Source organism: Ictidomys tridecemlineatus, unplaced genomic scaffold, assembly GCF_052094955.1.
Source record: "Ictidomys tridecemlineatus isolate mIctTri1 unplaced genomic scaffold, mIctTri1.hap1 Scaffold_83, whole genome shotgun sequence".
Taxonomy (NCBI): domain Eukaryota; kingdom Metazoa; phylum Chordata; class Mammalia; order Rodentia; family Sciuridae; genus Ictidomys; species Ictidomys tridecemlineatus.
Window position 1 is genome coordinate 572,893 of NW_027526085.1, and position 144,179 is coordinate 717,071.

The 144,179-nt window shown below is 43.3% G+C and overlaps 1 protein-coding gene and 2 pseudogenes across 2 annotated transcripts; all 3 read left to right on the top strand.

The window, feature by feature from the left end:
• The first annotated feature begins 10,828 nt into the window (after positions 1-10,828).
• Positions 10,829-38,939, top strand: LOC144374708 (ribosome quality control complex subunit TCF25-like; annotated as a pseudogene). The gene is made up of 19 exons (XR_013434044.1): positions 10,829-10,834; positions 11,384-11,545; positions 12,070-12,144; positions 12,850-12,968; positions 13,930-13,994; positions 16,766-16,848; positions 18,412-18,542; positions 19,056-19,155; positions 19,846-19,939; positions 20,970-21,062; positions 21,188-21,293; positions 22,592-22,750; positions 24,163-24,250; positions 25,407-25,428; positions 35,080-35,216; positions 36,024-36,114; positions 36,766-36,845; positions 38,269-38,341; positions 38,679-38,939. The product of XR_013434044.1 is annotated as a ribosome quality control complex subunit TCF25-like (transcript).
• Positions 38,940-39,077: 138 nt separating this feature from the next.
• Positions 39,078-43,475, top strand: LOC144374711 (tubulin beta-4 chain pseudogene; annotated as a pseudogene).
• A 5,209-nt stretch (positions 43,476-48,684) lies between these two features.
• On the top strand, positions 48,685-59,183 carry LOC144364790 (differentially expressed in FDCP 8 homolog). Its single transcript, XM_078037451.1, has 6 exons — positions 48,685-48,867; positions 52,075-52,208; positions 53,142-53,239; positions 54,856-55,005; positions 56,337-56,478; positions 57,389-59,183. Exons 1-6 carry the CDS (start codon positions 48,740-48,742, stop codon positions 57,406-57,408), a joined length of 672 nt encoding a protein of 223 aa, XP_077893577.1. The 5' UTR covers positions 48,685-48,739; the 3' UTR covers positions 57,409-59,183.
• Positions 59,184-144,179: the final 84,996 nt, after the last annotated feature.

A 144,179-nucleotide genomic window follows, 5' to 3' on the forward strand; every position in this document is an offset into this window, starting at 1 on the left:
TTGATCTAATTACATCTTCTGAGTTCCCTCTGTTGAAGATTTCCCTCTAAGTCCTTTAAAGTATGGTAGAGCCATTAATGATTTACCTAAAGATTCAAAGAATATTATAGTGTTATAATGAAATGATTTCTAGTTATACAACAGTGTGCTTCATAGGAAACTATATTCTATGCTGCTTTTAATCTTTCTTTCTTTCTTTTTGGTACTAGGAATTGAACCAGAGTGATTTGCCACTAGGCTACATCCCCATCCCCCACTTTTTTTTTCTTGTGAGACAGGGTCTTGCTAAATTCCTGAGGCTGGTCTCAAACTTTTAATTTTCCTGCCTTGGTCTTTTGAGCTGGGGTTACATGAGTGCACTGCTGAGCCTAGCACCTGCCTTCTTATCTTTCTCAATACCAGTAAAAATAAAGAGAACCCCTTAGCTGGGAATTCATCTGGGTGGTAAAGAACCCGCAGTGGTAAAGCATATGTGAGGCCCCAAGTTCAGTTGCCCTGCACTGCAAAACCAAACCAAACCCTCATTAGTTGGAATGTAATAACTAGAAGGACAAAATGAAATTTACTTTTAGGATATTACAAATATAAATTCAGAAATTTGAAGACCCTTTAGCTAAGTTTCTTCCCCCCCCCCCGCCCTGTAACTTTCTGTTTTGTTTACAGTCTCTCTCACCTTCAACTGAGAGGCCTGGGAATAGTAGCCCCCAGTCCTCAGCACAAGGCCTGCCCCATGGCAAGTGACCAATAAATATTTGTTGATTCAATTTCTCTGTTTGTCCTCTTCCTCTCATGCTTTGAAGGAACTGTAATGTCCACTGTTTGCCCAACACTTTTTATGGGCCAAGCCCTGTGCCAGGTGTTTGAATCCTTCCATCAACTCTTCAAGGTGAGAGTTATCATCCACATTTTACAGATGAGATGATTTATCTTTCTGTTTTCCACAGAGGCAGCCCTGGTGACTTACATGCAATCACTAACTAAAAATGGGTTGAGCTAATTTAGGATTTAACCTCATCTGTTTTTGAAAACAATGGCCAATTCCGCTGTGCTACCCACAGGTCGGTGACCTCAGTGGGTTCCTCCTGGCCCTGCTTCTCATTCTGACCCTGCAGCAAACATTTGTTGAGCACCTGTTTCATGAAAGGCCCAGAGCCAGGAAACACATGGAAGCCACCTGTGCCCTGCAACACGGAGTGGCCCAGGCTAGGATAACCTTGCTCCCCAGAGTCTGGCTCCATAGGGGAGTGTGGTGTGACAGAGCTGCTCTGAGAGCATGGGCCTCCATGCCTGACCTCCAACACAGGGCTCCTCCAGCCCATTGCATATTGTAGTCTCCTGGGGAGCCTTGGGCTCTAGCCTCAGTGACTGCAATCCTTGGTCAGATTGCATCCCCACACAGACCTTTAGAAGTCCCATCCCCCCAGGTTCTTCCAACATGCAGCCAGGATTGAGAACTAGGGTACCTGGATTGGGTTCCAAGGGGCAGATGTTTGCCACTTAGATATTCGAATGAAACACACGCACATCAGGTCTGGAAGGAGCGTCCCTAAGAAGTGCTCCGGTCACCTCCATGCTGCAACTGTCCCTGCCATTTCTAGATCTGTTTCTTTTGACTGCTTTTTCTCCTGCTTATGGGTCACATTCTCTTGCTTCTTGGACTGACTAGTGACCTTGACTGGATGCTGGATATCATGCTGTTGAGCGTCTGCATTTGTGGATTCCTTTAAGAGTGTTGACTTCATTTTGGTTAACACTTAAATTGCTTGCAGATCAGCTTGATCCTTTCAAGAATTATTTTTAAGCTGTGTTCGGATGAGAAGAGCCTTTATCCTAGGGCTGCTTTAGCCGTACCACGTAGGTGTGACCCTTCTGGAATTTTTACTGATATCTCAGGTGGTCAGTGAAGTTGTTTCTATGCTTGGATGGAATTCATGTTTCTCCAGCACTTACAAATATGTGGTATTCCTTCCTGGGTGAAGTTTCAGCCTACACACACAACACTAAGTTTTTAGCAATGGATTTCAGGAACCCCTTTCAGATTTCTGGAGCTCTTTCTTGGTGTACCTTTCTCCTTTCCAATTTTCGGACTCCTCAACTCCAGCCATGTCAGTCTAACCTAACTCTCTTGCTCCTCAACTGAGCAAACTGATGTGCTCCTCTTGCTTCCCCTCTGTGAGCTGTGACCAGAACATGCATCCAGGCCAGCCTTCCAACCTCTGCCCTCATTTGGTTCCCTTTTCTCAAGGACCCCAGCCCTGTACTGCCTGTTTCTACAAGGGTGGAAGCGGAAACTCCTGAGCACTATTTTAAATTTTGTATATTTTTTATTTTCTGTAATTGCAAACTCCATGGGGCTATAAATGTTAATTTGTAAACAAGATCTGTAAGCTGACTAGTCACCAGAGCTAGCACTGTGCTGGAGACACATGAATTCCATCCATCCTAGGTGTGTCCTAGGTGTGTTTAGGCTTTGAAAGTGTAGAAAACGTGCTTTTTTTATGATATGTCTATTACACTTTTGCAAAATGGAAATAATAAATCATGGAAGCTGTCTCAAAAACTAGAAGCTTAATGGAGAACAAAGAAAGCAAGGGAAACGATGTGATTCCATTAATAGCTTAGGTAAAATAGGCATACAATTCATGAATGAACCTGTATTACTTAAAAATTAAAAAAAATATTTCATCAAGCAATGAATTCAAACAAAGAGGTTGAAGAATAGGTTGCAGGTCTTGATGCAGTAGTGCAGGGTTATAATGTATGTTATCTCAGAAGCTGAGGCAGGATTGTAAATTGGGGGCCAGCCTGGGCAACCTGGTACACCTGCCCCTAATTTCAAAAATAAAAATAAAAAGGGCTGAGGATGTAGCTCTGTAGTAGAGAACCCCTGGGTTTAATCCCCAGTTCCATCTTTTTAAAACTATCTAATATATACTTGGCGTTATCTCTTAATATTCCTTTGGTTTCAAAATATTAATGAAAATTCTGATATATTTATTATTTCATATGAAATTCAGGTGTAAATAACATTACATTAGGTTGTTATACATAATAAAGATGTTAAAATTTTAAATTGGGTGCTGATATACCTACAGTTAGTTTATTTTTTTAAAATTCTTTTTGTTGTAGATGGACACAATATCTTTAATTTATTTATTTTTATGTGGTGCTGAGGATCAAACTCAGTGCCCCATACATGCTAGGCAAATGCTCCACCACTGAGTTACAATCCCAGCCCTACCGTTCAGTTTTATTATATATTTGTATCATGTATCTCATTTTAAAAGCAGTCCTAAGTAATATTTTATAATTTCTTCAAATAAGTCTTGAAAATGTCTTATTAACAAATCTTGAAATTATTGCTTCTATATTGTAGTTTTATCTCTATTGTGGATGGAAATATTGGTGAAATTTATTTTTTAAGTGTTTACTTCTCTTTTTTGAAAGTTGTTCATTTTTATAGGCTTTTATAACCACTATTTTACTTAATTGCTCTTACAAATTTTTTATGCATTTTTTTTGTGGGGGTTGACATTTTCATCAGATTATCTATTAATAATGATAATGATAATTTAATTTAATTTTTTTTGCATTTGTGCATCTGTATGTACTGGGGATAGAACCCAGGGCCTTACACATGCTAGGTAAGCATTCTTCCTACCACTGCCTACATCCCCAGACCTTATTTCTTTATTTAGAGATAGGGTCTCACCAAGTTGCTCCAGCTAGCTTGTAATTATGATCCTCCTGCCTCAGTCTCCTGATTAGCTGGGATGACAGGCCTGGTAAGAAGAAGAGAAACTCGCCCTGATTAGCCCATATGAATAACAAAGTACCTTGAAAGGATGTGCTGAGACAGGAAGACAAAAGCTATGTGGAAACCAGATATGTCCATTTTCTTCACCCCCTTTCACAGTCCCCGATCTCATGGTATGCACATGGATCCACACCCCTCTTCCTAAGCATTAACCCATGAGAGGGTTCTGGACTAGCTTGATACTATCTCAAATGGAACTACCCTGTGGTAGTTACTGCATTGCCTAAACTTCTTAAATTAAACTTCTTTAAATTTGGAAGGAAGATACCCATTTGCTCCCAGAATTAAAGAAATATCTAATATTTTTTATGCAGTATGATTTCCCATTAAGCTCTGTAAACTACCTTATTTTTTAAATTGTTTTTTCATTTAAAATTTTTAAAAATCAAGAATAGATGCCATGACATATTTGATTTTTTGAATATATGAATATAGATTTCCAAAAAGACATTTCCCCAAAGATGGTATATGAAGGGCTAACTACATGAAGAGATAGTCAATATCATTAATCCTTAGGAAAATGCAAATCAAAACCCCAAGGAGACACCCCCCCTTCTCACCCACCAGGATGGCAACTATAATAAAAACAATAGACAATAGCAAGGGGTGACAAGATATGCATATACTTTATATTTTTAAAATTTATTTATTCTAATTTGTTATCCATGGCAGCAGAAAGCATTTCAATTCATAGTACACATATAGAACACAATTTTTCATTTCTCTGGTTATACACAAAATAGAATCACACCATTCATGTCTTCATACATGTATGTAATGTAATGATGTCCATCTCATCCCACCATCTTTTCTACCCCCATGCCCTCTCCCCTCCACTCCCTTCCCTTTGCCCTATCCAAAGTTCCTCCATTTCTCCCATGCTCTCCCCACCCCACCTCCATTAGGGATCAGCATCAGAGAAAACATTTGACCTTTAGTGTTTAGGGATTGGCTTACTTCACTTGCCTCAGGCATTGGAGGCAAGCTCCATCCCTAGCACTGCAAAGAAGAAAACAGAAAAAAAACCCACATACACATAATTAAATTTAGGCTTTTTTATTTGAACCTTGTGCTCTCTAAACCACACAATGATATTGTCCCTGCTGGTGAAAATTGGTGGGTGAATAGAGAAATAGAGGTGTTCAGGGTTATGAAAAAAAAAGAAGAGATGATTGTATGTCTGAATGGGAAAAATGATGCTTATGTGAATCCCTCCTTGAAATCACTCTGGTCCAAGAGATTGGATTGGGGCTTTGTGATTGTGTAAGCCTTCTGCTTGTTGTGTGGGGTGTTTTGTTGTGTTGTTGTTGTTGTTTAGTTTTGACTTTTGTACTGGGGATTGAATCAGGGGCATTTTATTACTGAAGCAGGGTCTTGCTAAATTGCTGCACGTCTCACTGAATTGCTGAGGCTGGCTTCAAACTGGTGGTCCTCCTGTCTCAGCCTCTCCAGTTGCTGGGAGCTTGTATTTTGGTGCTGGGGATTGAGCCCAGGGCCTCATGCATGCTAAGTATCCTCTTCCACCAAACTGCACCCCCGGCCCCTGCTTTCTGAGGGTATTAGTATCACTGGCTTAGGTCTCCTTCCCAGTCTCTAGATTTGTGCATGAGCTCTATATCTGTATCCATGTGTTCAAATGCACCTGACCTTACAGACTAGGGCTTACCTGCTCCTCAGGCTTCCCTGTCTCTGTTGAAAACCACATGCCAAGATCAGCCACCTGGAAGATGTCCCTGGTCTCTTGACATTTGTGCAAACCATTGAAAAGTCCTGCGTGGCTCTAAGTGCACAGGGTCATGACCCATTCTTCCCAGTCTCCACTTATCCAGGCTGCCTAGACAGCTCTCCTCACTCGCTTTTCTAGCCTGCTCTGCTCAGCCACACTGCCCTTCCTTTGCTGCCCTCTATGCCTACAGTTCCCCACGTTCAAGTACCAACACATGGCTGGATCTTTCCTCCCTCAGAGGCAGAGTCTCTTCCCCGTCACATTGCCATACAGTCTGATTATGGTCACAGTTGCCCTACAGTCCCATTCTATCTATTCTGGCCCTTTTCCATCTCCTGGCAGTTACCTGCGAACATACTGTATACATTACTTGTTTGTTCTTTGTGTTTTGCATGGGTTGCTTCCTGGGGCTGAAGTGTCTGCTTCCTGAAAGAATTTTGTTGCTAGCTGTGTGTCCCCACCACCCAGCAGGCATGCACAGAGCTCCTCCTGGAAGACCGAAGGCATGTCTTCCTCAGGGTGCAGGCTCCTGGGCTGTAGAGTCAGTGACTTCCATTCCAAAGTGGGATCCACCTCTTCTGGATGTAGGAGCATTGATTAGATACCTCATGAAAGCTTTGGGGATGCTTTCCTTGGCCTTGTGGGACTGTAGTGAAGACATGCTGGGCCCTCAGTGGGCACTCAGCAAGCACGGAAATGATGTGATGTTGAAATGGAGGAAGCAAGAGAGCTTTTCTAGAAGAAAAACCTCCCGGGGAAATGGACGCAGACACCTATAGGCCTGGTCCCCACCTGCCGCCTAGAGTGTGGACCTTGGTGTCATGCATGGCTCATGGGTGTTCCTTTGGCTTTGGTTAGAAATCACCTTTACTGTCTCAGTCAGGGGGTCCTAAAGACAGCTTACTGAAGTTAAGTCAGATGAAGTGCAGTCAGATGCACCCCAGGGGTATGTAGTGAGTCTTGACAGAGGCATGCACAGCATGAGTGCCACACCACATTCTGAGAGCTTGCCACCCTGCAGCCTGTGCCCCCTTTTCCTGCGTGTGTGTGAGTCCTGCCTGTGTCTGCATTTCCCACCAGCAGAGTCTTCCAGAATGTGCTCTTTCCTTCTGTCCTCGCTTGCTTAGCCTGTGCTTTTGAGTTTCATGCAGGCTGTGGGTTTTCGCGGTCAGCTCCTTCTTGCTGAGTAGCAGTGTATTGCAGGGTGTTCATCCGTGGTGTTTCAGGGGTCTGACTCAGTTCTGGTTGGGGGCTGCTCTGCCTGGAGTTGCTGAGCTCTAAGGACAGGTGTTTTGTGGGTTTGGGTTTCATTTTGGCTGATGGGGCATCTACAGGGAGAACTGCTGCATTGGGAGTGGATGCGTATACCTGGACCAGCAGGTGCTGAGCGCTCCTCCAGTGTTTTTTTTTTTTAATTGGTTGTTCACAACATTACAAAGCTCTTGACATATCATATTTCATACATTAGATTGAAGTGGGTTATGTACTCCCAATTTTACCCCAAATGCAGATTGTAGAATCACGTCGGTTACACATCCACAATTTTACATAATGCCCAATTAGTAATTGTTGTATTCTGCTACCTTTCTCCTCCAGCGTTTTATCCCACCTGCCTATGGGCTGTGCAAGGCTGAAGGTGCTCCAGCCTCCAGGGAATTGGTGTTGGCAACCTATGCCCCCAGCCCTCAGCAGGGACAGTGCTCCTCACTGGCTTTTGATTTACATTTCAATAAAGATGTTGTTGGGTGTCTTTCCATGTGCCTATTGTCCATTTTTTTGTCTTCTTTTTATTAATATTTTTTAGTTGTAGATGGACACAATATCTTTATTTTATTTTTATGTGGTGCTGAGGATCGAACCCAGGGCCTCGCATGTGCTAGGTGATCGCTTTATTGCTGAGTCACAAACCCAGCCCCTGTTTGTCTTCTTTTGTGAACCGTCTCTTCACATTTTGCTACCTGTGGTGGATTCCCAGGCTGCTCTGTGAGCATGGAGCACTGACACCTGGGCAGACATGTGGCTGCTCATCTCTCTGCTGCCTATGGATTTCCAAAGAGGTTCTATTCAGTCAATTCAAGTGTTCTATGGGTTTTTGCCCTTATAACTCATAGGTGGAAATAATAGGAGTGTTTTCACATGCACAGGCCCTGGTTTGATTCCCAGCACCATGCATATGTGCCTGTATACACAGCATTTGTTAGTGTTCTGTATAAGGAAGCAGAGGTGTGCATGACATGGAGCTGCTTCATGACTGCACAGCTGGAACGTGAATGCATTGACCTGACCTCATAACTGACCTAAGTGCTGTGGTGGGCGGGCTTGCTTACAGGGGGCATGTAACCTGATGCAGTTGGCCCTCCATACCTGCAGCTCCCACCAACCACAGGTCGAAATATGTCTCAAACTCACAGCTGTGCTGCTTGTGTTTATTGTCATCGCTCCCTGAACTGCACAGTGTGCAGACTACTGAGAAAGGATTTGAGTTAGGTTAGGTATGTGGTGATGCAGAGGAGAGGCAGAACACACAGGTGTGCACAGGCTCTGTGCAAACACGACACATTCCATAGAGGGGACTGGAAACATTCCCCCACCCCCCTGTGCACGCACAAATGCTAAGGAGTGACAGTGCAGTGCAGCCATTGAGAAATGATGTTATGCAGCAGGACATCATAGTATTTGGGACCAGTGGCTACTTTGACATGCTGGTAGAAACCAGATACCTAAAAATCATGAGTTTACTTTATTACATTGAAAATTTTTCCCTCAGTCCTTTCAAAGAATTATGTGTGTATGTCTGTCTTGTTTTCGTGTACAGTATAGTTGCTGTTCCCTGATGGTAATTGAAATACGTTTCAATTGTGCTATTAAATAAAAAAAAATTTAAAAATAAATTTCAGTGTTCAGGCTGCTGCTGTTAGGCTGGAATAAATACTTGAAATGCTGTGGTGGTTTTAAACTTGCCAACACTGTCATCTTTATTTTTGATAGTCATTTGATTTTTTTTTTCCTTTGGTACTGGGAATTGAACCCAAGGGTGCTTAACTACTAAGCCACATCCCCAACACTTTTTAATTTTTTTTTATTTTTTTTAATAATTTTTTTTAGTTATAAGTGGGCACAATATATTTATTTTATTATTTTTATATGGTGCTGAGGATTGAACCCAGTGTCTCACGCATGTTAGGTGAACGTTCCACCACTGAGCCACAACTGCAGCCCCAATTTTTTTCTTTTGAGACAAGTTCTCACTAGGATGCTTACAGCTTTGATAAGTTGCTGAGGCTGGCTTTGAACCTACGATCAGTCTCAGCCACTAGGATTATAGGCATGTACCACCACACCTGTGATAGTCATTTTATTTCTTTTTTAATTGTTTGTCCTGAACTTCTCAGAAGATGATATATAGTCAGTCAAAAAATATATGAAAAAGTGTTCATCATCACTAGCAACTAGAGAAATGCAAATCAAAACTACTCTAAGATTTCATCTCACTCCGGTGAGAATGGCATCTATTATGAATACAAACAACAAGTGTTGGTGAGGATATGGGGAAAAGGGAATACTCATACACTGCTGGTGGGACTGCAAATTGGTGTAGCCAATAAGGAAAGCAGTATGGAGATTTTTTAGAAAATTGGGAATGGAACCACCATTTGACGCAGCTATCCCTCTCCTCATTCTATACCTAGAGGACTTAAACAGCATAATACAGGAATGCGGCCACTCAATGTTTATAGCAGCACAATTCACAATAGCTAAACTGTGGAACCACCTAGATGTCCTTCAACAGATGAATGGATTAAAAAAATGTGGCATATATACACAATGGAATGTTACTCAGCAATAAAAGAGAATAAAATCATGATATTGCAGGTAAATGGATAGATTTAGAGAAGATAATGCTGAGTGAAGTTAGCCAATCCCCAAAAGCAAATGTTGAATGTTTTCTCTGATATAAAGAGGCTGATTCATAAGTAGGGAAGGAGAGCGTGAGAAGAATAGACAAACTCTAGATAGGGCAGTGGGGTGGGAAGGGAAAGGAGGGGAGGGGGCATGGGGTTAGAAATGATGGTGGAATGTTATGGACATTATTATCCAAAGTACACATATGAAGACATGAATTGGTATGAATATACTTTTTATATAACCAGAGATACGAAAAATTGTGCTCTGTATGTGTAATAAGAATTGTAATGCATTTCGCTGTCATATATAAATAATTTTTTAAAAAATTTATTCTAATTAGTTACACATGACAGTAGAATGCATTTTGACAGGGGCTGGGGCTGTGGCTCAGTGGTAGAGCACTTACCTAGCATGCATGAGGCACTGGTTTCCATCAGCACCACAAAAAAATGAAATATTGTGTCCATCTAAAAACTAAAAATTAAATTTTTTTTTAAAAAAAAAGAATGTATTTTGACACATCATACATAAACGGAGTATAACTTCTTGTTTTCTGGTTGTACATGATGTAGAGTTTCACCGTTCATGTAGTCATGTGTGCACATAGGGTTATAATGTCCGATTCATTTTACTGTTCTTCCTACCTCCATCCCCCCTCCCTTCCTTTTACTCCCATCTATCTAATCCAGAGCGCTTCTAGTATTCCTAGCCACCCCACTCCCACTTGCTGTGAATTAGCATTCACATATCAGAGAAAATATTCCGCGTTGGTTTTTCGAGATTGGCTTATTTTGCTTAGCATCATATTCTCCAGCTCTGTCCAGTTATCAGCAATGCCATAATTTTATTCTTTTTTAAAGCTGATTAATATTTCATTGTGTGTGTGTATATATATATATACACACACACATGTGTATATGAGTATATATATATTTATATACATACATAAAAATATATACATTTATATTTCATTGTGTGTGTATATATATATATATATACACATACATGTGTGTGTGTATATATATATGTGTGTGTGTGTGTGTGTGTGTGTGTGTGTGTGTGTGTATATATATATATATATATATATATATATATATACCAATCACATTTTCTTTGTCCTTTCATCTGTTGAAGGGCACCAAGGTTAGTTCCATAGTTTAGCTATTGTGAATTGAGTTGCTATCACCATTGATGTGGCTGTATCATTATAGAACTTAGTCCTATGGGTATAAACTGAGGAGTGGGATAACTGTGTAAAATGGTGGTATCACTCCAGATTTTCTGAGGAATCTCCATGCTGTTTTCCAGAGTGGTGACAACAATTAGTAATTTGATGTTGATTTCATCAAGAACAAAACTCCCTGCTGGGCATAGTGGTCATGCCTGTAACCCCAGTAACTCTAGAGGCTGGGAAAGGAGAATTGCCTCATCAGACTTGAGGACAAAATTATTTTAACATGAACAAGAACAATATTAGAAAATTATAGGTCTGGGGATGTGGCTCAAGTGGTAGCGCACTCGCCTGGCATGCGTGCGGCCCGGGTTCGATCCTCAGCACCACATACCAACAAAGATGTTGTGTCTGCCGAGAACTAAAAAAAATAAATATTAAAAAATAATTCTCTCTCTCTCTCCCTCTCAAAAAAAGAGAAAATTATAATCCTTATAATACGCCCCTTGTTTTTTTAGTTTGAAGTATTGGAATTGAACTCAGGGGTGATGTACAACTAAACTATACCCCCAGCCCTCTATTTTTCACTTTGTCACTGAGGTTGCTCAGGCTGTCCTCAAATTTGCCTTCCTCCTGACTCAGCCTCCCAAATAAAGTCTCTGGGGTGACAGGCATGGCAAGTCGTCTTCACATCTGGCTCAGCTCTACTTTGCCACGTACACTGTGACCCCTGTGCAGAAATGCCCTGGGCTTGTTTCTCCAGATAAACGTCGAGGATCTTGAGGACGACCTGGTGGTGAACGTAGAGAAGTCTGATTGTGTGTTAACAGATGCTGCAGTGTCAGGGAACAAAGGAGGGATTCAGCATGGAAACCCAGAGACCAAGTGGGAAGGAAATGTGGCCAAGGCTGCACCCCCGGAGCAGGTAATGGGACCCCGTGGTAACAAGGAGGCTGGCATGTCAGGGAAGGGCTGTGGCATCCTGCCATGTGCCACCTGTGTCGGGTTTTTCTTGGAAGTATAAGTATAATTGGCTGATTCCGTGGGAACCCTGATGAAGTTTGTGCTAAAGTCCTTGAGATCAGTGGCGGCCCCAGGGGTACTGCATGCAGGTCCCTGCCCTGCCTGCTGCCCACTGTGCTCCAGGCAGCTCTGTGCCTTCTGGGAGCAACCACTTCTGGTGAAGCGTCCCTGAGGAGCTTCTCACTGCCCAGAGGAGCTGGCCCAGTCAGGAGCAGGTGGGTGCCCCAGGCAGCCTGGACCAGCTCTGCAGCAGGGCAGGGTGGGAGAGAGAGGCCACACTGACAGCAGAGGGTACGGGCAGGGTCCTGCTGCAGAAGGATGTGAGGGGCCGCAGGTGCTCCAAGTGGTGTTGGCTTGCTGCTTTGGTTCTCAGTTTTTAAGATTTTGCTTCTCTCTCCATTGATTAGAATATCTTATTTTTATTAGTCTAATGCAAGTGGAAAACTCCGGAAGAAGAAAAAGAAGCAGAAAAATAAGAAAAACAGTGCAGGAGAAGCCTCGGTATGCGATCAGACTTGACTGGCCCCTGCCCAATCCCTCCGTGCCCCTTGGGCCGTGTCCCTCACGGTGGTGCTGGGAGAAGACCATTTTATTTGATGTCTTCATTTTTTCCTGTCAGGAGTATAACTATCTAAGAGGTCAAGGACAAAGAAGAGTCACCTACAGTTTTGCTTGTGATTTGCCCCTTTGTTCCTTGGTTGTCATGGCCTACTCCTAGTCTCCGTGTCCCAGCTGCCCTCTGCAGGGAGAGTCCCTTCCCAGCCCTGCTCCCTGTTGCTGTTCACCCAGCCTTCATCCCGCCAGTGCACGAGGGGTGCTGGGTGTGGAAGCCCACAGACCAGATCCCCCTCAGTCAGAATGTTTCCATTCTTGCCTTGATCCTCCTTGTCTCATTGTTCGTCCTGAAGAGAGGTGGTAGCTTTGTTGCTGTTCAGTTGGAGTCACAGGTCCCAGTTCCATTCAACTGAGGATGTGAGCTCACCTGTGAGACATGAAGTGTGGCTCTCTGGCACGATGGTTCCCAGGGCCTTCTGGATTAGTGATGGTTCTGAGCTTCCTCCTATAATACATCTTCTCCTTCTGAGTTAGATCATCTTTTAGAAAGTACATACCAAATAACTTTTCAAAGTAACTCCTTGTTATTGGTTGTCACAGCACTTGGAGTGAAGCCAGTGTGGCGATTAACAGTTCCTTCTGGGCTTTTAGGAAAGTGGGATGGAGGATATCGACCACATCTTGGAGAGGATTGAGGATGGCAGTGGGCTCAGCCGCCCGGGTCCCCCACCACTGAGCTCCAGGAAGCATGTCCTGTATGTGGAGCACAGGTATGGCCTCGGTCTCTGATTTTGATGGGGAGGAGTGATTTAGAAAGAGGACAGTTTGCTGTCTTTATTTATTTAGAAGTGTTAAGAGTTCATTATTAAACATTTAGGAAGTAGAAAAAAAAAAGGAGAAAGAAGTAAGGAAAAGACATCTGTGTTTCAAAGGACCTTTTTTTGGTACTGAGGATTGAATCCAGGGGTGCTTTACCATTGAGCCATATCCCCAGCCCTTTTTATTTTTTTGAGGCAGGATCTCACCAAGTTGCTTAGGGCCTCACTAATTTGCTGAGGCGGTCCTCAAATTTTCGATCTTTCTGGATGCTAGGATTATACCTGAGCATCACTGCACCTGGCTCCTTTTTATTTTTGATTTTGAGACTGGGTATTGTTAGCTTGTTTAGGGCTTGCTAAGTAGCTGAGATCAGCCTCTAACAAGGAGTCCTCCTGCCTTGGCCTCTGAGTAGACACGGGTGTGGCACCATCATGCCCAGCTCAGGACTTCCAAACAGCTTGCCTTTGTATGTCTCATGAGGCGTTTTGAGCTGTACCAGTGTAGTGTCACCCTTGGACGATCACCCATCTCTTGGTCTGGTGGGTGCTTAATGAAACCTGATCTTTGCCAGCTTTGACAAGCAAGCTGCCTGTATCATTGAGGCCCTCCACTCCGCGTCAGGGTGCATGCTCCCTGTACGAAGCATGACAGATGAACACTGGACCCACAGGGGAGACCTACCCCAGGTTCTCTCCTAGCAGTGACCCACTGCATCCCTTGAGTGCCCCAAGGGGCCAGTAGTGGTCAGGTCCTATTACAGGTGGCAGATTTAAAGAAAGCAGGCCTAGAAATCACCTTTCAAGCCCAAAATCATTGTTCTTTGGCTGCACTCTTACTTGGCTTTCTGTAATTTCGGGTCATTGTAGGAAAGCCTGACTTAATTTTTTCATCCTCAAATTTCCCACATTCTAGACACTTGAATCCGATACAGAACTGAAACAGTATTTTGGTGCTCGAGCGGTCCTGGGGGAGCAAAGGTAAGGCCCACAGCAGTTGCATTCTCAAGCTGTTTTTACCTGCTTTCATTTCTTATGGGTGGGGGAGCCATTGAAAACCCTGGGGGAAAGTACTGAAAGCCACACTGGACAGATGGAGCCCTTCCAGGGCCTGGGCAGGTGGCTGAGACGCCAGGAGACCAGGCTGTTTCACACCTTCTCAACTGTGCACCCCATATTTTTAAAAAGGTTCTACAAGCTGTTAAACTTTGAATCCTGAAATTTTAGCCAGATCCATTTTGTTTCTCCACCAGCAGGAAAAATGACAAAAAATGACTGGGTTCTGAGATCAGTTTTATGTCACCTAACTCGTTCCTGGCTAGTCAGCCTCTGCAGTGTCAGCTGATGGTGAGTAGGCAGTGGAGTGTCCCTTGGCTTTTCCAGGGGAAGTCAGGGCCCATCCTGGGACTTTCTGTAGGAGGTGGGAATTCCACTCTCCATCTCCGTACCAAAACATCCGGAAGCTTGTGTCTTTTTAAGTATGTGTTTTCTGATTATAGAGCTGAATGCTTTTTGTTAAAGCTCTGAAGCAGTGTAGAAATGTTCCCTCTTATTCCGATCACCTGTGGCCATGTCCCCAGGCCTTTCTGCACGCCTCTCGAGGAAGCTATGCTGGCTTTGGCATGTCAGAGTCCCAGGTGTCCTCTGTGCCTGATGCACAGGGTTCTTTGTTAGGCCAAGGATAGGCGTGTCCACACCTTGGCTGCAGGCCCCCTGCATCCATGCAGCCCTCCGAGAAGTGGCCCACTGTGGGTTTCCTCGAGTACCTGTGCCTTGCCCAGCTGCCCTCCCAGGAACGGTGCCACCGAGGCCCACCTGCACTCGGTTGTCCTCAGCTACATCCTCGACAACACAGTGCCTTGAAACTGTGTGAGGTGTGCACGTGGCGCCCTTGTCTGACTGGTGTCTGTTGGGTCATGAGTGGGCCAAGGATTATTTTTAGACTTCGTTTGTCCCCACTTTCCTTGTGTTTTACAGTTTTTGCCTTGTATTTTTGTTTTTAAGTGTTTGAGGACTCATGAGTTTCTGACTTCTGTGTGTTTTGGGTTATTTGTGAAAAGCACTTACATGAGCCACTACCTGCGCTGCTCAGGCTGAGTTCTGCCACTCAGCCCAGCTCTGTCTGCCTGCCCCTGTGTTACATTTTTGCATCATCTTATTTTTGTAAATTATAGTTATTATCAGTCATTAGTTAATAATTACATTCTTTTTTAGTTTTTGTGGTGCTAGGGAGTGAACCCACAGCCACACACCTCCGAACCACACACCTCTGAGCTGCCCCCTGCACATATTTCAGTTTTATGTATCTATTTTTGAGGTGAGGCCTTCCGTGCTTCCCAGGCTGGTTGCACACTCATGAGTCTGCATGGGCCTCCCCCTCAGCCTCCCAGGCAGCCAGGACCACAGGTCTGTAACCAGGTCAGCTCACTTACTACCTTTATAGTAGCACACTTTTTTGTTGTTTGTTTCTTCAAAAATTTAAGTCCTACTGAAGTATGTCCAGTGAAAAGCTGTGGTTCCCTCCTTCTTGGTCCCCCACCCTTGTCCTGTTTTTCAGAGACCAAACCTTAGCTCCTTTCTGTTTCTCCCTCCTGGTGACCATTCAAGGTTTCCATATAGCTGTGCACTGATCTTTGGGGGGAATCTGACTTCCTCCTGAGACAGATGGGGTCTGCTCCCTTCCCCCTGTCTGTGCTGTCTCCACACCCCCTGTGTCGCTCCTCCTGACCCTCCCTCCAGCATCCGTCAGGGCTGCCTCCTCCCCTAGACTTCTGGCTGGAAACTCACCTCAGATAGACCTGGCGATGCCCAGGATGCTGTAGACTTCCAGGCACCGGTGGTTTCCTTTCCACTGCTTGCTGCGTGTGCAGAGTTGTGCCATGTTGTGCCTCTCAGCCTCTGGCCATGCTTTTCTTCTTGTGTATTTGTTCTTCTCATACAGTTTTAATGTCTCTTTTTGAGAAAAGAAAGATGTTGTTTTGTCCTGTTCTGGGTAGTCCAGCTCCTTATTTCTTGTTTTGTTTTAGTGAAATAGGGCACTGTTGAAAAGCCTAGAGATTGGTCTACACACATCCACATCCCATCACTCAGCTCAGGGTGCAGCCCTTCCAGGCCTGGCTAAGATGCCACCTGGCAAGGGAGCCAGACCCCCTAACAGCAGCTAAGAACTCTTGCCCAAAGGGGGCCTGGTACCCTCAACTTGTCGCTCACACAAGAGTCGCAGGGAGCTGGGTGCCTGAGGACCCTCAACACTCTGCTCTCGGTCTTCTTCCTTGCAGAAATATGCCAATTTCCTCCTCAGTTTTCCTCATTGTTTCCATGTTTTCCTTTTCAAAGATTGGAGTCATATTACTGGGGTCTGGGTCAGAGGTCCACTTCCCTAATTTGCCTCTGGCCACAGCCAGGCATTCCTCCTGTGCAGCCTGTCCCACAGGAAGCAGCTCGGTTGCTCAGGGAATTTCAGTGGCCCTGAGCTCCTGCTCTGCACCATGTTCTAGGGTTTCACTTTTGTTTCCTTTTTGTCCCTCTTGCCTTTGTGCTGGACTATTGGCCTCCCTGTTCCCCTGGACCTGATGGTAGCTGCTTGCAGAGGTCGCAGCTGGGGTCCCCTCTTCATGCAGCAGTGCTTTGCTCTCCCTCCCTGTGTGCCCCCCTGCCCACTGCTCTGCCTCCAGGGAGAGCTGGAGGGATTGGGCGGCCAGCCTGGCCCCTGGCCCGTGGAGGTAAAGCTGTGCCTGTCTCCTCCTCCCCAGGCCGCGACAGAGGCAGCATGTATAACCCAAGTGCACGTGGCTGACGACCCCCAAGAGCACCTGGCCGCGGTACAGCAAGCCAGGTGAGTCTGTCACTCCTGCAGCAGGGGGCTGGCACGCTGGCCTCAGTGCCTTCTGGGTGGGCCTTGCAGCACCATGTGCAGCTGCGTGTGAGGTATGGTGTTCCTGAGGGTGCAGCAGCCTGTATGTCCCCAGCTGGCCTGACCTGTGCAGAAGCTCTCAACTTCCTTGCCGTCTGCCTCGTCCTCTGGGTGCCATGCTACAGGAAGCAGCTGAACAGACGCTTGCATTTTTAAGTGTTTTTTTTTTTGTGTGTGTGCTGGCACTGAGCCCGAGCCCTCCAAGCCACACATGCCAGGCTGGGCTCTGCTGCTGAGCTGTATCCTCAGCCCTTGAGTTTGTTTTCACATTATGATAATTTGGGGGCTGGGGTTGTAGCTCAGTGGTAGAGCGCTTGCCTAGCATGTATGAGGCCTTGGGTTCGATTCCTAACACCACATAAAACTAAATAAGCAATATAAAGGTATTGTGTCCATCTACAACTAAAAATATTTTAAAAAATCAATAATGTATGATAGTTTTATGTTTAAAGAAAACAGCCATGCAGAAGGTGCAGGGTAGGAAGTGAATGCCCTCTCTGGGCATCGGCTACACAGCATAGAGAAGCATCCAGACATCCCTCTGCAGGTTGATGGGGCACATACTGTAGAAGAGGTCATGGGTGTGTAGAGGACATGTGTGGAGGGTGGTAACCAACGCACCTCACCTGCTGTGCCTGTGGGGTTGGGGATTCTAGAAGAATCCCCTTGGACTCCCAGTGAGGATCGCCTGGGAGTTCGGGGCCTGTACTTGTAGGATCAACCCTGATGCCTCTCATGTATCTTCTCTTTCCACCAGGTCTCTTGCCCTTCTAGCAAAGGAACCCGAACATGGTAGAGATAGGGGCTCATTGTCTCAATCTGCAAGACTTGGACCTTGGGCCGGGCTCTCAGGATGGAGTAGCTCAGGGGAAGCCCATGAGAACCATTGGCCATTTAGCGGTTGTCTTAGCAGACTGAGTTTTTCAGGTTAACCAGAGGAAATGGTCCCTCCACACAGTCACACAAAAGGAGCAGAACCATATTTGGTCAGGGGTTACACATGGCCAAGGCCTCTGACCTGGCCCTGTGCCCACTGCTCGCCTCCTGCCCCAGCCCCTCACAGCCACCCTGGCTGCTGGTCCCAACCAGATGTGATCGGGCACCCAGATGGACCTCCATGCTCCCATCCCTGAGGTTTGTTGTCCTGGGCCACTTCGGCTCCATCCTTTCCCAGAGCTCATCTGAATTCTATACAGAAGTGAGTCTTTGTGGAAAGCAAACAGAGGCCAGCTCCCGGGACAGCCCAAGGAAGCAGTGGGAAGCAGGCCCAGGTGTTCTGAGAGAGTCCCTGGACGTCAGCCTCTGGCCCAGAGGCAGCCCAGCCCCAGGCCTGGGTGACCTGTGAGACCCCTCAGATCGAGTGGGTTGGTATCACAGAGTCCTTTCTGAGAACAGCACAAGGGAGACTATTGGGGCTACTGTGCTCTGTAGAGGCGCCATGTCCTGGCATCCAGCACACCCTCTCTGTGCACTCTCACCTGCCAGGTCTGTCTATGTGGCCGTTGGAATCGAAAAAAGGGCTTTCCTTCTTTGTGTTTGAACACAGTGAGGAGTACCAGCAGGCACAGCACAAGTTTCTGGTGGCCGTGGAGTCCATGGAGCCAAACAACCTTGTGGTATGTGGGCCCCACAGCTGCCAGTGGGTGGAGGGCGAGTGCCCGGGCAGCTGCTCCCTTGGCAGTGGGGCCCCCGACCCGAGGGGCACTGTGAAGACTTGGCACTCAGGTGCTCTCCTGCTGGGAGCTGCGTGTAGTGGCACTATGGTCCTTCCCAGGTGCTGCCTCTGTCTTGGGCCTCACTGGGGAGGTAGGGGGAGCATGTAGATCCTGCTGGCCCCATGTCCCCCACGTAGGGGGGGCGGGAACCTGCTTGCTTTCAGTCCTCTGTCCTGAGACCTGGGAGCGAATACAGCCCCACTGGGCAGGCAGTTTCCCCAGTTCCCACCTGGAGCCAGGTCCAGGCCTTGGCTGGGTAATAGCAGTGCACACCTGGAGTCCAAAGGGAATTTGGTCTGTCACCTCACCAGGTGATCATCTCTCCTGGTGTGCACAGGTCCTGGTGGACTGCAAGGGTGTCTTTTGGGTCCCTGCCTGTGACCTTCCTCCAGAGCTGCCCTTCTTTTCTGGTAGATTCTGCTCCAGACAAGCCCCTACCATGTGGACTCACTCCTGCAGCTCAGTGATGCCTACCGCTTTCAAGAGGATCAGGAGATGGCACGAGACCTCATAGGTGAGACCCAGTAGGCAGTGCAGCCTGCCTGTTCTCGCCACTAGAGCAGATGCAGGTGGCGGGACGTTGTCATGTAGCACTTTGTGGAAGGTGTGTCATGCCTGGTTTAGTGTGTCCCGGAACTGGGCAGCCATCACTGCAGTCCATTCCAGGAAAACAGCCTGCCATCTTCTATCTTCCCCCAGGCCCCAGAACCCCTGACTTCTGGTCAGACTCTCCGTGGCCCTACCTGTGTGGGGAGCCATTCAGTGGAAGCACTGTGCATGGTCTCTGCCCATGGTTGTGTGCCCCATGTGTGGTGTGACCCAGGTTTGCGTGTGCTCTTGGCTGGATAGTACTCCCCCTTTGGACAGACGTGGTTGGCGTATCCGTCATCAGTGGTGGTTCTGGTTGCTCTTCCGTGTGTGCACGCATGCTGCTGTGGGCATCTGGGCCGTGTTTGTATCACCTGGGGACTGGGCATGAACAGGACATGTGGCAGTTGCACCCCATGGTGTCGAGGGCGTTTCTCATTCAGGCTCACATGTTCTGTGGCTGCAATTAATGCCGTGGCACCAGGGAAACCTAGGAGGTCCCATTGCAGGGTCCCAATTCTGTGACCCCTTCTTTCCAGTGCTTTGCTTGTTTGGGGTCTTGGGAGTTGCAGGCGCCTACTGTGGCTGACTCCCGCCTCTGTGTTGCTGCCCACAGAGCGAGCGCTGTACAGCATGGAGTGTGCCTTCCACCCCCTGTTCAGTTTCACCAGTGGGACATGCCGGCTGGACTACTGCAGACCCGAGAACAGGTGAGCCGCCTCTCCTGAGGGCAGCCCTCCCTGTGGCCGGGATACTTCTGCAGGCCTCACAGGCCTGTGTCTTGATTCTTAAATCAGTGATGCTTAAGTCAGATTCAGCCTGACAGAGCAGACCTGGGTCTATGCTCTGCTTTATGACATTTCTGTGCTGACCACCTCTGGCATCAGCCCCGAGGCAAGGCTGCATGACTGCAGCAGTCTTCCTGCTGTCCTGTGTGTATTCTTGCTGCTCTGGGCAGCGCTGCTTGGCTGTGGCATGGCCCCCACCTTATGGCCACCATGCCCTGTCTCAGTGCAGCAACGTGGCTGCACTGGGCACTCTGTCTAGACTTTCTCCACTGGTTTCTTTTTCTAGTAAACTCTCAGTTCTAAAAATAAGTCTACAGGATGACTAAAGTCACATAGCTTTATGTACCCAACAGTAGCGCCATTGAAATTTGAAGGTAAATTAAGATTATAATTATAACCGTTTTTAGCTCATTTCCCTTGAATAACAAGTAGCAAACCAAAAGCAAGATAATGATTTCAAAAAGCTTGGTTTTCAGGGAGCTGAGGCTGTAGCTGATTGGCAGAGCTCTTGCCTAGCACATGAGAAGCACTGGTTTGATCTTCAGCAGCACCACATAAAAATAAATAAAATAAAAAATATTCTGTCCATCTACAACAACAACAAAATTTTTTTAAAACCTTTTTTAAAATATTTATTTTTTAGGTGTAGATGGACACAACACAGTGCCTTTTTTAATGTGGTGCTGAGGATCAAACCCGGGTCCCGCCTGTGCTAGCCGAGCGCTCTACAGCTGAGCCACAATCCCAGCCCCAACAACAAAAATTTTTTAAATACTTTCAGTACATTTGTGTGTGTTCAGCTCTTCAGGCATTCACAAAGCTTCTCCCCAGACACAAAAGGCATTCGCAGACTCGTATGATGACCTGGACACTGGCGTGGAGCCAGGTGGCTCTCAGAGGCTGCTCTGCTGTTTGCTGCCACTTGAACTCACATGGACCTTTTTGGATGTAGGAGCTTCTACCTGGCCCTCTACAAGCAGATGAGCTTCCTGGAGAAGCGTGGCTGCCCGCGCACCACACTGGAGTTCTGCAAGCTCATCCTAAGGTGAGTGTCCACCAGGGATCCACTCCTGCCAGTCCTCACGGCAGGGGCTTCTGGGCTGCAGAGACCCTAGGCCCTGACATTTTCCTTGCTCTCTTTGCTCTTCCCTCACTGTGCTGCCTGCGAAGCCTTGAGCCACACGAGGACCCGCTGTGCATGCTGCTGCTTGTCGACCACCTGGCCTTGCGGGCCCGGAACTATGAGTACTTGATCCACCTCTTCCAGGAATGGGAGGTAGGTGTGCGCTTGCAGTGTGACTAGTAGCCATGGTGAGGCCATGAAGCAGAGCCAGGGTGGGTTCCAGGGGCCTCCTGCCCTTTAGTCCCCCTCAATTCTGCTGTTGAGCAGAATCAGGTCTTTCCAGAGGGAAGCAGCCTGGCATCAGAACCCCAAGATGAGCACACAACTGCATCGAGTGTGCGTGTAGAGATGGTACTTAGTAATGGACAGTCAGGCAGACCACAGAGCTGGGTGTGCTAGGCACAGAAAGGGACAGCCACTCAGTGAGGGAAGTTGTGATGCAGGGCTGACAGGGACCCTAGGTCCTGAGTGTGGGGACGACAGTCTGGGTAGTCATGATTGGTTACATGTTCCAGGTCAGAGTCACACATAAATTCCACCTGCCATCCTGGGGCCCCCAGACCCAGGAGAGTGGGGTTTGTCTTGGGCTCCACTGAGTGCTATAGAGCATGCACTATCTTGCTACAGGTGGGGTTTGCACACAAGTCAAAGCAGCAGTATAGGTGTTTTGGGTCAGGCTCCACGTGTGAAGATCAGTCTCACTTCTCGCTTTAGTGTAGCTGCTGCAAACTGAGTGGGACAAACAGCTGAACAGAGCTTGTCCAGAGGGGGCTCAGGCCTAGAAGGGGAGGAGGGGGAGGAGCCTGTACTTGTTCTACTTTTCTGCTTGAACCTTTCACAGTACATATTTTTTGTGAATAAAGAAATACATTTTTCATAAAAAAATAAGTAATGAAAAACAGGTAAATCATTTAAAATCACATAACTCTTTATACAGTTGGCCAAGAAGTCTCACTTCCAGGGATCTAGTTTACAGAGATTCCAGGAGCTCAGGAGAATGGCTATAAGAAACCCACGGGGTCCCCAGAACCAGCCACAGAAGAATGTTTGTGGTGGTTTATAAGATTACATAACTCTGTGGAGACGAGCATTCCCTGTTAATGGAAAAGCATGGAGTAGATCATGTCTGTTACATCACACACAGAGAAAGGCGGGGAAATGTTTGAAGAGGGTAGTGACCCCTCTAGGTGGGGGCAGTCATAGCTTGGCTGCCTTAACTCTGGACCCTGCTGTGTGGGGAGAGGGAGTCGCTCCTGTCCCCCACAGTGCTGAGCCTGAGGGGCTCAACAGAGCTCTTTTCCCACTGACATTGCCCTTCTGCACATTGAAGACCCCCAGGTGGAGCAAGTCCTCCATCCATGTGTGGGGGTGGCCCGCTTTGTCAGCTCACTGTGGTGCACCTGGTCCTCACAGAGGGCAGGCCCCTCACCTGGCCTCTTGCTCCCTTGTAGGCTCATCGGAACCTGTCGCAGCTCCCAAATTTTGCCTTCTCGGTTCCATTGGCATACTTCCTATTGAGTCACAGACAGACCTCACCCAGCATGAGCTCAGCTTTGCCAGAGAGAAGGCCTCCCTCTTGATCCAGCAGGCACTCACCATGTTCCCTGGAGGTAGGTACCACGCTGGCCTGTACAGTGGTTCTTCCTGAGGGTGGAGACCTGGTCCCAGCCCTGCCTTGTGCTTAAAGAAAGATGTGTTCTCCAGCCAGACTAAAAACTGCTGATGTTGCAGTTAGCTGATTATCCACCTCAGCGGGCCAACTGCACGCCAGCCAGGTGGGAGGGGGCTTAGGGTGAGGGACAAACTGTATGTCCACTAACTTTGCTGTTAGTTACAGGGCAGGAGAGAGATACAGGGTATGCACATTGGTGTTTAGTGTTAGGGAGAGAAACAGCAGCAGAGGGTTGAGCGGGGCCTGGACCTGATCCAGAGGCAGTATGTGGTACGGCCCTGCATTTCCAGGGTGCCCCCCCCGCCACACTAGGCCTCTATCTGCACCCAGGGCAAGTCCAGGGGGCTGCTATCTACTCAGGCGGCAGGTAGGGAACCTTCTCCACAAGCACGCAAGAAGTGAACCTCTAGAGGAGGCCGTCCTTGTGCTTGAGGGTAGGAGTGTTTTTTGTGACAGAGGTGTGCACACAATCGGTGACTGCCCCTCTGAGGGGAAGTCCCAGAGTCAGCACTGCTTTGTTGGCTCTGATGAAGCCATAGAGAGGCCCCAGCACTGGGTGGACGCGAGCACAGGCAGACCCACCTGCAGTGTCCAGAGCTCCCTGTCAGGAGCAGAGCCAGCTCACCAACTCAGGGCTCAGCCCATCATCCCAGCAGCCACCTCTGTCCCCCTTGGATTCGATGCAACTGGGAGCCCTTGGTAGGCCAGCCAAGGTGAGGGACACAGAGCCACGGGGCCCACGTTGAATAACAGAGCTGCCATGGCTATCCCTCAGGAGAGACCCTACTGCGGCTTGTCCCTGGAAGACAGTTGGTAGGCCGGCTTTCCCAGCAGCTGCCTCTGGCAGGGTCTCGGCATGTGGGCAGTGTAGGGAAGCCCTGCCTACTCAGCCGGAGAGTACTGCATGGGGACAGTACTAGAGCTGGAGAGGCCCTGACCCAGAGGACTGGACACCCAGAGCCCGTGACCATGTGTTGGCCACTGTCCTTACGCTGGGGCCCTGTGGGGTCACCTCCTCCAGGGCACTGGCTGACCCACTCCCACCAGTCTGTCCTAGGGTCTGTTGCTCATGCTTGAAGGGTGATGGCAAGTCTCCCTGAGATGTGGAAGGGCACTTGGAGGACAAGGGTCTGCCTCCAGGGTGCAGAGAGGTACCTGCTCATCCTTTGTGGACCCCCATCCTCAGCCACTCCCCCTGCAGCAGCTCAGAACGCTGGTCAGACTCAAGGACCCCATGGCCTTGCAGCCTCTGTGACGTCATGACTCCAGTCGTGTCTGTGATCAGGGCCCACAGGGCCCCGGGTCCTTGTCCTGGCCACTGAGCACCTGAGCCTCTGCTTCCTCCTGCAGTCCTCATGCTCTTGCTCGAGTACTGCAGTGTATGGCCCGATGCCACTGTCTCCAATCACCGCTTCTTTGGACCAGATGCTGAGATAAGGTAGAGCCTTGGTGCCCTGCTGGGATAACACCTGGTGGGCATCCTCGTCGACTCCTGGGGGCCCTCGCTTACCTTCAGGGCAGTGGAGTGGTGGCAGGTGCGCTCTGCTCCGCAGGGTCAGGGTGTGTGTGTGGCTCTGTCTCCTGGAAACCTTCTTCAGCCTGGTGGCAATCTCGGAGACAGGAAACCCCTGGGGATGTTGGTTACTGTCCCCTAAGGAAGGCCTGGAGTCTGTGTCCACATATGGGTCACCTTACGTCTGAAGAGAAACACTGGTGGATCAAGTAAATGGCCTCTGGCCTAAGACATGAGGTTCACCTGATGCCTTTTGACAGGAGTGGGCAGCAGGGCTTAAGGTCAGACAGCATGACCCACAGGCACTGGCTGTGGGCAGAGGGTCTCTCGTTGCTGGTATGTTCCACATTCTGCATTGGCACATATCACCTTTTTCATGTTTCTCATAAAAATACAGAGGAGACAGCCAGGTGTAGTGGCACAGCCTATGATGCCAGCAATGCTGGAGGCTGAGGAGGGGGATCCAGCCTCAACAACTCAGCAAGACCCTGTCTCAAAGGAAAAATAAAGGGGGCTGCAGTTGTGGTTCAGTGGTGGAGCACTTGCCTTGAACTTGTGAGGCACTGGGTTTGATCCTCAGTACCACATAAAAATAATAATAAAATAAAGATATTGTGTCCATTTAGAACTAAAAATATATATAAGATATGAAAAATAAAAAGGCTGGGGATGTGGCTTAGTGGTAGAGTACCCCTGGGCTCAATCCCCAGTACCAAAAATAAACAGAAAACATAAATGAAAGAAAAACATGTTATGGGGGTCCACCCCAGAATCCCCGTCACCTAGGCAGCCTTCGTCCTCTGCACTGAGCAACTCAGTCAGCTGAGGAGCGCAGACAGCACCAATTCAAAGTCCAGACCTGTATACCCTCCCTTCAGGAGGTGAACTATCCATCAGTAGCTGAGAGACAGCCTCTTTTTGCTCCAGAAGGTCCTGCTGGGGGGTCTGCTCACAGGCTTTGCTCCCACAGTCAGGCCCCACCATGGCGCAGGCATTGCTCCCAAAGCCAGCCCTCATCCTGCACCCTGATATTGCTCCCACAGCCAGCTCCCTATCCCTGACCTTGGCTTTGCTCCCACAGCCAGCCCCCTGCCCTTACGCTGGCCTTGCTGTACCCAGCTCCCCATCCCTGACCTTGGCCTTGCTCCACCCAGTCCCCCATCCCTGACCCTGGTCTTCCTCTCACAGCCAGTCCCCCATCTCTGACCCAGGCCTTGCTCCGACCAGCTCCCGATCCCTGATCCTTGCCTTGCTCCCACAGCCAGCTCCCCATCCCTGACCTTGGCCTTGCTCCACCCAGCTCCCCATCCCTGACCCAGGTCTTGCTCAACAGCCAGCGCCCCATCCGTGACCTTGGCCTTGCTACACCCAGCTCCCCATCCATAACTCTGGCCTTCCTCCCATAGCCAGCTCCCTATCCCTGACCTTGGACATGCTCCACCCAGCTCCCCACCCCTGACCCAGGCCTTGCTCTCAAAGCCAGTCCCACATCCCTGAACCTGGCCTTATTCCCACAGCCAGTACCCAATCCCTGACCCAGACCTTGCTCCACCTAGCTCCCCATCCCTGACCCTGGCCTTGCCCCACCCAGGTCCCCATCTCTGACCCAGGCCTTGATCCACCCAGCTCCCCATCCCTGATCTTGGCGTTGTTCTGCCCAACTCCCGATCCCTGACCCAGGCCTTGCTCCCACAGCCAGCCCCCTGCCCGGACCCTGGCCTTATTCCCACAGCCAGCGCCCCATCACGAACCCTAGCCTTGCTCCACCCAACTCCCCATCCCTGGCATTGGACTTGCTCCACCCAGCTCCCCATCCCGGACCCAGGCCTTGGTCCCACAGCCAGTTACCCATACCTGACCAAGGCCTTGCTCTACCCAGCTCTCCATCCCTGAACCTGGCCTTTCTCCCACAGCCAGTCCCCCATCCCTGACCCAGGCCTGGCTCCACCCATCTCCCCATCCCTGACCCTGGACTTATTCCCACACCCAGACCCCGATCCCTGACCCAGGCCTTGCTCCAACAGCAAGCTCTACATCCCTGACCTTGAACTTGCTCCACCCAGCTCCCCATCCCTTACATAGGTATTGCTCCCACAGCTAACCCCCAACCCTTACTCACGCCTTGCTGCACCCAGCTCCCCATCCCTGACACAGGCTTGCTCCCAAAGCCAGCCCCCCATCTCTGACCTTGGCTTTGCTCCACCCAGCACCACATCCCTGACCCAGGGCTTGATCCCACAGCCAGCCGCCAATCCCTGACCCAAGCCTTGCTCCCACAGTCAGCCCCCTATCCCTGACCCAGGACTTGCTCCACAGCCAGCCCCCCATCCCTGATCCACACCTTGCTCCACAGCCAGCTCCCATGCCCTGACCCAGGCCTTGCTCCAACCAGCTTCCCATCTCTGACCCAGGCTTACTCCCACAGCCATATCCCCACCCTGACCCTGGTTTGCTCCACCCAGCTCCTCATCCCTGACCCAGGTCTTGATCCACCCAGCTCCCCATCCCTGACCTTGGCCTTACTCCACCTAGCTCCCTGACCCAGGCCTTGTTACCAAGCCAGTCCCCCCATCCCTGACCCAGGCCTTGCTCCATCCGGCTCCCCATCCCTGACCCTGGCCTTGCTCCCACAGCCAGTCCCCTATTCCTGACCCAGCCTTTGCTCTACCCAGCTCCCCATCCCTGACCCAGGTCTTGCTCCCACATCCAGCTCCCCATCCCTGACCTTGGCCTTACTCCACCCAACTCCCATGCCTGTCCCAGGTCTTGCTCCCACAGACAGTCCCCTGCCCTGACCATGGCCTAGTTCTAACACCCAGCTCCTCATCCCTGACTTTGGCCTTATTCCACCCAGCCCCACATCCCTGACCCTGGCCTTGCTCCACAACCAGCTCCCCATCTCTGACCCAGGCCTTGCTCCACCCAGCTCCCCATCTCTGACCCAGGCTTGCTCCCACAGCCAGCTACCCATCCCTGACTTTGGCCTTCCTCCACCTAGCTCCTCATCCCTGAACCAGGCCTTGTTCCCACAGCCAGTCCCCAATCCCTGACCCAGGCTTTGCTCCACCCAGCTCCCATCACTGACCCTGGCCTTGCTCCACCCAGCTCCCCATCCCTGACCCAGGCCTTGATCCCAAAGCCAGTCCCCAATCCCTGACCCAGGCTTTGCTCCACCCAGCTCCCATCACTGACCCTGGCCTTGCTCCACCCAGCTCCCCATCCCTGACCCAGGCCTTGATCCCACAGCCAGTCCCCCATCCCTGACCCAGGCCTTGCTCCACCCAGCTCCCCATTCCTGACACAGGCTTGCTCCCAATGCCAGCCCCCCATCTCTGACCTTGGCCTTGCTCCACACAGTTCCCCATCCCTGACCCAGGCCTTGATCCCACAGCCAGCCCTCCATCCCTGATCCAGGCCTTTGTCCACCCAGCTCTCCATCCCTGATCCTGGCCTTGCTACCACAGCCAGTCCCCCATCCCTGAGGCGGGCCTGGCTCCACCCAGAGCCCCAACCCTGACCCAGGCCTTGCTCCCACAGCCAGCTCCCCATCCCTGACCTTGGCCTTGCTCCACCCAGCTCCCCAACCCAGACCCTGGCCTTTCTCCCAAAGCCAGTCCCCCATCCCTGAATCTGGCCTGCTCCCACAGCCAGTACCCCATCCCTGACCCTGGCCTTGCTCCACCCAGCTCCCCATCCCTGACCCAGGTCTTGCTCCCAGAACCAGCCCCCCATCCCTTACCCAGGCCTTGCTCCACCCAGCTCCTCATCCCTGACCCAGGTCTTGATCCACCCAGCTCCTCATCCCTGACCTTGGCCTTGCTCCACATAGCACCTATTCCCTGACAAAAGGCCTTGATCCACCCAGCTCTCCATCCCTGACCCTGGCCTTGCTCCCACAGCCAGTCCCCTATCCCTAACCCAGGCTTTGCTCTACCCAGCTCCGCATCCCTGACCCAGGGCTTGCTCCCACATCCAGCCCCCCATCCCTGACCTTGGCCTTGCTCCACCGAACTCCCATCCCTGTCCCAGGTCTTGCTCCCACAGCCAGTCCCCTGACCTGACCATGGCCTAGTTCCCACACCCAGCTCCCCATCCCTGACCCAGGCCTTGCTCCCACAACCAGCGGCCCATCCCTGACCCAGGCCTTGATCCACCCAGCTCCCCATCTCTGACCCAAGGTTGCTCCCACAGCCAGCTCCCATTCCTGACCCTGGCCTTGCTCCACCCAGCTCCTCATCCCTGACCCAGGCCTTGTTCCCACAGCCAGTCCCCCACCCCTGACCCAGGCCTTGCTCTCAAAGCCAGTCCCACATCCCTGAACCTGGCCTTATTCCCACAGCCAGTACCCAATCCCTGACCCAGACCTTGCTCCACCAAGCTCCCCATCCCTGACCCAGGCCTTGCTTCACCCAGCTCCCCATCTCTGACCCAGGCTTGCTCCCACAGCCAGCTCTCAATCCCTGACCCTGGCCTTGCTCCACCCAGCTCCCAACCCTGACCCAGGTCTTGATCCACACAGCTCTCCATCCCTGAACTTGGCCTTGCTCCACTCAGCTCCTCATTCCTGACCCAGGCATTGTTGCCACAGCCAGTCTCCAGTCCCTGACCCAGGCTTTGCTCCACCCAGCTCCCATCCCTGACCCTGGCCTTGCTCCACCCAGCTCCCCATCAGTGACCAAGGCCTTGATCCCACAGCCAGTCCCCCATCCCTGACCCAGGCCTTGCTCCCAAAGCCAGTCCCACATCCCTGAACCTGGCCTTGTTCCCACAGCCAGTCCCCAATCCCTGACTCAGACCTTGCTCCACACAGCTCCCATCCCTGACTCTGGCCTTGTTCCACACAGCTCCACATCACTGACCCTGGCCTTATTCCCACAGCCAGCTCCCCATCCCTGACCCTGGCCTTGCTCCACCTAGCTCCCTATCCCTGACCTTGGTCTTGATCCACCCAGCTCCTCATCCCTGACCCAGGCCTAGTTCCCACAGCCAATCCCCCATCAGTGACCCTGGCCTTGCTCCACCCAGCTCTTCATCCCTGACCCTGGCCTTGCTCCCACAGCCAGTCTCCCATTCCTGACCCAGGCCATGCTCCACCCAGGTCCCCATCCCTGACCCAGGCCTTGTTCCCACACCCAGCTCCCCATCCCTGATGTTGGCTTTGCTCCACCCAGCTCCCATCCCTGACACTGGTCTTGATCCCACAGCCAGCCCCCTGCCCTGACACTGGCCTTGCTCTACCCAGCTCCCCATCCCTGACCCTGGCCTTGCTCCACCCAGTCACCGATCCCTGACCCTGGCCTTCCTCACACAGCCAGTCCCCCATCCCTGACCCAGGCCTTGCTCCGACCAGCTCCCGAACCCTGACCCTGGCCTTACTCCCACAGCCAGCTCCCCATCCCTAACCTTGGCCTTGCTCCACCCAGCTCCCCATCCCTGACCCAGGTCTTGCTCACACAGCCAGAGCCCCATCCGTGACCTTGGCCTTGCTACACCCAGCTCCCCATCTGTAACCCTGGCCTTGCTCCCACAGCCAGCTCCCTATCCCTGACCTTGGACATGCTCCACCCAGCTCCCCATCCCTGACCCAGGTCTTGCTCCCATAGCCAGCCCCCCATCCCTGACCAAGGCCTTGCTCCACCCAGCTCCCCATCCCTGACCCAGGTCTTGCTTTCATAGCCAGCCCCCCATCCCTAACCCAGGCCTTTTTCCACCCAGCTCCCCATTCCTGACCCAGGTCTTGCTCTCATAGCCAGCCCCCCATCCCTGACCCAGGCCTTGCTCCACCCAGCTCCCCATCCCTGACCCAGGCTTGCTCCCACAGCCAGCCGCCCATCCCAGACCCAGTCCTTGCACCACAGCCAGTCGCCCATACCTAACCAAGGCCTTGCTCCACAGCCAGGTCCCCATCTCTGACCCAGGCCTTGATCCACCCAGCTCCCCATCCCTGACACTGGCCTTATTTTCACACCCAGCCCCCGATCCCTGACCCAGGCCTTGCTCCCACAGCAACCTCCACATCCCTGACCTTGAACTTGCTCCACCCAGCTCACCATCCCTTACCCAGGTCTTGCTCCCACAGCCAGCCCCCCAACCCTTACCCAGGCCTTGCTGCACCCAGCTCCCCATCCCTGACACAGGATTGCTCCCAAAGCCAGGCCCACATCTCTGACCTTGGCTTTGCTCCACCCAGCTCCCCATCCCTGACCCAGGCCTTGATCCTACAACCAGCCCCCAATCACTGACCCAAGCCTTGCTCCCACAGCCAGACCCCATCCCTGACCCAGGCCTTGCTCCACAGCCAGCCCCCCATCCCTGATCCACACCTTGCTCCACAGCCAGCTCCTATTCCCTGACCCAGGCCTTGCCCCACCCAGCTCCCCATCTCTGACCCAGGCTTGCTCCCACAGCCAGCTCCCCACCCTGACTCTGGCCTTGCTGTACCTAGCTCCTCATCCCTGACCCAGGTCTTGATTCACCCACCTCCCCATCCCTGACCTTGGCCTTGCTCCTCCTATCTTCTCAACCCTGACCCAGGCCATGTTACCACAGCCAGTCCCCCATCCCTGATCCAGGCCTTGCTCCACCCGGCTCCCCATCCATGACACTGGCCTTGCTCCCATAGCCAGTCCCCTAACCCTGACCCAGCCTTTGCTCTACCCAGCTCCCCATCCCTGACTCAGGTCTTGCTCCCATATCCAGCTCCCCATCACTGACCTTGGCCTTGCTCCATCCAACTCCCATCCCTGTCCCAGGTCTTGCTCCCACAGCCAGTCCCCTGCCCTGACCATGGCCTAGTTCCCACACCCAGCTCCCCATCCCTGACCTTGGCCTTACTCCACCCAGCCCCCCATTCCTGACCCTGGCCTTGCTCCACAACCAGCTACCCAATCCTGACCCAGGCCTTGCTCCACCCAGCTCCCCATCTCTGACCCAGGCTTACTCCCACAGCCAGCTCTAAATCCCTGACCCTGGCCTTGCTCCACCCAGCTCCCAACCCTGATCCAGGTCTTGATCCACACAGCTCCCCATTCCTGACCTTGGCCTTGCTCCACCCAGCTCCTCATCCCTGACCCAGGCCTTCTTCCCACAGCCAGTCCCCAATCCCTGACCCAGGCTTTGCTCCACCCAGCTTCCTTCCCTGACCCTAGCCTTGCTCCATCCAGCACCCGATCCCTGACCCAGGCCTTGATCCCACAGCCAGTCCCCCATCCCTCACCCATGCCTTGCTCCACCCAGCTCCCCATCCCTGACCCAGGCCTTGTTCCCACAGCCAGTCCCCCATCCCTGACCCAGGCCTTGATCCCACAGCCAGCCCCCCATCTCTGATCCAGGCCTTTCTCCACCCAGCTCTCCATCCCTGACCCTGGCCTTGCTACCACAGCCAGTCCCCCATCCCTGAGGCAGGCCTGCCTCCACCCAGTGCCCCAACCGTGACCCAGGCCTTGCTTTCACAGCCAGCTCCCCATCCCTGACCTTGGCCTTGCTCCACCCAGCTCCCCAACCCAGACCCTGGCCTTGCTCCCAAAGCCAGTCCCCCATCCCTGAACCTGGCCTTGCTCCCACAGCCAATACCCCATCCCTGAACCTGGCCTTGTTCCACACAGCTCCCCATCCCTGACCCTGGCCTTGCTCCACCCAGCTCCTCATTCCTGACCCAGGCCTTGTTCCCACAGCCAGTCCCCAATCCCTGACCCAGGCTTTGCTCCAAGCAGCTCCCATCCCTGACCCAGGCCTTGCTCCACCCAGCTCCCCATCCCTGACACAGGCTTGCTCCCAATGCCAGCCCCCCATCTCTGACCTTGGCCTTGCTCACCCAACTCCCCATCCCTGACCCAGGCCTTGATCCCACAGCCATCCCTGATCCAGGCCTTTCTCCACCCAGCTCTCCATCCCTGACCCTGGCCTTGCTCCCACAGCCTGTCGCCCATCCCTGAAGCAGGACTAGCTCCACCCAGTTCTCCAACCCTGACCCAGGCCTTGCGCCCACAGCCAGCTCCTTATCCCTGACCTTGGTCTTGCTCCCACAGCCAGTCCCCCATCCCTGACCCTGGCCTTGTTCCACCCAGCTCCCCATCCCTGACGCTGGCCTTGCTCCACCCAGCTCCCCATCCCTGACCCAGGTCTTGCTCCCAGTGCCAGCCCCCCATCCCTGACAAAGGCTTGCTCCCAAAGTCAGCCCCACATCTCTGACCTTGGCCTTGCTTCACCCAGCTCCCCATCCCTGACCCAGGCCTTGATCCCACAGCCAGCCCCCAATCCCTGACCCAAGCCTTGCTCCCACAGCCAGCCCTCCATCCCTGACCCAGGCCTTGCTCCACAGCCAGCCCCCCATCCCTGACCCAGGCCTTGCTCTACCCAGCTCCCCATCTGTGACCCAGGCTTGCTCCCACAGCCAGCTTCCTATCCCTGACACAGGTCTTGCTCCACCTAGCTCCCCATCCCTGACCTTGGCCTTGCTCCACCCAGCTCCCCATCCCTGACCTTGGCCTTTCTCCTCCCAGCTCCCCATCCCTGACCTTGTCCTTGCTCCACCCAGCTCCCTATCCCTGACCCAGGCCTTGTTCCCACAGCCAGTCCTTCATCCCTGACCCTGGCCTTGCTCCCATAGCCAGCCCCCCATCCCTGACCCTGGCCTTGCTCCCACAGCCAGCTTCTCATCCCTGACCCTCGCCTTATTCCTACAGCCAGCTCCCCATCCCTGACCTTGGCCTTGCTCCACCCAGCTCCCCATCCTTGACCCTGGCCTTGCTCCCACAGCCAGCTTCTCATCCCTGACCCTCGCCTTATTCCCACAGCCAGCTCCCCATCCCTGACCTTGGCCTTGCTCCACCCAGCTCCCCATCCCTGACCAAGGCCTTGTTCCCACAGCCAGCTCCCCATCCCTGACCCAGGCCTTGCTCCCACACCCAGCTTCCCATCCCTGACCTTCGCTTTGCTCCACCCAACTCCCATCCCTGACCCTGGTCTTGCTCCCCCAGCCAGTCCTCTGCCCTGACCATGGCCTAGTTCCCACTCCCAGCTCCCCATCCCTGACTTTGGCCTTGCTCCACCCAGCCCCCCATCCCTGACCCTGGCTTTGCTCCCACAGCCAGCTCCCCATCCCTGACCTTGGCCTTGCTTTACCCAGGTTCCCATTCCTGATCCTGGCCTTGCTCCCACAGCCAGCCCCCCATCCCTGACCCAGGCCTTGCTCCCACAGGCAGGCCCCTACCCTGACCCTGGCCTTATTCCACAGCCAGCTCCCCATCCCTGACCTTGGCCTTTCTCCTCCCAGCTCCCCATCCCTGACCTTGTCCTTGCTCCACCCAGCTCCCTATCCCTGACCCAGGCCTTGTTCCCACAGCCAGTCCTTCATCCCTGACCCAGGCCTTGCTCCCACAGCCAGTCCCCCATCCCTGACCCTGGCCTTGCTCCCACAGCCAGCTTCTCATCCCTGACCCTTGCCTTATTCCCACAGCCAGTCCCCCATCCCTGACCCAGGCCTTGCTCCACCCAGCTCCCCATCCCTGACCAAGGCCTTGTTCCCACAGCCAGTCCCCCATCCCTGACCCAGGCCTTGCTCCACCCAACTCTCCATCCCTGACCCTGGCCTTGCTCTACAACCAGTCTCCCATCCCTGATGCAGGCCTTGCTCCACCCAGCTCCCCATCCCTGACCCAGGCCTTGCTCCCACACCCAGCTTCCCATCCCTGACCTTCGCTTTGCTCCACCCAACTCCCATCCCTGACCCTGGTCTTGCTGCCCCAGCCAGTCCTCTGCCCTGACCATGGCCTAGTTCCCACTCCCAGCTCCCCATCCCTGACTTTGGCCTTGCTCCACCCAGCCCCCCATCCCTGACCCTGGCTTTGCTCCCACAGCCAGCTCCCCATCCCTGACCTTGGCCTTGCTTTACCCAGGTTCTCATCCCTGATCCTGGCCTTGCTCCCACAGCCAGCCCCCCATCCCTGACCCAGGCCTTGCTCCCACAGGCAGGCCCCTACCCTGACCCTGGCCTTATTCCACAGCCAGCTCCACATCCCTGACCCTGGCCTTGCTCCACCCAGCTCCCCATCCCTGACCTTGGCCTTTCTCCTCCCAGCTCCCCATCCCTGACCTTGTCCTTGCTCCACCCAGCTCCCTATCCCTGACCCAGGCCTTGTTCCCACAGCCAGTCCTTCATCCCTGACCCTGGCCTTGCTCCCACAGCCAGCCCCCCTTCCCTGACCCTGGCCTTGCTCCCACAGCCAGCTTCTCATCCCTGACCCTCGCCTTATTCCCACAGCCAGCTCCCCATCCCTGACCTTGGCCTTGCTCCACCCAGCTCCCCATCCCTGACCAAGGCCTTGTTCCCACAGCCAGTCCCCCATCCCTGACCCAGGCCTTGCTCCACCCAGCTCCCCATCCCTGACCCAGGCCTTGCTCCCACACCCAGCTCCCCATCCCTGACCTTGGCCTTGCTCCACCCAGCTCCCATCCCTCACCCAGGTCTTGCTCCCACAGCCAGTCCCCTGCCCTGACCATGGCCTAGTTCCCACTCCTAGCTCCCCATCCCTGACCTTGACCTTCCTCCACCCAGCTCCCCATCTCTGACCTTGGCCTTGCTCCACCCAGCTCCCATCCATGTCCCAGGTCTTGCTCCCACAGCCAGTCCCCTGCCCTGACCATGGCCTTTTTCCCACACCCAGCTCCCCATCCCTGACCTTGGCCGTGCTCCACCCAGCCCCCCATCCCTGACCCAGGCCTTGCTCCCACAGCCACCCCCCTGCCCTACCCAGCTGGTGAGTCTGTACCTCGGGAGGTCGCACTTCCTCTGGAAATAGCCTGCCACCATGAGCTGGCTGGAGGAAAATGTTCGCGAGGTTCTTCAGGCAGTGGACGCTGGGGACCCCACTGTGGAGGCTTGTGTGAACAGGTGAGATGCTGGGTATTCGTGCAGGTCAGCCCCTCCTGCCCTCTCTGGGCACCCTCTGATGTTAGATGCTGTGGGCCAGAGTGGTTTCATGTCTACTGCTGCTGGCATAGCCCTGCTCTCCTGTGGGTGAGCATGTAGACCCCAAGGCTGCTGCCACTGTCCAGGTGGGATTGAAGGTGTGGCATGGGTCTGCCCATATTCTGTCCTGCCTACTGCTGTGCGCCTGGTTCTCACATCTGCTATAGCAGGTGCCAGGCTCACACCTGCTGGCAGAGATAGCAGCAAGCAGCAGCCCTGGCCCACTTCCACCCATGGTCTGGCCTTTGGCCCTGTTAGCATTGTAGTCTGGAACTGCTGTGGCCAGGCTGGGTAGTACAGTGAGGACTCTGTGGTCTGTGCTGGCCAGGAGTCTCCCCTAACTGCCCAGAGGAAGCCCTCTGCTGTTTAAGTAAAATTGAAGAAATGTTGGGAGAGTGGGGGCCCTGGAACCCTGGCCCTCACAGCCAGTATTCACTGTGCACTCATCTGTTCTCCACACTAGAGGGGATGTTTTAATGGGCAGGAGCACGTTCTGCTCCCTGTGAAGCTTCTCTGCCCCACCCTGTCCAGCAGGGGCAGGCCCCGTGCCGCAGCTGTAGTGACACTCGGGTCCTTCAGAGACTCACTCAGCACACCATGGACTGACTGCCTGGCTGTCTGGGGGTGAAGCTGGAGATCCTTAGGAGATGGAGACCTGCCAGGGAGGAAGGGCTTAGCAGTTTGCAGGGTGGGCAATGGTTAATCTGTTGCTGTTTGCCCTGGCCTCAGGTGGAAGATGCTCTACCAGCGTGCACCCAGAAACATCCATCGCCATGTGATCCTCTCGGAGATCAGGGAGGCTGTTGCTGCGCTTCCCCTGGTAAGGAGGATGGCGTAATGGTGGGCTGTGTGACCGTTCCCCTCCTGCTCCTGGCAGCCCACAGGCAGGACGGTGGGTGAGGCCAAAGGGGGTATATGTACCTTCCCTCAGCCTACTGCGGTGCTGGTCAATCCAGGAGCAGCTGGACCCATAGTCTTGGCCCCATGTGCCTTGCTGGTGGCCAGGCCTGCATGCAACACTGCTGAGAGCAGGCTGCTGCTGTGGGGAAACCTCAAGGGCACCACAGGTGTGTAGGAAGAGGCATGTCAGGGCGGCCAGGACAGGGGGTCCCTTGGGGCCCTCGACACCACTAATTTACCTAAGCTGCTCTGCTGATCCTCAGGACAGCACTGCCAACCTCTTCTGGCCAGGAAGGCTTGTTCTGATGAGTAGTGACAGCGTGGTGCTGGCGGGAGAGGGTAGAGAGGCCGGACAGGGCTGTGCCGGCTTTGTGTGACTTGTGGTTCAGCCGGTGCTGTGTGGCTTGGGCACCACAGTGAGTTTGATCATGGAATGCGTGGGCACTTCCTGTGTGCCTGACCTTTCCCACCATGCCTCTGCCCAGGGGCAGAAAGCCAAGCCCATTCCCTTTCTCTGTTGAGTGACCTGCCCCAGAAGGCTCTAGCATCACTGTTTCTCCCCTTTCTAAAGGATGTGACCACACAGTCTGTGACGGGGTTTGACCCTCTGCCTCCCCTGGACACCATCTACTCCTACGTCAGACCAGAGAGGTAATGCCCTCACCCCCACTGTGCTTGTGCAGACTCAGGTCAGTGCCTCGGGGCTCCCCGGGGCTCGATGCCCACCGAAGGCAGCCCAGAAGGCCAGCGGTCAGCCACAGGGAAGAGGGAGCAGCAGTGACACTCAGGACACAGCTGCCTTTGCACATATCCACCCAACTCTGAGCGTTTCTTTCCAGATTTTGTAGCAGGTACTAGAAACGCAGTGGGAAGCAGAATAAGAAGCCACTCTGCCTGTGGTCAGCTGCCGTGGTAGGAACAGATGAGAATTGTAGAAACTAGAGATAAGGGTAAGGTCCAAAGTGCACCGAGAGATACCCAGAGCAGCAGGAAGGCAGCAAGAAGGCCCGTGAGGCTGGGCAAGGAGAGTGGGTTGGTGGGACAGAAAGTGACAAAGAAACACATCAGAGTCCGCCTACAGGCTGCCCCCAGAGTGTGGGCATCTTTCAGAGCCAACAAGAACCCTTTCACCTTTACTTCTGGTGTTAGGGCCACACCTATAATCTCAGCTACTCAGGGCTGAGACCAGGAGGATCACAAGTTCAAGGCCAACAGCTTAGCAAGACCCTTTCTCAAAATCAAAAGGGCCAGGGTTTAGCTCAGTGGCAGAGCACTAGCCTAGTATGTGTGACCTGGGTTCCATCCTGGCAGGGGAAAAATGTGCTGAGGAGCTGCTTGTCTGGGGTAAGCCCCAGAGCTGCTGGCAGCCCTCCCTTTTAAGGCAGGCTGCCTTCCAGCCCCACCTTTCCCCACCAACTTTGTAGAAGTTATAATGGGACTGTGTGTTCACAGTGAAGCCCATTGTGTCAAGTTCCCCAGTAGCTCAGGAGGAGGTCATTAGTCAGTGGTACAGAGGCACCCTGCTCTGCTCTCTGCCCACATGGGCTTTATCCTCCTCAGAGCATGGGTGTGGCCCTGGCATCCAGCAGACAGTGGCCGTGGTGTCCCCTGCCTGTGGCTCTGTTCTCTGCTGGCCTGGTGCTGAAGGAAGTGTGCACCTGTGGCCCTTTTCTGTTTTGTGGTGCTGGAGATTGAACCTGGGTGCTCTACCCCTGAGCTGCAGCCCCAGCACTTTTTTAAATGTTGGGGCCATCTTGCTGATTTGCCCAGGTTGGCTTTGAACTCATGATCCGCCTACTTCAGCTTCCCAAGTCGCTGGCACAGGCATGGCCACCACGCCCAGTGAGACTGCAGTTCTTCTTGGAAACAAGGCCTGTCCATGGCAGAGGACAGCCTGGCTGTGGTCATTTCACAGACTAGGCTCCTTGAAGAGAGACCCCCGGGCCCCTTCCTTTCCTTCCCAGTTGTCCTTGGGTGTCCATGGCCCCTCCCCAAGCTGGATCCTGACCTGCGTTGGGAGGAGTCAAGGGGAGTCTAGCTTTGTTTTATGACTTCTCTTGACTTCCTGTTTCAGGTTAAGTCCTGTCAGCCATGGAAACATGGTTGCCCTCTTCTTCCGGTCACTGTTGCCAAATTACACTGTGGAGGTAGGTTGGACACGTCTCAGCTTCTGTGCTGAGTGGTTCAAGCCAGTCATCTGCATGCAGATGTCCAGCGTCAGCACCATGCTGGGCAGTGCAGGAGCGGGCCCGACAGATCCTGGGAGCCGCAGGGCTGCTCGGCCCCCTGCCTCGCACTGGCCTGGGTAGACATGTGCCTTTGGTTTTTCAGAGCTTCATGTCCTTGACAGGGACCTGAGGAGGGTCTAGGTCCCATGCTGGGGTGCAGGCTGCCCCGGGCTTGATAACGCATCTCCCTGCTTGGGCCCCAGGTCCCCAGTCCCAGCACAGAGAGGCCCTGCTCAGACATGTCTCGCTGCTGCAGGGGGAGAGGCCAGAGGAAGGAGTGCCTGGGGGTCTGAACCACAACCAAGGCTTGAATCAGTTGATGCTGGCTATGCGAGACATGATGGCCAACTTCCACTTCAATGACCTGGAGGCGTCGCAGGAGGACAACCCCGAGGGGGAGGGGGACTGGGACTGAGCCACTTTGGCTGCTGCGCCCAGCGCTGTGTAATTGTGTTCCTGATTCTGTTCTGGTCTGGATTGACCAGTCCCCTGAAGTAGAAGTGCGGGATGTACCGTCTGCCGTGTCTTCTGTTCCCTGCAAACATGGATGGGTTTCTTCCCTGCTGCGGGGGCTCCTCCTCCAACACTCAACTCCACCTCAGCACTCAGGAGTCCAGAGCCAGCCCTGGCCCATGTGCGGCCCACACCAGAATCTGGAACACAGGGCTCCAGGGGGATCCCTGGTGGTGTGGGATCTCCAGCCTTGTATTGAGAAGAGATGTCTACATGGCTGGCCTTCAGGCCACAGCCCAGTTCTTTTTGAGCAGTTGGGGATAATGTGGGGGGGTCCCTCAGCGGGACACTGCAGCCTCTCCAAACTTTCGAGTTTTGAACTTTCTGAGCACACATTCTACCTTGGAGCTACAGCCCCAGCCCGGTACTGTATTAGGAAACTGGAGGGCTGAGACGAAGCTGAGGGGTAGAGCACTGGGCTGGCATGTACAAGGCTCCGGACCCCATCCCCAGCACAGGAGGGAAGGAAGGCGGGAGGGAGAGGAGGAGACAGGGAGAGAAGGAAGGAAGCTGGGAAGCTTCAGGGGCAGTGTCCGGAGGTGAAGGAGAAGCCCAAAAAGCAAGTTTAGGAAGAAAGTTGTTGAGGGTAGATTGGGGGTATAGGAAAAGTTAATGGACATTTGTTCTGGGGATAACTGGGAGCTCCAATAAGACCCCTAGGTTGGCTCACAGCTGGCCACACAGCCAGGGCACACCAGAGCCTCAGCATCATTGTGCCTAACCACTGGAGGGACAGATCATGTGACCCAAGACAGGCATGTTGGCCACACCTGTAATCCTGTAATCCCAGCAACTGTGGAGGCTGAGGTCAGGGCTAGGGATGTAACTCAGGGATACCATGTTTTTCAGTCCCTAGTAACCAACAGAGGAATATCCTGTCTAGTTCTGGAAGGGTCAGGAAATTGAGGGGTTGTGAACTGTGCCAGTTCTCTCCTGGGCCCCCTTCATAGTACTGATCTTCTGCCCCAAGAGGGGCCAGGAAGAGGCGCAGTCCCAAATTTCAATGTTGGCCTAACGGGGTTTGGTAGGGGATTGCACCCATCTTCAAGTTGGGCAGCACCCAAGCTTCCACAGCTGGGGTGGTCTGTGGGGGCAATGTACTGAGAAAGGGTTTGTTCTCTGAAAATGACAGGCAAGCAGGGTACCCTTCCTCTTCCTGCCTTCAATCCAGATATGTGATATCTGGAGCCACAGCAGTGATCCTGCATCCAGGAGCCAGGGAACTCTGAAATGGATGGCCAGCACTCTAGCATTAAAGCAGAGAGAAGGGCCCTGGGCTCGAGGGACCCGCTCAGCTGCAGGCCTGCTTCCTGAGGTCCTGAGCCCACAGCACCTCATGGTGCACTTGGGCTTAAGCAGTGCTACAGCTGAGCACGCTTCTAGAGTTGCTCACATCTCTGAACAGCCACGAAGGCCTAGCTGCCAAGCAGGCCTGGCTCGTCTTTGGACCACTTGGCCTCAGCAGGAGGACCTGTGTGATGGGCAGGGTAGCTGACCAGCTGTGGCCTTTCTCACCGAGCTAGACAAGGTGGGCACCCAGGAGCAAACCTCCCTGTCACCTTCCAGACAGGGACTTCATAGGAGGCTGATATTGCCAAGATGTGGCCAACGCCCTTCCTGAGAAGCTGTGCTTGAGCATGAGGGTCAGGTAGTGGCCCCACTCTCCCCATGTGGGGAAGGCCTGTCGATCCTCAACACCACATAAAAATAAAAAAATAAACATATTGTGTCCACCTAAAAAAAATAATAAAAAATAAATATTTAAAGAAGAAGGCACCTCCTCTGAAGTCCCTCTGCAGTGCTCGGGCAGAGTGGGGCTGTCAACAACTGGGCCAAGGGCCACTACATGGAGGGCGCAGAGCTGGTGGACTCGGTCCTAGATGTGGTGCACAAGGAGTGCGAGAACTGCGACTGCCTGCAGGGCTTCCAGCTGACCCACTCACTGGGCGGCGGCATGGGCTCGGGCATGGGCACACTGCTCATCAGCAAGGTGCGAGAGGAGTACCCTGACCACATCGTGAACACCTTCAGTGTGGTGCCCTCGCCCAAGGTGTTGGACACGGTGATGGAGCCCTACAACGCCACGCTGTCCATCAACCAGCTGGTGGAGAACATGGACGAGACCTACTGCATCGACAATGAGGTGCTCTACAACATCTACACCCTCAATCTGGCCACACCCACCTACAGGGACCTCAACCACCTGGTGTCTGCCACCATGAGCTGGGTCACCACCTCGCTGCGCTTCCCAGGCCAACTCAACGCCGACTTGCGCAAGCTGGCGGTGAACATGGTGCCCTTCTCTCTTGCATAACCTCCCAGCTTTGGAGTGCAGGAAGCCCGTCTGAAGGTGAAGATATTTTGCACCTGACAAGTTGCATCTTCCAAAGAAGGCCACAGACGGGCTTCCACACCACAGGCCCGGCTACAGCCCTGCCACTCTCACCAAGAGAGTCTAACCCCTTCCTCTAGAACTCAGAATGGCCTTTTGTAAGAATAGCTGCAAAAACAAAACAACAACAAATACCCCAAAGAGAATGTGTATGGAGCTCCAGGTTGGGGTCCCCATCTGGGATAGGTATGTCTGGGTGGACATGATAAAAGGGTTCCTGTTTGATGCCAGTGGTTTGGGGTGGCCTTCTGGGTTAGTCAGCTTTTCCTCCCAATGACCAAAATGTCCAAGAAGAATTTTGAGGAGGAAAAGTTCATTTTGTTTCATGGTTTCAGGGTTCAGTCCCTGATCGGTCAACTCCATTGCTCTGGACCTGAACTGAGGCAGGACATCACGGAGGAAGGGCCTAGCAGAGGGAAGCCAGGAAGGAGAGAGAGGGCAGGAGGAGCTTGGAACAAGATCTACAACTCTCCAGCCCTGCCCCACCGGGCTAGTTATCACCAGGAGCCCATCAAATTGCTAATCTGACTAGGTCACCATTTTATAATCAAATCATCCATCTCACCTCCTGCAGACCTCATGTGCATACCATAACAGCTGCTATATGGGGATGGACAGCCACTTTGTGCAGAAAGGAAAAGCAGAATTCTAGTTGGTTTTTCAAAGTTAAAGCAGAAGGGACTTCCTCATCACGAGCACAACTGGTGTGGTGAGGCTCCAGAAAACTGTCCTAGTCTCAGGTTCAGTTGTGTTGTGTAGATCTGTTTTGAGCAGGCATGTGGAGTTACTCGTGAGCTTAGCCCCCTCCCCCAAGACAATCACCTCCTATAACTTTCTTTTCTTTTTTGAGATATGGTCTCCTTGTGTTGCCCAGGCTGGTCTTGAACCCCTGGGCTCAAGAGATCCTCCCTCCTCAGCCTCCTGAGACTACAGGTCAGAACCACCACCACAGCATTTTTGCAATTTTAATGTAACATCAGCAGTGTCTTTTAAGTGGTGAAGAAGAAAGAACTCCAAGTACCACACCATAACAAACAGGTGGGTGGGTCACAACTCTATGTGGGGAGAGAAGATCCAGTTGCAACTGGTGAATGGAATGTACCAGTTCTGATGCCACGCAGGATCTGGGCTAAGTCAAGGCACCCTTCTGCACAGCTCTGCCCCAGCACAGCTGCCTCCGCCCCTGCGCTGAGTGGAGCTCAAGTGCGTTTGGTACGCTCAAGCACACGGACAGCTCACTCCTGGTCACTGTGAATGAAGGATATGGACAACAGGCCTCAGGGAACTTCCCTTACTGTCCCCCACCTGCCCTCCTGCCCTGTCCTAAATGAGCTGGCCACCAGAACTCCTTCCACGACCTGGCGGTGCTAAGCCCTATAAAACCCAGCCCTTTGTTGCGGCCTGCCACAAATTTCCCCTCAGAAGTATGGTCCATGGAGGTCTGCCTCCATTCTCTTCTTCTTTTTGTATTCTTCCATGTGCTTTCAGTGAGAGTGGTGGCCAAGAGGGGTGGGGACAGAGAGCACCTCTGTTCCTCTTCTCTTCTGTTCCCACTCACTGCAGGTCAGATGGGTGTCCAAAAGGGACTGATGGAGCTGCCACACTGTACAACTCCAGGTGGTCATAACTGAAGGAGAGAAGAGTGCCCCTGGAGTTGCACATGCACAAACTGTGCCACTGCCTGCAGTCTGGGAGAATGGTAGCTCAAAGATGAAGAGGCAGCTGGGCATCTCTCATCTGCACCCGTGACTGAAATGCCTTTGACTGCTTTGATAAATCTGCTTCCAAGTTAAAGAATGACCACTTTTCCACAGAGCTTTCTCTTTGTCAGGCTCTCTCCTAGGACTGTACACATACACCTCCCTGAACCTTCCCAACCTGCGCATGCTGCCCTGAGCAACTTTGGTCTGTCTCCCAGAGTTCCCAACACACCATAAATAAACAGACCATCAGAGAGGCCAGTGGAGCTTTACCCTGCTGCCATACAACAGGAACGAGCTTGACTCCTCTTTACTAGCTTGAGATACACTGTTTTGGCTGACCATATGTAAGTCCCCTCCTTCTGACCCAAACTGCAAGAATCCTGGACATGCTGACCACAGCTTCTGTGAGTGAGTCCCCCAATAAATTGTGCTCTGTACTACCCTAGACCTGGCTGCCTCTTTGTGGTCTTCTGACACCTCCTGGACAGTTCTCCTACTCCAGGACTCAGTTTTTCCTTTGTCTGCATTTCACAGAGAAGATGAGGAGGCTCTTTGCTATCTTGTCCTGAGTCTTGGTGAAGGTTGTGTGTCTCCCCTCTGGGATTACAGTGGCCAAACATCTGCTTCCTCCAGAGCACCTTCACCAATAAGAGCTGCAGCTTTGCTCCTATGGCCGAGGTGAGCCAGTACTCTTTGGCCACCTGTGCCTTTATTGTTCTGATTTTGAGACCAATCACTTCCTACCCCCTTACCCACCCTTCAGACCCACAAGCACCAGTGTATAGTGTGGGCTATGTGACAGGATGGGGAAGGGTCAGGGAGGGGAACCTGGCACCTACTAGCCCTCTCAGACATCTCTGTCTCTTGCAAAATTTCCCCCTCTGGGGGACTTCACCTAGCATTGTACTAGTGCTCCCCTCCTCCAGTGGGTGGCCATGGCCATTATTACCCATGGAAAACTGTAGCCCTGATGCTGACCTTTTTCATTCTTAGGAGCAGGATGATTGTCCAAAAACGAAGATTAACGAAAACAGAAAACACTGGGCTCACCAAGGTCACACTCAGAGTTAACTGAAACTGGCCAGCATGTCTCAGAAAGGGGGAGAATAAGTGTCCAGGCCCTCCTGGCATCCCTGCCGTAGCCACCTGGATTACCCCTGACTGCAGGGTAGGCGGAACCCAGGGGAGTCTTCACCTACAGACAGTGGCTTTTAGAGAGGGGAAGGTGGGGGAGAGCTAGCAGACAGAACTGAAAAGAGGAAGGAGGCTTATGAAAACAGGAGCATAAATGGGGTGGGGGTAGGAGGGATGGGGTTCATAGGTTTGGGACCACCTGGCTCTTGGAGAGAAAATGTACACACTTTGTGAAATATCCCTTTCCTACCTGTTCTTATCCATTCTCCATGAATCAGCATCAGAGGGATTTGTGTTTTGTTTTGTTTTTTTTTTGTATTGAGAATTGGATCCTAGGGTGCTTTATATTGAGCCATATCCCATGTCCTTTTTTATTTTGAAACAGGGCTTTGCTAAGTTGCTGATACTGACCTCAAACTTGTGATCCTCCTTCCACAGCCACCCAAGTAGCTGGGATTACAGGCATGGCCACCACGCTGAGCTTCACATAATTTTTTTAAAATAAAGTCATAATGGGGTGATGTGGTGCACACCTATTCCCACAGCTACTTGGGAAGATAAAGTGGAAGAATCCCATTAGAGGTCAGTCTGGGCCACTTAGTGAGACCCTGTCTTAAAATGAAAAATAAAATTAAAAGGGTTGGGGGTTTAGCTCAGTGGCAGAGTGACCCTGAATTCAGTCCAAAGTACTGAAACCAGTCAACCATGCCACTTTACCAGACTCTTCCAGCAGAGACAATGACGACAGTGATGTTAAAGACACTGAGAGTGACCAGATGCCAGTAAGAATGGCATAACCACCATGAGAGAATTTTTAAGTTTCTTAGAAAATTGAACACACTCCATATGATCTACCTATTCTGCTGCTGAGTATTTTGCCTAGGAGAAATAAAGGCGTATGTCCACACAAAGACTTGCACACAAATGTTCTAGCAGTTTTATTTGTAATATCAAACAGTGGCAACAGCCCAGATGTTTATCAATAGCAATTAAAAGAGTCAACAACTGCTCCCTGCACAACATGAATGAGTCTAAAAGTAACTACTGAGTGAAAGAAGTTACACAAAAATAAGTACATACTATATGAATCCATTTCTAGGAAATTCTAGAAAAGGCAATATAGTGACAGAAAGTAGAACAGTGGTTGTCTGTAGATAGGGGCAGAAAAGGGCACAAAGAACATTTGAAGGCAACAAAAATTAGGTTTTCTACCTTAATTGTGATAATAATTTCTCAGGTTCACATATATGTCAAAATGCATCAAATTGAATACTTATAATGTGCAGTTTATTATATGCCAATTGTATCTCAATAAAGAAGAGATAATAGATTTCAGAGGCTTCCATCCCACAAGTCAAAGCCAACATGTCTATAGCTGGCCCATCATCCCTCCATCTTAAGCCCTGTCCTCCTGCCTTCTCTTGGCACAAACTCTAGCTGCAGAAGCTGCTTCAAGCACACCATGCTGCCAGCTCCTCAAGGCCTCTATGTTGGCAGTTTCTCTTTTGGATGCTTCTCTCCTGCTTACCCTTGGGATCTTGACTGGAGCATCTGGTCTTCCTGCCCCTCATCCCAAGTGCCACCTCCTCAACCTTCTTGGTGCTCAATACATCCCTGATTAGTTTGCTTCTTTGCTTATTGTCTGTCTGCCCTCCTGGGTTCTGGGATCTTGTCTGTCTTCTCAGCACCATATTTTGGTGCTCAGTCAAAACATGGTACACAGTTGGTGCTCAATAAATGCATTGTTGAATGAGTGGAGATATGATCATGACATATACTAGAGAGAGGCGGACCTTAAATTGTGAGTCAAGTATGGGGTCATCTTTGCTCTCCTTGGAGCTGGACCAGGACCCACTACTTGCACAAACACAGGCTCAGGTCAACAGTTGGTACTAATATGTGGTTATGGAATGGGCTGCCTGCTAAGCGCACTGTCTTCCTCTCAGCCCAGGACTTGCCTGGGCATTCAACCCTTCTTCAGTCCAGGGCCCAGGACCAGTGAAGGAAGACAACAGATAGCTCGCCTGCAGCTCCTAGCTTCTGGTGGTAGTGGGAGGACAGACAATAAATGAAAACATACAAGATGGGGGCACTAGTCAGTGCTGGAGCTGAGCATGAGGGAAGGACACCAATGCAGGAGGAAGCCATGGAGAAGCCTTGGAAGCCAGGGCTGAGCGTGCGGCCTGGCCTGTTGGGAATCAAGGAGAGAGACTGGCGAGGGAGCCCTGAGGTGGAATCTAGAACAGGCTTCTTTCTCCCAGGATGGCTGTGGCTGCTGAGCTGAGAATGGACTTGGGAGGAAAGGGGTTGGGGACAGGTGCAGCTGCCATTAAGGGTGGTACAGCTTTGAAGAGGCTGAGTGCCCACTTGGACATGTTGAGTGTGAATGGCTTATCAGACATCCCAGTGATGTTAAGAAGAGCACTGGATGTCAGCCTCCGAGTCATGAGGAGTGAGTGAGGCATCACTGGGGAGCCATTGACAGAGTTGTTTCTTAGAGTCACCTGCTGAAGGCATCCAGAAAAGGAGTGAGCAAGCACAGAAGGGGTAAAAGGATCCAGGGCAGAGTCAGAGCACTACAGGGTCAAGAAGCAGGAGACCTGAAGGAGCAGCTGGTAGGGTGGGTGAGCAGGGAAAGGTGCCCCCTGAAGGTCTCTCTGTTCATTCTTCTTTGTTGTGGCCCAGTCCTGGGCTTGCCAGAGGACCATAAGGGCAGGCAGGAGAGAAGCAGGGAGAAGGGCCAGGTGGAAAAGAGTCTTCAGGACGGGGCCAGGGAGGGACAATCAAATCATCAGACCAGCAGCCTTAGAATCCCAGCTCAGTGAATTCCCCTCCAGTATGAACAGGTCTGGAGAGGATGAGCACAAGGCACCAAGTCACCCAGAGCTGGGTGGCAATTTTGCTTCACTCCTTATTGGTGATGTGATCTTTGTGAAGTTGATGAGCCACCCCACCTATAGACCACCCACCTCCAGGCTTGGATAGGGTTAAAAGAGGTGGTCTGGAGTTCCCACTTGGGAGCCCCCAGTTATAGGCTCTAAAATCATGGTGCCCTCTTTGAGCAAAGTGACCATTTCCAGAGTCTTTCCACAGAAACCAGAAACAGGGGCACCATGCCCCACAGCGGCCCTCCTCTGTCTCAGTTCCTCCCTGCAGGGATAAAGCTTATCCCTGAGCTGGGGGGCAGGACTGTGAGCTGGAGCAACCCTGCTTCTGTCTACAACCACCCAGAAAGCAGTAGTAACTCCAGCCTCTGCGGCAGAGGCTGTCTCCCACTGCTGCTGCACTGAACAGCCCCAGCCTCCCTGGGTCGAGGATGGACTTGAGAGGAAACTGGGGTAGATGAGTGAAGCTACCTGCTCACCAACAGAGAAGACCAACGAGGTCCAGCACAATGTCTGCTGCCTGTTAGGCGGTTCTCGCTTTTCCTCAACCAAGAGGGGTCCCCCGCCCCAGACCGGGTCTTGCAATATTGCCCAGGGTCCAACTCCTGATCCTCTGGAGTCACTCTGGAGTGACTGGGACTGCACGCATGCCCCTCACACACACTTTTCTTTTTCTTTTTTCTCTTTTCTTTTCTTTTCTTCTTTTTTTTGACAGAGAGAGAGAGAGAAAGAGAGAGAGAGAGAGAGAGAGAGAGAGAGAGAGAGAGAGAGAGAGAGAGAGAATATTATTTAATATTTATTTTTCAGTTTTCGGTGGGCACAACATCTTTATGTGGTGCTGAGGATCCAACCCAGCGCCCCGCGCAGGCCAGGGGAGTGTTACCACTTGAGCCACATCCCCAGTCCCACTTTTCTTTTTTAAAGTGATGTGGCTCGGTTTTAACCAGGACTTTTACAGCCTCCAGACTTACCACGGTGAGCTGTGTCCCCCGGGGCGGGATGTGGAGGCCGCCCGGCTCCGGGCAGGGCGCGCACCCTGGGGACCTGGTGTCATGAGCCTCCGGGCCGCAGGCGGCAGCAGCGCGTGGCGGGGCCGGACACAATGTAGCGGCCGAGGCGCGACGGGTTACAATGTAGCGGCGGTGGCAGCGGCGGCTGAGTTCTGTTGAGCGCAGAGCAGCCTCCAGGCGGCGGGCCCGGCCAGCGGGCGGGGAGCGGGAGCGTTGGGCCTCGGACGCGCACGGCCCGCCCGGCAGGACCTCCTGAAGCCCGGCTGCGGACGCGGACGCCAGAGCGCAGAGCCGGCGGGAGGCCCCCGCGCACCCGAGGCAGGGTTCGGACTCGCGACCCCAGCTGCCCACCCTCTGGTCCTCTCCCGGGAGCGCCAGGCACTTCCATCTGGCAGAGTTTAGGACCTAGACGGAGGGACCCTTCCACCCAGTTAACTGTCACCGTCAGTATGGGATCCGGGAGGCCCAAAGACCCGCATCACTGTGCCTTCCTCAGCGATGCTGGGTTGCTCTGAGCCTCAGGTTTCCCCTCTATGAAATGGGTGGGCGTGGTGGCAGACTGATCCCCACCAGGACCTGAGTATCCCCAGGGTGCATTCGGTGGTGGGTGAAGGTGGAGATAGGGGTTGGGGGAGGTTTGTCTCTGCAGCTAGCCTCATTGGTGGGTCGTCCTTAAAGGAATGGTAACCCTGTCCCTGGGCACACCTGGGTCCTGGCAGGCCTTGTTTAAGGTACAGATGAAGCGCACTTTGTCCCCCTCCAGGGTGAACTCTCAGGACCTCCAGATGACGGCTGGAATGGTAGCCAGGTGGGCAGGACATGGGGGGACTAATGCATGGATCCTGAAGATATCCTCAGCTTCAGCTCAGTGTCCCTCTGCCCCTGGGGCTGCTCTGGCTACACTCTGACGTTTTTTGATTGCTATGTTGGCAATCACCTCCACTACAAGAGGGGAGATCTCTAGAGGGCAGAGAATAGAGAGTGGGGTTCTTTCCTCTCTCCCCTTTCTTGCCTGTTCCTTTCTAAGTCCAAGCCAGAATAATGGGTGCAGAGCTCTGTGGGGTGACTTTGAAGGGAATGGTTTGCTGGCTCTCTACTAAAGTCAGCAGCTTTACTCTTGCAGCCATGTGCTGGGACATCATCTATCTGCCCTCAGCAGACAGGGAAACATGATTCCCTAACCAGTCAGGAGAGAAACTAGCACTGAGATGTCAAATGACACCACTGCTTCATCCATCCACTGCCTTGGTGCCAGGCCTGGGGGGTGACAATGCCACTCAGGAGTTGAATAAAAGATGCTGTTTCCTCTGGAGATTGCAGCCCCAAGACAGTTGCTGGGAAGTGTAAAGATATTGAGTCTCAGGCTAAGGTTTGCAGGGAGAGCTCCTGGGGGTGGCTTCCAAGCCCTCTACTCCAATTCCTTTCTATTGGGCTCATTATCATGTGATAACAGTGATAGTTTTCTCAGCAGCAACTCTGGGCTGCTGACTTTCATGTCTATACAAACATTTAACCTCTCATCCACTTAAGGAGGCAGTGTTCTCCCTGACTGTAGACAATGTGGTCCTGTAGCTCATCACTAGGAAAGCTAGACTTTAAATCAGAGTTGTCATCTCAACAATAATGGTAACAATGATAATAACAAGTTGTAGCTGGTACTTATCATGGGCTTACTATGTGCTGGCCAGCACTTTCAGAACTTTGTATTAACCAATATTTACAATAGGCCCATATGGTACTATCATATCTTCTCAGAGATGAGAAGTTGGAAGTAGAGAAATGTGTAGGCTTTTACCCAAGTCAAGTAGTGGGGAACTGGCGGAACTGAGGTTTAAATTGGGCTTGCTCATCTTAACACCAACAGGCAACTAGGGTGAAGAATCAGGTTTTGTTTGGGCTGCAAAAGACAGAACTCTATCCCCAATAACTGTGGTGTGAATGGAAGTTTGTTTCTGTCTCACTTGAAAGAAACTTTGCAGTGAGTGCCCAGGGCTCAGATGGCGTCTCCTGCAATCTTGTCATTTGGCCATCTGCATTATGACTTCTATGTCCCTGCCCAAGGTAGTTGCTCCAGCTCTACTCAGTACATCTTCACACCAGACAGCAAAAGGGAGGAAGGAAGGACTGCAGAGGGGCAGCCCTCCCTTTAAGAACAATTCCCAGAAGTCTTGTGTGATCTTTTTGTTCATTTCCTATTGGTCAGAACATAGTCAAATTACCATATCTAGCTGCAGGAGAGACTGGGAAATCATGTGACAAGCCAAAAAACAAGGACTCCCTACTCAAGACGAAGGCATCAGTGAATATTGGGAGTGCATAATCTCTCCTGCTATTCTCTGGGCACTTGGGAGGTGGGTATCAGATGGCTGCCTCTGACTCTGGTGCCCAGTGTGAGCCACCCATAGTCATCAGCTGATAGTGAGAGGCCATGCTTGAGCCACAGCACCTTCATCCTCTTGTGTACCTTCTGGTTTTAACCCAGGAATTGCCTGTCAACAGGTGCTGGCTCTTGCCAGACTAGAACTCTGGCTGCCCAACCCATGCTCCACGTCAGAGGCATAACAAGCAGGACAGGATCCACAGGTGGTGTGGAGCTCCTGACTCCAGTGTAAGGACAGCATGGGGCTGGGGTGGGGCTGTTTAGCTGCCAGTGAGGTGACACTGGGACCCAGGGCAGGGCCTTTCCCTCTGGACTCAGTTCTCTTCCATTTCTTTTGGGTGAGGGAGCAGAGGATGAGTCACAGGATTGTCTTGCATAACAGGTATGGAAGAAGCATAACCAGGACTCCTGGACTTACTGCACAGCTTTGAAAAATTATCTTTTGACTTCATATGATAGTAAATCTTTTCTGTTTTTGTTTTTTTTTTTTCTTTCTTTATACAATGGATTTAAACCAGGGTTGCTTTACCACTGAGCCACATCCCCAGCCCTTTTTGTTTTCTATTTTGAGACAGGATCTCTCTAAATTGCTTAAGGCCTTGCTAAGTAGCTGAGGCTGGCCTTGAACTTGTGATCCTCTTGTCTCAGCCTTCTAAGCTGTGTGTGCCACTGTACCCTGCCTATCAGAGTAAATCTTACCAAGAGCTTATTTTGTGCTCAACTTCTGTGAACCAATTTCACCTGGAAAGTGGCTGACTTGTGGATGATGGAATGGAGGTAGAGGGAGGCCGTGGAGGGAACAGGGCCAGAGAGGTTGAGGAGTGTGACCCAGCTAATTAAGTGGGAGCCGTATTTGGCTGCCTGTGTTCCTGCCCAGACAAAGCCCTTTCTTCCTGCCTTGAGTCCTTAGCCCTGTGTGTCCTTAGTTTGTTGAGTCCTGTGACAGGAAAGAATAGTTACTGATCCTTGACTAGGCGCTTCCTTCTTGTTACGTTGGAGGAGAAGGCACAGAGCTGTGAGAATGTCCCAGGTCATGTGGCTCTCAGCAGGACTGGAACCCAGTCCTGAGATGTGCCAGCAGAGTCTAGAACCTGGAGGCATTCCTGGAGCAGGGGGAAGGTGGGCCCTGCCAGTCACACAGCAGACAGAAAAGCAGGGTGGGCCCCGCACTGGCTGCAGTTCCAGGAGTTGTGGTGGGAAAGGAGCACCTTAGGTTGGGATGGAGGATCCCAGTTGTAGGAAACGTGTCTCAGGGAAGTTGGCCAACAGCAAGGGCATGGCAGGACTTGGCTGAGTGAGGCCAGTTTAGATGTATGGGGGACCCTAGCGCTGGAGCCCTATAGTGTCTGGGGTAAAAAAAACCCTGAGCTGGGAGGGAAGACCTTGGGTTCCAGAGCATCTGGCTGGGCACCCTTGGATAAGTCATATACATGACGGACATCAGAAGGGCCGGTCACTGTGGACTTCCCCAGGGGAGCCTGCCAAGGGGCCTGGAGGGGGTCTTCAGGTGGTAGAGGGAGAGTCTGAGGATGGAGGCTGTAGTGTGGGGATGCTTCCTGAAAGAGGTAGGGGTTTTCGGGAATGGGAATGCTCCATGGTGAGGCTGGAACCTGGGTCCTCATCTTGCCCTGCCAGGTGGAATGCTATGGAATATGATGAGAAGCTGGACTGGTTCCGGCAGGCCCACCTCAACCCATTCAACAAGGAGCTGGGGCCAAGGCAGCATGAGCAGGGACCTAGTGAGGAGGCCCTGGACATTTCTTCTGAAGGTAGGTGCTAGGGGACTCTGTGGGCCCCCTGACTCTTCTCCCAGCCCACTACCTTTCCTCCCACTGCCCTCTCCAGCATGCTGGCTTTCTCCCAGAGTGGGTTCCCAAGGGCACAGTCGCTTTCTACCTGCTCTGTGGATTGCTTCTGCCTTCTTGCCAGCAGGAGCTTTTGAGGGCAGGGATTTGTGTCTGGTGTGCCACTGCTGAATCCCAGGGCCTGGCACATAGTCCACGCTCAGAGGACACTTGTGAAACAAACTCAGAGCCAAGACTGGTGGGGAAAGTTAGCAGGTGAAGCATCCTGTGCAGAGGCCCCTGCTCACCTAGGGGTCAGGAGGGTATGAATCCAGGAACTGCAGATGTGGCCTGCAGTACACACCAGAGTATGGATTTTGTGTTATAACTGTTCAGTGGCTACACCACACAACACACTTCCTTTTTTTTAGAAATTCAGTTGCTTTTTTGGTTGTGTAGAATCAGTGCAGAGTCCATGTAGTTATACATGAGGTATCTGCTGTAGAAACTGAGATGTTTCTATAAAGCTATCTTGTGGGCCTCTTTTAGCACCATTGAATACCATTCCACCTCATCATTTTTTTTAATATTTATTTTTCGGTTTTAGGTGGACATAATATCTTGATTTCACATTTATGTGGTGCTGAGGATCGAACCCAGGCCCTTGCACATTCTATGCGAGCGCACTACCACTGAGCCACAATCCCAGCCCCTCCACCTCATCTTTTAGAATTAAACCAAATGGACGTGCAGAGCTGAGCAGGCCCAGCTCCCCACGGCCTCCTTCTTGTGTCTACCTGGGTCCCACCACCCAGCTCCAGTGGCCCCAGCTTCCTTCCTGGGGGATGAGGAGCATGAGAGAGAGCAGGCTGAGTTTTCTTTCCTACCATCCTCCATGCCCCTCTTCTCTTCCTCCAGAGACTCTGCCTGAGCTGCCCCCTGTAAAGCCTGGATTCTACTGCTCTGAGTGTGTGATTGATCTTGGCCTGTCTGAGGACCACTTCTCCCGCCCTGTGGTGAGGTTTGGGTCTGGGAGGGGAGAGGGGCTGGACCATGAGGTTTGAGGTGTGCAGTCTTCCCTCCCCAGGGAACCACCATTTTCAGGTGTTGATAGTCCCCTCCTCAGCCAAGTCCCCTGGAGCTCGAATCTGAGCCTGTTTGAGAGCAGATGGAGAAAGCCTGGGTTTGGAGCTTGAGAACCTGGGGCTTCTGCCCTCCTCTAGGCTCCTGCTCCAGATTCTTGGGGAGCCAGTGTGAGGATTGGTTCCCTTTGGGGTCTTCAGGGGTCTTGTAGATCTGCAGTAGAGTGAGGGTGGATGAGGAAAGCAGGAGGCCTTCCCTGCCTCCCCAGCTGCCCAGCACTGAAGGGCCACTCTTGCTTGTTCTACATGAAGTTCTACAAAAGGGTTACTTTGAATGAAAAGTGAATGTGGAAGACCTGGAATTATTTGAAAAGTTAGAAAGCCTTTAGTTTTATGCAAACTATCTCCAACTTTTATTTGAGAGAAACACAGTAAAATCAGAATGTAACTTAAAAAGATTTAGCCAGAAGTCACCCGATTCTAATTCATTTTTCATTTTGTATGTGGCCTTAAAACGTTGCCCATGCAGATACATGTTTTTATCTTTATCGTAACATTTTGAATACTTCCTTTTGGCCACAGACTTTCCGAGGAGAAGGGAAGGGTGCATCTTCTCTTTGCCTGGGTCTCTTAGAGCCCAGCACACTGGTGGATGAGGAAGGCTCCTGAGTGTCAGCCCAACCTGCTCAGCTCCAGGAGCTGCCTCCCTTGGTCTGTTCTGAGTCTGGGGCTTAGCAAATCCCTGCTAGTCTGGTGGTAGTGGACACCTCCAGGCTCCTTTATTGGCCTTTGTCTGGGATTGGCAATTGAGCCAAGTGGCCATTTCCTCTCCTTTATGACAGCAAGTATCTTTTCCGCAGCTTGCCTCAAAGGGGAAGTTCTTTTGAAGTCAGTGTAACAGTCAGCCACAGTGGTGCGTACTTGTAATCCCAGTGACTTGGGAGGCTGAGGCAGGAGAATTGCAAGTTTAAGGCCGATTTTCTCAGCAACTTAGTGGGACCCTGTCTCAAAAAAAAAAAAAAAAAATACCACCACCACCAACATCAACAAACCAGCACTGGGGATGTAGGTCAGTGGTTAAGTGCCCCTGGATTCAACCCACAGTATAAACAAACAAATAAATAGTAAGTGAAATAGTAGAGTCAACAAAACAAAACAAAACAAAAAACCCTAGTCAATTTTCTGAAAAAAAAGGAAGTTAGTGTGTTTGTGTGTGGAGGAGTGGGGGTTGGGCTGGGGACTACATCAGCTTCCAGCATGTCAAACAAGCCCTGTACCACTGAGCATCCATCCCAGCCCTTGGAAGTTGTATTTTGGAAAGCATCCTGAATTACTAGGTCTTCAGAAGTCTGTGGGTAGACTAGTCCAGTTGGGGACAGGCAGTGCAGGATGGATTCTGACTGTGCTGCTAATTCTCCTGGGCTTTGAACAAGTCCTCATCTGGGGGAAGGGCTTGAGGTCTGCTCTGTGCCTAACTGTCCATGAGGACTAGTCTGGCCTCCAAGGGAGAGTCCAAGGAGTGGCCATCTGACTGCTCCCCAACCTGGCAGGGTCTGTTCCTGGCCTCCGATGTTCAGCAACTACAGCAGGCAATTGAGGAATGCAAGCAGGTGATCCTGGAGCTGCCTGAGCAGTCGGAGAAGCAGAAGGATGCAGTGGTGAGGCTCATCCACCTGCGGCTGAAGCTCCAGGAGCTGAAGGTGGGTGCTGGCCGGCTGTGCCACAGGGGGAGCCTAGAGCCAGGGCTGTAGCAGTGGAGACAGGAGCACCAGGGTGGCCTCCAGTTCCTCCCTGGTGCATCTTTTTGGGCTCTGAGGGGCTGAGATATAAAGGAATCTAGAAATGCAGAGTGAGGGATGGGCCCTTATCCCAAGTTCAGGCTTTTCCCCTCTTGGTTGCAAGGAACAGAAACCTGACCTTAAGTAGCTTAAACAAGAAGGAAAGTATTTTCTTGTTAACCAACAGATTCTCAGGAATCCTGCCCTCTTTTGTTCTGCTTTCCATGTTTGACCCCTCCTCAGTAGTCCGCAGACAGGTGATGCAGACATGCGCCCAGCAACGGCAGCTGGGCTTTGCAGCAGAGGAGAGCTTCCTTTCCTTTTTCTTTATTTTTTTTGGTGGTTCTGGGATGGAACTGGGGCCTCCTGCCAATTAGGCAAGTTCTCGACCACTGAGACAGCCCCAGTCTGAAGCTCCCCTTTGTCAGTGGTTAGGGCAGAAGTCAGTCCTGGGCCCTCCTGACCTCTGATTGGCTGGTCCTGCCACATGGCCATGCCTGAAACAAGCACCGCAGTGTGCCAGCTCTGGTCAGGTGCCCCACTGAAGCAAGTGAGTGGGGCAGTACCTCTTTGAGCCACATCCTCCTCTCTAGATGATGATGAGGAGTTTCCCTACAGGAGAACAGAAGGAGGTAATGAATCCCAGAGTTCAAAATCCCTAGGTGTCCACTGCAGGCCAATTGTGTTCCTCGGCATGGCTGTCATTGTATGCCCTGCAGTGACCCACAATGTGTGTGTGGCCACAGCCTCACTGATTTCCTAATGAAGACTCCACATCAGGAGACCCTGGGAAATCAGTAAGGCTGTGGCCACATACAATCCAAAAACTCAGTGATTTAAAGGAGATTGGTGTGTGGTTTTCCTCATGAAACGCCCCCCCCCCAGGTGGTCCAGGGCCTGTGTGACAGGTAATGGTGTTGAAGACCCGAGTCATCTTTTTTCATGGCTCTGCCATTCCCTGGGAGAGTCCCAAAGGGCTCCATACCACGTCGCTTTGGTCTGCACCCAGCCAGCAAAGGGACAGTAGATCATTCTTGCTCACAGGGCAGACCCAGGTGGCAAGTGGCTGACAGGGCTGCCAGGAAATGGAGTGGGTGGTCTGTGATCTGCCCCTGACTGACCATCTTTCTATGGCTAATGGGAACTCGCACTCCTATAAGCAGTGCCTGGAGGAAATAAGTAGAGGGGCTAGAATAAAGGAAAGGAGTTGAAATCAGCTCACTGGTGGCCCTTTCCTGGCTCTCTGTCTGTAGGACCCCAATGAGGATGAGCCCAACATTAGGGTCCTTCTTGAGCACCGCTTCTACAAGGAGAAGAGCAAGAGTGTCAAGCAAACCTGCGACAAGTGCAACACCATCATCTGGAGACTCATTCAGACTTGGTACACCTGCACAGGTAGGCCAAGACTGAGACCCACTCCTACTGGATAAGCAGTCTAGGTCTCTGGGGCAGGGCAGAGAAGTCCAAAGCTCTGCTTCGAATGTGGGTCATGTTCAGGTGAATCCTCTATAGTGTACACAGTGGACCAAGACCTATTGTGTGCTGGAGATACAAGGAACAGTTAGGGGCAAAGATCCTGCCTTCACTGGCCTGCATCCAGATCTAAGCTGTCCAGTACGGTGGTCACTAACTCTACATGGCCATCAAATTTAAATAGGAATAAATCAGTGGTACTGTCTACATTGCAAGTGCTCAATAGCCATCTGAGGCTGGTGGCTGCCACACTGGACAGTATAGAGAGAACATTTCCATCACTGCAGAAGATTTCCTTGGTGGAAATATCAGACTAGTAAATGACACCAGAGTCATTCTTACTTGGCACTTTGTGATGTGTGGATAGCCAAATGCCTGGAAAGGTCTGAAGAGGGGCATTTCCTGAGAAAAAAAAGGTATTGGCTCATTGCTGGCTCCTGACAGCTACACAGAGATGATCAAGGAGAACAGATCTGAGAAAGGACAGGCACTTGTGGGGAATATAGTTTCACCCAACAGACAGAGGACACTTTGGATAGACAGAGACCAACTCCAGAGGGAGTTTGTGTGTCCTAGTGTATGTGTGTTTTAATTTGTAGTTTTTTCTCATGTTCATAGAACTTGGAGGGAAAATGGTTTCTTAGGTTTGAAATGGACTGTACTTGTGAGTCCTTTTGCTATTGGTGAATGTTTTTATGTCAATGGATCCCACTAGATTTGTGATTAAAGACAGTAGAGAGAGGAATGCATCAAAGAAGGTGTCCTGTCTACTGGAATGCTTTCCAGCACTCCTTGTGGGCAATTTATGAATGGACTGTTGCTTGCCTTGCAGATGGGCAACACCTACCATGATCCTAAGTTCCTGTATTCTTCCTGAATTTCGACCGCTCTCTGAAGGGGCTCGTGGATTTGTGTCCAAGATATGTACCACCTTCAACCTCTGTGACATGGCCATGGACTGGATTGCTGAAGGGAATGCCAAAAATCTCAGAAAAATCAGAAATTTGTGTGACCAGTAAGGCTCTCTCTGGAGAATCCCTGCTTGGATAGATAGAAAACCAAGTGGCATTACCAGTAGCTGTCAGTGGGACAGTGTTGATCATGTGGAAAAGTCAACCCCAGGCTTTTTTCTTACCTATTGCTCTGTTCCCCTGAATTTCAGGAAAGTCTTTGCCTTAGGCCACCCTTTTGTGAAATCTCAAGGAAACAATTTCAAATGGAAATGAAGAGGCCTAATCTGTGCCTTTTAAGGTAAAGTGCTTTGTAAAAGATGTGTCTGAATCAGAATCTTGGCCCTGTGCTAGGCTGTGGATTAGATTCTGAGAACCCCAGGAAACTAAATAAACATTCCATATGTCCATCCAAAACTAAAAGGATAAAAAAGAAGAATAATTTTTATAAAGTCTCTTGCCTTCCTCTGGTCAGACTCCTGATCCCTATGAAGAAACAACAGGAATCTCTTGGATCAAATGAATTGTTGCAAGCCCTGTAATAACTAACATAGAGGTGGTTGGGTTTTTTCAAGACTCCAGTACAGATAAACAATCTCGCCCTGGCAAGCAGTGGGTCTCAAATTTGAGAAGCAGAGCAGTATTTACTACAGGTGCATATTTGGGGTGATAGTAATGTCAAGGCATTGTGGTGGATGACACTGGAAGATTGTTATGTGGCACGTGTTCACATATATATTAGACTCATTTTCCGTTTTGCCATTTGAAATATTGAATCTCTGACCCTAACCCATAACCTACTAGACTCTGACTACTTATCGTAACATTGATAAAAATAATCTAAAGGAATAGAAGTAGAGGCATTTGATAGGAGGCATGGTGTATACTTGGACTTGCCTTTTGCTGCATCAGAGATACATATTATGAAACCTGTCACACATTTTTCTCCTTTTATTTCTCCATGAATTTTCAAAATTAACAAATATGTAACTTCCTGACTCCCTGTCTCTGTTGCCTGGGTCACGATGTATATTTTTATGTACACATATATAATCCTACTGCCATCACAGGTCTATTCTTGAGAGTACTCTGATTTTGGAAAATACAAATTTCATGAAGAGATCACTGCCCCCCAGTACACTGAGGTAACTGAAAATTCAAGCTGTGGTGTGCTAATACTTCAACAAGTTTATCCATGAAACAATGTAGAGGAAAGTGAATATTTTGGGTACATGTGTGAAGGATATATATCCCCATATGAATTTCGATTGGCATTCGTACTATTACATTTTAATATATTAAATATATAGTATGGATTTGCAAACATGAACTATATGTGTCATATACTTATACTACCTTGATTCTTTCATGTTTATCTGGGTGGATTTATAATCAACTTTTCACAAGATATTTCTCAGAAATATTCATGTTCTTGACATACATATTCATTTCTGAATACTCAAAATGAACTTCAGTGAATATTGAGTACTAACCCTAACATTTCTACAGTAAGTGACCCAGTTTAACATCAACGAAAGTATATTCATATGGCACATGATGTGTATTTTGAAGTAAATTTTTAAATTCCTATTTCTTCAGAAATGAATCATTTCCAGAAGAAGGAGAAGTTATACTCCATTTATGTATAATGCGTCAAAATGTGTTCTACTGTCATGTGTAACTAATTTGAACAAATGAAAGAAAATAAAAAAAATCATTTGTAATTCCATGAAAGCCTTTTTAAAAAAAACTTCATGTGAATCAGTTAGTGTTTTTGAGAAGGGAGCAGTATAAATCAAGATGATATATTTTTTTGGTGCTTAAAACACTGCAGAGCTATCTGAGGTGTGATAAATTGCAATTCCCTGAAGAACTGAGGGAAATTGTCACCTAGAAACAGACATTAGCTCTTGAGAAGGGCTTATGTTCTCCATGCTTGACCACTCTAATTAGTCTGGGCAATATATATATATATGATGGATCTAATAGAAACTTGGCCAGATCATTCCATGTTTTCTAAAGTTAGAAAAACAATTGTTGAAGTGTTTTTCTAAAATAAAATGGTTAAAAAAACTGGGGGTGGGGGGTGGGCACTGAGGTTGTGGCTCAGTGATAGAACAGTAAGCTAGGATGGGTTTGATCCTGGGTTTGTTTCTCAGAACCACATAATTATAAATAAAAATGTTGTTTCCATCTACAACTAAAAATGTTTTTAAAAGGGCACTACAGAAGATTTTAATGTGTTTTTGAAGAAAAATCTAACCCTTTTAAGATTTGCTGCCTTCTGTTTGAAATTTAGAACAGGTAGCCACAGATAGTTTCCATTTAGGAATTGTCTATAGCTGTCTCCAGTCACAGGTGAATGAAGAAAGATTGTGACAGTATGCCAAGCCCAAAGGTAGTGATTAACCATTAAACTTGTAATGATAGTCCAACCATTCTGCATTCAAGACCCTTCTTGTAGCATAAAAACCAAATGGCCCTACATGTCTATATAGCCCTCCCTAAACATCAAACCACATTGTAAAATGAACAGGAGGTTAGCACCTTCCCCTTAACAACCACTAGACACCCAAGTAATGTGTTTCTGCTTGTAGACAGAGAATGTCTTGCACCAGAACAACACCAGTATAAAATATCTGAGAACCTACTGTTATTCAACAGCTACAGTAACATACATTGGAGATGCAGTGATTAACAACAAAGTGATGTGTGACTGCTCTCCTAGAACTCATTTTTCAGCAAGAGAAACTTGAGAAGATAAAGTTCTCAAGGAATAATCACATACCAGCTTTTATTCACAGCCCCTGTGTATATCATGTGATGAAATAAACACACGATAACTCCTGGGGCACAGTCCTGTGACACAGGTTATATCCTGAACTTCCTCTCCCCCTATGCAGACCTAACTCTACACTCTGCCTAGAGCAAGAAAGCTACTTCTAACCTTACACATTGTCCTTACTGAGTTTTTTTTCCAAATAGCTAATACTTGTCTAAATTATATCCAAATTTCATAGTCCTTTGTCCCACATAGATTTTGCTTAATATAGTGTCCCCCAGGCCCACTCTGACAGTTTCTAATAGGACATAAAGAATCTCAGAAATTACAATGTCCTCCACTTGTGCTTAAATTATATTATTTTTGGCATTTGAGCATCATTTATCTATACTTGACCATAATCACTTTTTAAAATTTTTCTTCATAGCTTAAAATATTTGCAGTTTGTTTAAGGGTTTTCTTTTTCTTTTAACAATACTTCTTTCCCAAAATGCAATTGGAATCTGTATCCCTATTTCTACTCCCAAAATGCAATTAGAATCTGTATCCCTATTTCTACAGAAGTATATTTAAAATCTGTTTACATATTTGAAACACATAGTGCATATTATAGAGTAGTGATTTTTTTGGCTATCACTGACTAATTCAGAATTTCTGGGGGTGTAGAGGATCCAAGATTATTTCAATGCTTCACAAATTATTTAATCACCAAACTACAGAACCACATTCTGAAGATTCCAGATATAATAAGTGAAGAGTGAGGGCTACAAAAAATGCTGGATACAAACCAGTCATGGATTCCAAAAGTAGACCAGAAAAGAGAGAAAAATAGCCCAGATCCTGAGTTTTTAGATTAAAAAAATGTTATTTTACTGTTATAGTGACTTTTTTGTGGCAGCAATTATTTAGAAATAAAAACAAAAACAATGACTTTGGCATAATACATAGACAAAGTTCAGACACATACATTAAATTAAATTCTATGCAAGAAAAGCAGAGGTGTCCTTGTGATCTAGGCCAGTGTTCTCAAACATTAGCAATCTCCAGAATGTATAAACAGGAAGTGAGAAAGAGTAAAATGAATCCCCTTTTTTCTCCCCAATTTTTCACACCCCACAAGAGGATGAAGTGTTTCTACCTAAAGAGAAAATATTTCAAATAGACCACAAATAGACCCTCTCCATTATGTGTTTTAGAGATGGATGACCTCAGCCATCATAGATGCAAACCAAGTAGTAAATGGCAGAGACATTTTTTAATCTGAATATTTTTCAGAATACATGTGGTAGAAATTCTAAATGTTTCATCAACTATTGGACAGGTGTAGAATTTATATACAATGCATCTTGTAGGGCACTAATTATTGATAATGCATGTATGAAATCTGTATATTTTTTACTCTACTGACTTTTGCATAATACATAGAGAAATTTCAGACACATGCATAGTGCATTTGCCCTCAGAGGTATACACAATTATATATATATATATATATATATATATATATATATATATATATATATATATATAGAGAGAGAGAGAGAGAGAGAGAGAGGGAGGGAGAAAGAGAGAGACAGAGAGAGAGAGAGGGAGAGAGAGTGTGTCAGTCAGGAGCATCACAAGATAAAGCCATTCTCAGCAACATTGAGTTCCCCAGTGACTAACTCAAATAAATCTAACAAATAAATAGATCTTGGGAGTGGATTGTTGCTCAGAAGTAAAGCTTTCCTGAAGGAGAAAGTGGAGATGAAGAAGCAGGAGAACAGAAGTGGAAAGGAAGAAGGCCTGTGCATGCCAAGTCTGGAGTTGGAGCTTGCCCTGAGTTCTCCAGTGGCCTTCATGCCTCCCAGATTAGTGGTGCGACAAAGTGTGTATGTTGGGGATAGTGCAGATCTGTGTGCTAGTAGCCCACTAACCCCTGTGCTCCTAGTCACTGCTACATGATCTGAGTTTCTAGGAAGTTCAACACCACTCACACCCAAGCCACTGTGAAGCTGAAGTAGTGGGAGAAAACAAGTCTTTCTGTGGGGTAGGAAAGGCATCATGGGGTGCCCTGGAAGCAACCAGAATGCAGTCTCCTCTGTCCTTCATTTCCCTCATGTTTCCACCATTTTGTACCACCTGCTTTTTTGGAGGTAGAGGCGAGTGGCATGGAGCAGAAGTTTCCTTGCTTTATTTTACCTTTCAAAGATTTGACTCTGTACAGGAAGCCCAGCTCCAATTTTCCAATCTTGCCTTCCCTACACTTCTGTCACAGGCTGTCAGGAAGAAGCGTTTGATAGACCCAGTCTGATTCCCTCTTAAAATTGGGAGCCATCTTGCCACAAAGAGATGAAAAGCTAATTTGGACTTTACTATATGTTACTGCAAATTCTGAACTTGCTTGGAATGCCTGCCTGTGCCTTGAACTTACCCATGCCTGGCTTTCTCTGACCAGATAGTAGCCCTCTCTGAAACTTTATTGATGTCTCAAAAATCCTGGCCTTCCCTGGCCAGATAAGGACCCTCTCTGTGGCTCTAATGACCTTCATAAATTCTGATGTCAGGGCCAGCAAAAGTATAAACTAGCATTTGTGTTATGCTCTCAGAGTTTTGTTATCTGTAACACCCACTTTTTGTAACTTTCTAGACTATAAAGCTGGGCTGCAAGAAAGTTGCAGGGCTGTCTTGTTCCCATGGTTTTTGGTGAGAGAGCCAGTCTGACAGGTAAAAATAATAAGCTTGCTTTAATTTGATATTAATTGGAGTCAGTGGTCTTTTGTTTACGTCCTCATCTAACACATTGCCCAGACTCCCCTTCCTTTCAGATCTATCAAGCTTTTTTAAATGATTTAAAGAATCCTCTCTATTGTTGAATTTTAGAACTAAATTTCTTATTCCAGCTGTCAAAAATAATAACATGCCATATTTTCTTGTTTTTCAATGCTAATGTAATTTCTCTTTCTTGTTTTTTGTTTTCCTCTCTTTTCCATTGAGTTGTTTGCTGCTTGCTTAAGTACTGCTGTAATTCAACTCACTTATAAAATATACATGATTTTAATATACATTAATTCTAATGTTCCATTTATAGCTATTCAGCATTATTTTGGCCATAATTACCTCTACATTATTTGTGATAAATCTTTTTACTATATATGTTTTCAATGCTGAAGATTCACATTAAGGGTTTCCTTCAAAGGCATAGCTAAATGTCATAATTGGGAGGTCTACTTTTTTTCTTGTTTGATTATAAGTGTAAATTATAATATGATGATGGCATTGTGTATTTTTAACACTTACAAAAATTTGGGAGGGGGGAAATGGGGATTGAACCCAGGGTAACTTTACCTCTGAATTGCCTCCTCAATCATATTTTTAAATTTATTTTTAGTTTGAGACAGGTTTTACTAACTTGTGATGTCCTTACTAAGTTGATGAAGCTGGCTTTGAACTTAGGATCTCCTTCTTTGTGCTTCCACTACTGAGATTTAAGGCCTGTACTATTATATCAAGTCACTAACTTTTTTAAAAAAAATTATATACATGTGGCACATAAACCACATTAAACCAAGGTAGTTAATAATAAATTCATAATGATATGAACTTAACTAAAATACCCCATTAATATGTCTTAGTTAAATGCTATGTAAGCTGATTTTTTTATTTTGTTCATAGGTTTGCATAGTTAAAGGCCCCAGGAAGAATAAATATTCCAAGAATAGTGTTTCTTGATAGATAAAATCAGCTTATTGTAGGGTATTTCATATACAGTTAGGCTATGTAAAAGAAGAGGATTCTGGAACAGGAATAAAAGAGATGAAATTTTAACAACAATTTCATTTTTATAATCTCAAATTTTGAAAATTGTACATAAAGTCATTTGAAAAATGTGGTGTGATATTAATTAAGATATATTTATAAAGGAGTAAGAGAGGTGCACATGGTGACTTTAAAATGATTTGCTGCACTATCAGGAACTTAGATATAGTGCAAGAATTAGCAAATAAATGCCTGAAATAAAATCCAAATCATGAACATATTTGTAAATATAATGATCTTTTGTGGGTTTTTGGTTTTGGTTATATTTTATTGCTTCTAGACATCAAACTCAGGGACTTGAGTTTGTGCAGTCTTGGTAGGCAATCATCTTATCACTACTCTAGTAATAACTTTATTAGGAATGTGTCCACACCTATTTATTTATTTTCTATGAGAGATTTCAGAATATTACCACAGGATAGATTGGCTCTTAGTTCCTAATTTGAATAAAATGATGTTCTCCACGTTTATGTTATATTGAAATCTCATTGAAATTTTAAGATATTGAGGATATATCCTCAATATCTTAATATATATATATATATATATATATATATATATATATATATATATATGAATATCTCTGGTTTTCTAAGTGAACAATTCCAAGATTGATAATAAATTACTTTTCATCTTTTCTGCTACATATGTGATTTATCTCCTTTCTTTTCTTAACTATACCTATTTTCTATTTAGGTAAATTAAAATAGTAAATTTTTATTTTCTTACCTTTGAATAAAAAATAAAAATAGCTGACATTTTTCAAGTTCAAGATTTTAATTAAAAAATAATTGTATTGGCGTCTGGAAATGTTGCTGTCTTCTGCTTTGCAGAAGTGGTGTTCATTCTGTTCTACTATCACTGTCATTGTAATTGGAAATACTCACCACAGTGCTCTTTCATCTGAATTCCTCTTTAAGCTATTGATTAGAAATGAATTCTCTGAGAGGGATCACTTTAACTTCTGAATTTATATATCAAGAATGTATTTTTCTTATTTATAGATTATCTTTAGCAATATTCTAATTAGATTTTTTTCACTTCCATTTATTTGTGGTAACTGTGATACTTTTTAGGTTTTAAAAGTCATGTTTTTCCAAGTTAATAAAATGAAACTATGAGAATTCCATGTTAGTTTCCTATAGTCCATAAGATTTTTAAATATCTTAGAATCTAATGATCTGGTCCCTAAAGTTAGCTAGAACTCAGCTATTAATCTATGTAAATTGCTTGTCTTCCTATTGTTAACTGATAATCCCCTTTATGATATAAATATTCATCTCTTCATATTTTTCACTGAGTTACTATTAACAGTATAAAATTTATTTTAAAAAATTTCCTTATTGATTTTCAAATGTAATGCTATTAATCACCTTCTGTAATCTCTTGTAATTTTTTAAATAATTTATACATTTTTATAGGAGATTGAAGCAAGTGGCACTTTTCTAATAACCTCATCCCCATGTTTTTCAAGTTTTAATTTGACACACAATCTCATTAGGTTTCTTAGGGTCTTGCTAAATTGCTGCAACTGGCTATGAATTTGTGATCTTTCTGATTGCACTTCACAGGTCAAATCACTGGGACAAAATGCACATATCAATTCTCCTGGATTTTTTTGTTGTTTAAAATATCTTTACTGGACTATGGTTATTATTCTTTCTCAATAGTAATGTTAAAGTTTCATGTGTCTTCTTTTTTTTCCCTTTGTTTATGATTGAGAAGCTGGGTACAGTGGCTCATGTCATAATCTCAGCACACTGAAGGTTAAAGAAAAGAGGAACATCCAAATTTTAAACCAACCTGGGCAATTTAATTTTCAAAATTAAAAATTTTTATTTCAAAAAGATTGTGTGTACAGTGCAGTGGTGAAGTACTTCTGGGTTTCACCCCCAGTACTGGGAATGGGGGTGATTGAGAACCATAAATTTAATAATCATTTGTATTTTCAATTATATGTTTGATAGACTTATTCCTGATAATTTACTGTTATTTATTTTTATTTTTTATTAGTATTACATAATTTTTTTATTTTGGTGTTAATTTGCTCTTATTTCTCTAGGGCTTTGAAGTGTAATGTTAAGGCATTGTTTTGTTGACTTTTTCCTCTTTTAAGAAATGAACTCCATGCAAATAAGTTTCTTCTTATAACAGCATTCATAGTTTCCCAGGGATATTAATATGTTGTCTCTGTGTTTTCATTCACATCTAATTTTTTAAAAATATCTTCCTTGATGTGTTGTGTAACCAAATGTTCATTCACTAGCATATTGTTTAGTCTCCAGGTGTTGGAGTGATTTTTTTTTCTTATTTTATCATTGGTTTCTATTTTTATTTCATTATGGTCCTGCAGAATGCAGAGTAATATCTCTACCTTTTTATATTTCTAAGAGTTGCTTTGCAGCACAATTTATGATCTATTTTAGAGAAGGATTCATGTGCTACTGATAAGAAAGTATATTCTTTCATTGGAGGAAGAAATATATATATATATTCTATACATGTAAGTTAAGTGTAAGTTATTGATTGTATTATCTAGTTCTATAGTTTCTTTGTTCAACTTTTTTTGGAAGATCTATTTAGTGATGAAAAAGTGTGTTAAGATTACCCAAAATAATTGTGTTGTAATCTGTACTACTCTTAGACTTCAGAAGAATTTGTTTGATGAACATAAATGCTTCATTTTTTGGAGCATATGCATTTATAATTGTTCAGTCTTGTTTGTGTATTTTTTTGAAGAATATTGTAGTATTCTTTATCTTTTTTGATTGACTTTAGTTTGTTGTCTGCTTTATTTAATATAAGGATGAAAACCCCTGCTTACTTCAATAGTCAAAGTGAGTGGTATGATTTTTCCTAAACCTTCATGTTCAGTCTGTGGATGTCTTTTTCTATGATATGAGTCTCTTTGAAGCAGCATATTGTTTTATTAGTGAGTTTAGGCCATTAACATTCAAGGTTATTGTTGAGAAATGATTTGTATTTCCAGACATTTTTGTTTATTTTTGGTATTTAATGGGACTTAGTTTTTTGTCTGATTAGATTTTCCTTTAGTATAATCCCTCCCTCTGCTGATTTTCATCATTGTCTTTCATTTTATATTATTGGAATATTTTGCTGAGGTTGTTCTGTAATGCAGACTTTCTAGCTGTGAATTCATTTAACTTTTGTTTATCATGGAATGTTTTTATTGCATCATCAAACCTAAAGCTTAATTTTGCTGAAATTCTTGATTTGCATCCATTTTCTTTCAGAGCTTAATATATGTTGTTCCACAATTCTTGGCTTTCAGAGTCTGTGTTAAAAAATCTTCTGATATATAAATTGATCTCTCTCGATAGGTGATCTGATTCCTGTCTCTTGTGGCTTTTAATATTCTATCCTTATTCTGTATGCTAGGTATTTTTATTATAATATTCCTTTTTGTAGATCTGTTGAAATTTTTTTCCATTTGGTGTCCTGCAAGCCTCTTGTATTTGGTTTTACAATTTGTTCTCTATACTTGGGAAATTTCCTGATATTATTTCATTGAAGAGATTGTGCATACCTTTGATTTGAAACTCTGTGCCTTCTTCTATCTCAATAACTCTTCAATTTTGTCTTTTGATGCCATCCCATAATTATTGGATGTTCTTTTTATGGTTTCTAACTATCTTCATTGTTATCAACTTTATTTTTCAGAGTATACTTTGTCTTCTTTATCTGACATTCTTTCTTCCATGTGATCTAGTCTGTTGGTTATACTTTCTATTGAGTTTTTTATTTGATTTATTGTATCCTTTGTTTAAAGGATTTCTGATTGATTTTATTTCAGAGTTTCTGTCTCTTTTTTAATATTTATTTTTAGTCTTCGGCAGAAACAACATCTTTGTATGTGGTGCTGTGGATTGAACCCGGGCCGCACGTATGCCAGGTGAACGCACTACCACTTGAGCCACATCCCCTCTGTCTCTTTTTTAAGTAATCTTTTTCTACCTGTATTTTCTTTCTTATCTCATTGTTGGAGTGATCAGTTTTTCCCTGTATTTTTCTCATTTAGTTCATTCTTTAATTCACAGATCATTTTAATCATGAAGTTTTGGAACACCTTCTCTGATATTTCATCAACTTCACTTTCTGTGGGTTTTGTTGTTATAATGTCCTGGTTTGTTTGGGATACTTTCCTCCCTTTTTTTTCCTATGTTGTCTATGTGTCTTTTTTTTTTATTACTGGGTGGATCTCAAATATTACAGCTTCTTCTTATATTCTTGTAGTACATGTACATATTGTCTGAACCTCTCCCTTGGTGTTGGGCTTCCAGACCCTATTGGTGTTTCTCAATGAAAGTTACTGAATCCTGGATCTAAGTCCTGTGGAAGTTGGTGTGGGTGGATCTAGACCTCTGGCCTTGACCTCTTTCAGAGGTCTCCTGGTTAGGATGGTGACTCTTCATCAGAGCCTAGGTTGTGGTAAGTGTCTGCCTCAATGGGGGAGGGGTGAAACAGGCATGCTGTTCACATGGGACACTCACAGTTCAGTATTGGTAGATTTGGACTGTGGGCTTGAACTCCTGTGGTGGTCCACTGGCAGTCCTGCACCAGAGAGAAAGATGCAAACTTTAATTAAGAATTATGTGCTTACTAATGCTCTCAATTTTGGTCTTCTAGAATGCATCCTAGAAACTTGGCATTTGGGTTCATAAACACAGTGTTGAATAATGTCTAGAGATGCTACAGTTGGTTCATGAAATCCAAACATGCATATGTAAAACTCGTCACAGAAACAAAAATTATTCTCATCCATAATGAGGTCCTAACTCAAACAAACATGGCCCACTATGTTTTGAGGTAACTTCAGTTTTTACAGTCCAATCAACATTTCTCAGACCTTTTATTGATTGAAAAGCATAGTAATTATGTTACCTCTATAAATAAAGTTGCTTATATCTGTGTGTTTGTGTATGTGTCTGTGTGTGTGTGACTGAAACCATCTCTTTTCCTACAGCCAAACACCCTCAGTATGTACAGCATAATATGCTACAAAACCTAAGCAAGTATAAATCTCATATAGTTAGAAACTTGGGTCTTAAAAAACTTAGAACTTTAAGATCCCAGTTGTCAGACTTTTTTAAAGCATGGCAGGTGAAGATAGAGACTTAAAAACCCTTTATCAGAGAAGGTGGGCCTGTTACTGTTACAACAACTCCACTCTTTTTATAGAGCCCAGCATCTAATGCAGTTCAGTCTTGGAATGCAATACACTTCAAGCATTCATTCTTAATGGTATCCCAGAAGCTCCTCCATGATAGGATTCAAAAGGTTTGGATAAAAGTAATGTGAAATAAATTTTGCAGTTGAGTTAAAAAAAATGAGTTCATATTTGACCAGTAGCAGCAGCAAGTTGCTTTACTTTCCTAATTTACACTCACAGGATCTGTTGTCCCTAGGTACAATCAGCAGATTTTTCTCATCTTTTATGACCTGTTATTCTGTTCAGAATCATGAATATTGACTTGGAAGAAAGGGAACTATTTTGAGTAGGTAGAATTTCCACAGATTTAAATGTGGGGTCTGGAAGGAAAGAAAAGCTTGCTATGTCTTGTGTGTGCATAGTGGCCTGCTAGACTTCTGCCTCATTGACAATATTCCATCTTCTTATGAATGTGGTCAGTGTTCAGTATTTTAATGTACAATAGTGAATTCTTACATCACTGTTGTTTAATAGGTAGTGTGATTTCTGGGAAGATAGCAGAGAAATGGATCAGGAGTCAAAGTCAAGGCCTTATACATCTTAAAAAATTAAAAAATGAGCTATGGTTCTGAGACTTATTTTTTGTAGACCGAGAAGTAATAGGTAACATTGGAAGGCTGTATATATAAATTAACAAGTTTCTTATAATAAAATGTTGGCTTAACAGATACAGTAAATGCTTCTCATGAAAGTAATTTATAAAATCATATTGAATATCATAAATAAATTTGTTGATATTTCCTATTATTCCTGAAGAACTGAGTTCACAACAACTTATAGCTAAGAAGATCTGGGAACAATTTACACTCTCAAATATAAACATTTATTTATACCAATTTAATTCCACATGAAACATAAACAAAATATGTTTTATTGATAATATGTATGTCTCTAACAAACAACTGAATGATTGGCAATCTTAAATGTGTCAACATACAAAAATATGCAAAAGAAAAATTGTAAACTTAAGCAAGAGACCAATAGTGAATGAAGTGTGGCTGAAGAAGCTGGAGTGGGGTAAGGGGTGGTGTGAGGAATGGACATAGATTCAGTTTGAGGTTAAGAAGAGTGACCAATTTTGAGTAAGAAGAGCATTGAAAGAAAAGGAATCACAAAGATAGCAATGATTATCAACTTCCATTTCTGTGTTTGGAATACCATTTGAAATAGTGCATGATTTCTGCATGATTTACCTAAGTCAAATTGGTAATCAACCCAGAATGTTAAAAAAGACAAGTCATGCTTCTCTGGTTTCAAAATCAAGGAAAGGAATTTAGAGAGATTTATTGAGCTGGAAAAAGTCACTTTACTAAAAAATTGGTTGAAGCAGGAGCTCTTTGATTGGGTGGAGCAGGTTCCTCTTTACTAGATAGAGGAACCAGAAAGAAATAGAACCCAGTTTTTCAGAATCTCAGTATAATCCATTATAGCCACCCTGGCTGCACAGGGCATTTTTGCTAAACAAAGAACTTATTCACTTATGTACAGCTTAAAGAACATTGCTGTTTTTAGACAGTCTTTCTTGTTAAGAACAATGTTGTCTGTTTCTCCATTTTCCAGCCAAAAAATTACACAGTCTCAGTGGTGTTCTGCTTCATTCTCCATCAATCCTGCTGCAACATTCACAAGAACAAGATTATATTTACCTTCTAACAGCCTCATCAAAACATTTACTTCTAGAATTGAATTACTTCACTTTGCATGATATTCTCCAACTTCATCCATTTACTTGAAAATGCTGTGATTCTATTCTCTCTTAATGCTGAGTAATATTCCATTATGCATATATTCCAGTTTCTTTATCTATTCATCTATTTAAGGGCATCCAGGTGGCTTCAATAGTGTAGCTACTGTGAAATGAGCTACTATGAACATTGATGTGGCTATGTTACTATAGATGCTGATTTTCAATCCTATGGGCATAGACCTAGAAGTGGTATAGCTGCGTCAAATGGTGGTTTTATTACAAGTTTTCTAAGAAATCTCCCTACTGCTATCAAGATTGGTTGCAACAATTTGCAGTCCCCCAGCAAAGTATGAGTGTGCCTTTTTCCCTACATTCTCACTAACATATATTGTTGTCTTTATTCTTCAGAACTGCCATTCTGATTGGCATGGGATGAAATCCTAGACTAATTGTAATTTTCGTTTCTCCAATTAGTAGAGATAATAAACATTTTTTTCATATATTTGTAGATCAAATGTATATCTTATTCTGAGAAGTGTCTGATTTATTAATTTTCTGAGTTATTTATATATTCTGGAGATTAGTAATCTACCTTGAATGTATGTGGCAAAAATTTGCTCCCAAAATGTAGGTTCTCTATTCACTTCATTGTTTCTTTTGCTAAGAAGCTTTTTAGTTTGAGTCCATCCCATTATTAATTCTTGGTTTTATTTCTTGTGATTTAGAAGTCTTGTTAAGGAAGTTGGGGCCTTCTCTGATAACTGGATGATAATCTATTACAGGGATGGGGGCATGGAAAAAATGGAGAAACTTTGATTGAGCAAAGGGGAGGCAGGTTAGAGAGGGTTCATGGGGGCAGGAAAGATGGTGGAATGTGAAAAACATCATTACGCTAGGTACATGTAAGACTGCACATAGGGTGTGATACTACATTGTGTACAATGAGAGAAATAAAATGTTGTGCTGCAATTGTATACAATGACTCAAAATGCATTTTGTTGTCACATATTCCTAATTAAAATAAATACATTTCTTAAAAACTTTTAATTCATTCATTTTAATGTCACACATATACTTCCGAGAAAAAAATGAAGCATATATGTTACAACTGTTTTATCTTTGTGAGGATGGACATTATCCTGAGTGGAAGTTGATGTACTTAATGATCACATTCTTTTTTGATAATCTTTTGCTTGGCCCACAACTTTAAGTTATCCCTATACTGCTGAACGTCCCCCAGAGTCTCATGCAGCTTCTTCTTGATGCCTTTGAGTTGGCACAAAGAGGTTGCCAAGACCAAGCACATGTCAGGGATGGCAAAACACTCTACCATGATTTTTTAATCCAGTGGAGTATAGTTACTGCCACACATCCCTATTTTTATGGGAGCAGGGCCCTTTTTCACACTATTATCACCATCACCCTTTAAAGATGATTAGAGAAAAACAAATTAAGGAGTTTAATATTCCCCTGGCACCCAAAACCTCTCATCTAAGAAATAAAAGCATTAAATTTTTAAATATTTATTTTTGAGTTTTACACAATACCTTTATTTTGTTTTTTTTTTTTATTCTTATGTGGTGCTGAGGATCGAACCCAAAGCCTCGCACTTGCTAGGTGACACTCTATGCTGAGTCACAACACCACCCCTGATTTTAAAAAAAATTTAGAGCCATAGAATTTTTTAAAAATTAATAATTCTACCTCAAATATAATATGTTTATTCTCAGATGAGTAGAAAAAGTGTCCTTTGATTAATTTGGTAAAATAATGTGAGTTTATCATATTTACTTGCGAGTAAATGTTGATGATGACTGGTGAGATCCTGAGTCTCATGTAAAAAGTGATTCCCAGCTGTAGTTCACTTCAGGGTGATCAGATCTATTCACAGAGAGAGTGACAGCCTATTCTAAATCTCTAGATGGTAATAGTGGCAACATCCAGGCAGAGACCCTACAGATATGTGGGCATATGATCTGAAGACGTCCACCTGCTCAGGTCTTCTGATGCAGCAGTGTGATCTACACTGAGCTAATACTGACTACCAGAGCCCTGCAGTTAACCAGTCTGGTTGCTGCCTACTCTACACTGGATTTCAGTGGCTGATGCCCAAGTGCCCCAACCCTCCAATATTGCCGATCAGCTATTCTCCTTTCATACAGTGTTTTTTCCTTAGCAACACAATGTTGGTATAATACTTAATACAAGGAACAAGGAACCACAGGCTCTGATGTGAGAATTGATGGTTGAACTTTGCCAAGAAGGAGCTTCTGGGGCTGAGGGTGATGTCATAGAGAACACTCAGCAGGCAGGTGGTAAAAATGGAGAAGTCCCTCCAAAACTTGTGAAAGTAGATTATTAATTTATATTTGATGTCATCTCCAAATTTTGGAGACAAAAATATCTGTAACTATAAACCCCATAATTATCAGCATTCGTAGATATATTAGGGCCAAGATACCAATGGTAAACTTCTTGGGCTAGATCTTGTGCTAAAAAAGGCATGCGAAGTTGCAGAAGAAAATTTTGGTGTTAGTTGGTATCTCAAGACGAACTTCAGAGGAAAATGTTTCTTATACTAACAAAATAATATAGTTTGTTGATCTTTTTCATATTCCATATTAATAGTATACATCTTAGGAAAAAATGAAGAAGAATCTTTTATTTCAAATGTTGTCATCTTTATCAATCTCAGCCTATCTTGTTACCAGGGATATATGTGGATTCACCCAACACACCTTTTTTCCACTTTAGTTATCAAGTCCCTCTAGTATTCTCCAAGTGCCATTCCAATATTACTACAAAATCATGTCTGGATTATGTAAGAGTAGCTGTGCTTCCACTCTACATAGCCTTTCTTATAGATTCAGAATTTCCATATATTTTCAAAATAGTTCTTGATATAATCTCCTCTTGAGTTTTTCTGAGGTACTATGTTATGTTGATTTCATCTTTCTCTTCTTGTTTAAGCACTAGGAACATATTGAAAACTCTACAATTTTCAATTAATTGAAATGGAAGGATTACACAAAAGTATAGAATTGCAACCTTCTTAAAAAATGAATCTCAATATAGTAGGTGTGCACATAGATTTTTTTTAGAGCTGTCTAAAAAAATTATTTATTATCAGACCTAATGCCTTTAATATATCATCTAAGGTGACACTGAGAAGCATGTCCTCTAAGATGATTTTTTAAATTTGTATTTATGATCTTTTATCGCATTAAAGTGTTACCTTGATGCTAAATCTGAACATCTTGTATTACATATAAAAAGTCTTATCACATATATTTTAGGGCTATTGTGTTTGAAAGAAGAACAAGGATCAAATATGGATGTGTTTCTGAAATAAAAAGTCCTCAGTAGAAATGCTGGACATTATGTTTTAATTATGCAGTTCATCATATCTGTGATTTAATAGATTTAAAACTTTTCCTTTAATAATGGCTACATATGTTGTTGATTCAAATTATTTTCATGATGTTAAAATTTTCTAGCAATATGTGTAGAAAGCTCTTTGGCAGCATTTTAGGCCTGTCTTTGAATCTCCAATGTAGCTATCCTCCTTGCATATATGTTATTATCATGACCAGAAAAACTATCTTAAGTGACCAAAGTCCAGCTATTGAATATGAGTAGACATATATTATTATTGTTTTCTCCTAAGTCATCTGGAATAAAGGTGGTATTAAAGACACAGATCAGATACACTCAAAGTCATTTCATTGTAAGATTTTTAATTAAAGAACAAGAATTTGACCCAAGCCTAAAAGATGAACTTCTGTAAGAGTCCCAATATTCATCTGCTTGAAATAAGCAATGTATTTCTCCAGTAAAGAAACCATGCATCAAATTGATACAGAGAAATTGATGTTAATCTGATGAAATATTTTTATACAAGGCACATTGCATTTTGAGTCAAGTGTCTGATATAGTAGGTATGTATTTTAACTTGTTTCCAGCTACATATTAAAAAATACCAGTCATGAGGGCAAAGATACTGGCTCAGTGGTAGAGTGCTTGCCTAGCCCATGTGAGGAACTGTGTTCAATCTTCAACACCACATAAAAATAAAATAATAAAATAAAGTGTAAACAAGTTTTGAAAAAAAAAAACCAGTAATCAGAAAACCATGTGAATAAGGCTAAATCGTTCCATGACTCTTTAGAACTTGTAGATCTAAAAGGTATGACAGTAAGGGAAACCAAAATAGTGAAACATTCATGAACATAGGATACCATTTAAAAATCTCACGTAATGTAGATATTTGGTTGAAACATCAAATAATTGATTTCTATTTATTTTAAGTTTTAACTGGAATCTACTACTTGTACTTGGATATGAGACTCATTATTATAACTCAACATGTGTATATAGAGTGTAATTATCAGATCTGGGTAATTTTCACCCCATTAAAATTATTATTCTTTGTTTGAAACCTTCTAAGTTCTGGCTATTTTGATTTGTTTCAGTAGTTATTATACAATGTAATCACTTTATTGTGCTATAAAACCTAAGAGTTACTTTCTGGTTTTAATTATTTTTTGCACTCCTTAAACACAATCGGTCTCTTTCTCATTCTTATCATAGTTCCGGGAAGTGTTTCTGTTCTCAGTTTATGTGTGATCATCTTTTCAGCTTCAACACATAAATGCCACATGCAGTATTTGTGGGAAAATAAATACCACTACTAGAAAAAATAAAATATTATCCTCTATTAATAATTAGAGAAATTGGCATAATTCTGTGCATTCAGTCTTTTGAACTTTCTACAATAAGAAAATTGGAAAAAGAATAAAATATATAAATCAAATGTGCATATGTGTTTAACATTTTATGGGTCATATTTGGTCACTGGAAGTAAGTGTTGTGACATCTATTTTCATAAAAATGACATATTCTATTTCTTATATATTTATTTATAATAAGTGAATATATTATAAGTATTTTTTTATATTGTAAGTTTAAATAGATCCATATTACCATGGAATAAATTACATTAAAAATTGTATTAGAGTTGGCTCAGTGGCACAGGCCTGTCATCCCAGTGGATGTGGAGGCTGAGGCAGTAGTATTGGTAGTTCAATGCCAGCCTCATTAACTTGGTGATGTCCTGAGAAACAATTTAACCCTGTGTCAAAAAAAAAAAAACAAGAAAGAAAGAAAAGGGGAGCAAGACACAATGGTACATACCTGTAATCCCAGTGGCTCAGGAGGCTGAGGTGGAAGGATCATGAGTTCTTAGTCAGCCTTAATGATGGTGATAAAATAAGCAAATTAGTGAGACTCTGTCTCTAAATAAAATACAAAATGGGGTTGGTGATGTTACTCAGTGGTGGAGTATCCAAAATTTAAATCCCAGAAGTGCCAAATCAAATAAATAAATAAAAGGTGCTGGGGATGATGCTGGGCCTGTGGTTAAATGGTAGCACAATTTCATGGCATGTATGAGGTACTGGGTTTGATTCTCAGAACCACATATAAGTAAAAAAAAAAGATCTATCAGAAAAGAAAAAAATATTTTAAAAAAATGGTGATGTATCTCAGTGGGTAACCACCCAAATGCACTCACCCTCTACCCCTTCTTCACCTGGGATGCCCACCCCAACACATATGAAAGAACAATATCTCAGCCTGCCACCTATCCAGCAGTTCTCCTTTAACAGTCCATCAGAACCCATTCCTCACTTGATGCCCATCTTTTTATGCCACTCTGTGACTATGCACTGGACCTGCACTAAGCCACTCCAGCACAACTGGTTGCTAAGGTCCAGGTGCAGGTATCCCTCATTAGTTCCAATGGGACATTATATTTTTTAAAAAGGGTTGCTAATAATTCAAAATGGCAGGTTTATGGCTGAAAGTACAGCTCAGTAGTAAACAAGTTTCACATTTGCCTGGCTCTTGGTTCCAACTCCAGCACCTAAAAAAAGCCAGGCAGACCTGATGTCACATGCCTATAATCCCAATGACTATAGAGGCTGAGGCAGGAGCCTCACAAGTCTAAAGACAGCTTCAGCAATGTAGTGAGGCCCTAAAAATCTTAGAGAGACTATCTCTAAAATATAGAAAGTGTTGGGGATGGTTTTTCATTGCTTAAGCAATCCTAGATTCAGTCTCCACAACCAAAAACAAAACCAAACCCAAACTAAAAGTGAAAACAAACTTTATTTCCCAATATCCTTAGCAGATAGGGGTGTCTATGATTCTGTTCTGGCCAATGAGATATCAGTGGAAGCCACTGGTCCTCTAGCTCTTTGTTTTTTTTCTTATTCCCTTTTCCCTGATTGCTGTTTTGAATGGATGGCAGGATGAAAAACAGGAAGAGTCCTGGGGCATGATGGAATAGCTGGATAACCATAGCAGCCCAGACTACAAACCACTGGGGTTTTTGATTTTCAAGTAAAAGAAAATATTTTTCAGTATTTGATGGGTATATTTTTCTAGTAGTGGAAAGACAGATGCATTGATTTTCCTCCTTGTTCTACTTTCAGTTCATTGTCCTCAGGTTCAGGAAAAATGTAGGCCAAGATAACCAGCCATCTTTGTCACCAATTCTTTTTCAGGTTACTGAGGATAGGATGAAAGTACAACACAAAACCTCTACAGTACCTAATCTGAGCCCTTTGGGGCAGAGTTAGGCCTGAGTCATCTCCAGGATCCATCACCTGCCCCAGAATGTTAACAGAGAATGAATATCTTTCTTTTTGATGCCAACAGTCAAGTCCAAAATCTCAGGGCTCCTATGGCTCTCCTGAGAATTGTTCCACAACAGGCTGACACTGGTCCCAATCTTAATTCCTGCACTGATGGGCCATTGGAAAAGTGATTTTAAGCAAGCCTTATTGTTCCCATTTTTGAAGTGGGTCTTCTCCAAAAAAGACTTGAAACTAAATGAATATAGAAGGAAGAAGCCAGGTTCCAAGGACTGAAGATGAACCCTGCCTCAAGAGAAACCTAGGATTTGAAAAAAATTCCAATTAAAGTGAGGTGTCAGGTAAAGTATAGCCTTGACATAAAGCAATAGCCTGATAGCAAAATGTCAGGTGTGGGCATGGGCGTATGTGTGAGAGACTGACTTTTCACAGCCTCCACAACAGTATAAATGAATGCTAAACTTGTAATACATAACATAAGAAAAAGAAACCATAATTTTTTTCTTATTTTCCTTCTTTTTTTCTTTTATTTTTCTTTTATTTATTTATTTATTTTTGTACAAGGGTTTGAAACTAGGGGAACACAACCACTGAGCTTCATCCTAAGAATTTTTTTAATGTTATTTTTTAATTTTTGAGACCCATTGTTAATCACAATATTGAGGTATTCTTATATCAAACAAGCATTTTGATCACAAAATAAATATATCATTTTAGCAACTACTTCTCTTTTACTCCTTTTGTTTTTCATGCCTTAAATTCAAGTGAAAATGCTTTATTTTCATGTTTAGTTACTTTTTTATAATTTTAACCATTATTTTTTTTGTTTGTTTTTTTGTGGTGTTGAGTTGATGATATAACCCAGCACCTCATGTGCACTAGGCCAGCACTCTCTCACTGAGCCACAAACTCATCCCACATTTGACCCCATTTTAATCAAATTATTTTCTTCCTTTCTACCCATCCTTGCTTTTTTATTCACTCTCCAATCTATGTGACTAAAAAGGAAATGAAAAATGACACTGCCTAATGTTAATTCTGGTGTATGGGGCACTGGGTTTTTGCAAGATTCCCACCCCTATCCAGGTTTTGCAGTATTCTGCTGTATGTTTTGAACTCTTCATAGGAGCCTTTAGCATTTTTGAAGAACAATGCAATCAGTTTCCCAAAATATGGCACTATTTTTGAACGGTTTGGGGACATTGAATGATATGATGAGAAAAGCATCTTGCATAGTGTGGTTGTTTGATTCTGAGAGGACACAAATTTCTTTGTGAGGTCACATATGGTTTTGTTACCTAGAATGTCCTTCTCTTTGCTGTTTAGCATAATTCAATTCATCCTTCAATACCTAGTTAAACGTGAAGAATTTGTTCTCCCAGTCAATACCTATGCCCATGCAACTGGACCCTTTTCTCTGAAGACTTAGAATCTGAGCAGCAACAAAGTAACAACAGAAAGGCTTCCAGTGTGCTCATATAGCGATGGGGTCCAATGAGAACTATAAAGGGGTTTTGACCACAGAAATCACCTGGCAAAACCAAGCTCCTTGTTTTATTGAACTTTGTTATCAGGTTCCTTGACCTCCCTAGTGTCATCTAGTGCATATTTTTTAAAAATTAAAGCACCTAGTTCAGTTTCAGCATCTTGAAGCCCAAGTCCCCAACTGCTGCCCTGTCTCTATAGCATTAGGTCAGGCTGTCAGAATAAACCATAGTTATACAGAAGTCATTATAAAGAGGCTTTTTCTTCTGAGATTGAACCTTGAGAACGATGGCCGACACCTGTTTCCTCATTCTGAGATGCCCAAGGCTGGCTGGAGAAGAGATCAAAGATTACTCTTGCTTGCCAAGTAGCTGTGCCCATCCTGTGCTGAAAGGGTATTAGAAGGTGCTGAATGCCACAGAGCTAAAGTAAAACTCTTTTGAAAACATGCTTTGTCCGTTGAAAACATGCTTTTTTAATCCTGGCTGGGCTCTTTCACAAATAGGGGAGGGACCTTGCTAGTTGCTTGCCAGTGCCTATTCCGCATCCATAATACACAGACAGTGCTGAAATCATGCTCATCTTTATGCAAATAAAGTATTATTATCAGCCGGAATTTTGTAAATGGAGATACTCTGACTCAGGTTAGCAGAGTGGTTGAAGGTGAACCATTGGGGATTTGGGGTCCAAACGTGACCAGAGCCCAAAGGAAATTTTTCCCTTAGACTAAATGGTGTCACAACCATGAGCATTTCTGCAAGATCTCTTTCATTCATTTCAGAAAGAGTTTTTAAGGAGCAATATAGAGGCCAGGTGACACAGGGAGGGTGGTGTAGGAGTATAATTGATGGAAAAGCATGACTAATCAAGAAGAGCAGAACCATTTGTTATGCTAGTGTTTGTTGGTGGAATTGGGCCAAGCCATACTAGAAAGTTTCCAGAGCTAGAGAGAAAAACCTACAATCCCAGAGTGTTAAATATGTCTGTGGAGGATGAGCCACGTGGACAGAATGCAGAGGAACAAATGGGTGGAGTGGGCATGGCTCTGCAGAACAGTGCAGCTAAGAGGCCAGATGCTGGGTGAAGCCTATGAAAAAAAAGTGGAGAGGATCTAGTGAGGCTTACTTGTTTGGCAGAGCTGGTTAGGCAGTTTCAGGTTGAGTGAGTGGAGCCCAACCCATAAGAACAGTGGGCATGGAGAAGACAGGGGAAGCACATTGGAGGCAGCATCCCACCCAGCACCTCTTAGGTGAGCATAGCCTAGGAACCAGGTGGTACAATGATGCAGGAGCATAGGGTGCATCCATAGTAAACAAAGGGTGTCAGGAGAGGCATCCAGTAATTCTGTCAGGAGTCACTGTTGACCCAGTGGGGAAGAAAGGTCTTTGGGTTCTGAGATAGAAATGTGACCTCAGGGTCTGCTCCACAAGGGGCCTCAGTTTCCCCTCTTACACACTGAGGCAATGGAGGGAGGCTAAAGATGCCACAGCACAGCCTTTCTTGGTTCCTCCCTCTCATGGGATGCTGTGCACTTTCCATATTTTCAGATTGGCTGGGTTCTATGGGGTTTCTGGAAGGAATCCTGAGGATATCACCTGAGACACTTTGTTCTTGAGGAACAACAATTTTTCTGGCATGTTCATAGAAACTTCTCTTGGTTTCTGCTGTTTACTTACTGAGACCTGGAAGTCCAGAGAGGGTAAGCCTGTGATGCAGCCACCACTTGCTTGAGCCTGATGTGGATCGCACAGTCCCCTTCACTCACTCACTCACAGGCAGGGGTTTCCTAGCACCTGGGCAATTAAAAAAGCATTGATAGTGGAAGAGACCTTGACACTTTCCAGGAGCAACTGTGGGAAACTCCCTACTTCTGTAAAGTAGAACATAAAGTGATGCCTGCCTCTCAGGCTGGTGTAAGGCCAAGCCCCAGCTTCGTGATTCTCTAAAAGGCAGTTTGGCATGGATGGAGCAAGGGATCTATTTTGACGGTATTATGATTTCATATTTTTTTTCTCTTAAACATTTATTTTTTAGTTGTAGGCTGAAACAATACATTTATTTTCTTTTTATGTGATGGTGAGACTTGAATCCAATGCCTCATGCATAATAGGCAAACACTCTACCTCTAGGCAAAACCACAGCCTTCATTTAGTTTTATATATGGAAACATAACCCCTTGAACACATACTCAGGTCTATCAAAGCAAAAAAAAAAAAAAAAACATTTTTCAACCACTGTGCTCTATTGCCCCCTGGGGCAGCCCTGGACAGTAACAATGATCTCTTTCCAAATAGAAATTTGGCATATAGAAGATTGGAAATCTCTCCAAAGCCAGAAAAAAATCAGTATGACCTGCCCAATGAAACACTTACCCAGCCTCAGTAATTTTCAATAATTTATAAATTCTTTCTATTCCTCTATCCCCACCAGAATTCCTGCATCATTTCAAAATAAACCCCAGGTACTCTGTCACTTAATCTTTAAGTATTTTACTAGGCATTTTTCAAAAAACAATTCCATTATCAAGCTGAAACTCTTTATAATTCCTGAATACCATCCAAGATCCAATTCATTTATAAAGTTACCTAATTGTCTCAAAGAGATTTTTTAATCACTTAAAAACCAAGAAAGTTTATCTTTATCTCTTGTGATTTTTTAGGCTACCTCAGCAGATGGATGGTCCAGGAGGTTGGTAGGTTTGTGTGAGGGTTCTATAGAACTCTCTGCTCTAGGGAGATCTCACCTACCTCCACAGCAGTTATGTGTCACGTTAGTTCTTTACCTTTGTATTAGTTCTTTACATTTGACACTTAAACCTAGTGTGACTTTTGGTGTCGATCCAAGATCTACATCATTGTAAGATTATAATGTCCTTTAGGGCCAGGAGCACAAGCCTCGCCCATATTTGCACAGTGTACATCCTCAAATATTTGCTGAACTTGGGACCACTTACCTAGATCCAGAAGCCAATCCACAGCATTATTTAAATGGTTCTTTCTATCAAATAGTCATTCAGTGAGTGTTTTTCTGCACTTTTATTCTGCTAAAGTTTTTTACTGATCTTGACAAAATTTCAAGATGATGTTAATGAGACAAAAAATAGAGCTTGATTGAGAAGATTATTGCACAAATGCAGATGCAGGGAGCCTACAGGGAGCTGTGGTCCACAGGAAGGTCTAAGGGAGCTAGCAGAATACCTGTTTCTCCTCACTGCAGTATGTGCTCAGAGAAATATCATCCAAAGACAGGATGATATCAAACTGGTTGCAAAGCTGAGCATTGCCTCAAGTTGGTCATCTGCCTGTGGTTCTCAACCCTGGCAGCCCATCAGAGTCACTGCAGGGCTTGAGAAGAAAATGCTTGTAGGGTCCACCCCAACTCAATGAACTCACAACCCTGGGGCTTGACTCACAAGTGGACTTTGTTATGCTCCCTGGGTGATCTAGCACACAGCCAACTTGTCAGTCAGTGAGTTTGTTAGCGTACGGGGCATCTCAGCAGGGGCTGAAGCATTCAAGAACCCATCTTCTTCCTGATTTCTTTTCCTCTATCTTCCTCTTCCCCTGTTTATTCCAACCCTCACCCAGAGAACTTAAACTCAAAGATCACAACGGAGGAGGATGGTCAACTGGAGAGGAGCCCACCACCACCATTATAGGGGATGTATAGCAATATCTGGAAATGCTATTAATTGCCACTCCTGGTGAAGCAGATTTACAGGAATCCAATGTGTAGAAAGCCAGGATGCTGCTAAATATCCAAGAAGGAACAGAAAAATCCCCCCTCCTCACCATATCAAATGCCAACAGAAACCTTGACCTACAGCCAGGAGAGATGTGTTTCATGGTTGTGCCCAGGGACTTCTTAATCTGGACACAGCTCAGGGTGGGAGGGGGCTCTGCACAAACTTTGGCTTCCTGTCTGCTTGACCTTGCATCCTATGGCCACTGGAGCCCATCTGCAAAGAATTTCCTTATATTCCACATTGGTTAGTTTAATATGCTCTTATCAAAATAAGTCAGATATGAGGAAGGGCTAAAACCATGAGAAAACAGAATTCCTGAGAGACCAGGGATGGATAGAGAGAGTAAGTGTTATTTGCAAAGTCTATAAACTCAGCAGGTGTACTATAGTTATGCAAGACTATTAACCCGTAGAAAATTAATTCTAGTTTTCATTCATTAGTAGCAACTGAAATTTAAAAAAACACTCAAGTAATTTTGAACAGCACCCTCCTGGCCAATGCCAATAGTTGACTATCTGGGGAAAGCACTGTCAATCACCACGCCTGCGAAGCAAAAAAAAAAAAAAAAACAGTAATTTCAGAGAGCTTGCAAAATCATCCAAACAGCAGCCTGTTTTCTGTTCTTTTTTTTTCCATTTCAAAGCATTCAAGAATCAGAACTATGGAAAGCATTCCTCTGGAAATTTGAAGATAGAAGGTTTATTAGTTCTCTTCAAATCAGAAGAGGGGAAATAAGGCAGGGGCCACAAAGCAATGAGGTGTATGCTTCCCTCACGCTGTGCCTAATGAATGGAATAGTCAGACGGATCAACCCAGCTGTAGAGGGAGAAGGAGCTGTACAGACTTGATTTGCAGGCGGTAAGTGATGGGTACCAGAGTCGAGAAAAGGATCCTGACTCTTTAATCATAAAGGCACATTTCTTTAGAGACAATGGGGATGTGTGTTAATACTAGCTCTTGGGGCTCCCATGACTGGGCCTTTGCCTCTTAACACCCACAAACATCCAGTTTACCTGGGAGCTCTGACATCAGTGGGGAAAAGACCAGGGTCCTGCTGCAGGGCAGGACGTACCTAGTCCAAAGGTGTGAATGGGAGCAGGCGAAGATTTTATGAAGAGCACACTTTTGAGGTGTAACCTCTGGATTAGAAAGGGAACCATTTCCTATGAGGAGATCTTTAAAGACAAGTCAAAACTGCAGGGCCCACAGCAGAATGCATCTGAGGAAGGATGGTCAGTGAGAAAGGTCCAGTGCCTGGGTTCTGTCCCGCATCCTTTTGCTTGCTGTCAGTCTCCAGGGATTCCTTTCTCACTCCATTTCCCCGGAGTCCTTCTTCTCTTGAGACCACAAGAGAAGGAGCAATTGAAGGTCATTTAATGATAGAATAGACGTGATGTTCACCCTTACAGCCATGCAGGGGCACAGATCCATAGAAGCTGCTCTTAGCACTTTGCTCTGTCCTGTCTCCTCTGCACTTACTCTGGGTGTCTTGGAGGTGAGAAGAAACAGGAACCAGAATGCCTGGACTTTTGTTTTGTTTTGTTTCTATTTTATTTTTAATTTGAAAAATTAAAATTGTCTGTATTTGTGGTGTATTTTGATATGGTTACCCATTGTTGAACAGCTAAATCAAATAAATGAATGAATATAGGCATTACCTCACATGCTTTTTTGTGTTCAAAACACAATCTAGTCTCTTAGCAATATTCAAGTATGCCATAGATTGTTTTTAGCAACAGTTACCATGTTGTGCTCTTTATCTCTTTAAACTTTTCTCCAGTCTTCCTGGAGTTTTATGTTCTTTGACCTCAAACTCCCCAAACCTTCTTCCCTTTGCTCAGCCACTGATAGCCACCATCCCATTCTCTAGTTACAAGCTTGACATTTTTGGATTCTGGGTATAAATGAGGCCATGCAGCATGCCTTTCTGTGCCTGCTTATTTCACTTAGCATAAAGTCCTCCAAGTTCATCCATGTGGTCATGAATAACAGAATCTCCTTCCCTTTTAAACTAAGTAGTATTTTATTCTGTGTATGTGTGTGTTTGCATGTGTGTGTGTGTGTGTGTGTGTGTGTGTGTGTGTGTACACATTTCCTTATTCACTTGTTGATGGCCACTTAGGTTGATCCTTATCTCAACTATGGATAATGCTGTGATAAACATGGCAGAGTGTGTGGATACTTAACCCAAAACTCAGACTTAGCATTTCTCTTTCATGTCTGCCCCACCCCCACCTTTGATAAAGAGGGCATATAACTAGACCTGATACTGAGGAGAAGTTGTATCAGCCCAATATAAAGTCCAATGTGGGATGATAGCCAGGATCTTGAGATGACTTCTGGAATTTTCCTTCTACTCTGTAGACTTGGAACAGAATGAAAGCAGTCTGATCCATAGGAACATCAAACCCAGGGTTAGGCACACTTTAATTCCATGGATGAATGGAAAATAAATAAACAGATTGGCCAGTAGATATATGAAATAATGGAGAAATGGCTCAATGAATAGACTCAATACATAATTCTACAAAGATGGGGAAAGTACATAGTTACATTGTTAACAACAGAAGTGCTTCATTCTTTGTGTTGGAAGGCAATATAGATGAAGAAGCCCTCAAGAAAGAGGCTTTATTTACATTTTCAGGAAAAATTAGATAAGGCAGACTCAGAATGTCAAGACTCACAGGTTTTCTCTCAAATGTGTAAGCTAGAGAGAAAAGAGGAGAGAAAAAGGGACCTTATGAAAATAGAAGAAAGTCCAGTAGAGTAGAGAAGGGGCAAGGGGAGGTGAAGGGGAGCCATGGGAGAATGAAACAGAGCAGTCTATGCTACATGTGCATACAAACATACCACTATTATGTATAACTAAGATGCACCAACGACATTTTAAAAAGGATTAAACTTTTAGATAAGAGGGAGAAAAAGCAGAAGTCAAGGTACAAAGAATGATGTGTGGTCTGGGTGGAAAAAGATTGAGCATGGCAGGACACAAGCATTTGTGTAGGAAAGGACAATTCACAAGCCACTTCCGTCACTGCTGGAGTAAGTTCTGGGTTTCTTTACACCTCAAACACAGCACTGTCCAGGCGATGATGGTCTCTCAGACTTTACATTTCTTTTCCTATCTTTCTCTGGATCCTCTGCCACTCTGAGATCGGACAGTGATGGCTCTTGCTAAGGGGTTGAACTTGGTCTTACAGAGGGGTGGAGTTCCTGAAGGATTTTGAAGCAGGGATGACTTGCTGAGAACTCTAGCCAGTCACTGAGGGATGACCAACACCAGCAGCAGCAAGATGTAGTGACTCTGGAGAAAGAGGAACTTATCCAGGCCTGGCTCACCATGCCCCCCTAGAGTTGTCTTTCCAAGGGAAAGCCCACATAGGAGGTGGTCCTCAGTAAACAAGGAGCAGGGTGAAAAGCCTCAAATTAATGCACAGAAACACAAGTCATACACAAACTTTAAGACTTAAAAGAAGGATCAGATAGTTAAAGCTTAAATGTTCTCTTCATTAGGGAGGAGAAAATGTCATGGGCCAAGGTCCTAGAAAATTCTAGAAGGATAATAAATTATTAGAGAGAGAACAAATGAATCCAGGAGAGAGAAATCAGTGTGTGAATAATTCTCTTTGGAATATGAATGAGCCCAAAAGAGATGTTATCTTGTGCCAGTTCATCCAGGGGTGGCCAGGAGTCTTAGTCTTCTTTTCTGTGGTAGACAGGAGATTTAGGAAAGGAATGAAAGCCAATTGTGTGTCCAGTCTTAAGACAGACAAGAAAATTCCTGGGAGAGGCCCTCCCTGACGTTGGAATGGAAGAAATACCAAGATTACAGGGACCTCAATTCTGAAGTATCTTATAAGGCCTCTGAGCATGTCAGAGTGCCAGTCTTGGGGGTGTCATTTCTGAGCTCCAACACCATCACAAGGGAAGCCTAGTGTAGAACACAGGATTGAAGGCCCACAGCAGGCTCCAGTCTCAGCCCCATCTGCTCCTGGCTGTGCAACTATTAAGCAAAAGTTTTCATAGGGGTAAGGCAGAATGTTAAGGGACCCACAGTGGAGCTGACAGTAGGGGAAGGAGGTGGGGCTTAACTTCTAAATCAGTAAGTACAAAGGGACTTCAGGAGAGGGGGGAAACAGGGTAAGTGGGTGGAAAATGACTAAGGAGGAACATCAAAGCTAAGGGATTGGACAGGACTGTTGCTGAAGGCCAGGTGTCTGGTAAGATGTTGAGGGTGGGGGATGAGGGATTTGATCAGATATCAAGAGTGGGGACTTTCATTTAATTGACCCAGTGGAATTCTTAATTAAAACCTGACTCAGTGGACCAAGGACAGACACTGAGAGATTAAAGGCCAAGTTAAAGCTGGGTCAAGGGTAGGGTCTTTGTCATTTGAAAGAAATACTAGCTTGGATCTTGAATGTTAAAGACCCTGTGTTGAAGAATTGGTCCCCAGCCTGTGGCACTATAGGAGATACTGGAAAATTTTAAGAGGTGGGACCTAATGGGAGGAAGTTGGGTCATTGGGGACATGCTTAATCTTAAAGGGAATATTTTACCCTGGCCCCTCCTCTTCTCTCATCTCTCTTTTCCCCAACACCTTGCCTTTCCTACTTCCATGAGGTAATCAACCCTTCTCTATCACATGCTTCTATGATGACGTACTGTGCCACCCCAAAGCAACAGGGTCGAGCAGCCGTGATCAAAATTTCTGAAATTTGAGCCAAAATACAACTTTTCTCCTTTTAAGTTTATTATCTCAGATATTTTGTCACAGTAATGAAAAAATGGCACAAAAGAAAATCAAAATGCAGTAGCAATGGTTCGGGGCACTTAAAATAGAGTCGCAAGGCATTTGTTAAATCTGGTCTAGGACAATGTCTGCAGCTGATCTTTGAGCTGTGTTGCAGACACACACAAACACAGTGTGTATACAAAGATCTTCAAACTGGACCAAAGAGCAATTTTCTGAAACATTGTGTATTAACTTCTGCTGACCTTCTGTACAAGGAGCTTTTCCCCAGACCACACAGAAACTGAGAGCACATACAATCCCTTTCTTAAAAGACAGCTTAATTCAAACAATTATAGCTCCTGATTAACAAGTGACATAATCTCAGAACCCCCTTGAAGTTTAAAGCTGCAAATACAGCCACTGTTTTGTAAAATCTTGGAGGACCTTTTCAAAATTGCTTATATCTGTTTTCCCAGACTGCAACCCTAATTAGACCCAAATTAATGTGATACTCTTTGCTGTTTTTGAGACTGATCTTATTGTTGGTTGACAGTCATAAGACACTTATCTTCTTTGAGTCTTTCCCACCAATCCATGGGAATAATACCTATTTTATAAGGACAGCTGCAAGGATTTACAAGAGAAAGTGCTTGTAAAGTATGGGGCATGGTGGCCATGACCTGTCGGTGTCCAGGGAGATTCTCTTCTTCCCTTTCTTGAAACAAAGATATTTTTCTCAGAGTAGGTCCACTCCCACCCTCAGCATATCCCACTCAAAAAATGCCCTTCATATGTCTTAGGTAACTGAGGACCAGACAAATATTCCTGCCCCCATGGGAATCCTAGCTGAAGAACTGAAGCCATCCTTGATACACCTCAAAGGGCACCTCAGACACTCTGTGCTGAGTCTGTAGCTGAAGATCATAAACAACCAGGTCTGCCTCAAAACTGGCACTCCAGGTTGCACATTCCCCTCAGTAAGAAAATCTAGGGCTGGGATGTGGCCAAGGAGCAGAGCTCTTGCCTGACATTCGCAAAGCCCTGAGTTGAACTCTCAGTACTGCAAAAACACATGACAAAAAGAGATCATGAAACCAATGTGAAAATATGAAACTGGAAATTTCCAAAATCTGAAACTTTTTAAATGTCCACATAATACCACAGTGGAAAATTTCATACCAGACCTCATGTTATGTCACAGTCAAATCATAGGTACACAAAAAATATTGTACAAAATTACATTCAGGCTATGTATGTCAGACATAAGTGAATCTGGTGCAACCTGTCCCCAGAATTCTCTGTATGTGTGTGCACATATTCCAAAATACCCCTCAAAATTCCAAATCCAATACACCAATATATTTCTGGTTAGGAACACTCAGCCTGCAGGGAATCTCACTAGCACATATTTGGCACTATTTGGGGGAGCTTCTTGGCTGGCAGGAGGTGCATGGCATCTGTTGCCTGGGCTATGATTGGGTCTGGGCCAGGATCAGGGAGGAGGCCCTAGCCCCAAGGCTGTATGAAGAAGCAGGAGCTGAGGGCTCTTGGGCTCCTAAACCCAAGCATAACACTTGACCTCCACCAGCCTTTGGGAATGGCAGCCAGCTCTGTGGGCTCTCTTCCATTCATAGGTCCAATCTCCTCTTGGCAGTCCTGTTCTCAGCAATCCCTGCTGGGCTGGGCATTCAGTCTGGGGAGATGGAGATGTTATGTCAAGGGTGGGTTCCTCACGGGATTAAACATCTCCCTTCTCAGAGAAGACTGGGGGAACCGAAGCCTTGGTCCATTGGATCTTGAGTTCTGAGTTTTTGTCATCAGGAATGCATGATGCCATACAATTTGGGACCTAAGGGATATCCAGGAAGGAAGGATTGATGTGTTCCTTGGAATGTGCTGTAGCAAGTGGCAAACACATCATTAGCAGATGTGTGACTGTGCCTGATTCAAGTCATTCACAAAACCAGACGATGGGCTTTATTTTTACACTGCACACTCCTTAGAAATCACCAAAAAGAAGCAGCAAAGGCTGAGTTGGCAATATTTACTTTCTTAACTTTTCAAGTCTGGGGAAGTGTTTTTAAATAGGGAGGAAAAACCTACATATTACTCCTTCCATTCTGCTAGAAACCTTGGGGAAGCTAAGTGGAGCATATCTGTCAAGACCCCAGGACTGAACTCATAAATCATCTGATGGAATATGTAACAAAAATCCCTCAAATGACTGGAATGTTTTTCCACATTTGTCTCACTTCACCTGCAATGCAACCACTCTTCCCCACACGCCAGCCAGCGCAAACATGAATCATGACATCCACTGAGGGCTCCTTGTACTGGTCTTGTTTAACTAACATCTGTCCCCTTCTGTAGGTGCTATGATTTGCCTATGCAGACAGCACGTCTTTGAGCAGCCCTGAGGGGCTGGTCTGGGTCCCTCCTCTTCCAATAGCTTCCTTGGTTGAAGACTTGTTCTCTGATGCAAGGACCATGCCAGCCATAGCTCTTTCTTTTTCAATTAAAACAAACCAAAAAAAAAGTCTGACTCAGACTGATTTTACTCCTCATCCTGCACTTCCTTATTATTCCCATGAAAGGGTGTGTTTTCCAGTTCAAACAGAAAAAGGAATTGAGGGTTTAAGGCAGTTCTCAATAAGCAGACCCCAACTCTGGGGCACAGGAGCACCAGGCACCCAGAATGTGCCTGGGGGATGGAAGGCGGGGTGGAGTCTGACCCCCTAATGGCCATGAGCCCTGCCTGTGCTTCTCAGACCCTGGGGCATTGCACTCCTGTGACCCCACACTCCCTGCCCCCTCACCCACTCTTTCCTTTATCCTCCATGAAATATTCATGGAGCAACTGCTTTGAGTAAGAGAGGCACTTTGACCCCCCTGCATATCTGGGTCTCTAGCTTGAAAGATAAGACAAGCATCCATGAAATATTTAATAATGATACCAAGGCCAGAACCAGCAATTTAGAAAAAAAAATAGGAGTTGTAGGAGTGGGGAAGAGCCGTGAGGAATGATATGGTCAGAAGAGGTTTCCAGAAGATGTCAGGTGTCGGGAGGAATCCCCAGTAGGGAGAAGATGTCCCAAGAGAGGTGTCAGAACCAACCAAGGTGGGGGAGAGCAGATGGGGCTTTGAGAACTGCAGAGAAGCACAGATTGAGCTGATCACAAGCCAGGTAGAAATAGGCTGAGACAGAACAGAAAGAAGAATGTGATAGAAATGGACCAAACCCTAAAGCCAGGGGTGCTGGCAGTTAGGAAATGCCAAAGACAGCTGGCCACCAATAGCAGCTGGAAGAGACAGGGAGCATCCCCACACAGGTTCACCATTGATGCATTGATCTGGGACTTCCAGCCTCCAGAACCACAAGACAGTACAATTCTGTGTTTTAAGCCATAGCATTGTTATGGGTCTCTGTGAATCACCCCAGTGGCCATGTTCATCACAGGGAGATTGAGGAGTGTCATTTCCACCCATCTCTGCAGTATGGTGGAACAGGAGGTGGATGGGGCAGGGCAGCCTCTGCTGCTGATGTTCTGGGGCACCTGTGCCCTGAGAAAAGGCTGGCAAGGGTTGATTTTACTGTGATCTTTCCCTTTAGGACAGGCTTTATTCTCATCCTTTTGCAAATAATGAACCCTGAGTTTATTTCCAGGCCTTCCTGATATCTATCATGTTTCATGAAAAAGAGAGCTGATACTAACCTTTTATGCCTCATGTTCATAGCCTTCAAATGACTCTCAGTTGCCCAGGAGGGACATTGCCTTAGCTCCCCAGGGATGCCTACAAGCTACCTGAGGCATTGAGTTTAAGGATGAGCCTAGGCCATGTCAAATTTCTTGGTAGATATCATTTGAATCTTATTCTGATATGGGAAATCAAACTCACCTTGAATTTCTAGAGGACAAAACTGACATCTACTTGAATTAGTCATAATCATCAGTCCAACAGGTGATGTCATCACATCTCATTGTTCATCTCAGTTGAGATGAGTTGCAGGAAGGTCTTCTCTGCTACCTCTGATGCCCAACTTATAGAAATTACAGAGAACAAGGCAACCTGTTATCACTGGAGAAATGGCTGCCCCCAGATGACACAGATGGCAGAGGCAGGCTGGGTTGGTGCAGCACACAGGGAGAGGTGCCAGATGCCAGTGCATGGGAGCCAAGGAGAGTGTGCATGCATAGAACACTCCTCAAGGAGGCCATACTCACACACAGCTGCTCGATCCAGGCATGCTGTCTTGCTAGGGTCATTGGAGTCTGATTGAGGATTCAGAGACCAGCATACACTGAGGGAGAGCTTCCTGGGCAAGGGCAGGCCAGGAGCAGAACAGGACAAGGGAAGGCACTCAGCCAGAATGTGGGTGTGGGGAATGCCCAGGGATGTCTAGGGTAAAATTCAGATCCCAGTGCCCTCGCTTCCAGGCCGCTGGCCTTTTGTACCCTCTATGAGACAGGCAGTGGCTGGGGCCTCCCCCGAGGGCAGCTCCCTGCAGGGAGAGCTGCTGTCATCATCCAGAGGAGGCACCTGTCTGTAGCACCACTCCATCTCCCAGGGTCAGGGTCTCCATCTGGTCAAGGGCAAACACAGGTTGAACTGGTTCCAACAGGTACCATGGAGGCCAGGAGAGGAGCAGGTCTGCAATGAGGATGAAACCAAAGAATGTCTTTGACAGAGTGAGGGTGGAATGTTCTGTAAATAAGAACAGGATTAACCCATCTCTAAACCTAAGATCCCCCCGCCCTTGCAATTTATTCAAGTGAGGGAGGCCCGTGGGGTGGTGGGTGCTGCAGGTACCTGGAACCTGTCAATGATGTGAACAGGATGGGCATCCTGCCACCTGCTGGCAGAGGGCACAGCACAGCCCAAGCCAGGCTTGATGAGAGGCAGAGGCTCCAGTGAGAATTCAGATCCCCTGTCTGTCAGGTAGGGTTCCTACAATCACGGAGGCAAAGAGAACAGCAAAAGCAGAGGTGGTGCTAGGCTCTGCTCTGTGTGGCCCATACAGAAAAAGCAGAGAAGAGAGGTGCTGCAGAAGGACATCACAAGGCAGGAAAGTGAGGCTGGAACCACAGTGAGGAAATGAGAGCCTTCTTATAAGGATAGGTTCATGCACCATAGAGTGAAGGTTTCCAACCAAATTCAGGCCTGGGTGAGTGTCGAGTGTTATATTGGAATCTGCTGCTGGTGATGGCCTGTCTTTCCCGGGAAAGCAGAAAACACCCAAGAAACTGTGACCACATCTGTGTGCGTGCACATCTGCACACACTGGGGCTCACCTGTGCCTGTTTCAGGTGCAAGAATGTGCACAGGCACACGTGATGGTGCCCCCTTCTCTCTTCTGAGTCCAGCCATGTCTCTCGTGCCTGGTAGAGTGGTGTTGGGGACTCCTGTTTCCCTCAGACTTCAAGATAAGCAGCTCTTCAGAGTTCTGTCTGCAGCTGTTCACTTCTAGAGGCTTAGAAACAGGTCAAGGGGTAAGGCTCAGGAATCCACCTTTGAAGTCACACCTCCCAATCCCCAGCCCACCACACAGACCCCTTTACTTCCTTGCCCAACCTCAAAAATCCCACATACAAACTTGCTTCCCCAAATCTCTCCTAGCCACCTGCCCTCAGGCGGTCAGTCCTGCCTAGACCCATGGAGATCCCACCAACCCACGAGCTCAGGCCAGCCAGTCTCAAGGTGTGGTCCTGGGACCACTAGCAGCAGCCCTGAGAGTCTGTTACAAATGCCAGCTCCTGGGCTCCACCCCAGACTGACTCTCTGAGTTCACAAGCTCTCTGGGTGATTCCCAGGGGTTTAAAGCTACACGATCACAGCTCACAAGGGCCTCATTCTGTGATGAGGCTCTGCCCTCAGAGAAGCATAGTCCAGGCCTCTGGGGAGCATCCCAAGAAGCAAAACCTGAGACAGGGATTCAGGAACCGGGGACAACCGAGTGCTATAGCACTTCCTATAGGAAGAGGAAGGGAAGCAGGAGAGGGCAGAACAGGGGATGAGAACAAGGCCTCCCCTAGAGAGCACCTCAGCCTGCCTCCCAGGAGAGCCCACAGAGCAGAGCACCAACTGTGCCACAGAGCTGGTCCCACCAGAAGCAGAGGAACACCAAATTGGCCAGTGACCCACTAGTGACCCACCATAGGAGCTGCAAGACCTCCAGGGGGAGGCAGCTTGGTTTCAATCTCAGGAGAGGGATAACCAAGGAACACAGCTCTGAACAATCCGAAGCTCAGACCACAGCTGCTGGGAGCTCAAGCCCAGCAAGAGGAGAGTACCAGCCTCAAGACGTCTGACCAAGGGGGGTCACCAAATAGGTTGGGGTCCTAGTCTCCTAGAGGTTCTGTAGTGAAGAAGTAGAAGCCAGTGGATTAAATAGCAGAGCATCCTCACAGCACTAGGGGGCGGGGGATCTGTAGTCAGCAGGGCCTGGCTCCCTCCACAGCCTTGTCCAGCTTCTGGTGGCTCCAGCCCACACCGCCCAGTGCGCCTTACGTTGGAGAATGTCCCACTCCAATCTCTGTGTTCACCCTTGCATGGCCTTCTCCCTGCACAACTGCATCTGTGTCCTCTCTTAAAAAGACCACTCATTAATTTTAGGGTCCACCCTAGTCCAGCTGATCCTTTACTTACACAGACTGTTCCAAAAAAGGTCCCCTTCACAGGCAGGGGGACTAGAACTTCAACATAGCCTCTTGGCAGTCACAACCGAAGCCAAAACACTGAGGATAACTGAAGAGGTCACATCCCCAACAGACTCGGAGGCCACCTCACCCAGTGACACTGCAGCAAACTCGCTGTTAGCTCCTTGATGAGAAGGCTGCTAATTAAAAGCACTGGGGCCAACTTTCGTCTGCTAAAAGAACCACCCAGTCCAAGTGGCTAAAGTAAAGGAGCACTTACACTTGAAGTGACACCCTCTGGCTGCTGTGCTTCTCTGTAGAGAGGGAAGCTTTTGGCCCACTAAGGGGGTGTCAGGCAGACAACAGTGGAGAACAGAACCCTGGAAAAACAACTGCGATGACCCTTGGAGCCAGACCACACTGTGGATTCCCACAAGTGGTCCTCCTCCTCCGAAGTTCTTCTTTTCAGTTTCCTCTTCACCCCCACAGTCTCCCCTCCCCCGAAACAGAACTACAAGCAGAGGTCAGTGGCTGTAGGGAAGAGCTGACCCCCAGAGACCCCCAGCAAGCAGTCCACTCTGCCCCTGGAAGCTGCAGAACCAACTCAGAATCCAGAACAGAGGCACAGTCTGAGAAACCAAGGTTTTCAGCTTAAAGCTTCAAGCAGGTGAGAGAGAAAATTGTTTTTTTATTGTATTCCAAGTGAAATTAAGAGCAAGCCTAAGCAAAGAAATCAATCCACAGCTCACAGTGAGAACAATTGGCATTCCTGTGCAGGAGCTGCTGGGCTCACAGGGGAAAAGCAAGAAACATGAGGTGGAGTGAGCCCCACACCCTCCTTGAGATCAAGAAGAGCTGTGGTGAGCCTGTGGTGGTGGATCACTCAGGGTGTCCTGAGAGACAACTCCAACAGGAGACCTATGCATACAGATAGGTGATGACAGACAGACAGATGATGGGTAGAGAGATAGATAATGGATGGATGGATAGATAGATGATGGATGGATGGGTAGGTAGAGAGATGATGGGGGGTAGAAAGATACATAATGGATGGATAGATAGATGATAGATGGACAGATAGATAAATGATGGATAGATAAATAGATGATGGACAGGTAGATAGATAAATGATGGATGGATGGATGGATGGATGGAGAGATAGGTGATAGATGAATAGGTAGATAGATGATTGATGGATGGATAAATAGAGAGATAGATGATGGGTGGATAGATAGATAGATGATGGATGGATAGATAATGGATGGATAGGTAGGTAGATAGATGATGGATGGATAGGTAGATAGATGATGGATGGACAGATGATGGATGGATAGGTAGATAGATGATAGATGGATAGATAGATGATGGATAGACAGATAGATGATGGATGGATGATAGTAGATAGATAGATAGATAGATAGATAATGGATGGATAGATAGATAGACAGACTCATGCAACAATGTAGGCTAAGAAGTTCCACGATCTGTTATTTGCAAGTTGGAGATGAAGAAAGTCAGTGGTATAGTTCTAAGGCCTGAGACAGAGGGATGATATAAGAGTGAATCTTGATCTGAAGATCTGAGAATCTGAGGATCAGGAGTGCTAAGGATGAAAGATCAATGTCCCAGCTCAAACACTCAAGCAGACAGGAGACATCGATAAAGACTTTATAGATAGAGATATAAATACCACACACACACACACACACACACACACACACACACACACACACATACACACACACACAGTATTTCCTTCTTCTACCTTTCTAAATTTTTAAGACCCTCAGCATACTGAACAACACCTGGGGAAAGACGTCAGTTTTACTCAGCCCGTGAACTCAAAGGCTTATCTCACAGACATACCCATAGACAATGTCCAATGAAATATCTGGGTATTCTTTGGTCCAGTCAAGTTGACAAGAGGTCCCTGGAGCTGAGAACGGGGGGCAGAGCTGATATAGGCAGAGGGGAGGCTGAGTTGACCCTGCCTCTCACTCCTCACTCCTCACTCCTGCTGGTTAGGAAAGACCAGGGAGTCCCCAGATGTTGGAGTGGGATGCCAAGGGCAGCTGAAGGTCAACAGCTGGCATATCTGAAGAGAAAGGGACTTTGTTATGAGCCCAGAGACCACTCGGCAGCCCAAGCTGGAGATCAACAGAGAACCTGGTTGAGTCTGCAGAAGCTGAACTGGGGGATGGGCAAGGACACAGCCAGGACTGGCCGACACCTCCAAGGACCGGCCATGGGCTGCTGCCCTCCATGGTCAGAGGTTAGCCCAGATCAGAAGGTCTGCTTACTCGCCAGGCCCATAGATCACCCCTGGGGAAAGTGATTTGGAATCCTGAACTGATTCCCTGCAAAAGATCCCATACTTTAAACCAGGACTGCCAGAATCGCCCGGAATTGGCAAGATTAAGTTCTCCACCATTAATAGAAATGAGGGTGTGTGAGCTAAATTAAGCTCAATTATAAAACAATAAAGAAAGTTACATTTCTGCACACCGGAGTTTATGGTTGTGAAATTTGTACTTACTATACAAGAAGTGTAATTGTAATTCAAGGCAGTGGGTGATACATGCCATATCTACTGTAGAAGCAAAGTGTTTTATGAGTTAAAAAAAAAGAGAAAATGTGCCTACTGGAGTTTTAGAACCTGTCTCTGTTTATAGTTCAGCCTCTCCATCTTACAGATTACCTTACACCTTTTCTCAAACCCAACTTCCCGTAACTATATTAGTTATGATTCTTTCTGCTTCAAATGACAAAAACTCTAACTCAAATAAGCTTAATAAAATGAAAAAGAATTTCTTTGCTCACACACCTGAAGAATCCAGAGGTCATTACTGCTTCAGGCATAGCTTGATACAGGACTCACATGACCTCACAGGGATGGAGCTTATATCTCTGGGTTTCTGGGCTCTGCTCCTTTGAGTTTAGTCCATGCTCAGACCCATGGACTACAAGAAATCTGACCCAATTCAGCCCTGCAATCTTCTCACATTCCAACAGAAAAAGGAAGTATGCTTCCCTGATACTTCCAACCAAAACCTAGAAAATGGTTCCTTTTGGCTGTGCTGGGTGAGGGTTATGTCATGTGACCATCAGGAAGTCAATCGCTGCTCCAACGGGTGGGACATGCTGACTGGCTTAATAGAGCTGCTTTACCCACACGGCATCATTGGAGAATAGAGGAGCAATGCTCTCCCCTGGGGCAAGGAGCTGACTACAGCACAGTGTTGTTTGTTTTTGTTTTGCTTCTCTGTCCAAGGCAGACTAACGGTTCAGGTTCCCGAGCCTGGGAAACAGCCCATTTGCTTTTTCATTGTGGGGCTATGGAAAAACTCCATGAACTCCCTGGTCGATGTCTTTGGCTGTAAGTAAAATAAACTGGTTAATGTCCGCGGCTGTAAGTAAGATAAACCAATGCAAGTGCCTCGGGTGGAAAGAAGGCAAGGAGGCAAGGAATGGAGGTCACGGAAGAAGGACAAACTGTCAATCCACAGAAACTGAGGGACAGGAAAGAAGGACAAACTATCAAGCCACAGACACCAGTGACGTGTGTGCATGGAGCCTCTGGGAGAGACAGAAGCAGACCTTGGAAAGCCATGGAAACCCTCTGCTTTCTGTCTCTCATCCTTTCCACGTGTTCCTGTCAGTCTTTCTCTCATTTTAGTCAGTGCTCCCTCTGCTTCTCTGTTTGCATGGCAGAACATGTCTCCTAGGGCTCCAGTGGGCAGAGGACATTTGGCAACTTGGGGGACTTCCCTAGCTCTTGTTTCTCCTGTTTCTCTAAATCCTTGGCTCTGCTTGTAATTCCAGGTGAGCCACAGTCAGAACGTTACATTTTCCTAGCCACAGGGACTGGCTCAGCCATAGGCATGTGACTCAAGCAGAGCCTAGGAGATGCAGTGAGGTCATCAATGGGATTTTAAGGAACTAACACTGAACTCTTCTTTGTGGACTTAGATTTGACAGTTGTAAACTGGAGCTTCTGCAGCTCTCTTGGCACCATAATCTGAGATTGCACCAAAACTAAGAAAACAGAGTCAAGAAGTGGAGATGGTCTGGATCCTGTTATAATATTTAGGTCCTTGGATCAAGCAACACCTTCACTGAGTCTTATCTTTCAATTTTTTAGAGAGAGAGAGAGAGAGAGAGAGAGAGAGAGAGAGAGAGAGAATTTTTTAATATTTACTTTTTTTAGTTTTTAGTGGACACAACACCTTTATTTTATTTTTATGTGGTGCTGAGAATCGAACCCAGAACCGCACTCATGCCAAGCAAGCACACTAATGCTTGAGCCACATCCCAGCCCCTCAATGTTTTATTCCAGTCAATAAATGTCTTTCTGAGTAAGCCCCTTGGACTGGATGTCAACCACCTATGCCTGAAAATAATTCTTCCATACCATACTGACATGTTGCCACCCACGTAACATGTAAAGGACCAGGCTGGGTTAAGTGTCCACACCTGGCCCAACCAATTTGGCCCAAAGGGTTTTGTAATCTTAGCAAGGGTTCAGGCAGTCCCAATGGAAGGAGACACAATGGGAAGCCAAGCAGAAACACCATCATATGCAATTTATCCCAGTGCATTCGGTACTTAAATCCCTCTCTACATTTTGGGTAGAAAAAAGTAACTCTACCTACTTGGTTTATATTCTCAGTGTATTAATGGACCTCACAAAGAAGATGTACTTATTCCCCTTTATCCATGGGAGAATCATTCCAAGACCCCAGTGCATGCCTGAAACTTCAGATAATACCTAGACATATACACTATCTTTTGTACTATACATATACAGTTTAACTTATAAATTAGGCACAGTAAGAGGTTAACAACAATAAAATACAGCAATTATAACTATATACAATGATAAAAGTTGTGTGGATTTTGTTACCCAAAACCATGGGAAATGGGAGGCTTCAGTAACACACGAGGTTGGATTGGTATATTTCTCCCAGGGCACCTCCACTGGCAGAGAACATGGTGGTTGTGTGCTGGAGGTGGCTGTGATCCTTTTCATCGTCAGAATGCTTTCCACCAGGCCTCTGGCTGCAGTGGTATCCTCCTTGGTAAGAAGCACAGTGAGCCAAAGGAAGGACCCATCAGGTGCAGCTAAATACTGCAGACAGAGTGGTGACAACATCAGCCTTGGGAACCCTGGAGGCCCTTCAGATGGTCTCCCTCCAGCGTCACTCCCAGTGCGCCTAGTGGCAGAGATGCTTTCAACAGCCAAATTCAAATTCATTTACCACAAGTGAACATTTAAAGTCCCACCACCAGTCTTCATAGGTTAAATGTATTTTTAAAACTCTTTTGACTGAAAGTATCTCACCCCCTCCAAAACAATTCATGTGCTGAAGTCCTAACCCCAAATATGGTACCCCTGCACTATTTGGAGGGGAACCTATGGGAAGAAATTGGATTTGGATGAGGTCATGAGGGTGTTTCCCTTGTGATGGGACTGGTGTCCCAATAAGAGAAGAAAAACAGAGCTCTCTCTTTACCCCATGAGGACAGAAAGAGAAGGTGTCCATCTTCCAACCAGAAAGAAGGCCTTCACCAGAATTGACTTTGCTGCACCCTGATTTTATTCTTCTGGCCTTCAAAACTCTAAGAAATAAATATCTGTTGTTAAAGGCAAGTGTTCTATGGTATTTTGTTATAGCAGCTTGAGCAAACTAAACATGTTGGTCTAAAAAGTTGGATGAAGAATTGTCCTGGGAATGAGGAGAAAGAAACAAATCTGTTTCTTAATGTGACTATTTGCTGAGTCCAATGTGGATATCATTCTATTCTTATGTACTAGGGAAAGTTTTTCTCAGACACAGCTTGCTTTCAAAGATTATATAAATCATCAAAATGGATTCAGATTTGCAAATCAGAGAGGACTGCAGCAGTACAAATGTAAACAGGGAGCAGGTGCAGGATGATAAGTGATGACCGGAGGCAAGTGGTTATGCGATACTGAGTGACAAATGGGAGAGGAATGAAATGAAGCAGAAGACAGCCTGGCTACTGAGGAACATGTGTACCCAGTGACCATGCACATCACTCAGAGGCCAAGGGCAGCACCTAGGAGGATCAGAGAGACATGCACACATGTATACATGTATGTGAACATGTATGTTTTTACATACCATATATCATAGTATATTCACCTATCACATATTATACAGTATACATTCTGCATTGTATATTACATGTTATATTAAATATTATTTATATGGATATATGTTTTAGTCAGTTTTTTCACTATTGTGACTAAAAAAATCCAACCACAACAATTGTAGAGGAGGAAAAGTTGACTGGAGGGTTCCTGGTTTCAGAGGTCTCAGTCCATAGACAGTAGGTTCCACTCCTCAGGGCTCACAGGGAGACAGAAAATCATGGTGAAAGAGTGAGATGGAGAGAAGCAGCTCACATGATTATCAGAAGCATAGAGATGTCCCCACTCCCAAATGCAAATATATACCCAAAGCCATGCCTCAAGGTCCCACCTCCTCCAGCCACACCCCCACCTGCCTTCAGTTACCACTCAGTCAATCCCATCAGGCAATTGATTCACTGATTCGGTGAAGGCTCTCACAACCTCAACTTCCAAGCCTCCTTAACAGTGGGAGATAAATGTCTGTCATTTCAGGCAGCCAATGTATGGTATTCTGACACAGCAGCCTGAGCAGACTGAGATAGTAGTCTTCTTGAAAATGTGCAAAAAAAAATTAAGAAGAACAATTACAAGTTTTGCTCTTAATTCATTAATCTCACTCTTTCTAAGTGCTAGCTATGCACCAGGCATGGTGCCCAGATTTTCACATATTCTCTTAATATCACCTTCAGAACCATTCTGTGAGGTGTGGATTGTTAGTGTTCCCATTTTATATGTGGAGAAGTGTATAACCACCCTGTCCAGGGCCAAGCTCCTGGGATGCTTGGAACCAGGACTCCCCTCAGAGCTTGGGATCTGTAGCTCACCTTCTCCCCTGCCACACCACCTCCGAGGCTTGCACTCCCTGGTGCTGCACATGGGATTATAAAATCATGATTTGTTTCACTGAATCTATGTGTCATGGAACCACCTCTCTAAGCACGTCAGATGCAGTGTCACATACCACTGTGATTGTGTGTTGTTTGTTACGCAGAATTACTGTCATGAAAGATAACTGCTCTATCAGGGCATTACATGGTCAAAGGAGAAAACCACAGGTTCACTGAAATGTCCTGCTCTCTCCTAACCACAGCTCTTCTGTCCCTAACACACCTGCTAGCCCACACCCTACCACCACCCATGCAAGCTCCAGCTCTCAGCCTCAAGGTCACTTCCTCCAGAAAGATTCTCCTGGTATCCCCCTCCTTTCTCCTCCAAGGCACTGGACACACTTCCCAGTTTATTGTGCAGCAAATGGATAAAAGTGTTATTTCAGAAGGTGGCAGGAGAATTCCTTTGAGACAAGAGGACGAATTAGTGAAAAGTAATTGTTAAGGGTTTTGCTAAGATGCTGGACAGTAAACAAGGGGGAAGGGTGTGTTCAGTGGAAAGGGGGGTAGGAATGACCCAACTCCATGTGTGTGTGGCTCTGCAGAGAAACCTTTAGACAAGAAGGAGGTGGGGGAGGCACCAGCACCCAGATGTCATGAATAACTACCCCCAGCCAGAGCATGGTGCACAGGTACTTCCATGCAGATTGCTCAGTGGATATTTAAACATAATTGGGATTGTCTTATTCCCCGTTTCCTTCCTGACTAATTGGGAGAAAAGTTCTACATATTGATAAGTCTTCTGTGCTTATATACAAGCCAGAGCAACATCACTAGGGTGTTGCCCAGTTCCAGGGCCACATCTGAATGGAGGAGATTTGGAATGACAGAATGTAGCCTAGCTTACAAAAGGAATTGCCCATGATATTTAAGTATAGCCAACTCAGACGTACTAACAAAGCTTTTTATTTTAAAGGATATTTCTTTAGATAGTCTGTTTTTGTTTCTGTATAAGATCCATTAATAATTACCTTGTACTATATATGTAAATGTTGTTTCTCCAGTGTTTGATGAGTAGGTCTTGAATGAGAAATATACCCCTCCCTCACATTGAAATGATAACTAATATTACCTTTCAAGAAAATGTTTGCAAACTAAAAAAAGACTTCATTGAGCCCTTATCTGAACCATTACAAATTTTAAACTAATGAAATTTAAACAAATGAGATGTGCTATAAGAGATACTTATTTTTCAGAAAAAATGTGACTTAGATTACTAACACAAACATATAAATGGGAAATTATACTCTTTATTAATTTTTGTTTCTGCCAGGGGAAGAAAGGATCCAAAAACTAAATCAATTTTACCAAACAAAAACAACAAAAAACATTTATGACTATATCCACCAAAAACCTTGTGTTAAATGTTCTAATTAGCATTATCATAATAACCCATAACTGGAAACCATCCAAATGCTTATTACCTATAAAATGGATAATTATAGGTATTACAGAATTAGTGTTGCTAAATGGAAATTAGAGCCCTTCTTTCTTGGTTTTCAAATAGGTTCCTGCACTAGGTACCAACAGACCAGATTAAAAAATCAAAATGGAGTCACTTGCGCTAACATTTCACCTGGCTGAAACTAAGCTGTTTATCTGAACTCCCAAGAAATCAGAGGTAGAAAGATAATAGCCAAATTTTCCAATCAGGACAGTTTCAACTGGCATAATAATGAAATTCCTTCAGCTTTAATTCTTATACACACACACACACACATACACACACACACACACACACACACAGACACACACAAAATAGTGGCCTGAGGTAACCTGATTTAACCAATCAGTTATTTTTCTCTTGTCTGTCTTCTTGTCCCCACCTTACAAGGAAAATAACTTTGCAGTGCTCAATCTGCCTTTATTGAAGCCCTTTCCTGTCTATGTAAGGAGCCTCCTCTGCCTGGCTCTGGGAACACTCATGATGCCCAGTTCCAGAACAGAAAATAAAGCCATGGGAGATCTTTAAACAACATTGTGCTTTTGTCCTTTGATGGTTTCTGTTCTATTTCATACATTATTTCATGTTACATAAAATTATAGATTGTACTGGAACTATAGAATCTCCATGGGACAGTGCTCTGTGGAGTGTGAACACACATGAGCTGGATCTCACACCCAAGGAGCCAGAAGGGAAGATTTCATTTCTAAGTCTACAAAAGCAAGCAACGCACATGCATGCAGTTAGAAGGCACACCAATGGTCAGCTTTTGAGGGGGTGGTGACAGGGAAGAGACCGGAAGATTTTCTGGAGCTGGCAACTTAATTTCTTTCTCAGAGCCAAAACCACAGGAGCCTGTTTTGTTGTTGAAAAAGGAATGCATGGAGTTTTCCTGTGTGCACATACACTTCAATACAAATGTGTTCTTATTTTAATTGAAGTTAAAATAATAATAATACCCAGGTAAAGGGGCAGGGTAAGGGAGAGGGAAAACTTGAGAAAAAAGCAGGTGTCTACAGTCCATTGTTGAAGATTGGGTTGGGATTCTGTCTGATAAATACCAAATTAAAAATGAAAGATTGTGAGAAAATATCAGGACTGGTAGAGGACCCAACACACGGAAAATGCTGAAGGACGGTACAGGAGACCACCCATTTAGCTTCACCAGCCATGCCAGAGATGGCAGAGGCAGGTGTCCCTGGGGGGACAGAGCAGGGTCCATTCAAACCATCTTGAATGTGACAGAGCACAGCTGAGCCCAGGGAGGAAGCCCGGACCTCGGGTTTGCCAGAGTCATTTCCCCTCACACCTCTGTAGTTCTCAGCCCCCTCATCTACCAAATGAGCTAAGAACAGCTGCCTCCCACCCCAGGTTGGTTTTAAGGATGAAGTAAGATGAAGTGTGAATATGTTTATCAATTTCGAGGGACCACGCAAATGAAGTTACCAGCTTATTTAGCGCTTTCTAGAAACCAGACCAAAAAAAAAAAAATAATAATAATAATGTTGCTCCTGGTCACAGTGAGCTTACAGTCTAAGCGCAAGAGTATGTTTTTATCTTTCAGGTCAAAATGATTCATCCTGAGCAGACCAGCACCAGAAAGCAGCAGGCTCTTTCAGGGATCTTCTGTCAATCATCCCTAAGGATCACGGGCCAGGCATCTGTGTACACTGATCTCTTGGATTGGGATCCTAAACACATAGGCAGAGTATATTCAGACTCCGTAACACCTTGTGGATAATATCTGCTGAATCTCCACCAGGAAATCTTTACCTTTTTCTTCCCCACTCAGAATCCTGAATGTTGTTTAAAGGATGAAAAAGTAAGAAATATGAAAAATATTATCAAAATCTGTGAAAAGGTTTGTCAAGTTCATATCATTATCTGAAAAAAAGGTCTAAACATGCAGAAAGACTCATGTAACATAAAACAACGTGACACAAGACAGAGCAGAAGGTTAGAAAGTAGAGGGATGGAAAATTCACACCAGGCTAAAAAGAAGAAAACAGAATTTGGACAGGCAATGCTTACGTAAAAACAAGGCAGCCTTAAGGTAGACATTGCTGTCCTGGGGACATCTGGGTTAGTCCCTTACCCAACATTGTGACAAAATATCTCAGAAAAACAACTTAGAGGAGGAAATTTATTTAGGTTAATGTTTTCAGAGGTTTTGGTCCCTGGTCACCTGGGCCTGAGATGAAGTAAGACATCAAGGCAGAAGGGTGCAGCAGAGGAAAGCTGTCTCCTCGTGGCAACCAGGAAGCTGAGAGAGAGAGAGAGAGAGAGAGAGAGAGAGAGAGAGAGAGAGAGAGAGAGAGAGAGAGAGAGAATGCAGGAGAATGCAGGGAAGTGGGTGGGGACAAGCTGTAACCACGCATGATGCACACCCCAGAGGCCTACTTCACCCAGTGAGGTCCCACATTTTACAGTTCCCACCTCCTCCCAACAATGCCATTAAAATCCTAATCTATCAGTGGATCAATCCACGGATGAGGCTAAAGCCCTCGTGATTCAATTAACTCCTCAAAGTCCCACCTCTGAACATTGCTGCCTTGGGGACCGGGCCTTCAACAGATGAATCTTAGGGGGTCATTCCACACAAACTATAACAGTGCAAACCTCCAAGAGCCCTGCTTTCATGGGCTCTGCAGATTCCCATCTCCCTCAGGGCCCCTCAGTGTGCATCCAACACTGCCCCAGGTTCGTGGGCCCCATAATGATGCAGGGCAGGACTGCAGAGTAGGGACTTAGGGTGACTGAGGCAGCAGAGGCTACAGCTGGAGGAAGCACAGAGGCAGGAGTGCAGAACACTCTGCACAGTGAGAACATTTCCAATAATTAGGTTGGTCCTTCTCAGAGTCTTGAATCCATGTCGCACCAGAACAACATGAAACAAGGGTGTGGTTTTCAGCGTAGTTCCTTTATAGCCAGTGAAAAAACATGGTCATGGACAGCCACAGCGGCTGGTCCACTACAGCAGTCCACACCTCGTACCTTCGTTGGAGGCAGCTTGCCACCATTTGGTTAATGCTGTGATACCTGGCTTAGAGTGACACGATGCAGAACAAATAAAATAATGAACACACCCACCATTCCTATGCCTCTCTGTGCCCCCTCATGGCCCTCAGATATATCATTTTATTTATCTTGGACTAGAACAGTTGCCTAGCAGTGGAATGGATGGGCCATATGATAGGTATGTGTACCATTTTGTGTGTGTGTGTGTGTGTGTGTGTGTGTGTGTGTGTTTTACAGAGGACTGAACTGAGCCCAAGGGTGCTTTACCACTGAGCTGCATCCTCAGTCCTATTTGTTTTGAGACAGGGTCTTGCTAAATTGCTGAGGCTGGCCTCAAACTTTTGATCCTCCTCCCTTGAACTCCCTAGTAGGTGGGCTTACACACACCACCTCTAGCAATGTTTAACTTTTTAAGAAACTTCCAAATTCTTTTCCAAGGTAGTCTTCCTCATTTTATATTCCTATCCACCAGTAGTGCATGATAGCTGCTCTCTAGAATCACCAATACTTAGCATGTTCAGTCTTTAATTTTAGCAGTTTTCACAGGTATGTGGTAGTACTTCATTGTAGTTGTGAAATGTATGCTTCGTATGATCAATGATATCAAGCAGCTTGTCATGTATTTATTTACCATTTTTATTTCTTCTTTACTAGGTTGTCTGGTCAACTCTTTTGCACACTTTTAAAACTGGGGTTGTTCACTTTCTTATTGTTGAATTTGAGAGTTCTTTATATATCATGGGTAGAGATACTTTAAATGTTTTGTGAACACTTTTTTTTCTGTGCTAGGAATCAAACCCAAAGGCTCATGCATGCTATGCAGACACTCTCCTAGTGAGCTCTCCATGTTTATATGTTTTGAATGTAAGTCCTTCTTGGAAGAAATTCACAAGCTGACTAAAAAATTCATATGAAAATGCAATATACCCAGAATAGTCAAAAAGAGGAATGCAGCAGGAAGCTCAATGGCCAACATTATCTGCTTTCAAGACTTATTATGAAGCTGTAGTAATAAACACAATATGGCTGTGCATAAAACCTAGTAAGTAGAAGAATAGAGCAAAATTTAGAGGACAGATAGAAGGACACCTATATACAATGACTTTTGACAAAACCGCAAAGGCAATTTAACGCAAAAAGAAGTTTTTCAACAAAAGTTTCAGGAACAACTGAATCAAAATATGCAAAAGTATCAATATCCACCCATATCTTGCACCACATACAAAAAAAAAAACTTCAGAATAAATCATAGACCTAAACATAATACAGAAAACAAGGACCAGATACCCGAACATAGGGGAAATCTATGTCACCCTGAATTATAAAAAATCTGTTAGATATAATACCAAATGCTTGATCTATAAAAGGACATACTGACAAACTGGACTTAACCAAAATTTAAAACTTCTGCTCTTGAAGGAGATGAAATGAATACAAAGACAAGCCACAGACTGTGAGATAATATTTACCAAAAGCTACAACAATTTTAACATTGCTCACTTACTATGTGACACTCACTTAACACTCTTTCTTGCACAGAGGCCACTTAAGTGTGTGTGTGTGTGTATTGAATAAGCACCTTATGAAGTACATATGAGTTTTACTGTAATTGAATAAAGGTACAGGTGTTTAGGAAGCTACTTTAATGATATAAAAGTAACTAGCAAGGAAGCCAAAATTGGAGCACAGATTATCTATCGACTTTAGAACCTAAACTCTTCATATCTCCAAGGTAAAACAAATGCCATTTTTTCCTTCCTTTTTTTTTTCTAGCCTGAGGAGGACTTTTTAAAACATAGCTACATCCTATTAAACAAGACTACCTTTGAAACCTCCTGGGATAGGTATTTTGCGGGGCCATGTCTACTAGGCCACACTGAATTTGCAACATCCTTTTTCTGTAAGCCTTTTTTGTAAGACTGAGCAAACCAAGAGGTTATCTGTGTTTCCAGCCTGGTATCAGCAACCTAAAGACAGCAGGAGTAAGTTTGTACAGCAGCCTTGACCTCCAGTTTCCACATTGTCCAACTTACTCTTTTGGAGCAAGGGACATTCCTGCTGTAGAGTACAGAGTGGTTTCTTATGCCCCAAAAGAATGTTTGTACCTCCTTCAGCAACCATTTATATCTGGAGAGAGACCAAGGTATGGAAACACATGTTTTTCTGTAGGTCTGAGCGCACCCACTATTCCCCACCAGTCCTTGAAAAAGAAAGTATCCACTCCTAGAGACATCAGGCTGAAAAGCCCCATATGCTTGGGTACCCCTGTTTAGGGTAAACAGGGTGACTGTGAAATCTCAGAGCCTGGGTGTCGCAGATCTGCAAGGGTCCGACTGGCATTTAGAATGCTCCCCAGGTAGCACTGCAGATCTATTTGTCCTGGGAGGGGTGTATATACGACCCTGGTCACCAAGGTTTCCTAGTGCTCCTTCTATGCATGTTTCACCCCAGGCCCACTTAGTGAATGTGAGGAGACCTAGAATGTCCATTATAATGAGCTCTGGGCCAGCCCACCTCATTTTCACAAGCACAAGTAAAACACTTTGATATTAAGCAAGAGCTGGTAAACTATATGTCTTTCTCTGAGCAGTAGAAATAATGAGGCTTGCACAGTTTATTCAAAACCTGGTAACTGCTAAATGAACTCTGTTTTGAACTCTCAGTGCCAGGAGTCTTATGATTTCAGGTTTTTGACATTATGTCAGTGCCTATGGCTAAGAAAACAAAGATATTCAGCATGTAGCCTCTACTATTCTCTAGTTTCATGGGACAAAAAGGACAGAATCATATTCTTATTCTTATTATATAAAGTTTTATGTTGTTTTTCAAAGTCTTCATGTCTTCCCACCTTCAAAACAAGGAATACTGTTAACTGATCCTGCCTACTCTGCTGGCAGGATTTGGAGATCACAGTTTTCCTGGATTTTCTTGATCAAGTGGTTAAGATACATCCTTTGAACTCCCTTATCCCAAAGAAAGTCACCCTTTCTAACTTTAAGTCAGACACAAAAACCACCTCCAACAAAACTTGAAACTGTGAAATTTGGCATTTGCCACACCCAAGGTGAGGCTCTCTTTGAGATCTAGCAAAATCCAAAATGATAAATATGATTGTTCCTTTATGTCACATACTTAAAACTTAAATCTTAATCAAGTTAGGTTGTATAAAATTTTAAATATGGATGTGCCCTGGACACACTCACATACTTCAATTTTGAAAAATCTCGGGTTTTTCATTTGGAAGCAGATTTTAAATTCTATATACAAGAAAAATCATGGAACAAAACATATCTACATCTATCCATTTATCATTATCATCTGTGCTGATATGACAGGTTCCAAGAAAATAGCTTCCACTCACTGGAGGCCCCCAGGTATCTGTCTAAAATCACAGTATTCTCTCTGTGTATATTTATATTACTTTACAAATGCATAAGATTAGGAATTGTTTGAGAAGAAAATCCTTCTTTTGACTTGTATAATTCTGATTTTCTTGATAAATGGAGACTACTTCCTGGGCACTGCACCTGCCGAAGGCTGTGGGTGTTGTTTGACCTGGCTGTTTGCTTGGGTTGTTGATGGAAGTCTGTGCGGGAAGGTTCACACAAAGGAAAAACTCCTGACTTTTCTTAATTTGTAGCCTTTCATCGTATAGGCACAACCAAAGAGTAAGAGTCACTTGAAACCCTGGAAAGAAAGTAAAAACCCCACACAGTGGACATTGATTCTAGGGTTGTTATAAAATCCTCACATTTCAAACATCTTATGGTAAAGCTGGAAAGAAAAAAAAATACCTTTTCATTTCAAAGAACTCATATACTCTGCTATTGTATAAATCCTACTCAAATTTATTGTCAAGCTTTAACTGCATTTTTAGAACTTTTAAGAATTTTGACTCCCCAGTACCTATTGTATTAAATGCCTTCTATGACAATAAATCTTCACTGAGCAAAAGGTTCTGAAGTTTGTGGTTTTTAATTGACTTTTACTGAGTTATGTGATTTTTCATTATCAAGAATGGGTCTCTTGAGCCTGGGATCATAGCTCATCTGTAGAGCACTCGCCTAGCACATGTGAGGCACTGGGTTCAATCCTCAGCGAAAGAAAGAAAGAAAGAAAGAGAGAAAGAGAGAGAGAGAGAGAGAGAGAGAGAGAGAGAGAGAGAGAGAAAGAAAGAAAGAAAGAAAGAAAGAAAGAAAGAAAGAAAGAAAGAAAGAAAGAAAGAAAGAGAGAGAAAGAAAGAAAGGGTCTCTTGATGGATCACCTCAATTATTTACAGTGTTTCTTACCATATGATGAAAAATGGGGCTCAGAAAAGGCTCCTTTGAAAGGAAAAAAGCTGCCCTACTCTTCCTTATCTGCGAGGGCAGAAAGCAGTAGCCTTAAGAAAGTGCAGGACACTGTCCAGAGGAAACTAGGCCAAAACCCAAAAAGGTACATAAGGGAGACGAGAAGGAACTGTTTCATAGTAGTGCACAGCCAAATAAAACTGGCCTTGCCTTTCTAGTTGGCACACTTGAATTACACACATGTTAATCAGCACAGTTAGCCTGGGGTCTCAGCAGGGCCCCACCCACACCCTGCAGCCTACTGAGTAAGGAAGCCCTTCCACTGCTCTTCCTAAGCCCAGAGTCATTGGCTGGCTCCAGAGCGAATCCTTCTAGGGCTCCCTTCAGTCGGTGTTCTTCAGACCCGACGGTTTCTTGCAATTATTACCCATGACATTTTGCTTTATTGATTAGAACCATGGCCCGTTAGATTTTAGAACTGTGATTATACTTTCTCTTTAAAAGATTAAACCAACCAACCAACCAACAGACACAAACAACTTGACCAAAGGGAACCCATTTCCTCAGGGGAGATAACCTGTAGTCTTTAGACTTAATTGAAAATGCTCAGAATTTTCAGTGAAGTTTCACAAAGGTTTTGTGTTTGAGGGCCTTGGGCCTCTTTTACACTGATTCACGTGTTCTGGCTCCTTCTACAGTCCCCCCCCCCAAGCACTGAAACCCAGGTAACTCACATCGCCAAGGGTTTTCTAATTCACCCAAGCAAAGCAAGCCAGCAGTGGGACTGAAATCAGTCCCTCATTCTGAGGAACCTCAAGGGACGTGGAAAGAGCGATGTGAAAACCTGAGTTAATTTGAAAAGTCCCTCTGAGTCCATAAAATGGGACACACCTCAGGATCCAGGAAAGAGGAGCAAAGTGTGTTGCCTGTCTTCCTCTGGCTGGAAGATGGCTAAAGAGGAACTGAACCTAAAATGTTTAAATAAAGAGAACCAAGACATATTTTCTAGAGGAATCCACTGGTATCTTTTTTTTTTCTGGAGAAGAAAGCTCATACTATAAATAGGAAATTTCTAAGAGATTATGTAAGTATTGATAAAATATTCAAATTCATGAGTAAATTAGAGGCCATCATAGGCTTTCGATGACTGTTTCTCAATTGTTTATGACATAAAATATCTACCTGCACTTTTGAAATACATGTAATAAAATTGATTTTTCAAAATTCTATCTTTTCTCCAAAGTTTAAGTTCCAGGGAAAAGAATTGTGGTCTTACAGTTCTTCATGCAAATTCATGTTTCTCAAATATTTACATAAGTATTTTCAATATTTCTTAAATATTTTAAACATTTGCTTACCTATTTAAAAGATTTTCTTAAATATTTACTATTTCCTTCTCAAGTTTTAAATTCAACTAAGAGACTGTACTTGTGAGTATGCAAACAAAAAAATAGCCATGTGCAAGAAATTATCTTTCAAAAGGGCTTTTCACCCTAATAAAATAAATACACTATGTTAATTTTCCCCAATTCCCCTGAGGTTTTACTTTCTAAGGTGGGGATTTCCACAAAGATGCACCTTCCATTTGTGTGTGTGGGGGGAGCTATTACAACCAACAGTTTTGTGTTATAGCTCAAGGCAAGATAAAAAACAAAGCCCTGTTAAATCAATTGTTATGCTTCACATTTCCTAAAATACAGTCTTAACTTCTCAGGTATCTCAAGAAAGAGAGAGAGAGAGAGAGAGAGAGAGAGAGGGGAAGTTCTTATTTGTATGTCCAGCTTAGAGAAAACCTGGGAAATGGTAGAGATAAAAGCCTTACACCTTACAACAGCATCATTCTGGAAGACACTTCTCACTCTCAGGTGTTGAACCTGAGTTTATGGCCATGGTTAAAACCAAGAAGCCTACTTAAGGTGGAATTTTTCTTTCTGTGCCCCACGGTGCCTTGTAAATGGGATGTTGAGCTGCGTGAAGAATGTCCTAAAGATGGTCTTTTCCAGACTTCTCCATTACTCCTTGCCCTTTCATCTGCATTGAGTCACAGTTGAGCTTTAAACCAATGCATTTGGCTGCCCTCTTGTTCTCTGCACCTCTGAAAAGCCACAGATTTGAAACAGGCTTTGATGGTCTTCCCCCAAACCCTCCTTTTCTGGGCTCCCATCTTGGCTAGTGGAACCTGTTGTCAAGGCAGAGACTGGGGACAAGTGCTCACCCTGAGTCTTGATCCACACCTTCAGTTGGGCTCAAACGTTCCTGCTGAAGCTCATTGGAACCTCCTAGCCTCCCAGTCCTCATGGCTTCTCCAGATCTGTTTCACATCTGGGCTCTGGCTTCCTGTCCCATCTTTTCTCCTCTTTTCTATCTTCCATGTTAATCTAATCACATTACTCCTCCACAGTTGCCCACTGCTCACGGGGAGATTCCAACTCCTTGGACCAGCATACAGGGCCCCCATGAGCAGATCTTCCAAGAATCATTTTCTGCAGTCCTTACCCTCCTCCACTCCTGGCTGCTTCCACACACACATTTTATGCTTCAGCTGTACCTGGGATCTCATCCTGTATGTGCTGGACAGAAAAGCATGCTGGCTTTTATGTCTTGACAGAGTAGATTGATTTCCTGAGTGTGAAGAAGGGGGCAGCTTCAGGAAGGTCATGTATGGAATGTGGAACAAGGAGGGTGGGGGACAGAGCACTCCTCCCTGACCAGCCTAACCAGCTAAGTCAACCTCACACACCTGTGGGTAGGAGCTGACCTCCGCACATCTGAAATGTCCTGCTCTTCCATGGAGGCTCCCTCTGCAGTGGTGGTCCCCCTCCTTAACTCTGGCTCCCCTGCCTCTTTCTGGGTTGCTATTACTTGAAGGCTCAGAATGTGATGGCTGAAGTGTGACACCAACATTTTTGGAATGTTTTTTGTGGACACGAAATCCTGAGAAATTTTTTCTTAACTAACTACTGAGCAAAGGACATTGTCAGCTGAATGTTTTGACATTTGCCTATTATCCTAGCAGCTCAAGAGGCCAAGGCAGGATGATTGTGAGTTCAAAGCTAGCCTCCACAACTGCAAGGCCCTAAGCAACTCATTAAGACTCTGTCTCTACATAAAATACAAAATAGGGCTGAGGATGTGGTTCAGCGGTCATATGCCAATGAGTTCAATCCCCAATCCCCTTCCAAAAATAAATTAATTAAATAAATAAATAGATAGATAGATATTGACAAAGGAGAGTGATATTCATCTGAGATTATGGGGGTGGGGAAAATTATGGGGGCGGGGAAAATCAGAGCTGAACACTTTCTCTAGGTGTTTTAAGTCTTACATAAAATCAGTCAAAAACTTTTTCCTCATTGTTCTTGTTTTTGGAGTCTTACTGGAAATCTGTGACAGAGACAGATGGAGAGACACAGGGTAAGTATAAAATTTTCTGTAATTAAACCTTATTGTAGACACTCAATTCTCAAGTCTTTGCTTGGAATTCAGATTTCTTTTATGTCATATAATAAAACATCCTGATTTGCTGCTCTGTGCATTTGAATAGCATAAGTAAATGCAGATTTAGCAAGAACAGATTGTCATTTGTATTCTGTGACCCAGAATTCCTTTATGAATCAGCTATCTCTAACAGAATGACAATCTAGTCAATTAGAATGTTGATAAGTTCTGACTTCAGATCAAATTGATTCCAGAAATTTTATTGCCCAGAATTCATTCATTTTATGATTCTCTGAGTTTTGATGCTTATTTATTATTCTTATTATTTTCTTATACTTGCATTACTCAGAGACAGAATCCAATCATCTAATATGTTTGTTCTTAAGGAGTAAAATCTTCAGACTAGTTGTTCAAGTAACAAAAGTATTTTAATTTCATGGTAAACCAACTCTAAATAATCCTTTCTAAGCTTTTCCATTGCCAAATTGAGTTTTATTTCAAAATACACATTTAACTATGTATTTGTGTTTTAAAAAACAGTCTCAGTAAACATAATAATTAAAAGACATTTATCTACAGATATTTGTACAATTTGAATTTTTCATTTTTGTCCAGCTCCAGTAATATTTGATAATACCATTTATAATGCTTTCATGAACAAAATTATATTACAAAATAGGTGTATGTCACTCTACCCTAATAAAAATGGACATGATACATATATCATTATTTAAATGTTTATCTACTTTTACCTCTCAGTATATCCTACAAGTATTATACTAAATAAAGCTTAAAAAATAATGCACACAAATCCAGTGGAACTTTGGGACTCAAATGATCTTCCTGTCTCAGTCTCCCCATAAGCTGGGACCACAGGTGTGCCCCCTGATTTTGAGGATCCTTCACACACACACACACAAAAAAACTTTTCAAAATATTATCTAATTCTGTGCATAAATCTATACAGCATTAAGTGATCAGGCAACATGGATTTCATAGAAACAGTAGTGGCTCAGTTTTTAAAAAAGTTTAAAACTTGAGTAGGTCATACCTGTAATCCCATTACAAAACCATTTTCTGACAAAGGACTATATCCACCCCTACTTTAAATATACTTCTACAACTCAGTAATAACAAGACAACTCAACAAATAATAGACATGATCCAAATCTATTCTTCACAGAAAAAGAATGACTGTCCAATAGAAGACAGTCAAATGTTGTCAACTTTATTAGTCAACATGGAAGTACGACCCTAAGCCACAATGAGATACCACTATATACCCAGCAGAAATGGCTAAGGTATGCAGACTAACATCACTAAACAATGTGAAGATATACAGCAATTGGAACTCTCATATATTGCTCATGAGAATGTTCAGAATTTTTGACAGTTTCCTATAAACCAAAACAGAGATCTACCTTATGTGGTAGCCATTCCACTCTTTGAGTTATTTTCCTAAGTGAAATATACATACATACATACATATATATGTGTGTATATACACACACATATACACATACACATACATATTTTTTCCCCAATACATCTAGTAAGATAAAGTTCAAAGCCTGGAAAATGCTCACATGTCCTTCAATGGAAAAAATAAATGCACTATAATATATTCAAAAAATGAATACTACTGCAGTAATAAAATAGAAAACAAAACAAAACACTGATTCAAGCAACATGGATGAACCTCAAAAGCGTATTGATTCAGACACAGAGTGTAAGATCCCATACCTTTCTTACTCATCCTAATAAGACTCACATCCATAACAAGAATGAAGTAATTCAGACTTGAAGACGGCACCAGAAGATCTCAGAAATGAATATCTCCTAAATAAACAAGTGAGTTACAACTCCTGAACAGAAAATAGGTGGAATGTAGCCTTTGAATTGTATCTTTAAAAAAACCCATTCCTCCTGATGGGCAGAATCAATAGCCTCCAGGACAAGAGTCCCATTGTTTCTCTTTTGCTAGGAAAACAATAAAACTTCTCCTTCCATTTTTACTAAAACAAACAAGAAACAAAAACAATAACAAAAAAGTGTAAGTACCCATTATGTTTGTAGGTTGAGGCTCAATGGTAGAATACTTGCTAGCGTGTGTGAGGCATTGGGTTTGATTGTCAGCACAGCATATAAATAAGCAAAAGGATCCAATGACAACTAATTTTTTAAGACGAATCCATTTATATAAAATTTTAAAAAGACAAAGTAAAACACTCAATGGTAGGATACATATACACATACACATAGCGTGATGACTGACACTTGACCCTCTGAAACATCCCCACTAGGGACAAGGAAGGGAAGGCAAGCCTCCTGAAGGAGAGGACCACCGGGAGAGGCCACCCGCCTGGGGGACACCCCAATCACTCATCCAAAGCACTTCCCATCCCTTTAACCAGTGGGGAAAAACTCAATTAGAAGGGACACAAGGGAACTTTCTCAGGTGTGGTTTAACATTCTTTATCTTGAAAGCAGTTTAGATTATTATGATTTATTGAAATTCAACCACATTTGACTTAAAATGCATTTCATTGTATGAATATTTCAGAACAAATGAATAATAAACATTGAAATATAAATGATATACAAATAAGTGTATGTATGTGTGCCTACACACACATATGCCAGAGCAGTGACACTCAAACAGCAATGAACTCATATAGAACCCAGATTCAGGATTCTAAGTGCTAGGCCCACATTAAAAGCAACCAGGGCTTTTAGAGAAACAACTAATACCAGAGTTTGAACAGCCAATAAAGAGTACATTGAATCTGAAATATCTACTGTCAAAAGAAAGTACTCCATAAAGGCAAATACCACATATTCTCATTTACATGTGAAATGAAAAATAATTAAATTAATAACTAAATTAATAGAATCTTGTGTGAAGGCCGCACATCCCTTCCTGGAAGCCACAGGCCTGGAGAGCCACCTCAGGAACTCTACAGCGAGCGTGATGACTGACACTTGACCCTCTGAAACATCCCCACTAGGGACAAGGAAGGGAAGGCAAGCCTCCTGAAGGAGAGGACCACCGGGAGAGGCCACCCGCCTGGGGGACACCCCAATCACTCATCCAAAGCACTTCCCATCCCGCGGGAGCCCACCACCCCCTTGGCGCCGCAGCCTCTCTGCCTCCCTGGCCACCCGCTGCTTCCTGCTCCGCCATCATGAGCCCAGGGAGGCGCAGTACCTGAGAGGACAGCCCGCTCTTTGCTGAGCGCCTTCCAGGCCTGACTTCCTGCAGGCGTCCTTCTCCCTGTGCCCTTCCGCTTCTCCAGGTCTCACGCTTCCACCGCCACCCGCCAGTTGCACCGCCACTGAAGCACCAAGTCCCCACGTGGGGCTGCGACACCCAGAGACAAGATCCTGGCCTTCGTGAGTCTGTGCCCCTTGGGCTGCCTGAGCCCGCCGATGGCGGGACCAGAGTGCCGCCTGGAGGCCTGTGGAGGGCATGACACCCACTCAAACCACACCCCACCCTCCACTGCTTGCAGGGATAACTTCTGCTCCAGTCCTGCTCTATTCTAGTTCATCCCTGCGAGGGTGACCACTTTTCCATCCATTACCCTACCTCAGAGCTTTCTCTGTTCATTTAGTTTTACCCTGCTCCAGCAGACTAGCAACAAGGCGTTTGATGAAATTGTTGAAAATTTTGAAAGAAGGAAACATTCCTGCACAGTTCTACTTATTAAATCCCCATTTTATTAAGACAGGGTCTTGGTTGCTCCTAGCCTCACTAAGTTGCTGAGGCTGGCTTAGAACTTGAGATTCTCCCCTGCCTCAGCCTCCATAGTGGCTGAGATGACCAGCATGTTCTACCACACCTGGCAGAGCATAGGTTTTATTGTATTTGAAGAGAAAAACTGAAAAGTCTCAAAAAAAGTATATGGAGGTATAGTTTTCTAGTCTTGTATCATTGTGATTTTATTTTTATAAATACAAACATCCCAGTGGCACTTTTCCAAGTCATTCAAGCAAATCATCAGTCCTCTGCGAAGTCTTACAAATACTAGTTTTTCTTGAATATTGTTGGACACTTTCCTGAGGGTCCCAGTATGCAGACTTGAAGGCACTTCTGGTTTGCCTTCCCCCTTTCTCTTATAGACTCATCAAAAAATGTTCATCTGCATTTGAAGTTGAATTCATAGGAAAAAAGCATTATCAGCATTTTTGACATGATCCATTATCAGCTTTGTGTTAAAAGTTGACAACAGCATCTATTTCTGGCTTCAGGCATAGCCACATGCTTTCCTGTTTATGCATTTTAAGTTGCATTTCAATTCCTGGATAAATTTTTATGATGCTACGTTTGTGGAAGATAATTTCTTCAATAGGGAGAAGAAATTATCTTCCACAAACGTAGCATCATGAAATATCTTTCAATGTCCCAATACATTTTGTCTCCATATCCTGGAAGTTTCCTCCACAAACATTGGTGTTTGTGACTTACTTTCCCTAAAGTTTCTAGGGCATCTTCAATCCTATAATGATTGTGTATTTATAATCTTGGTCAATCCCATTGCCACTATCCCTTGCATGAATTTAATTACCTGAATATTAGACCACTTGGGACTGAAATTGTCAACCCAGTCACTGAGGTAGCATTTACTATTTCAGCCATAGATGCCAAATATGCTTTTCAGCTCCTAAAAATCCATTTTATCCTTCTGAGTTTCTCCAATAAACATCACTATGTTTATATTTTCCTTTAAATATTTAAAAACATTTTTAACGGAGGTTTTGAAGTCCTTGTCTGTTAAATGCATCAACTCTGTCACCTCCAAATTTCTATTTAAGGATATTTTTTTTCTCTTCTCAAGGAGTTATATGTTATTTAGTAATGTATTTGATTTCCAAATATTCAAAAATTTTCTGGGTGTGTTACTGTTACCAATTCCCAATTTGATAATTCTATGATCACAGAAAATACTTTGTATGATTTTATACTTTCAGACTTTTATTCCAGTTTATCTTACTGAATACTCCAGGTACACTTTATTCCAGGTTCTGTAGTTCTTGGATGTAGTGTTTTATAAATGTCAATTGAGTCACATTGAATGACAATACTGTTCAAATCTTCCATATCCTTATTGATTTTCCACCTACTTATTCTACCAGTGTTTTGAAAGTAGCATAATCAAGTCTTGAACTATGATTTTGGATTTGTTTCTGTTTGTCATTTGTCAAATTTGCTTTATGTGTTTGGATTTATTAATTCTGTACACATTTGGAATAACACATTGTGTTGTTTTTCCTGGAATAAAATTGTCTCCTGTATGATTACACATGGCCCTTTTTGATATCTGGTAAAAGTATTATCCTTGAATTGTCCTTTCTTCAATGTTGATATAAATACTGCACTTTCTTATGCTTAGTGTTTGTGTAATATATATTATTTCATTCTTTTTATCCAAACTTTTTATTTCCTATTAATATCATGTAGTTAGGGTTTTACCATTTCATTGAGGAATATGGTAGACCGAACCCTCCCATCCCAGGATATTCATTTTCAAATCCCCTGTGACCTATGAATAAGTATTTCATATGCAAATATGACAGGGGGGGACTTTGAAGGTGTGATTCAGTAGAGGATATGATCCTTTATTATCCAGATGGAATCGGTTTATTTCAGGTCATTACAAGGGAAAGAGGGAGGCAGGAGAGTCAGAAAGTGTGGTGCGATGAGTGTGGCTGAGGTCAAGGTGCTATAAGGCTATTAGCAAGGGTGGCAGCCACCTCTAGAAGCTGAAAAAGGTAAGGAACTGGATTCTCTGGAGCCCCTGTAAAGACAGACCCTTGCTAACACTGTGATTTTAGTCACCTAATAGCACTGGAAACTTCTGATCTCTAGAGCCATAAGAGCATACATTTATGTTGTTTAAGCCATTATTATTATTATCATTATTATTATTTTGACAATTACATATAACAACAGTCAGAAGTTAATATGGAGCTTAAATTAGTTTATTTTAATGTGATTATTTATAGTACTTTAGATTTAAATCTCTCATGTTGATTTTCTGTTTGTCCCACCAATTATTTTTTCTCTTTGCTTATTATTGGCTGCTTTGGAGAAGACAGAGGAGATGAATTGATATATTTAGAATTCCATGATCTCCTCTATTGGCTTTCCATTTTTGCTTTTTTGTTAATTGTTTAGGATTGCAGTAGAAATGGCATTTTTAAAGGTTTATGAATGCCTGGGTTCAAAAATATGCCATTCAGGAATTATTAAGAACACTACAAAAAATCTTGCTTGGAATTATTCTGAGCTTCTCAGATCTGTGATTGATTGGCTTTAAGTAATTTTAAAGAATTCTTTTGTTTCTTCTCATACTAAAATCCCAGTTAAACGAACACTTTGGACATCTGAGATTATTCTATACATCTTAATGCTCTGTTCCATTTTATTTTTCATCTTTTCTCTTTATATTTTGATTCACATAATGACTGTTTTCATGTTGGTTGATTCTATTCTCTTCTTTCTATGTCTAGTATGTTAATAACCATGATTTCATATCATCCCATTAATGTGTGGAATGAAAAACTCTAAAAAATACCTTTCAGAAAGGAAATGAACATACTGACAAAAATAGCCAGTACCTACTTTTTCAAAACTCTGAAAACTAACCAAAGGCTTGCAGCAATCCTGGAGCATTTAGAAAATTTGAAGACCCTCAATAATGCATCAAGGCATTTTTATTTATCCTCCCTTTCCTACAACTCTACAATCATCTCAAAAACTGGCACCCCATATGTAGGTTCCAGCCTGAAGCCTGCCAGCCCCTGGAGGGGGCATAAAGGGCTTGGAGCTCTTCCACAGCTCCCAGGCCCCAATTCCCAGGGAATTGCCATCATTGTTCCTGGTGACTGACTGTCACACCCCACTCACAAGATTGTTTATTTAACTGGACTCAGCAGTTGCTCATTGCAAACCCCCATTACAATGGTGGCATTTCTCAAAAACAACCACAGGCAATTGTTGAATGCTATAGCTACCTGAGGTGGATAGCAGATGAAGGGAACTATAGGATAACAGAAAGCTTGGGAAGTAAAGGTAAGGGGTTGCTATGGCGGAGCACATCTCTAATAACAGCAACTTGGGAGCCTCAGGCAGGAGGATAACAAGTTTAAGGCCAGCCTTAGCAATTTAACAAGGCCCTTAGCAAGTTAGTTATATTTCTATGTTTGTTATTTTAATTGGCATTATATTTGAATGCTTTTTTTGCCTTTTTAAGAGAATTTTATTTGAGTGGTTCTTACAAAGATTGTTGCAATATGAAAGTCATTTGTTTAATAGAAATATCAAGCTGTCTTGTCAAACACACTGAAGTAACCCAAAAATATATTTCAGAGCTCACAGAGCTTAGAAAGAGCAAAAAATATATGCAACCAGACAAAACCTATTTCTGCATTTCCTATTTCTTGCTGAGACTTCTTTGCCTTACCAGACTCTTGACTAAGCATATTCAGGAAATGCAGTGATCATTTTGTTTGGAACCTTAAGACACACCAAAACACATAATATTTACAAAGAAACTTTTACAGATACATTAATTGAAAAGAAACAATCAAGAAATATAATTTTGAAATCTCCCTTTCTTGCCAAATGATCAAAATGCAAGATGAGATGCTAGCCAAACAGCCCTTTACCTGGCTTGAATCCCCATACACTAAATGTGTAGTCAAGAAACCTCTGATAAACCATGAGTAAAATATCAACATTAGTGAAATGTGACATGTAACCTGGGTAAAAAGTTACGCTTCTGAAACATTAAAAACATCATTACATACCTGTCTGCCTTTGTACATAAGGCACACACTTGTTCCCCTAGAACTATTCCTATAGATCCTTAATGTAATTTTCTACATGAACATTTTAAAAGGCAGAATGAGAACAGCTTTGTATACAGTGGGATTTGCTAGTTAGGGAGAATGAGCACACTGTATTCCTGTTAACATTTTCATTTTTTCAAGGTAACAGGAATTGTATACAAATGACAGTAGACCCTTGCCTCTTTATTTTTATCTAAATAAAAGATGACTCAAGATGAATTCTCAAGAAAAAAAGCTATGTAAATAAGGGACTATATCTTCCTTCATCATGTACTTGGAATCAGTAGTTGTGTTGCTGTCATAGAATCAGGGAAGAGGTTGTGGTAAGTTGGAAGAGGTACATCGGCTGCTGTTATCATTTTACCAGCAAACCACCTGCCATGCAACACATTGACAGCAGTAATAGCTGCAGCAATTGAGGGGCACTTCACATACACATTGCCCTGAGCAGAATTCTTGTCAATATAAATATGAATGACTCCACAATGTTTATTACATTCTTTAATCACATCATCCTTAATCTCTGTATCCCATCCAACTTGTTCTTCTGTTTGAGGGTTAAACATGTTAGAGAGTTGGAAACACTGTGTTGCAAGTGGCTGAACAGAGGCAGCTGCAGCTAAAGCTGAAGCTTCAGTCTGTTGGGAAAGTCATGTTTGCAAATCTGCCACAGCACCAAATGCCAAAGAGCCACTCATTTGTAAAGCCTGCTGGGCTGCTGGTAGAATCTGCAAACCTGTACCCTCAGCAAGTCTTGCCATTAATTGGAGTGTGAATGATGCTTGCTTGAATATCCAAAAACAGAAACAGTAATATGAATTCACTACAGATCTAATTTTCTCTTAGTCAACCAAGTCTAAAGGTCATTCTTTATAATGGTAGCTTCATTATATAAAAAAATTGCATCTGCTATTTTATTCAGGTGACAGTGGACAAGTTTATAAACTGCTTAAAATCTTAACTTTCTCATCAATAAGAAGAAAATACTAATATTTGATCTGCAGACTGAGATCAGATCTACAACATGATAAATGTCCAACATATGTCATTACAATTCTTATTAATAGTTAGTGAATACTACTAATCCTAGGGATTATACTTTAGAGGTCAATATCTTCTTATCGATTCACATAAATACCAACTCTCTGTATCATTTCAGAAGTATCTAAAGGTTTGCCAAATAGAAATTTCTTTCTCAATGGAGTTTGAAATTCTTTATTGAAAGTGTGACAGACATTTCTGTTAGCTCACATGGACTAGTAAATATTGCATTTGAAAACAATGAGATGATTTTTCAATGCAAAAAATAGACTTGACTGAAACTGAAATTTGTTGCCTGAGAGATGGAATGAAAAAGAGACTGAAGGCAGGAGCTAAAAGGAGGGTTAAAGGGAGTCAGTATATGCAAGATGGAAGGTGTCATGGATTATTTTTGTCTAGTTCATAATTCCGCCAATTAAGCTCCAGCTTTGCTTCTTTAAAGAAGAAAAGAATTATTTAAATCCCAATGCTGTTGTAAGTGCAGACAACACATTGTGACTACAATTATCTGACTAGGAACACTGTCTTGCCCACATTTAATATTTTAGCTAATGCCAAAGCATAGAACTTATTGGAAACAAGCAATGGGATCAATCCCTGGGATTCAGAAGTTCAAAAGAATTCTAGAGCAGCTTAGCACTGACATAGGTAGATGATCAGTGCTAGGATTGAAGGAGGGAATTAGAGAAGTATCAAGGGGAGAGCATTTGCAATAAATAAATAGCAAGTAGTTTGTGGTAGGGGAATTAATCATAATGGCAGCTGTATACTCCATATTTGGGAAGTTTGCCCTAACAATATGTGTTCTCTGATTTATGATTTCAATAAATTCTGCATTTTTAAAAAAGATTTTCTATTACCAAGAGAGGGATGTATGACTGCTTTCACTACTGATCCTAATTTTTTTAAATACTATTTTTTATTATGGTCATCTTTCCCTCAATTCCATTAATTGTTCATGCACATTAATGATGACCTTAAAACTGAAAAGGCATCTCAGTAAAATATTTCATGTCCTCTACAATCAAATGGAGAGACCTGAGGGGCAAGTCCAACAAATAAAATGCAGTTACTTCCAAAAAAGTTGCCAAAAAGTTTAAAAGAATTTTCATCTCACAGAATTGCAATATGTGCTATCATACAGAGCAGATGAAAAGCCATTATATTTTACCTGAGATAACAATGCCTGAAGTCCTTCAGAAAGTCAATATTACAAATGGAGACTTCTCTTTTGCCATTCTGGCATGCTTTCATTATTTCAATCATATCATCTTTTCAATGGTCTTCAGTATTCAAAAGTATAAAATTATATGTTGTGTAGTGCCTTTTCCTTTCCTTTTTTTCCCTACAGGTGTTCTCTTACCAGTGTGTTCTGGTAATGATAGAGTACAAGTGGATACTTCAACTATGTGGTGATGCTTCAAAATATATAAATGCACTTCAGTTTGTAAAATAAAAAGAAGTCTCATGGTCACTGATTTCCTCTGAGAAAAAAAAGATTATTTGACTTTGTCTTACTATAATTTCTTGAATGATGTCATCTAATAAATATAATATTATCCTCTTAGCTCTTTTTTATAATGTGGAACTAGACAAAATGAATGTATGCTTTTAGTAGGAGAAGGAATATATTAAAAATAAAAAGTTGTACCTCTATTGTAATAAAATTTGAAGGGAAATCATCAGATAAGTTAATTTTTTCTTATGTTTTTTATTTCACATCTGTATTGCTGAGGTATCTCCTAATGTTCATGTTTCAAAACTCTGTATCTTCTGTTTTCTTAAATCCACAAAATGCCAAAATATCTCTTGTCTTTTAAAAAGAAAAACTTGTTGTCTAACTCTTGCTCTTCTTTTTTCTTTCTAGCCAAAGTTTAGAAAGTGTAGTCCACACTTTCTTAATCAATTCTTCATATTCCATTTACTCTTTAATAAAATTCATATGGAAATATTTCAAGCCTATATTTATGGACTCACTAACCAAGTCTATACAATTTTAAAATATATTTCCCGTTGTTTCAAGGTTGTATTTAAGAACACAAATAAATAATTATTGATATTGTTGACGTTTTTGGTATAGCTATGCTTTATCCTCCTTGCTAGCAATAGTTAATCACTCATTAAACTATTTTGATACTCGCCTGCCTTGTATTCTATTATACTTTTACTATATATGTGTAGGTCCACAGAAAACATAATATAAAGGACACCATGTAGCATGTACCTCCCTTCTCTGTTGGTATTTTCTTTTCATCTATATATGGTGCTATTCTTGTCTTTAGGGCTATTTTTAAATAAGTAATTTTTAGAACTTATTATATGCCAAATGCTACTCCGTGAACATCCTGTTTGATCATCCTTGCATAGTTTTACTGCCACCTGTGGGTTTACAACTCCCAAATGCCTTGTATTGACCTCTCCACTGACACCCATTCTGTATACAGAAAGAGATTAAGTAAAAGGAGGGAGCTTCTGCACAGGAAACAGTCAATAGAGGGAATCAAAAACATGCATAATTGGAGAAAATATTTGTAAACAATTCATCTGACAAGGGGTTAATATCCAAAATTTAGAGAAAACATAGGAACAAGAAAACAACACAACTTGTAAATCAAGCTAAGGTATTGATAGACAGTTCGCAAGAGAGGGCAAATCAATGGCCAATACATACACAAAAAAATACAAATTAGAACCACAATATATATTAGTTATGTCTGATAGCATACCTACTCTGGAGAAAGGAAAAGATAACGGTTTTGGTGAGGATGTAGAGAAAAGGGAAAATTGCACGCTGTTAGTGACTATTTTAATTAGTACAGCCAGTATAACAAGCAGTATGGAGGTTCTTCAAAAAATTAAAATTAGAACTACCACATATCCAGCAATCCTTATTGGCTATATATCCCAAAGGAATGAAATAGGTATGTCTAAGAGACATCTGTACTCTAATTTTCATTGCAGCACTATTTAAAATATCCAAGGAAAAGAATCAACCTTAGGATCTATTAATAGGTGAATGGATAAAGAAATGGCACATACACACAATAGAATAATATTCAATCATGAAACTAAAGAGAATCCTGGTCTTTGTGAGAAGATACATAAACATGGAAGGCATGATGTTATTAAATTAAAACCATGCACAGAAAGACAAACACCATGATTTTACTTGTAAGTACGATCTAAAATTATTTCCCATTGAACTGCAGAATGGTGCTTACCTAGGTCGGAGGTGGTTGTGGGAGGGTTGATGGAGAGATTTTGGTCAAAGGAGACAAAATCACAGTTAAGAGTAACAATTTTAAAAGTTCTGTTGTACTTCATGGTAGCTATAGTCAATAATCATATAGCTTAACTTGAAAAATTCTGGGACAGTAGATAGTATGTGTTTTCACAACAAAAATGATAAATATGAGAGGTAATACATATGTTAATTAATAAGATTTTATTATTCCATAATGCATATATACTTCAAAACTTGTTGTACATAATAAAGAAAGAAAGAAATACAATTTTATCTGTCAATTAAAATTATTAAAAAGAAAAAAAATAGAAAAAATGTTAACTGTAAAGTAGCTGAGTATAAGATCAAAATCTTTATTGTGGTAGCTCTTACCTAAATTGAACGCTTGAATAGAACAAAATAGCAAACTCTCCCATGAGTAAGTAGTAAGGAGCTTCTCATACAACTGCACATAATATAAAAAAATATAATTTAAATAATTTTTAATTTATGATTTTAAAATATAAGTTAATATTTCCATATAATTATGTAAACACACAGAAGTATACCAAGTAACAAAACTAACCAAAGAATAAAAACAGTTACCAACTTCTATATATTTTGCAGGGATTTCTTTTATAATTTAATGAAATAAATATTTCTTATCTTATATACACAGCTTAACAGAAGCAAAGGAACCCAATTTTATGAAATTATTATAATCTTGATCTTAGGTGTCATATGGAAAGAAAATTATATGCCAGCAAACATAAATAAAGATGAATTAATTAACACAAAAACATTGCAGGGATCAATAGTTATAGCACCCTATAAACTATGAAGCATAAATAATTCAACCATCTGTTTCAGTTGTATATTTAACAATATTATATATATATATATATATATATATATATATCACAAACAAGGGCTTTTTTAATGATGGCCAGAATTTGTTGTATCTACCAATGTGATTTGTCACATAATGAACAGAAACTGATGAGTATTAATAGGCAGATGAAACACATTTAATAATGTTCAATGTCTATTAGTGACTAGGAAATTATTTTAAAAAATCAGAAGTAGAAATAAATTAACCTATTAAAATTAGTTTCCACTTTTCAAAAGGACAACAAATCTGAAGCAAAACATCACCTTGATTTGGTGCGCTTGTATGAGAGCCCATACATAAAAATCTGCTAGAACGTGAGACAAGGCAAAAATATATTTAAAATAAGAAAATTTAGAATAATTTGAGTAAAAAAGTAAAACTCAATACACTCTTTGAGAAAATGGATGTTTATTGTCTTCATATGAATCCAAAGAATCTACAGAAAAAAAACTTTTATAATTATTAAGACAGCTTAAAAAGTAGCTGGCTATAAGATCAACATACTAAATTTGACGTTTTATCTGTCAATTAATGTTTAACATGCTAATTACCTTAAGCTAATAAATTCAGTTCTAATCAATGAGAGTTATTTGGAAAACTTGTGTTGTTTTGTTGTAATTGTTGTTACATTAATAACTTTATTAAAAATTGAATAGAACATAATTTTAAAGGCTCCATATTCATCATCTTGCTCCCCACTTCCATCTTCACTGAGAAATTCTGCAAATTTTTTTCTGGGTCTGCTGTTTTTGGCTTCTATTATTAACCACATCTTTATTTCCAAATCTGGTATTGCAACTTTTTGATCATTTTAGAATTAGCCTCAAGAGAATGACGTCTCCTATTGATCCATTGCCAAAGCTGTCACTTTTGTCAATTTTCTGATAGAATTTTCCTGGATAAATTTTGATCCTCCAGTTACAAGTTGCTTATATATCCTCCAGAGGACTCATTACATGTCTGTATTTATTTCATCACATTTTGAATAAAAGTTCTGCTCAATTTGGCATCTTCTGCTCATTCCTCCTAGTGACTATATTCTTTCTTTTTTTCTGACAAAATCTTGATTTTACTCAAAATTTGGACATCTTATATCTTTACGTTCTCCAAATTTCATTTAATAGAATCAGGAAAGTTTTGGAAGAACATGAAATAGAGTCTGTCAGAATTATGTAAAAACAATTTTATACAAAATTGTGATGTAGTTCAAAACCTACTCATGTCTAAAAATATTACTAACAAAAAGTTGGAAAATTTTCCTCAGATATAAAATATTGGTACCTTTGTTTAAAAAACAAATTAATATAAAGTGAGATTGTTCATAATGTTCAATCTTCAGAAGAATTTCTTTGAAATCAAAAACACAATGCAAATACCTGCTAACAACTGTGAAACACGTAATATTTTAAATGCACATCTTCTATCATTCAGTAATTTTACCAAAATCCTTCAATACAAAAATATAGGTACATGTAAATATTCATGCCAATTTATTTGTAAAATGTAAATTCAGCTAGGCATAGTGATGCATGCCTGCAATCCCAACAACTCAGAAGCCTGAGGCAGGAGGATTACAAGTTCAAGGACAGTCTCAGCAACTTAGAACTTGTCTAAAAATTTAAAAAATAAAATTAAAAGAAATGGGGATATATCTCACTGGTTTGGTAACACTGGTTGTTTCCACATAGGAGCCTAATTGCACTGTGACTTTTGTATATAAAATTGTGTTTTTATATAGAATGTAAAAAAGGTTGTATACAGAGGGTGCAATGATGAAATGCATAGCTTCACAGTGAAGTCAAAATATCTTTCTTATATTAGGAAATAAACTGTAGTGTGAATGTCTTTTTATATAAAAGAGTGCAAAAAAGATACAACAATGTACACAATTCATAATATAATGTATAATATTCCATAAAATATTATACTTCATATCTCTGAATAAGAAACATGGAGCCTAAGGCAAATTAAAAGATTCATTTTGTTTTAAAATTAACACAACATGTTACTAAATTGTCTCATTTTTAATAAGATTTTAGTCTATCATTTTCTAATTAAACAGTATAAAAAATACTTATGACTCAAAAATCAAATAATAAAAAACATAAAATAAAGACAATAATGAAGAAATTAATATAAGCTGTACACAGAATGATGAGATTTGATCATTAAAACATCTAAATTTCTTACTTGGAGGGAAAATACCAGATTTTGGTTGCACAGTTTTATGTTCAAAGCCTTGAAATTTGGTATTTTTTTTGGTATATCTAAGAAATGAAGATACAATAATCAGAGTGAGGCTTGTGTGTTCATATGTGTATATATAAATAAAAAATATCTAAGTATATTATGGCTAACATAATTGTAAAATGATCTCATTTGTCTTTAAATCAGTGGCTAACATAATTTTAAAATGATCTCACTTTTCTTTCAATCAGTGGCATTCAGGAAATGAAAATATAGTAAAATTTATTTGTGAATAAGCATGCACATGCATTTTTAGTGATTAAGTTTATGCATGGATTTCTCTGGGCCACTTGTCCCCAGATGTTTGGTCAAATATTATTCAGATGATGCACATGAAGGTGATTTTTAATGAGACTGATTTGAATCAGTAGAGTGTTAAAGCAGATTACCATTTTTACCTTGGTAGCTCTTACCCAATTTGAATGTTTGAATAGAACAAAATATTATAATTAACTGAGTAAGTAATAAGGAGCTCCTCACACCTGATTACCTGAACAGAAACATCTTTTTCTGCTTTGTTTCTGCCGTTGGACAAAAACTGAAACATCAGTTCTTCTTTTATCTTGAATTGTCTGATGTTTAGACTGGAACTTCCCTCTTCCTCTTCTATATCCCCAGCTTGCCTACTGCAGATCCTACAACTCCTCATCCTTTATAATTGCATAAGCCAATTTCTTAACATAAGTCATATTTAAGTCTGTACAAGAATGAATGTGTGGTGTGTGGATACAATTTTTTTTTCTATTTCTGTAAATAATCCTAACTATCTCACTATGGAAATCAGATACCAGTAAATTTACCATATAATTCATTCAACCAGAATGAGATTTTAAAGGTTTTAAGTCTCCTAAAAATTTCCAAATGAGGAAAGGAATATGCAGGCTTCAATCATCATGTGAATTATTCATGGCCCATATCACACTTCCCCTAAAACCTTTTTAAACTGAAATACAATGAGAAGGTAGGGAAGTACTATGTAAAGGAAACAACAGTAAGAGCTGTTTGTAAAATCAGTATACAGATTCTTCACCATGGTTCCAGATTTATTTGCCTACATAAATTAGACTGAAAACAGCATCTAAGACATTAGGAGGAAATTATGAGTATGTGATTTTTCTAGAACCATTAGGGACAGGTTTTGCAAAAAAAATATTAGAGTAAAAAACACTTTCCATGGAATCTATGGACACACTTTCGTTGCCTTTTACAGTCACCTGAACATTTATTGTGTGACATTACATCTTCTAAATTTTGTAGATAAACTGGCAAAAATCAAGGACTACAAGAAGTTTTTATGTAACCTGTTTCATAAAGGAAAATTACAAGTAATGAAAAAGCATATTTTCCAAGAGCATCTCCCTCCCCTTACAAAAGGCAGCAATCAAAATTAATTTAAAAAGAGCATCATGATGCCACAGAGAGTGAGGAATTTAGAGCATGTACAACAACAACAACAAAACACCTAATTCAGTGGTCTTTAGCCAAGGTGAAAATTCACATGAAGAAGGAAACAATGCACTGTGATTCAATGAAGTGTTGATGGCTATCTTAGGTTGGGTACCTAGATGCAGTTTTTTTTTGTTATTGTTGTTGTTTTGTGCATTAATAAATTTTGAGAAAATGTTCTGCAAGTAAAATTAAGTACTAACCTTTAAAGAAGACAGTGAAATAGAATAGGAAAAAAAGAAAACTGAGAAAAGGTGTAGTCTATGGAGCATGAGCGGTTTGACACAATTTCACATTGTCATGAAGTATTGGGGTGATCATGTATGCCCAGTTTCAGTTAATCATTGGCTTGCAGTTATATACACCTGGAGAAGCTAAATTGTCTGCCAAAATTGTTCCTATTACCTGAGGTAAATTCTAGAATAAAAACACTCATACAACAAGGTTATGTTTTTATATGTTGATGAAAATGGTGATATCAGTCCTCAGAAAATCAATCTTTTATTTCCCACAAGAACAGTAGTTCCATGTTCATAAATTGAACATTTGAGGTGACTATACCGAACTTAATCTCCAAAAATAACAAGCATATTATTTAGTTATTTATTTCTGATCATTCAAAATTGATAGTTTTAACATATCAATACATTATTTAATCAGATAATGAATTAAATAATTCTGAGTAAATACCACAAATGCTTAGAAACTTATTCGTATTTTCAAAATATTTCTGCACTTGCATAATGTAGACAGCTCTACAAATATATTTTTCTATTTATATTATAAAACATAGAAGGTCCTGGCAAATATAAAAAATAAGTTTAATTAGAATATGTGAACAAAAATTCAATTGTAAAATTGTGACTCTACCTAAATCAACATAGGATACCTGGAAAAATATTCAGTATGCAGTAAAGAGTCAGAGGTGACAACAGGTGCAAAAAAAATTATTTAGTTTGCATATGATGGTGGGAAAACCCAGAAGAATCTAATATATTCTGGATGAGAGTATAGAGATGGATCTGCAAGCTATTTCAGTATTATATACCCGGTAGGATGACTTGGAGAAATCATAAAGAAATGAGAATAGCCTCTTGCATTCTCACATCAGTTTCCCTATCAGGTCTACAATTTAAAGGAGATAAATACTGAAGTTAGCTGGAAGACACAGATTTCTTGGTTTAATAAAGCATTTAGATAAAATGGAAATAGGTGAAGAGAGGAAAAATTTTTATTCTGTTAACCCCTGGATGTTTCATTGACATAAGTGATACTTGACTACTTATTAGCTATAGCAAATTCTCCATCTAGACTAGCTCTTTCTTCTCAGAATATGATGATCAACTCTGTATTGTCTTCAAAGAAGCAAACCATCCAAACTTTCTTTACTCTAGTTACTCCATCCTTCCATTTGTTCCTTCTACAGTCAGTAATCTTTGTATTATTTTTTACCCTTCCCCTCAAAACACTATCATCTCTGTTGTAATCAGGATATAATATGAAAATCTACCTGTAAAAATTAACTTAATTTGCCAAATACAGTGGATGTTTTTCTTTCATACTGTTGTCCATAGTATAAATATTAATTTCAGGAGTTATATTAAGGAAAAATTTTAATAGAATTATATCCTACTTTTTCTCACACTAAATATTGTTTTTGTCATTATTTGTCTTGTGGGGAGAAACATCAGTAAGTCAACTTTTTAAAAAATCAACATAAATTAATATTATATCCCTTACAACATTTAGAAAATCATGTATTCTACAGAGTAGTAGTGTTTAACACCTGGGTATACCTATCCCTAGGTATACCTGAAAATTCTTCAAAAGATAATAAAATCTTTAAAGATAATAAGATATTTAAGGGAATCAGTTCCTAGTTTGAGATCTTGCCTGTATATTTTACATTGTTCTTTCCAACTTATCTTATGCATTATACCTTGCCATATGGAATTTCCTTTTAGACACTGATCCAACATGTAAAAATCCCCAGGGCTCCAATGAAAATGAGACAAAAAGGATTTCTACTAATAATTCATTGAGTACAAACTAAGAATATCCAAAAGAAAGATTTGGGATGATAATGGTAAAAGATCTTGGCATTTAAACGCCATATGTGCCTCTGCCTTGTCACGTTTATCTGACTACCTATGAATTAAGAAACAATATATGAGTGGCTGGGGTGTGGTAGACCAGTGATAGACCAATTCCCTCCCACATGGGAGGCACTGGATTTTATCCTCCACACCACATAAAAGAAAATATACAAAATAAAGGTACTGCATCCATGTATAACTAAAAAATAAAGAAAAAATTTGATTTCAAAGATGATTATTAACTTTTTAAAAAGAGTGCTTCATTATTTATTGAATATATAGGGTAAGCATGTACAATTCTCATAACTGGATGTACTATGATAGAAACAATTTTAGATCCTTCCTTATGATTTTACTCCTTGAGACCAGGGTATTAATATGTTTTTTTTTTAAAAAAATCTAATCAACTCAGGCTTTCTGACAAATATCTGATCTGTCTACTTGTTATATCAATTGAAGATTGGCTTTGTCAATTAAATTATATAACAAATATTTTATAAGTTAAATGGCTTTAGTCTGAAATTTATTCAGTCATTAGTAAAATATACTTAAGTCACATTTATATTAAACATCATTTCTTCACATACACCCTTTATTGGTATTTAAACTTCAAACATTTCTAATTACAACATGAAAATGTGCAAGAGAATATGCAGCATTTTAGAATTCCTTTAGGGTATATGGAAGCTAAAATGTTTAAAGAAAACCTTCAGAAGTCTTTTGTGAGAGTTATTAGCCCTACCCAAGAGGATAAAATGTATATATATCTCTAATAAAGTGGGAAAAGAAGGTATCTCTAATAAAGTGGGAAAAGGAGAGGCAAAACTTAATTTATGGTACCTGAGTTTCAGTGTAGCTTATTTTTTTCATTATAGTTTTGACAATCTTGTATTATATAGTTTAAAAACTATTTGTTAGGAATGGTGATTATGTATCTTTGATGTCAGAGGAACATTATTACTTTTTTTTTTTTTGCTTTGCAGTCCATTGCTGATGAGTTTAAGGAAGCAGTTTGTTGTGTTCTTCCTCATCTTATGCTGGTGACAGTTTTCATTATTTTGAATTATTAAAGGTAAGGCTAAAACTTCCTGAGTCTTACAGTCAATAAACTTATGAAGTCTGAAATCTAGTTTTTGAATTGGTCATAGTATTTTATATACATTTTATTCACAAAAATAAAATATCTTATGGCTAAATGTGTGTGTGTGTGTGTGTGTGTGTGTGTGTGTGTGTGTTTAATCAACTTTCCAGAAAATTTGGAGAAATATCTTTCTTATGTTCAGGTAATTTCCATTGAGTAGATAGACAGGAAAATTAATCTGTTATTTCACAGTGAAATCTTGAGTTACCAATGTGATAGAAGAGCTTACTTTTTGAAATGAACTTTTAGAGACACACAATATTAGTCTTTTAATTGCTGATTTATTTATGTAATAATTTTATGCATGATATTGCTCTAAAATTTCATGTTATTTTAACTTCTTAAGAAAATAATTTTCGTGGGCAAGTAAGTGCAATTACCCTGCTTGTATGAGGCACTGGCTTTGATTCTCAGCACCACATTTAAATGAATAAAATAAATGTCAATAAAGAACTAAAAAATATCTTTAAAAGAATGTAACTTTTAAGTTGAGTGTTTTTTTTACTGTGCAGTATAGTATTATTTCTTTCACAATTAGGGCTAAGACTTTATATGTATTTAGAATATACATATTAGTCTTAATCACATTTGCCAAGTGTCAAGAGATCTAGTGAGTGATTGGTGACAAAAGTAGCTGTGGTTTTAGGCTGCGTCAAGCCACCATAGTCGAATATCTTTATCTTATATGTAGACTTAAGTGGCTATACGACTATACGAACAACAGTGTAATTATCCACATAGGGAAAATATTTGTTTGTACTGTATAGTAAAATAAGGATTATTCCAATGTTGATAAATATAGAATACAAGTATAAGTCCAATGAGGATTGAAAGTTGGAAGCCAGGATGGGAAACTATCTCAATATTAAACAACAACAACAAAAAACTGGGGATGCAGGTCAGAGGTAGAGCACTCTTGGGTTCAGTTTTCAGTGTCTGACAGCGAAATCAAAGTATACAAAAAAGAAAAAAATCACCAAATAAATTTCTTGCCTATGTGCCTAAAATGTATGTACAATAATTATTCTGACATTTATTTAATATTTTTACTAAAACAACTAGATGGAAAAATTGTAAACAAGTTGTCTGAAGCAACACAATCTAAAGAAGTAAATTAGGCCAGGTGTGCCTGTAATCCTAGCAGCTCAAAAGGCTGGGGCAGAATGATTACAAGTTCAAACCCAGCTTCCTCCACAATGGTGAGGCACCAAGCAAATTAGTGAGACTCTTTTTGTAAGTAAAAGTCAAAATAGGGTTGGAGATGTGGCTCATTAATTGATTACCACTGAGTTTAATCCCCAGAACTCCCCCAAAAGAAAGCAAGTACAAAATAGTCAAGCAGAAAATTCATTTGCTTCTTAAAAATGTTTGAGAAGAAAATTTCAGTGAACAATATTTGTTGGAATCACACCTGAGAAATCAAAAGCAATCTGAAAGTAGATGAAAGTGCTCAGATGACAGCTGAAATCAGTGGAAATTAGTAGCACTTGTGGAGGGGAATGAGGTTGGATGGTTCCAGAAAATCTCCTTCTCCCACATAACTCTTTGGTAGTCCCTCCTGCTTTTAAAAGATTAAAGGAAAGTGTGTGGGCACTCTAAAATAAGCTGGCTTTAATATTTTCTGGTAAGTACTGAGTAGTATATTTGAATAATAAAGTAGTTCTATGTTCAGTTTTTGAGTAGCCTTCATATGAATTTCCATAGGGATATACTAATTTATGTTCCTGCCATTCACATATAAGAGATTTTTCTCCTCATCTTCCCAGTATTATTTGCCTTCTTGATGATTGCTTTTTTGAATGGTGGAAAGTGGGAGCTTGATGTTGTTTTGATTTGCATATTTCCAATTGATAAAGATGTTATGGATTTTTTTCCCTGAATTTTTGGCCATTTGTATTTCTTATTTTGAGAACTAGCTGTGCATTTGCTCATTTATTGAAAAGGTTTTTGTTTTTCTGGTGTTAAGATATTTGCATTAATATTTTTAGGATATTAATCCTCTGTCAGAAGAGTAGCTGGCAAAGCTTTACTCCATTTCTGGAGGCTACCACTTCTTACTGTTTTGTGTTTCACTTACTATGCAGGAATTTTTCAGTTTGATGCACCCTCTCTTATCCATTGTTGCTCTTATTTTCTGAGCTGTAGGGGGCTCTATTCAGGAAGTTATTGCCTACATACTGAAGTGTTTTCCATATATTTTCTTCTAGCATTTGTAAACCTTCTAGTCTGGAACATATGTCTTTAGTTCTTTCTGAATAAACTCTTGTACAGTGTTAGAAAATAAGGATCTAGGTTTCTTCTTTTACATATGGATATCTAGTTTTTCCAACACTATTTCTAAAATGTCATATTTTCTCCAAAATATGTTTTTGGTGTCTTTGCCTAGCATCACATGACTGTACCTGTGTGGGTTTGCTCTCTGACTTCTCTTCTATTTATTGTTCTATTGGTCTTTCTTTACACCAGGACCATGGTTTTTATTACTATGGCTCTGTTTTATATTTTGAAATTGGGCATTGTGGTTTATCCATTGTTTATCTTATGATCAGTATCACTTTGTCTAAGTATTTCTTTGTTTGTTTTTCTTCCATACAAATTTAGAAGTAGTTATTTTCCCCCCATTTCTGCGAGCAATACCATTTAAATTTGAATGGGAATACATGGAATCTATAACTCATTTATGGTACTATGCCCATTTTCACAATATTAATTCTGCTTCTCTATGAACATAGCAGATCTTTTTACTTCCCATTGTTTTCTTATTTTCCTTTTTCATCAATGTGTAATTTTTCTTGAAGAGGTCATTCACTTTCTTGTTTAGGGTTATTCCTAGCTATTTTTAAAGTTATTTGAATGAGCTATTACTCTTGCTTTATTCTCTGTAGGTTTCCTATGGTATATATACAAACAGTTTATTTTTATATGTTTATTTTTTATCCTATTACTCTGATGAATTCATTCATCAAAGTAGAATTTTCATAATATATTATTTATGTTCTTCTAAGAATAGGACTACATCATTTGCATATAGAAATAATTTAACATTTTAACTTTCCTATTTGTATCCCTTTTATTTCTTTCTCTTTTTCTAAAATTTTAAGTACTGTGATTAGTGAGATTGGTGGCAATGAACATCCTTGTGTGTTTCTTGATTTTAGAGAAAATGTTCTTCGTCATTTTACTATTGGCTTTGGATTTGATATACTTGGTCTTTATAATCTTTTAATAAAATTCTCCTATTTCTAATCTCTCAGGGCTTTGTCATGAGGGCCATTGAATTTGTCAAAGGATTTTCCTGCAGCTTCTTATAAGATCATGTAATTTTGCTCTTGATTCTTTATATGATGTATTAGTTTTATTTATTTGCATGTATTGAATCATCCTGGAGCAAAATAAGCTTTTATCGATTTTTTTATGTGACTAGTCTCAAACCAGGAACATGGTACAAAGGAGCCACATCCCCAGCACCTTTTATTGTTCACTTTGATAACAGATCTCACTAAATTTCCCAGGCTGGATTTGAAATTACAGTGTTCCTCAAACAACCTGATGCTTTTCTGAGATTATACACCTATACTACTATGCCTGATACATATGTTATTTTGTAATGTGTTGTTGAATGTGGTTTGCAAAAATTTTATGAGAATTTTTATACTATGTTCCTCAAGGATATTGATATCTAGATTTTTCCTTGTTCTGTCCAATATTCACTTTTCCAGTCAGAGTAATAATTTGCAGAATTGCTTTAGAAGCATCTTTCCTTTGCTCTTAAATGTAATGGGAGATTCATATCAGTTCTTCTTTAAATATCTGATAAAATTTAGACATGTATTCACCTCTGAACCTCTGGTAAATAAGGCTTTTTATTATTGCTTCAGTCTTCTTGCTTGTTATTGAGCTATGTTTTTCTCTATCTATTTGATTCAACATTTTATGACATATTTCATTAATATCACTTAGATTTATTTATCTTTCAATTTTATTCTTTAAAATAGTCTAAATTTTTCCTATTCATTGAAATATAATTTTTCTAATAGTCTCTAGAGATCTTCTGGATTTCAGTGGTATCTGTTTTAATATTTCACTTTTTGTTTCTAGCTTTATTCATCTATATCTTCTTTTTTCTTTTAGTTCCCTTGGCCAAGGGTTTATCAATTTTATTTACCATTTTAAAAACAAACTATTTGTTTTATTATTACTATGTTTTTTTAAAAAAAATCTATTTTATAATTTTGGCTCTGACTTTAATTAATTTTTTTCTTGTATTGGTTTTAGAATTCATTTACTGAAGTTTTTCTTAGAACTTGGGATGCATCATGAGGTTTTTAAATTGAAATATCTTAGATTTTTAAATGGAGGTAGCCCTTAATATAAATTGCCCTCATACAACTGCTTTTGGTGGATTAGTGGAGGGATATCGGAAGGGATAGAAAATGTACTGGGCAGTAAGATTTGTCTGAATCTGTTATATGCATTTCTGTATTATTCTGGGTCCTTCATTCCTGTTTTGTGCTCATCAAACTAATCATAAACCCTGAGATTTTGGTCTCTTTTTAAAAATGCTTATTCCTACCCAACACAGTGTTGTTACTCTTGGTGAATACTTTTATAGCCCTTTCCTTCACTAGTTAAATTTTGATCCTCTACCACTATGTTCACTTAAAAATTCTAGTCTTCTCCTCTTTAGTTGGGTTCCTATAGACAATCTTCAATCTATTATTTTTTTAAAAATCACCTTAAAATGATAACCAGAAAATGTACTGAGCTCAGAATTAAGAAACTGGAGTTTAAATCTCATTGTTGTCATTGTTTGTACCCAGAAAACTCCCTTTAATATATTTAAGTTTAAGGTACATCCTCAAAACTATCATTTGGCTGGCATGTAGAACACATGCTGAAAGACTAGAAGGTTTCTAAAATTCCTCAAAATTCTGAAATTTCTAAACTTTTGATCTGTCAAAAGAAAAAAATATTCAATTGACAAAATAAAACAGAAACACAAGGAGAACAAAACAGAAAATACAAATAGAAATTAAATAAAAGGTTATAGTCATAAAAAAGGAAAAAAGTATAAAAGTAAAAGCCTTCATAAAATTGTTAGGTGTAGTAATTGAAGAGAAATTAACTGGAAAATCAGGAAGTAGAGAAATTAGAATGTCCTCTAAGGATTAATGTAAGTAATACAACATTGTCTAAAAAGTGTTATTCTTAACTTCCAGTAAAATAATTTGTCTATAGCACTTGCCTGATCTTCTTGTTTATTGAAAACATGAGGCCATAGCTCTGTGAGATTTTCCATAAAATCTTTTGATATATTAAAAAAAAACTGATTACTAATTTGAACTGAATATCAGGACAAAATCTTGGACTATAACCTGGCTTATCAGGTAAAATATAAATCAGAATTAACACACAACTGCCTTTGACTTTCTAAATTGATGATACACGATTTGAAAGTTAAAATGTGAATATATATGTTATTTAGAATACATTTGTCAGACACATTGAAATAAATTATAAAATTTATTTTTCCTGTATAGGTCCCACTTGGTATCAACCTGTACAATGGAACAACACAATGGAGTTGTCAGCCAGGTAATACTACAGTCTAAACACAGGCCTGAAACTTATTAATTACACAAATATGGGACAAATAGTCAACCTCTACAAATGACAGCTCTTTATTAGTAATTAACAGATTATAATAGCACAGATACTTTCAAAGTGCTTATAAGACTACTTTGGGAAACAAGTGTTAACTGACTGTGGTGTCTGTCCCACACTAGAATACTCAACAAATCCTTCTACCTTCACTCTCCACTTAGTTAATAGACATTTTTTTTAATTTAAAATCTATAAATTCATACCTTCTTAATGAGTCATCTTTAGGACTTTCTTTCACTATTAAATAAAACAGTAAAATATATAATTAATCAAAAACAGAAATATAAAATATAAAATTTTATGACTCTGATGTTTTATTATAAAATGTTCCTCCAGACCCAGACTTGGAGAAATTTTTAGAATTTATATTAATTGTATTTCTGACAGGTAAGTAATGAATGCATTAACAACACCTATGTCTCCCACTTTGTACTTACCAAGTGCAAGGAAGAAACAACAGGAATTATAAAAGTTTGATACTTAAAAGTAAATCATTTGTCCCATAATCATAATCCTTAATAAAAGTTACAAAAATGAAAGAAAATCTTATTGTTGTCAAAGTAGCATAAATATATAAGTGTCAAACAAGGGGAGACATGATGGTGAATTAGCAGGAAGTGGATTTCCTCACAGCTCCACCATATGGGACTCAGAGAGTGAGAAAACTGCTTCTCTGTGAGGTGGGAGATAAAAGCATGCCACTGATACTCAATATTGGACAGAGACCTTGAAAACTGGGGAATTTTGGGTATATCAGACAAAGATGAGAAACAGAGCTGGAGCTTAGGATCTGATGTGAGTGGGGGAAATCAGTACATTAGGACAAAAAAGACTGAAAAGTGATGTAGACAAGGGGCTAGGGTTGTGGCTCAGTGGTAGAGTGTTTGCCTAGCATGCATGAGGCATGAGGCACTGGTTTCAATCCATGTAAAATAAAATAAAGATACTGTGTCTACCTAAAACTAATATATATATATATAGTGCTGCAGACAGTCTTGGAATGCAGAATGTGGGACCAGAAGGTCAAGCTATCCTACTCATTAAACTGTGGCATGAAAGTCACCACTGGTCTGCCTGGAATGTACAGAGAGTTGAAGCTGGAGACATATTTAAACATCTGCACCAACTCAGACTGGGAATTTAGATCCATGTGTTGGGGCTCAGTCCGATATATAAATCTGGCAGACACCATCCACAAGACATAAACTGAGCCTAGCAAATCAGGAGAATTTCTGGCATGGACAGTATTTCTCCTGGGGGTAATACCAGTCAGATAGGCCAAAGAGAGCCTGTCCTCCTCTCTTCCCTTGACATAGCTGTGCCCAAGACCAGTGGCAGTTGCTTCAAAATCTGAATGAGCAGAAGTGATGGACCTTGGTGCTTGAGGGCAGACCTAAGAAGGTAAGAAAGAACAGTACCCTGAAGAAACAGAACTGATAAAGGACTGGTTTCCCTGTCCCATGAATGTAGCCCTGGGGAGAAGAAGTCCTAGGTGTGCATTGATTTATTTATGCCCAGTAACTACCCATGAAATGAAACACATGGGGCAAAGACAGGACCTCACTGCCTCCCCTGAGAACATATTGTGGAACCTAGCATGACCTATACCCTGGGCATGGAGCTGACAGCACCTTTCACAGCTCTGCATACCATCCCATGGAGAATGGAAACCGAGAGATAGAAAGACACTTTGGAAGAGACAGCAAGCACATATTTTCAGCAACAATCTTGTTTTTTTTTTCTTTTTAGTTTTTTATATGTGTACTGATGGATACATGAAGGACATTCACACACTTGTATTGTATATATTTGTTTATGCTTTCTAATTTGTACTATTCTGAAACATAGTTATTTTTCCTTATTCTGTTGTTAAGGGTTAAAGTTTTCAATTAGCCTATTTTGGATTGAGTTTGTGTTCTGTTTCAAATCTTTTATTTCTTTTTGTTTCTATTTCTTTTCTCTTACAAACAACCAAATTCCATTATTCTCACTTTACTCTTTATTTCTTTTACTTGTTTTTCCTTCTTCCTCATAAACAATACATTGTATATCACTTTGCTTCTGCTCTACTCACATCCTGAAACTGCTAATCCTTTTCTATCACCATTGCTTTTTTCTTCATAATGAACTCTATTTTTAATTTCTCCCAGAACTCTTGGTTTATAAAACTCCACACACCACCACTAATGCTAAAGCAACAATTAATACAAATTGAAGCTATAGAAAACACCTACTCTTTTATTTTATGAAAGATATAACTCATGATTACTTACTGACGTTACTGATATAAATTGATACATTTCTGTTTATTGTGCCAATTAACTTTGTGTGAAAATAAAAATTAAGTATGCAATTTAGTTCTATATTTTTTATGCACAGCTGGTTGCAATTATTTGGCTGTCCCCCAATCTGTGAGCCACAAGATATCTACAGGATCACTAGAAATGCACAGAATAGAAGTTCTATTGCTAGAGATCCATTTTGATACATGAATAGACACACAAACAATATGAACAAGCAAGGGGACAAAGCATACCAAACAAACCAGAATGACTCAAAAGCAGATTCCACAAAAACTACAGTGAAGAAAATATCAGAGAAGGAATTTTGAAAGTTTATATTTCAACTGATCTATGAGATAAAAGATAATGTAAAAAGTAAAATCACAGAGAAGACACAAGAAGTAAAATATCAATAAGGAAATAGAAGTTCTAAAGAAAAATCATTTAGAAATTTTCAAAATTCAGAAATCAATAAACCAAATTAAAAAATGCAAGGCAAAGCATAACCAATACACTAGATGACTTAAAGGACAAATATTCAGGTAATAAAGAAGTAGTGCATAATCTTAAAAATAAGGTTCATCATGGAGAAAAGATGTTACCAGACCATGTACAGAATTTTTAAAAATATATATGTGTGGGATAATAAGAAAAGGCCAAATTTAAGATTAACTGTGATAGATGAAGGTATTGAATTTCAAAACAAAAAATGAACAATCTTTTCAATGAAAGAACTGAAAATTTCCAAAATCTTAAGAATGAAATGAAAAATCAAACACAGGAGGTATATACAACTCCAAATATATAGAATTACAACACTCCTAGCCACAATAGTATGAAAATGCCTAACATACAGAATGAGTATAGAATTTTACTTATAATAGAATTTTAAAACCTGATAGTGAAAAATGATTGTTCATATTCAGAGGCAAACCGATCCAGATCTCAGCTGATTTTTCAAAGACTCTAAAAGCTAGGAGGTCTTGAAATAATATATACTAAGCTCTGAAAGAAAACGGTTTCTACATAGAATACTAAATTATATCAGATCTTAATATGAGATAAAACATCCATAATAAACAAAAGTTAAAAAAAATCACAACTAGAAACCTGGCATTATAAAACACACTCAATAAATATTTTATTAAGAAAAAATAAAATATGCAAATGAAAAGATACAGAAACTAAAACTAAAAGAATAGTTAATCAAAGTAGAATCTATTTCAACTTGATAACTAGAAATGAACCAAAATAAAAGGAAACATAAATCATCACTCAATAATAACACTGAATGTTAATGGACTCAACTCATCAACAGACATACACTGGCAAATTGAATTGGAAAAAAAATAACCCAACAATAGCCAGTCTCCAAGAGACTCACCTCTTAGAAAAATATATACACAGACTAACTGTGAAAGGATGGGGAAAACATATCATTCACATGGATCTTATAAACAAGGTGTATCTATTTTCATATCTAACATAATGGACTTTGAGCAAAAGTTCATCAGAACAGATACAAAATTCCATTTTCATACTGCTTAGCAGAGTAATACAACAGAAAGAAATAATAGTGGTAAATATATATTCTCCAAACTATGAAGCATCTAAGTAATCAAGAGCTCCATCTCAATATCGATAATCAAACAGATCACAACACAATAATATTGGGAACTTTAAGATGTGTCTCTCATCACTAGAAAGATCATACCAACAAAAATTAAATATAGAACTAAAATTGAAGATTAAAATGCCTCATGGCAAAAAGAGAACACTGAGTCATAATGGCTGTAGTATCCCAAGAGTGAATCAAGGAGCAGCACAAAGCATTGGAATGAGGGATTCACAGCAACAGGACTCATGGAATGCAGCCCCGCACTCATGCTTGAGCTTGGACAGCATCGACTTTTCAGCATCAACCGAGGCACTTTTTACAACGAGGAGACTCTTTGCAGTATGTCAGTGTGGAGTCCTGCTTGGTCGAACCCATCAATGATGCTTTTGAAAAACAGGAAGTCAGACAGTCCATTTTTTTTACATTAATGCTGAAGGTAAAGAGTTATCACAGAATTAACTAAAATTATCTACTATTACCCTGTTCCAAGTTGGAAGAAAACTTTCCAGCCATCACATTTAACCTCATGGTGCAGGTTTTATGAGAAATTGAGGGCTGTGACAGCCCACCCCCCCCACACACACCCCGTGCCTATAGGCATTCTCTTTCAAAGCAAGAAAAGAAAAGTTCTCTTCCAGATGTTACTGTCAGTTACCCACTGGCCAATAGGCCCTAGAGCATAATACATTCTCATATAATGGCTCCTTCTTTGTTTTCCTCTGGGAAGACATGTCCAGAGGAGGTAGGTTAGGCCCTGCCTTATGACAGCCAGACTGGCCAGAACCTTGCAGGTCTAAAGCCCAGTCTCGCCATTGCAGACTTCTTCCTCAGGAGACTGTGCCCTCACTTGGGCCCCTGTATCCTTGCCAGCAATCTTCCTACCTTGGAAATCTCCCCAGACATGTCTATGCATGACTGAAACACTACTGAAGGAAAGACTTAGCCCCAGCAACATTCTTAGCCCCCTTGTAAATCAATGACTACCCATCATTCATTGTCTGAGGGAAAGAGATATTGTAACTCTGCATCACAAGTGAGTCTGTCTGAATTCTGGGCCAATGGCACATGCCTGTAATCCTGGCAGCTTGGGAGGCTGAGGCAGGAGGATTACAAGTTCAAAGCCAGCCTCAGCAACCTCAAGGCACTAAGCAACTCAGTGAGACCTGTCTCTAAATAAAATACA

What these genes read in the sequence shown, in the direction of transcription:
- LOC144364790 (XM_078037451.1), top strand. Translation starts at nt 48,740, where the DNA reads ATGGTAACCCTGTCCCTGGGCACACCTGGGTCCTGGCAGGCCTTGTTT. An exon ending in ACCACTTCTCCCGCCCTGTG is followed by an intron (nt 53,240 to 54,855) that starts GTGAGGTTTGGG and finishes CCAACCTGGCAG; the next exon opens with GGTCTGTTCCTGGCCTCCGA. An exon ending in TGAAGCTCCAGGAGCTGAAG is followed by an intron (nt 55,006 to 56,336) that starts GTGGGTGCTGGC and finishes CTCTGTCTGTAG; the next exon opens with GACCCCAATGAGGATGAGCC.